The sequence below is a fragment of the Hakea prostrata genome, unplaced genomic scaffold (genome assembly GCF_041222555.1).
Source record: "Hakea prostrata isolate BN-2017 unplaced genomic scaffold, UWA_Hpros_2 contig_27, whole genome shotgun sequence".
Classification (NCBI taxonomy): domain Eukaryota; kingdom Viridiplantae; phylum Streptophyta; class Magnoliopsida; order Proteales; family Proteaceae; genus Hakea; species Hakea prostrata.
In genome coordinates, this window is record NW_028291146.1 from 174,850 (window position 1) to 286,197 (window position 111,348).

The window sequence follows — 111,348 nt, forward strand, 5'->3', positions numbered from 1 at the left end:
TTAGGTATGACAACCAGTAATCAAGGGAAGTGCCAAGGGGCACCATAGGAAAGCGTCCCATACCACCTCCACTAGTGTCCAAAGACAGATATGCCAAAAGGGCATTCCCCATTCCCCAGTCATGACTTAGGCAATCACATCTCAATCCAATCATTCATATTCATAAAGTATAAGCAATTCATATAAGTAATATCCAACCATTCATATTCATAAAGTACAAGCAATTCATATTCGTAATGGATAAGCAATTTATATGAATAATATCCTGTTGTAGTCACAGTAGTGTTTGAGATATAAACAAGTTCTAAAAATAGTAGTAAGGTCATGCATATCAATTCCAATATTAGTAAGAATGTAAACTAGGTTATTTGCAAGTGAACGTCCTTACCTTAACTTGATTTGAAAACTCCGGAGAAAAGATCAGAGGGTAGGTCTAAAATTACGAAAGAAACCCTAAACAAACATAGGTTAAGCATTAGGAACAAACCCCCAACATTGGAGATGAAAACTAACCAAAAGAGGGAAAGTTTCTGTCACTGTCCACCTTGGTCGCTTTTGGTTGGTCTCTTCAAGCAACCAAAGGTTTGCTGTATAGACAGGAAACCCTAGTTTTGGTCGAAACTTCGTTTTCGGGATTCGAAACACTTCAAAATTTCAAGGGAAGATACTAATTGTAAAAGAAGACTATCTGGCATGGTCTAAATATCTCATATGGTCAATGGAAAAGAAATCCAATCAAATCATAAAATAGGCTTTTACCGATATTAGTCCGCGGATTTTACGGAGAGACTAGAGTGAATGGGGATTCACTCTAAGAAAGAGGGAACAATAGATCATGGTCGAAAACTATCCTAGGAATAGATCCAACATGATGTGGAAATCAAGATCAACGAATTAATATACATTCGTGAAGGTTACACTAGACTTCCCTTCGAAATTTTCCTGTGTAGTTCACGGGAGTAATAGAGTGAATGGGGATTCACTCTAAGACTAAGGAATTGAAGGAAAGGTCATAGCAGTGGCATGAAACCTTCCTCATAATCACAAAGATGGGTAGAAACAAAGGAGAGAGTAGTTTAGAGAGCGAGAACGATTACAAACCTTGACGAAGAAGATTCGACGGAAAAACTTTAATGAATGCTTGAGGATATTCCAAAACTTCGAAGAGAGTGGTAAGAGGTGCTTCCCACATTCTCTGACATCTTTAGAGCATTAAGAGACAAATTAGAACGAAAAAATATATTATATAGGGCTTCGAGTCCCAAAAATCCAAGGAGTGACCAAACTGCCCCTGTCACCTTTGGTCGCTTGGAAGTTGGTCACTTGAAGTGGTCAACAAGGCCAAAACTCATATTTTGGTCTCCAGAAGCTACATACTTCACTAGGTCCTTTTCCAATACAATAAAGGGTCTTACCTAACATTGTAGGACCTTTCAAAAGTGTCAAACTAGGACTCAAATCCGTCATACATGCTCCACACTCACAAGCTGCAACTTCTTCTCAGAATCATACAGGGTTTCTAAAGAAGGAACTCTATCCCCAATCTCCTTGTCTCTGGGTCAGATTCAATGGTTTCAATTGAGATGGCCCACAACTGTCTTCTACCTTCACTTCGGGTCTTCGGACCTACAACAATGATTTCCAGGTCAGGGTTTGAGCTGGATTTCACAAAATGTCCTTGGAGATTACTTTCCAAACATGATCCAAGGATCTAGATTTGAGGGTTTATTTGAGGAGGTTTCACTCTATCCAAATATGGGAGATGCAAGCATAGAGCATGAGCTTCCCAATGGTGTCGTTGATTATAGAGTTCTTTAATGTGGAGACTATCCAACGTGTCTTTGTAGTAAAAGGCTGAGGGTTCCTAGGTCCGGGCTAGATGGGATTAGAAAAGGGGTAGACATAAAAAAGAGGCGGGGGGGAATGGTTTCAGCTTCATTGAGGGGTTGACTTTTTTCTGTCACAAAAAATACCTTTTCAGTATAGAAAATGCAAGAGGGGTTGACTTCAATATGTTGGTGGAGAAGCATGGATGGGGTGGGAAGGCAGAAACAAATGGCTCTTTAGACAACAAGCTTGGTGAGGGATGTGGCCCTTGAACTAGATAAAATTTTGGGAATCAAGGGATGGGGGTGTGGATGTGGGTCTATGCTAGAGAAATGGAGGGGAAGTTTGTAATGTCATTCTAGGTATTTTTGAGAGATTCTATTCTAATATTTTTCCATACATAGTGAAAGTTCTTCCCTTCACATTCTATTGTAAAGTCGTTGCAAGATCTCGTGATTTTTTCTTGAGGATTTTGAATGAGAATTTGTAATGCCATTTTGGATGTTTTTGAGAGATTTCATTCTAATCTTCATCCATACATGGTGAAAGTTCTTCTTCACCTATGGGTGTAGCACGTTGCTTTAGTGTGTGGACCATGCTAAATTTCTATATTTCTTTTGTTTTATTTGTTTTCATTAATGATTTCTAGATGCTCTAAAAATTTCATTAAGAGAACAAGTCAAGCGACAAAGAACCTCAAGACAAAAGGGAGGGGAAGACAACAAAGCAAGGTGGGATACCCCCACCAATGCCGAAACATTCTAAACCAATTGGCTCCTCTATCCAAGCAATCAGCGAAAATATTACACGACCTAGAAATATAAGAGAACTTAACAATATGAAAGTCTAAAACAAGATGAGAAATCTCAGAGGTGAGACTTAAACACATCCAATCAAGAGAGTTTTTAACTCCATGCAGGGCTTGAACAACAGGCTTGAAATCTGAGTGAACATGTATTTTGGAGATCTTCAAAGACTTCGTTAGAAGTAGGCCGTCCCGAAATGCTTCTAATTCCATGAGCATAGCTGAAGCTCCTTTGCTTCCAACACACTGGCATGCCATAAATAATCCCTATGAGTCCCAAGGGATACATCCTCTCCCGCCATATTCCGTTCTAGAATCCCAAGAACCATCTACAAACAAATTTAAAAAAAATCAGTGTCATTATCATTACTCTCCACTCTAACAGTTGGTCTCTCTTCCCTTTAAGAAATAGTGCCATAATATTATTAAATCTCTGCACATAAAGCATTAAAAGTAGTGAGAGGATGCACTAAGGATTAGTCCTATTAAAGATAAATGAGTTCTTAGTTTTCCAAATACACCACATGAGGGAACTCCAAATGTTTTACATTTCCATAATCTTTGAACCTAACAGATACAATGTTTATCCAATCATGAAGGGAAGTACCATGGAAATCAGAAACATCCAATCTAGGAGGGGACAATCTCCAACATTCTTTCGCATGAGAACAAAAAAACAAGGCATGCCTAACATGCTCAACATCCCTTCCACAAATGAGACACAATGGAGTATGGGAGCTTCTCCTATGAAATTGAAATTTCCAACTACTAGTGCTTCATGGGAGGTTTTCCATAAGAAATGCTTTATTTTGGGCAAAGTTGGATATTCCAAATACGTGCCCAACAAATAGAAGGAGAGGAAGAAGAAGCAATGTTACCTTGGGAATCAACCAAATCCAACCATCGATAATAAGCTGACTTAACTTTGAAGTTCCCCTATTTCAACTTGTGCCATATTCAAGAGTCATTTGTGTTTGGGGAAAAAAATGGTTAGAATAGCATTCACTTCCATAGGAGAGAATAAAGACACTAACAAATTCCTATTCCATCGCAATGAAGACCAATCAATTAGGTCATGTATAAATGTTGGGCCATTAGGGTGGGGAAGGTTAGAGATGCATTTAGAGGGCGAAGAGGGCACCCACTATTCTGAGTAAATGTGGGTAGTTAATCCATTACCTACTTGTCGGATCAGACCATGTTTAAGGACATCTCTCCTAGTTAGGACACTTCTCCAACCCCAGGAGCAATTTGAGGTGACCTCAACATTCAATGGGGACTTTCCTTTAAGGTACTCGGCAGCAAGGTGTGAAAGTTTGCTGGGTATCGCCAGTTCGCTAATATTTGATACTGTGATTTGTGAATGGAAGACTTGATATGAATGACATACATGTTCCAGAGTCTTCCATATGTGTTGGATTGATGTCGGTTAACCTCAGCATGACTCCTTTTGTGGAAATAAAAGGCGGAGATGCTGTGGTCTGTAAAATCTAAAGTAAGAAAATCCACCTCCTTGATGCTCGCTCTGTAAACTCTAAAGTAAGGAAATCCCACAACAGTATTAATCCAAAACCCTTTGCTTTGGGTACTCAAAATCGAAGGTTGATTTCTTATCATTTACCCTCATTGAGGCTAGCTACACTATTCCTGGCTAGTGAAAGGCAGAGATGCTATGGTTGACGAAAGTGATAGTAAAGAAGAGGAGAGGGGCAGTGGAGGAGGAGGAGAGTGTGGTAATTGGAGAGGAGACGCTGCTGCTACTGCTTGGGGCGTAAGAGTCCGAGAGAATAAACAGGTTTGGTATTGTGGATCGTCTCTGGTATTATACATATCAGTAGACTTTGATCGTCTCTACTATTTAGTTGATAGCATTAGCGATGGATCCATCATCCCCTCTCTCTCACTCACTCTCTTTCTCCTTGAGTCAGTTCAATTCCCAGCGGAGAAATAAATGAACAACGACTCCATTCTTGGAGCTTGGAGTTGCAGAGAGGGAGACCGGTGCTTCAAGTTTTAAGGCGAGCCCAATTTCCACTTCTGAAGATCAAAGGTCGTCTTCGTTGTTAGCAAACGCAGTGAACGAACCTATGAACGAACTGGCGATATATCGCCAGTTCGATGATAAAACGGCTAGATATCGCCGATATCGGTGATATCTCGCAATGTCGAGGTTCAGAGTCGGTTTTGGTTCACTGAATTCGGTGATATTGCTTACCTTGCTTGGGAGACATCACTTGGGCCCACAGGGAATTTGGTTGTGTTAGAAGTCGCCAACTTTGTTTTTCTAGTAGAGCTTTATTAAAAAATTGAACATCTCTAAGACCAAGACCCCCGTCCCTTTTGCTTCTATGTAAGCTTTCCCCATTTAACCCAATATATCCCCTTACCTTGGTCATTTTTCCACCAAAAATTCCGGATTTTTTTGGGTCATGAGTAAGCAAAGTTCATTTGGAATTAGGAAACAAGACATAACATAGATAAGAAGGGCAAAAGTCACCACTATAATCAAGACTTTGTGACCTCTAGGGGAAAGAAGTTTTCCTCGCCACCCAGATAACTTAGAATTAAGCCTGCTCAAGATAAAAGAAAAGGTTTGGACCTTAGGATGGGAGCCCTAAGTACGTGCCATGTGATCGCACTTCCTTTAGACCAACAATAGCCACCAGATCAGATTTGATATTTGGAGGGGTTCTTCTACTAAAGAGAACAACCAACTTATCAAAGTTTACATGGAGGCCAGATACCTATTCATACTCTTAAAGAATGGCCACGATGGTGTGTGCATTTTTAGTGGAGACAGGACAAAACAACATACAATCATCAGCAAAAAATAAATGATTCACTTCAAGACCTTGATGAAACATCTTAATCTTTGGTAATCTAGGAATGCCTCTGTTGGAGATAAGCTTTGAGTGAGGGTCTCCTGACACAAGATAAAAATATACGGACCCAGTGGACAACCTTGTCGGATTCCCCTTTGGGAAATAATGGGACGGGAGAGGGAACCATTAATCTTAATTTGAAAGGTAACAGTTGAGATGCCCTGCATAACCCATTGGTCAGCAAACCCCAGGTGCCTCAAAGTGTTCTCAATAAATGACCACTCTAGTTTGTCATAGGCCTTACATAAGTCTAGTTTCAAAGCCATATATCCAGACTTGGACTGAGATTTCTTTAGAAAATGTAAATACTCATGCAAGATATATATTGTTTGAAATAACCCTACCATGTACGAAGGCGCTTTGGGTTTGGCTAATGATATGTTCCAAGATGGGTTTGAGTATATTAGCCAAACATTTCACTATGACTTTGTAGGGAGTGGTACACAAACTGATAGACCTAAAATGAGTAACATTCTGGGGGATACTTTTCTTGGGGATTAGGGAAATGACAGTTTTATTCAAACTTTTGAGCATGTCTCCCTCTAAAGAAGTGTTGTATTCCTTTCACCAGATCATCCCAATGATATCCCAATGTTTTTGAAAGAATCTATTGGGTGTTCTGGAACCAAAAACCATGTTGGCGATGGAGAAGTATTTTCAAGGGAAAGAAAAGTTCAGTATTAGTCAGAGAACAACAATGGAGCAAAATTCGGAAAAAAAAATTCTGTGACCCTGCTTATTATTACCTGAGAACAACTACTTCCAACAACAAAAACAAGAAATATTTGAAAGATCCATTTATTCTCTCGCACTAGTTGTGTTTCTGCACTTTAACAAAAATGAATGTTTTTTCTAAATATAAAGTTCTATCAAATACATAACTGAAAGAAAATCCAAACTTCAAACTTGCAACATGATTCACTGAAATAACCATTCACATGTTGAAATGATGTTTTTATTTTAACTTGGCTCCACTTTGAACACTCAAATGTTGTAGACATGGCTCCATTGGCTAATGGTCACTTGATCTACCACCTTCCGTATTGCAGAATCTGTTTATCCTATCTGGAAATTAAACAGTTTTATTGATAAACCAAACAAGAATGCGAAAAGCACAGGAAATGCAACAGTCACAGCTGCAACCACTCCTAGAAAATCATGTTTGAATCCAAAATAGTCCCTGACAAAAGCTTCAACTGTCACCCCTAAATCAAGTTCATCCTTCATATCTCCAAACTGAGACACGACTAGTCCATACAATGTCCAAGAGACAGGGCAAATCCAGTAGTACCACCTCCACCATACAGGAATTTTCTATGATGAAACAAACAACACTAAATGAGTAACTAAGAAGTGCATTATTTTCTACACTTTAAATTCAAGAGAAACATTACCATAACTTACAGTTTTTGGAATAATGAATCCAGAGAAAAGGTTCCACAGTGAATAGAATGCTGCCGCAACAATATTAGAGATGTTTTGGTTGGGTGTCATACCCACTGCCATCATACCATAGAAGGTGAAGTATGACAGGGTGAAGAAAGTGAAAAATAGATACCAAAAGAACTTTGCAGCTGTCCATTGGAATCCAATCATTGCATACACAATGATTCCATATATTAGAGTCTGGACAAGTACATGTGGAATCTCAATCATAACCTGCACCAGAAAGAAGGATTCTAATAAGGAACAGCTATAAAAATTAAGCTTCATAGAGTTGAGCTTATTAAGGGAAAAAAAAAACAGAAGTAATTACTTGTGCAAGGGCATTGCCATAGCTGAATACATTCCAGCAGCTCTCTCTCTGTAAAACACCGTCCGTTCCACATCTATGACTGGTTGTACACCACCAGGATTTTGTACCCCCAGAAAGAGAACAGCACCATACATAGAACCCATTGCATTAAAGAGATCCTGTTTCTTCTTGCTGCATTTCAAACGTTTTGAAAGCAAATTAAAAATGAACACTTAAATTGGACTAACAAGTTAAAGTTGACTTACATTTTGGACCCAAGATTCCAAAACATCGACCCGAGCATCAAAGCTATGAAAGTTGTGAAGAAAAGCCTAACAAAAGTATATGGTGGGTTTCGCCAATATGACCAATGTTGTTTCCATATACAAGCTTCAAATTGGACCAAGAAAGACTGAGAATACTGAGTAGGGAAATGGAGATCTTTGGAGTCAGGTGCAGGTTTACTCAGTTCCTTGATCATTGCCTGGTTCCTCCTAATGATTCATTTATGGAGAGTATGGATAAGCATATTACTTTTATTTGTAGCAGAAAGAGGAAATTTAGAAGGAAACTTACTTGTACAGTTCTGAATTCTTATATATATTAGCAAAGTCTACCCCCAGAGCTGCTTCTTGAGCTGAGCTTGTCACCTCCAACATCCATGTTGCTGGATTATAACCATCTTTTATCTTGCTGACTCCTTGCATTGCCTTGATGGAGCAAAAAACATGATCATCAACCACTGTACTGAAATTGGATATTCTACAAGATTCATATCTTACCTATATGAAAACGCATAGTTTGGCTCACCTCAAAGTACGTGATCATTTGATGACCGTGTTTCCCCAGGGGGCCTACGTATATTTCTTCTCCACCTTGCTTCAGCAAGAATAGCTGTTCCACAATGTTAAAGAAGCATAAATTATTTTGCAAGAATTATCAGAGTCATAACATGATGCTAGTCCATCAATCTCAAGAATTTCTTACCTCATCAAAAGCATCAAATATGTCAATGCTGGGTTGATGGATGGTGCAAACCATAGTTCGTCCAGTATCCACGATGTTTCTCACTGTTCTCATCACTATGGCTGCTGCCCTTGCATCCAGGCCAGATGTTGGCTCATCCATGAATATCATTGAAGGGTTGGCAACAAGTTCATCTGCAATAGTTAACCTCTTCCGCTGTTCGGTTGAGAGACCATTTACACCTGGAAGACCAACAAGTGCATCCCTCAAGGGATCCAGTTCTACAAGACTCATGACCTCTTCAATGAACATCTGCAATCATTAAATTGTTAACATTTTAGAACACACCAAAAATTTCCAAAAAGAGTACCAACCAAAGGATAAATGTCTCTGCCACCTCTACCTTTCTAGTGGAAGAATCAATTTCAGGAGCCAACCGCAGCCAAGCAGAATAAAGCAAGGATTCGTAGACTGTAACATGAGGGGAGTGGATATCATTCTGTTCACAGTATCCTGATATACGAGCAAATGTTCCCTGTTGCTTTGGGTGTCCATATATCTTGATGCTTCCTTCAATGTATCCTCCAGTTTTCCTTCCAGCCAACACATCCATCAAAGTGGTCTTACCAGCTCCACTAACACCCATTAATGCCGTTAGAACTCCCGGCCTGAAAGCTCCACTCACTCCCCTAAGAAGCAACAGCCGTTCCTCCATAACACCTTTGTCTTTCATTTCCTATATGTTTAAATTAAATCAGCAACTATTACAGCATCAATAGGAACTGAACCAATAAGTCCACCTACTCTGGTACTCATAGTTGCCAAATTGAAACCTAAAGTACCTGTGGCACGTCAACTGAGTATTTGATTGCATCAAAGGTGATGGAAAGAGGCTCAAATGGAAGAACCATTCTCCTCTTCCTGTTCTGATTGGCATTGACTGAAGACATTCTAGAAGATGAAGCTTCAGATGTGCTTCTTTCAATTTCATCTCCTGTTTATGTGTCATTTTGATTATAACAATGCTTGATAATGTATGCAAATTAAATAGATATATGAAATTCTTAGAGGTCATACCCACAGAGCTCTTTCCTTTGGATGATAACTCAATCATGTCCCTATTTTTGCTTGAACTGTTATCATTTGGACTCTCTTCAGATAGAACTGCCTGAGGCTTTCCAAATGCTGCAAGAGGTTTTCCCAATTGTTATTAGATATCATGACTCACTAGCACAACTTTACATTATACAACAGATTAACTTGTGAACCTGAAGAAGGAAAAGTTCTGCAAGATAAAACTTACGGTTGACATAATAAAGAGCTAATGTGAATAAGCCATTGAACAAGAAAATATAACCAATCAGTGCCCCTACTCCAATCCAATACCAATAAGGTTCTGTGAAGATCCCACGAGATTTCAGAACGGCAACTCCAACAGTTTGTCCATTGACTATCTATAACATGGAAATAAAATTTAACCTCAGATTACCTTTAACAAGGATATTGTTTTCTGTTGTTCCATTGGCCTAAAATGAAGGTGTTGTCATTGTTGGCAACTTAAGTGGGCTTTGATATGGTACAGCAACACACAAAAAGGTTCCGAGAGAAAGAATCCAATTCAAATAAAGAAAACTCAAGAATCCCGTTTTTGAGGGTCTCTGTCCAGTTTTGATCAACCTCTTCATCGGATGGTCATCCAGTGTTCAATTGAGCCAATTTTTGGAGGAGAGCTTCACGACTTCTTGATATTCAAATCTAACGGTGGGATTGTTCATTGGAGATCTCTAAGTTAGTCCGATTTGTACGTCAAAACACTCCTTGTTTAAGTTAGATAGGAACTCTGAGTTTGATTCAAATTCTGAGTCCAGTTTTGATCAACCTCTTCATCGGATGGTCATCCAGTGTCCGATTGAGTCGATTTTTGGAGGACAGCTTCACGACTTCTTGATCTTCAAATCCAACGGTGGGATTGTTCATTGGAGATCTCTAAGTTAGTCCGATTTGTACGTTAAAACACTTTTTGTTTAAGTCAGATAGGAACTCTGAGTTTGATTCAAACTCTGAGTTAAATTAATCTATAAAAGGAGAGCAAACTCCAGCAGAAGAGGAAGGACGTTTTCAGGAGCTTGGGAAGAGCGTGGAGGTCGAACCAGAAGACGTTGGTTGGCTTTGGAGATCTGAAGCTTGGGAATAAGAAGTTTTTTTGTTTTGCTGAACAAGAAAGAAAGAGAAAGAGAAGGAAGAAGAAGCAACAGAAGAAAAGAAGGGAACATGGTTGTATGGTTTTTTTAAAGAGAGAAAATTGAAAAAGATTGAAAAGAAAAAAAAGAGTTGGAGAAAAAGAGAAACAAGTATTGTTACCATGCATCTTACACAAGTTGAGGTAACCCGTATTCACAAGTTATTGTCTATTATTTTCTAGGTTATGTTTAATGATGAAGAACCGAGATCATGAATGCAATTTGGGGAACTTGAATTATTGGTTTACATTGTGACCTAGCAAGTTGGAGCTTGTCTAGGGGGTTGGGGTTGGTGCCCTTGTCTGAATTGCATTTTAGACTATAGCAGGAATTGGTGTTCCTGGACTGTTGTAGCAGTCAAAATACCTAGGAGTGTATTGAGTAATATATGAAACCCTAGGTAGGGTATTACTCCGTGGATGTAGGCAATTTGGCCGAACCGCGTAAACTCTGGTGTATTGCGTTCTTTGTTTATTTTTCTTTGTTGCACATATTGGAGTGCCTTGATTGCAGAGTGGTGGTACACTGTCTGGTAGACCCAGCCACATTGTGGTGTGTGGTGGACGTGTCCTTGTGCAGTTGATAGCTACGAGTGGTACACTGTTTGGTAGACCCAGCCACATTGTGGTGAATTTTTGAAGACACTGATTTACCCCCCCCCTCTCAGTGTCAACTGGGAATAACAATTGGTATCAGAGCCAGGTTCCCGTGAAGAGAAGTGTAACCACTTCGGGATTTGATCAGAGAGTTTGTAAGAATGGCCACAAGTGAAGGCAGCTCCAAAGACTTTGAGAAAGTTCCTATTTTTTATGGTACAGGATATGTTTTTTGGAAAAGAAGAATGCAGATATACATTGGATCTCTAGGGTATGATGTATGGCAGTCTGTGATTAATGCCTATGAGGAATCAGTAGCTCCGCTTATAGTCAATGAGGCAAAAAGGGCTTATGCACACAATCTCAGGGCGTTAAATGCTTTCATGTCTGGGCTGAATGAAGAAGTCATGGCTAAAGTAATGGACTGTGATACAGCTAAAGAAGTCTGGGACAGGTTGATAAGCATCTATGAAGGGGACATCAAAGTTAAGAAAGCCAAACCGCAAATCTCTCGGAGCACAATTTGAAAGTCTTAAGACGATCGAAGAAGAAGACATAGACAGCTACATGGTCAAAGTAAATGAGGTTGTAAACTCCATCAGAGGAGTTGGAGAAAAAATTGAAAATTCTGTGATATGTCAGAAGATTCTCCGATCTGTGCTTCCCAAATATGATTCCAAAGTCTCGGCCATTGAAGAAGCCAAAGACTTGGATACAATCACTCTTGATGAAGTACATGGAACACTTAAAACCTATGAGATGAGAACTGAAAAGGGCAAGTTCACAGAGAAGGAAGCAGCATTCAAAGCAATGAAGAAGCTAAGGGTCAAAGAAGAAAAAGAATCTGAAGACTTTGATGATGAACTTATAGCTTACTTAGCTAGAAAGTTTAAGAAAGGAATAGGTAAACACAAGGGAAAAGCACCTTTTAAGTGCTTCAGTTGGGGTGGAATAGGACACTTTGCCTCTAAATGTCCTAAGAGAGGAAACATAGATGAAGAGGAAGATGAAGAGGAAGAGAGAAATGATAGGAAGGGAAAGAAAAAATTCTTACCAAAGAAAAAGAAAAGCCATTTCAAAAGGAGAAGTCTTTTGACTAAGAATGAATGCTACTCCTCTGAAGAAGAATCAGATGAAGACAATGACTCAACTGATGATGTTTTATTTATGGCTATTGAAGATGATGAATCACCTCAAACTAAAGAAAAGTCTGATGATAATGAAGACATTGAAGGTGAAATTGATTATGTTGGTGAGTTGTACTCTACCTTGCTTGATCTCAAAAAGGAAAGGAAGAAAAATAGGGAAATGAAGAATCAACTTGAAAATTTTGAGACAACAATCAAGGAGTTGACTGTCACAATTAGTGAATTGGAATATGTTATAAATGACTCATCATCTTACCTCTCTCTCAAGTGTGAAGAGTGTGAAGAACTTGAGAAAGAAGTTGGAAGGTTAAGATCAGAACTTGAAGGAGAACAAAAGAGGAGTTATTTAGAAGCTATCACATCATCCACTCCAGTTACATTAAACTTTAAGGACAAGACAGTTGAAAATCAAGTGACAGGGACTACTCACTTTACTTCTACTTGGGGAAGAGATAAGGTACTAGATGAGATCTTGAGTGTTCAGAGGTCACCTCATATTAAAACTGGTCTTGGATACTCAAAGGGGGAATGTTCAAATGTAAAAAAGACCAATGGAAATAGAAATACAACAAATCCAATGAGTCTTGATGAGGAGCACCAAAAGAATCCATATATTGGGAAGACCAAGCCAAAGATGAGTAAAGAAGGATATACTGAAGCTTATCATAAAACATTTAATGGTCAAGGCTTTAATGTGTATTGTTATGGATGCAACAACTTTGGACATAAAGTGGCAAACTGTAGAAGACAAAACAAGGTTGTGCATTCAACAACATAAACAGATTTGCTCCATTGGATAAGGTTAAAATAGAATGCTTCAAGTGTTTCTAGTTGGGACATATTGCAAGGTATTGTTGGATTGCTCTTCCTTCACAGAAGGAGATAAACCTTCCCAAAAAGCTAGCTCAAAGACATGCACAAACAATTCAAAGAAAACCGAGGGAACCTATTGATGTATCAGATAAAGCAGTTTGGGTTGAGAAAGGACAAAAAGGAAAAATGATAAATTCCTTGGTAGTTCAAACAACTTTCAAGGCTCATAGTAGTGAGGCACCTTGGATTCTTGATAGTGTGTGTTCCACACATATGACAGGTGACAAGAATAGGTTCTCAAGCCTTGATGTAGTGAAAGGTGGTTCAGTGAGATTTGGCAACAATGATGGGGCCAAGATTGAAGGTAGAGGCTCAGTTAAGCTGGATGAAGGAAAGTTAAAATCCAATAATGTTCTATATGTGAGTGGGCTCAAACACAATCTTCTTAGTGTGAGCCAAATCTGTGATGGTGGATATGAAGTTCTTTTCACTAAAGAAGGTTGTGAAATCAAGAAGCCAAAAAATGGCAAAGCAGTTGCTTTAGGAACCAGAACAACCGGAAACTTATATGTCTTATCAAACAGGTGCATGGTGAGTCAAGAGGATGAAAGCTTGTTATGGCATAGGAGATTGGGGCATATAAATTTCAAGAATCTTGCCAAGCTCAGTAAAAGGGAAGTTGTGAGAGATCTTCCAAAGATTAAAAGGCCTTCAAATTATGTATGTGGTCCATGTCAAAAAGGGAAGCAAACTAGAGCCACTTACAAGCCCAAGGAGTATCACATATGCAACTCCCTTGATTTAATTCACACAGACTTATGTGGTCCTATGAGAACAAAAGCTTTTGGAGGAGAAATGTACTTCGTGCTTTTCATTGATGAATGCACAAGAATGACTTGGGTATCCTTTCTAAAAGAGAAGACACAGGCATTGGACAACTTTATAGCTTTCAAGAAGCTAGTTGAAAATGAAACAGGGAAGACTATAAAATGCCTAAGATCAGATCAAGGTAAGGAATATACATGGAGAAAATTTTCAGAATTTTGTAGTGAGCATGGCATAAAAATCCAACATTCAGCTGCTAGGACTCCACAACAAAATGGAGTAGTAGAAAGAAAGAATCAAACTGTTCAAGAGATGGCAAGAACAATTCTCTCTGAAAGTAATATATCAAAAATGTTTTGGAGAGAATGATTCTACAGTTCAGTCTACATCTTAAACAGGTGCATGGTGGGACCAAATAAATCAAAAACTCCATATGAAATGTGGTACAGCAGGAAGCCAACTGTGAAGCATTTTAGAGTTTTTGGGTCCAAATGTTTCATCAAGAGAAAGGAAGAAAATTTGGGAAGTTTGATGACAGGGCTGATGAAGGTATCTTTTTGGGGTATTCTTCTAAGAGCAAGGCATACAGGTGCTTCAACAAAAGACTTCGAAAAGTTGTAGAAAGCTCAGATGTGAAGATAGATGAAAATCTACCTCAGACCAAATTTGTTGCAACTGAGGACTCGACCTTGGACAATGTTGAAGATAATGGAAGAGTCTATGTAGGGAGAGCTCTATGGTAGGGGGAGCACAAAGCACCCTTTGTACTTGTTGTCAAAGGGGGAGAGAAAAGAGAAAAGAAGGTTGAGTTGCCAACAATCCCAAAGGGGGAGATTGGGAGATTGTTGTTCCATTGGCCTAAAATGAAGGTGTTGTCATTGTTGGCAACTTAAGTGGGCTTTGATATGGTACAAGAACACACAAAAAGGTTCCGAGAGAAAGAATCCAATTCAAATAAAGAAAACTCAAGAATCCCGTTTTTGAGGGTCTCTGTCCAGTTTTGATCAACCTCTTCATCGAATGGTCATCCAATGTCCAATTGAGCCGATTTTTGGAGGAGAGCTTCACGACTTCTTGATCTTCAAATCCAACGGTGGGATTGTTCATTGGAGATCTCTAAGTTAGTCCGATTTGTACGTCAAAACACTCCTTGTTTAAGTCAGATAGGAACTCTGAGTTTGATTCAAACTCTGAGTCTAGTTTTGATCAACCTCTTCATTGGATGGTCATCCAGTGTCCGATTGAGCCAATTTTTGGAGGAGAGCTTCAAGACTTCTTGATTCAAATCCAACGGTGGGATTGTTCATTGGAGATCTCTAAGTTAGTCCGATTTGTACGTTAAAACATCCTTGTTTAAGTCAGATAGGAACTCTGAGTTTGATTCAAACTCTGAGTTAAATTAATCTATAAAAGGAGAGCAAACTCCAGCAGAAGAGGAAGGACGTTTTGAGGAGCTTGGGAAGAGCGTGGAGGTCGAACTAGAAGATGTTGGTTGGCTTTGGAGATCTGAAGCTTGGGAATAAGAAGTTTTTTTGTTTTGCTGAACAAGAAAGAAAGAGAAAGAGAAGGAAGAAGAAGCAGCAGAAGAAAAGAAGGGAACATGGTTGTATGGTTTTTTTTAAAGAGAGAAAACTGAAAAAGATTGAAAAGAAAAAAAAGAGTTGGAGAAAAAGAGAAACAAGTATTGTTACCATGCATCTTACACAAGTTGAGGTAACCCGTATTCACAAGTTATTGTCTATTATTTTCTAGGTTATGTTTAATGATGAAGAACCTAGATCATGAATGTAATTTGGGGAACTTGAATTATTGGCTTACATTGTGACCTAGCAAGTTGGAGCTTGTCTAGGGGTTGGGGTTGGTGCCCTTGTCTGAATTGCATTTTAGACTATAGCAGGGATTGGTGTTCCTGGGCTGTTGTAGCAGTCAAAATATCTAGGAGTGTATTGAGTAATATACGAAACCCTAGGTAGGGTATTACTCCGTGGATGTAGGCAATTTGGCCGAACCACGTAAACTCTGGTGCATTGCGTTTTTTGTTTACTTTTCTTTGTTGCACATATTGGAGTGCCTTGATTGCAAAGTGGTGGTACACTGTCTGGTAGACCCAGCCACATTGTGGTGTGTGGTGGACATGTCCTTGTGCAGTTGATAGCTACGAGTGGTACACTGTCTGGTAGACCCAGCCACATTGTGGTGAATTTTTGAAAACACTGATTCACCCCCCCCTCTCAGTGTCAATCTGGGAATAACATTTTCAATTTTATTTGAACTTCTTTTGCTGTTCATTAAATGATGGAAGGAAAAAAGCATTACTCTTCTCCCCGACTTTCCCCAAGGAACTCGTTCACTGCTAATGCGCTTTGTCCATACATCATGGGAGAGATCCAATAGCCCCATATCCACCACTTCTTTATACTTTACGTGACAGAAAAAGAAAGAATCTCTCAAAAATTTTACTTGCAATACAGTATGTGACTGAAAACAACAAATGAAATATCGATTTATAATCACAAAAGCATACCTCGTGAGATCATAAATCCACTAAGAACCATGAGCACAAGTAATACAAACGAACCAAACACCTGTGCGACAACCATATTCCTTGCCACTGCACCGAGCAAACGGTTCAATCCAAATGCCATTTGGTTAATACACACGAATATAAGGTACTGTTTGAAAAGTCTGCAATGGAAAACATTATTCTGGTTACTAGCTGTTGTGGAGAACATATATCCCGAGGACCCCCCTCGGGACGAACGTACACCCCCACTCGGGATAGAGAAGTCTTCTTAAGGGAAGTCCTCTTAGGAGGATTCTGAGAATCCCTTATGGAGAAAATGCATACCCACTCGGGACTTGATTATTTTGAAGACTCGGGAGGAATAGTGTTCTCCCTTGAGAGGCACAGAAAACCCCCTCGGGCCATGATTATTCTGAAGACTTGGGAGGAATAGTGTTTTCCCTTGAGAGGCACAGAAAACCCCCTCGGGCCATGATTATTCTGAAGACTCGGGAGGAATAGTGTTCTCCCTTGAGAAGCACAGAAAACCCCCTCGGGAGGAAGCATATTCACCCCTTCAGGGAACATGCACGGAATAAGCTCAAGAAGCCCATTTAGACTAAGTCCAAGAGAGACGTTGAAGAAGACGGCCAGGTCAAGAGAGTTAGTTACAGATAACTACTTAGTAAGAGCCGTTCCGAGAATTGGGGAGATGAGTCATCAGATAACGGCTCTATCTGGTCCGACAAAGAAGGAGTCGTTATTCCAAAGAGACTCCACTCACTCCTCAACTATGGATCCGAAACTTAAGGAATCGCTGCCTTCAGGTAACCTCTATATAAACCCACCTCCTACATGGAGAAAGGTACGAGAACTTTCATCTGAGTACTTACTCATTACTTTCTTGAGAACTCTCTCAAGAACCATTATTGTTGCCTAGGCTGACTTGAGCGTCGGAGGCGGTTCCCCGGCCAAAACTAGGCCGGACAGTTCTTGCTTTCTTTGTGTGTGCAAGCATCCCAGTTATTCCAACTTGGTTGGAGAGCTCTTAAGGTGGTCATCTCAATATCCGGCTCTCGAAGAAGTTCTAGACGCAACAAATTGGTGCCGTCTGTGGGAAATCATCACAGAAAGTCATGACAAGACGTACCACACATCAGGTGACAAGTTCTCACATTCTCACTCGAGCGAGAGAAAGGGAGATAGAAAACGAACGTGTTGAAGAACAAATTCTCCCTTCTCCGGATCGACAAATTCCTATTCCAGAGGAAGGTCAAGAAGGAGTTCCAGAAATTCCTCCATTAACTATTCCAACTCCATTTGGAGAGGGAGGTTCAAGTCAACCTCCTATTCCAGCAAAAAGAGCCGATTTGCAGAATATGCAAAGAGAAGTCCAACAACAAATGTTGGAACTCCAAGGAGTTGTTCGAGGCTTAGTCCATCAAATCGGGGTACCATCCGGACCCCCCAGAAATTCCCAAGAGGGACGAAGGCGTGAAGCCGTCCGTCAGACTCGGGATAGGCAACATCCGGTGAATGAAGAAAGGAGAAATCCCAGAATACCAAGACGACCAGCCGAACGAGTTGGAGAAAGATCTCAAGGAGTTCGTATTGAAGAACCACTTCCCCGAGGAGATCGGACGAGGGGAAGTGTTTTCGATCGTTTGGCTGGGCTTAGACAAACTCGGGACTTACCCAGAAGGGAGCGCAGAAATGAAAGAGTTCGGGAACAAGAAGGCGAAAGCACCGGAAGAGGCTATTCCAGATCTAATGACCCGAGAGGATCGGTCAGTCACTATGGATCTTCTCATGGACCAACTTCCCAATATTCTGATCTCGGAAGTGTTCGGTCTTCGCAAGAGCGTCAAGAGGCGCATGGTCTCGGGCGAAGATTAGATGCCATGGAGAGACGGCTTGATGATCAGGACCTGGATGACGACTATGACGTGGTTGACAAAGAACCTTTCTCAGAAGAAGTTATGAGAGCACCTCTTCCACCGAACTTTATCATGCCGACATTTATTCCCTATGAAGGTAAGTCCAATCCTCGAGAACATATTAGTTATTTTAAATCTGTCATGGCTGTTATTGGCCGAGAAGATGAGCTATTGTGCCGAACCTTCCCGGCATCTCTCAAAGGCCCGACGATAAAATGGTTTTCTAGCCTATCGCCAAGATCCATCCAAAACTTTCGAGAACTCGAGAGAAAATTTATTGCCCGGTTCCGAAGTTGCATCGGGAGTAAGAAGACAGCAGATAGCCTTTTTGCCATAAGGCAGAAACCGAATGAGTCCGTTCGGGACTATCTTCTTAGATTTGATAAAGTGGCTATTGAAGTTGAAGAATTGGATGATACAGTAGCGTACAATGCGCTATGGAGTGGAATAACCCAAAGACGTTTACTTGAGATATTGCTCCAAGATAAGCCGAGGACTTATGGAGCACTTCTTAAGAAATGCCAAAAGCAAGCAACGGTTGGAGAAGTTATCGAAGCCCGAGAAGAGTCCACAAGAGGGATGAAGGAAAAGAAGAATTATGGAGAAAGAGGTCAGAATTAAAATGCTCGGGCGAAAGATGATAAAAAGGGAGGTTGGAAAGAAAGACTCGCCAATGGGGACTTTACACCTCTTAATACTAAGAGGTCAGAAATTCTGTTACAAATCAGAGATAAAGAAAACTTGAAGTGGCCTGGTAAGATAAAAGCCCGACCAGAAGATAGGAATATGACGAAGTATTGCCGTTTCCACAAGGACTACGGCCACCATACGGATGAGTGCAGAAATCTCAAGGTCAAGATCGAGAAGCTCATCCAAGCAGGGCATCTTGAAAAATATCTTCAGAAGAGCCGACAAGACCAAGAGAAGTCCCCGCCTAGATCAACAAAAAGACTCAGATCCAAAAGTCCCGAGATGGCAGATAAGAATCCCGAGAAGAAACCCGACACTCGGGAGTTTTCCCCCATTTACATTGTTTTGGGAAATCCGACGGAAGATTCCATTAAGAAGGCGAAGCAAAAGGCACGATTCGTTGGATCGATGCAGTTGCCAAGAAAACGAAGAAATGACTTATGCCCAGATCCAATAACCTTCACCGACGAAGATCTCAAGGGCGTCACTTCTCCTCACGACAATGCTATAGTTATCAAAGTGAAATTGGCAAATCGAGAAGTTCACCGAGTTCTTGTGGACACGGGATCTTCGGCCGACTTACTATCTTATGAAGCATTTAAGAAATTGAAGTTTGAGGATGAGATGATGACTCCATGCGGGACTCACTTATATGGGTTCGCCGGGTCGTCCGCCATATCCGAAGGGACCATCCAATTGGATCTAAGGATCGGGACCTCCCCTCGGGATGCAGTCGTCCAAGCAACATTCATGGTGGTTCGGGACCTTTCAGCTTACAACGTCTTACTCGGGAGGCCAACTCTTAATGCCTTAGGGGCAGTGGTTTCTCCAACACATATGAAGTTGAAGTTTCCAACCACAGTGGGAGTCGAGGAGTGCTCTTCTGATCAGCGACTCTCCAGACAATGTTATGTGAATTATCTTAAGAAAGTCAAAAAAGCCGAGAGATCGAGCAATACAATGAGTATTGAAATTCGGGATGACCGTGATGAAGAAGCTATGCAAAGAGCCGAACCTGTTGAAAAGCTTGAGCGAATTCAACTTCATCCGGATCTTCCCGAGAGAGGGACAATGATGGGTTCAGAACAACCTACAGAATTCAAGGAAGAACTCACCGAGTTTCTCCAAAACAACCTAGATGTATTCGCGTGGTCGGCTGAAGACATGCCCGGAATAGATCGAAGAGTTGCAGAACATAGCTTATGGATCAGGGACGATGCAATTCCAATGATCCAAAAAAGAAGGAATTTTTCACTCGAGAAACATGCTGCCATCAGAACCGAAGTGGAGAAGCTAGAGCAATCGGGTTTTATAAAACCCATAGAATGCCCAACTTGGTTGGCGAATGTAGTCATGGTGAAGAAAGCCAACGGAAAATGGAGAATGTGTACAGTTATACGAGACTTGAATAAAGCATGCCCAAAGGATTGCTATCCACTTCCCCTGATCGACCTTTTGATCGACGCCACAGTAGGACATGAAGTATTGAGCTTCATGAACGCTTACTCGGGATATAATCAAATTAGGATGAATCCCAAGGACGAAAGGGATACGGCCTTCATGACGGATCGAGAAAGTTACTTTTATAAAGTAATGCCCTTCGGGTTGAAGAACGTTGGGGCCACTTATCAGAGAATGGTAAACAAAGTCTTCAAAGACCAAATAGGAAGAAATATGGAAGTATATGTGGATGATATGTTCATAAAGAGTATCGTCCGAAGAAGTCATCTGGAAGATCTTGAAGAAGTCTTTGATACTTTGAGAACATACCAGATGAGGCTAAATCCGGAGAAATGTGCGTTCGGAGTTTCTTCTTAAAAGTTCCTTGGGTTTATGGTATCCCAACGAGGAATTGAGGCAAACCCGGAGAAAATCAAAGCCTTGCTCGAGATGGAGTCACCAAAGACGGTTAGAGACATCCAATGCCTAACTGGAAGAGTCGCAGCCTTAAACAGATTTATCTCACGATCGGGTGAGAAATGTTTGCCTTTCTTCAAAGCTCTCAAAGAGCTCGGGAAGGCAAAGGATACCTTATGGACCAATGAATGTCAGAAAGCGTTCGAGAAGTTGAAGGAGAAATTCGGGACTCCACCTCTCTTAGCCCGACCTTCAACGGGAGAACAATTATTCACATACTTAGCCATTTCTCCAGCGGCAGTAAGTGCGGTGTTAGTAAAAGAAGAAGAAACCAGACTTAGCAGGAAGAATGGTAACATGGGCCATTGAGTTAAGCGAATATCAAATCGAGTATAGAACTCGTCCAGCTATAAAGGGACAAGTTTTGGCCGACTTTGTTCTTGAGAATAGCATGCCCAGTTCGGGAGTAGAAGATCCACTCGGTCAAGAGTTATGGACTTTATATGTCGACGGCTCGAGCAACTCTTCGGGGAGTGGAGTAGGGTTAATGCTAATCAGCCCGGATGGATTCACTATTCATTATGCTTTAAGATTCAACTTCAAAGCCTCTAATAATGAGGCCGAGTACGAAGCCCTTCTAGCAGGACTAAGACTTGCCCGAGCCCTAAGAGTCTGAGAATTGGAAGTCCGAAGTGATTCTCGGTTGATCGTGAATCAAGTTTGCGGCGTGTACGAGGCAAAGGAAACAAGAATGGCAAATTACTTAGCCAAAATTGACGATTTTCGCCATTATTTCAATCATCTTGAAATATAGCAAATTCCGAGAAAGGAAAATGAATTAGCAGACGAGTTATCCAAGTTGGCTTTATCGAAGTACTCAACCTTAGGCTCAGCCGTTTATATTGAACAGTTGGAAATTCCTAGCATTTGGGAAGTCGAGGCGATGGATATTGAAGAAGAGCCTAGTTGGATGAACCCAATAATATCATATTTGAAGAATGATATCCTTCCGGAAGACGTCAAGGAGGCTAAGGCAGTTAAAAATCAAGCAGCGAAGTTCACCATTATTGAAGAACAACTTTATAAAAGATCGGTCACATAACCTCTTCTAAAGTGTGTTGGCCCTTCTCAAGCTCAATATGCCTTAGCCGAAGTACACGAAGGAATATGCAGAGCGCATATGGGAGGTCGTGCTTTAGCCCACAAAATAATACGCCAAGGCCTTTATTGGCTGACTATTCAGAAAGATGCCGTGGACTATGTCAGAAAATGCAAGCAAGTCGAAAGACCTTTTGATTCTCAATAAAGTCTACATCTCCATTTTTTACATCCTTTTTCTTGAAAAGAAAGTTATAGCGAAGAAGACACAAGCATTTCTTACGAAGAGCCCAGGAGAGTTCTTAACAAGTTTAAGAACCCAGGAGCGCTCTTCAAATCAACGAAGAACCAAAGAGAGTTCTTGACAAATTCAAGAACCCAAGAGCGTTCTTAAGAAGAGCCCAGGAGAGTTCTTAACAAGCTTAAGAACCCAGGAGCGCTCTTCAAATCAACGAAGAACCCAAGAGAGTTCAAAGGCGTTACACTTGGGACCTCACTCGGGTAGCCATTCGGGAGAATTTCCCCACTTCTTAAGAAGAGCCCAGGAGAGTTCTTAACAAGCTTAAGAACCCAGGAGCGCTCTTCAAATCAACGAAGAACCTAAGAGAGTTCAAAGGCGTTACACTCGGGACCTCACTTGGGAGAAATCCCCCACCTCTTATGAAAGTCCAATGCAGACTCTCATAAGATGGAATTATTCAAAGGCGTTACACTCGGGACCTCACTCGGGTAGCCACTCGGGAGAAATCCCCCACCCCTTATGAAAGTCCAATACAGACTCTCATAAGATGGAACTATTCTAAGGCGTTACACTCGGGACCTCACTCGGGTAGCCATTCGGGAGTATTTCCCCACCTCTTATGAAAGTCCAATGCAGACTCTCATAAGATGGAATTATTCAAAGGCGTTACACTTGGGACCTTGCTCGGGTAGCCATTCAGGAGAATTTCCCCACCTCTTATGAAAGTCCAATGCAGACTCTCATGAGATGGAATTTATTCAAAGGCGTTACACTCGGGACCTCACTCGGGTAGCCATTCGGGAGAATTTCCCCACCTCTTATGAAAGTCCAATGTAGACTCTCATGAGATGGAATTTATTCAAAGGTGTTACACTCGGGATCTCACTCGGGTAGCCATTCGGGAGAATTTCCCCACCTCTTGTGAAAGTCCAATGCAGACTCTCATAAGATAGAATTATTCAAAGGCGTTACACTCGGGACCTCACTCGGGTAGCCATTCGGGAGTATTTCCCCACTTCTTATGAAAGTCCAATGCAGACTCTCATGAGATGGAATTTATTCAAAGGCGTTACACTCGGGACCTCACTCGGGTAGCCATTCGGGAGTATTTCCCCACCTCTTATGAAAGTCCAATGCAGACTCTCATAAGATGGAATTATTTAAAGGCGTTACACTCGGGACCTCACTCGGGTAGTCACCCTTAATAAAGGCAATGGCATCTCTCGGAGAACCAGGCTGGGGGCTTCTCGACTCGATGAGACTTTAGAGAAATGATGGCTATCATTCAAGACGACGCATTGGAATTTCTTCAAAAGAGAAAACCTTCAAAGAGTATGAGAAAAGCATTCCATACACTCGAGAAACCGATCGCACGGAATGGGGGGCTCTGTTGTGGAGAACATATATCCCGAGGACCCCCCTCGGGACGAACGTACACCCCCACTCGGGATAGAGAAGTCTTCTTAAGGGAAGTTCTCTTAGGAGGATTCTGAGAATCCCTTATGGAGAAAACGCATACCCACTCGGGACTTGATTATTCTGAAGACTCGGGAGGAATAGTGTTCTCCCTTGAGAGGCACAGAAAACCCCCTCGGGCCATGATTATTCTGAAGACTTGGGAGGAATAGTGTTTTCCCTTGAGAGGCACAGAAAACCCCCTCGGGCCATGATTATTCTGAAGACTCGAGAGGAATAGTGTTCTCCTTTGAGAAGCACAGAAAACCCCCTCGGGAGGAAGCATATTCACCCCTTCAGGGAACATGCACGGAATAAGCTCAAGAAGCCCATTTGGACTAAGTCCAAGAGAGACGTTGAAGAAGACGGCCAGGTCAAGAGAGTTAGTTACAGATAACTACTTAGTAAGAGCCGTTCCGAGAATTGGGGAGATGAGTCATCAGATAACGGCTCTATCTGGTCCGACAAAGAAGGAGCCGTTATTCCAAAGAGACTCCACTCACTCCTCAACTATGGATCTGAAACTTAATGAATCGCCGCCTTCAGGTAACCTCTATATAAACCCACCTCCTACATGGAGAAAGGTACGAGAACTTTCATCTGAGTACTTACTCATTATGTTCTTGAGAACTCTCTCAAGAACCATTATTGTTGCCTAGGCTGACTTGAGCGTCGGAGGCGGTTCCCCGGCCAAAACTAGGCCGGACCGTTCTTGCTTTCTTTGTGTGTGCAGGCATCCCAGTTATTCCAACTTGGTTGGAGAGCTCTTAAGGTGGTCATCTCAATATCCGGCTCTCGAAGAAGTTCTAGACGCAACACTAGCTATCTATAGAATCAACAACCAACAAGATTACAAATAGAATTTGTTTGTACTACTATAGACAAACACCTTTCTACTTAGTTTTTACCTTCCAGCATTTGAATCATAACCCATAACATAGTAGGTTATAAACACCCAAGCAGCAACTTCAAGAAATGTGATAGGGACCTTTAGGATCCATGTGGGCAGTGAGTATGCCCATGAAGGATAGAAAAGGAGGTCTCTTTGCTTGTAGAATACGGGAAGCTTCATAATAGTCAATGCAAGCTCTGCCATTCCATTAAACATAATAATGGTGAGAGAAAAGAACAAAGCACCCACATAAAGTCCCCCTCCAGTCTCTGAAGTTTTGTCCATCTCAAGCACGTAGGAAGACTGTCATGGTCACCAATGCTACAAGAACTATCTCGTCAAACAAGAAAGAGCCCTCGGAATTACGAGACATTAGTAGAGAAGCTCTTAAAGATATCTTGTTGATAAAAACGCCACTACCAACCCGCACTATCTTGAAAATATAGATAAATGAGTTTCTTTTCATCAACAATAACTCTCTTTACGTGCAGGCTTTCAATAGTTCCTTCTTGCTAATACCATAAGTGTCGATAGTCGGGGCAGCAGGGTGACTCTTGCTCTTATCATATGGGGTGGCAAGTTCATCCGCTAGTATGTGACCAACATGGAATGACCGGAATGCTGCTACAAATTCTTCGACGAGTAATAAACCTGTAAGGTTCATCTTTAGATATCCAGTATTGTTGTTGATCTTTCCTGGATGTAACCTATCATCCAAATCATCAAATTAATATAGTCCCATCACCTCAAGATGCTTCTTTAAGCAACAAAAAGAAACAAACAAATAGGAAAGGGTTTGAAAGTTGGATGACAGAGACAAACTAACCTCTTGCAAGAAGTCAGCTACTCCCTTCCTTGCGGGACATTTGAAACCCACAAATTCGAAAAAATCAAGCACGTGTTCGCGTGGCCCCCGATACACAATCTGCCCATCGATAGGAGAATAATGTCATCCAATAGTTCATAAGTTTCTGGTCTTTGGCTGGAGGAGAGAGATGAAAGCGAGTCCCATTTAGAATGTGGATGGATTGCCTAAGTGAATTCACAATCTGAAATTTGGTTGAACTGTCCAAACCAGTTGATATCTCATCCATGAAAAGCACCGTTGGTGCTCCAGCCAGCATCTCCCCTGTTGTGACTCTTTTTTTGTCCTCCTGAGATACCTCATAGCATTTCATCTCCCACCATGGTATCAGCATATATGTCAAGTCCCAATATTTACATTTCAGTTCAATGTGGAGCACCATGAAAATTGATCAGCATCTTATATAGTAAGCTAGCAGTTTCAAAATCTCCATATCCATAGGTGGGGTTTTAGTGCTAATACCTTGAGAATATAATCAGTTACTACACACCGACTTCTTGTCCTTCAATTGATGCTGCCTGCATAGATGGAAACCAAAATCCTCATCTCTTGACTCCAACATATATAGTCGTCATTAACATGACTCATTAATTCTTCAATCATATTCTTTATGAGCATTGGAAATTCTGAACTGAAACTTGTGAATCTCAAGATGAATAAGAACCTACTTGGGAAATGGACCACCACAATTGTCATCCTGGAGAACACAAGTATTGCATCTTGAAATACAATTAGTATAAACTTAATGAGAGGATACCTTACCTTCAGGAAAAGATCAACATCTGGATCGGGCTTAATTTTTGCCTCCTTTTCCCTTCTTGCCGGTTCTTGCAACATTTATGCAGATTTCCATGTTTGAAAACAAATGATTCAAACTTGATATCATTCATCAGCCTCAAGCTTGCCAACTAGTACTTTAAAAGTTGTAACATCCGACATACCATAACGGGTTCCAACCCCTTGACATCTAGCAGAAAAGGCTAAGGTTTCTCTCACTGTCATCTCCCCTATGTGGAGATCACGTTGACTGATATAAGCCGCTGTTCTTTGTGGAACAAACTCATTCATATCATGGCCATTATAAGTTATTCTCCCCAGTACTATTGAGAATTCAACAGAAATAGGTGTTAGGTTTCAGTACAAAATATGATTTCCAGAATAGATATAGAAGAATAATGGGAGTTTCTAAAATAATAATATAAGATGTTTGATTTCTTTACATCTAGATCTTTATCAAGCTTTCCTGCTAAAGCCAACAGCAATGTAGTCTTCCCAGAGCCTGGAGGTCCTAAGAGCAATGTCAATCTGCAAAAATTAAATTGATTTAATGACTAAACTAAGTTGTTGGTCTAAATTATGGAAGTTGTAACTGAGTTTGCATCTCAGTGTCCTCACCTGCCAGGCTTGATTATCCCAGTAACATTGTGAAGGATTTTGAGTTTTGATGCGTCCAAAATCTGCTCAGCCCTTAGATCTCCTCGTGATGACCTACAAAACGAAAATGTCAGATGTGGCCCGACCGCGGGGGTCTGGAGTCCACCTCTGAAGGCTAAGTAAGTTGATGAACTTAATCACAAACGGCTCTGCTAGAAGCACAGAGCTAAGGAATAAAGAACTGGGAAAGGTGATCTAGATCGTAAGCCACTGATAGTTTATGTCTATCAGTATGTATCTGAATCTGAGTCTGAGTCTCAGATTGTGTGTCCTCCACCTTGTATGGCAGTGAGGTTTATATAGAGTGTACCTTCGAATCTCCTTCGTTGGATGCACTTGAGCCTTCTTCGGGTAGTCATTGGATCTTAACAGTTAGATCCGTTGAGCAATAGACTTCTACTAGTTTGGACTAGTAGAGGACTCCTGAGATAACCTTTCGGTTATGCGGTGATTATCCCTTCGATAATGATTAGCCGCAGCCGTCAATTCGAGTGTGCTATCATTAGGGTAATTAACCTAATTCATAAGTAGGATTAGGGCGTGCTTGTAGTTGAATAAGTTTTCTTCCTCAGCAAGCCATCTTCTGGATCCGGTTCGCTCAGGAGCGAGTCGGTTCCCTCTGTCTCGACCGGGATCGAGGGTCGAACCAGGGTATGAACCCGGTCTAATCATAATTTCTCCATATCACAAGCCCCCCAGACCAAGCGTTCGGTCGATCCCGAGGGCTTGGTTTTTAACTGGGTTCTTCGTCAGGCGATAGTCTCTACGTGTTCCATTAAATGTCATATCACATTTAATGTGGTTGTCACTTTTCCTCGAGCGTTGTGAGGGTAAGGCCACGTGTCTCCTAGCAGTTCGATCGTCGTGGCTCACGTAATCCAAACGATGGTTTCCGAACGCCTGTTTCGGATTCGTGAGTTCAAACTTTCAAAACGTCTTCCAATCTCGATCGTCGATTTTGAGTCAATCTCGATTGTTCAGATTCTCGAACACTCGTGCGGGTGTTTTAAAAGCGATTCGTTGTCTTCGTAGGTTTCATTCTTCTTGTCCGGAATTTGAACCTTTATTGTCTGCTTCGCGCCTTCTTGCTCTCAAGCTTTTGCCTCATTGAATCAGTAAGTTTACTGGTCTTTTTCTTTTTGTAGTTTACTAAAACAAGTAATGGCGGATAATAGGGCTTCTCTGGTACCCAGTGTTGGTAATAGTAGTGGTAATGAAGCTTTTGCTTCTCCTCCTTTCGAACAGTCGGATAGTGATAACAAAACCCTAACTGTCCTCTGGCACGAGTTTGCTGAAGTTTCTCAAAAAGGTTTAGAGAGAAAAACCAAAACTCCTTCGTCCTCCTCGAGTCTGGATCTTCCAAGATTGCCGAGTCTTCTAGGAAGCCTCATACTTCCAGGTCCGATGGTGGACATGGCTCTGTTCCCTCCATTTACAAGGAGGAAACCCTTCTTTCAGCCATCCAAGATTTTGACTTTCCTTTCTCTTATCAGGTTAGGGCTCCCCATCCTGATGAGAGGGTTGATTCAACCCTTTCGGGTGAATTTTCTCTGTACATAGATGCACTGGAAAGCGGGGTTCGCTTTCCCTTTTTTAATCCTTTGTTCTCCGGCATTTTGAATCATTGGGACATTTGTCTCGGAATGCTCCTTCCCAATAGCTGGCGTCTCATCGTCGGCTTCTTGGGTTTGTGTTTTGAACTTGGCATTACGCCATCTCTTTCTCTCTTTGTACATTTTCATGTTCTTTCTATCTCCCATCCTCCCGGATGGGTTTTTCTGCCCAAACGCAATAAGGCTGAACTTGATTGGACGGGCAGCATCCTTGACAAAGGAACTTGCCCTTCTAACCACAAAAGATGGCACGAACGATACTTTTTCTGTCAAGTGCCTCCATCGGATCTTAACTTCCCAACCACCTGGAGGCGATGTACTTCTTCTTCCGAGAATAACCAAGGCCTTCCCTTATCCAAAGAAGACGAGGCGGCCGTCAGGAAGATCAAATCCATTCCATGGTATCAAGAGATACATAGACTTGAGGTGGAGTATAACTCCATTCTTCAGTACTGGGGCTTGGCTCATTGTGAGCTTCTAAACATCATCCTTTAATTTTACTGAAGTGATATGTCTTTAATTCTGACTCTTGCTCTTCTTTGCAGTGCCTCCAAGAATGAACCCCGAGAACCTGCGAGTGAAGGCCGCTAGGGCCGTTGCGACAGCCGAGCAACGATCACCCAGAGCCTTGACCATAGATCAAGAGGCTTCTTTTCCCTCTCCCGACCCCTCTTATAGGGGTATCAGGAATATCAGGCCCGTGGCTGATGCTTCGGGTAAAGGGAAGAAGCCAATGGTGGAGAGGTCTAATGTCTCCTCCTCCGCCCGAACCAAAAGGAGGCATGATTTAATTGATGCTTCCTCCCATAAAAAATCCAAAACTTCAACGGATTGTGAGGAGGTCTTCACCCCCCAGTGGACCCTGAAGTTGACTGACAGGGTGACTCGGGACCCTGAGAAAGCTGCAGAGTGGAGCTCCCTCAGTCTTGTTCCTTCTGATCGCCAGGAATTTGAAAACCTAGATGACGTTGCCCTTGTTAGTCAATCAACAAGGTACCGGTCTTCTTGCTTACTTATTTTTTCATAATTTATTATGACTTCTTCTGATATTTTCTGCCTTCCCAGGAATGCTGTGTTGAGCTTCTATCAACACATGGAAGCATTGAGCCGAGTTGGCCGCAACAGCTCCTTGCTGCAAACCTGTGAAGAGAATTTGGCCAAGGCCAATTCTGAGATAGACCGGCTGATTGCAGCTACTGAGGAGTTGCAGAGAAAGCATGAGGAAGAAGTGATCTCCCTTAAGGATGCCCTTGTTGCTTCGAAGGCTCGTGCCGCTACTGCCGAGCACGAGGCCAAGAAGCAAAAAGAAGCTACCACGTTGTTCGGTGACAAGCTTGAATTTCAATGTAGGGAAAACGAAGAATATCTGAAGTGGGCGGTTCCTAGAAAGCCCGAGCATATCAAGCCAGAGCTTCAGAAGGAGTGTGTTCGAAAATACCTGAACAACGTACCTTTCTCTGAGCTGCTAGGTGCCTACAACATTCAAGCTTATCGCTTGGGGCAGAATGACGTTTGGGAGCAAATTCTCGCATCAATCCCTTCCTTCGATATTGCTCCCTTTCGTGAGGTGTACCATAAAGAGGTCTTGGGGAAATTAGACATGGATCTCCCAGACTGGGCTTTGGAAGAAAATGATCCTTTTCCAGCTGACCCTCAATATGAGGCATACCTAGCTGACGAGCCGGCGCTTCCAAAGGAGAAGTCACAAGCCGAGTCTCAACCTGTTGCTAAAGAGGACTCTGACAATGTCATTCTTGAGGAAGACTCTTCTCAAGATCCTGAGAAAAGTCCTCCCGACCAGGGTCCCTCAGGCAACAATGAAGAAGAGGCTTAGGGAGTTATCTTTTTTTTTTTTTTTTTTTTTTTTGTAAAGATTGACCTCCTTGCTAATGAATAGACACTTCTTTTTCATGTTGGCCTTTCCATTTCCCTGTCTTCTGCTGAACTCTTGTCTTGAATATCAAAGTATAAATGATAAAACTTATCACTTAACTTCACACTCTTTGACGAATAATAATCTTGTAGAGATATTGTGAAGATGCGTTTTGGAAAGATGCATTAATCTTCCCCACTACTTCATTTACTGCAAAGTCCACACGTTTCCCTTCTCGTATCTGCGAAGTCCAAACGTTTCCTTGCTCTGTTATACCATTCATTGTTTCCAATGAATCGGAAATACATCCATTATTACAATGGCGGTGCGACGATTGGAGGTATCCCTGCATCGGGTGCTCGCCTCCACATGTTTTCATGTGGCGTCCCTCCAACCGTTGATCTTGCTTTCTGCGGATTTCGAAGCGTCATTTCGATCTGGGCCATTGGTTGTCCTTAGCTTTCAACCGTCGTCTTAATACCTAAGGCTATTTAAAGCCTTCGTGGGTACTCTCCATCTATCCTGATATCTGCAAGTTAGATTTGCTAAAGTGCTAAAGCGACATTCCGTCCTTCTGCCTGCTTCCATATTCCTCGTACTCCAACAATAGCTCTATCAACTTCTGAACAAGTGAGTTTTTTGATTACTCATCTCTTTCCCCACTTCTCCCCTGAGTAAACTGCACAGTAGTAGTACTTGGGGTTTAGTTAATCGGGTTTTTCATAAGTGATAGAGAACTAGGGTTTTCCCTTTTTTTTGTCGTCGTTGGATATCTGTACTGATACGGTTTCTCTGTTTATATAGTGGCTCCCAAGATCAACCCGAACTTTATCAGAGTGAAGTCTAGCAAGAAAATCGTTCAGCGGTGGTTGGGGCCAAGGAGGTGGTTTCAGCTAGTGAACCCTCCAAGCATAAGGCGACTGCTGTTGTTGAATCTTCAAGTCAGATTCCCAAAGTTTCTATTAATGCTGTCCCTGCGCCTCTTTTGCCCAAAGTGATCGCTCATCTTTCCCAGGAAGATCTTGATCACTCCATTGTTGATGGTGCTGCTGACGCCCTTGCTGCAGAGACCGTTGGTGCACCCCCGAAGGAGACTATGTTGGCATTTGATGAAGGTGTGGTCCCAGCAGGTGCTGCTCCTATTTCCAATTCTAGTGCTTGTTTGGCATCCTCCTCCTCTCCTTTGAAGTTGGAGGATTTTGCCACCAGGAAGCGCTGTCGGGTGACAAGTGATGCAGCTCATCCTTCTCTTGATGTAGCTCATCCTTCTCATCCTTCGCCCGAATTAGTGTCAAACGAGTTTAACAAAGCGTTGGAATGGTGCACTACTGCTCGAATGACTTCTGAGAGCGCAGTGCTTTCCAAACTTCCAGATGAAGTCTTTATGAAGTCACTGGTGATGTAAGTCTTTCTTCATTATCTTTTGATTCTGAAAAATTACTCTTCTGCTCCTTTTTAACTAAGAAGTTGTTTGCAGGAGTCTTACTGGTAACTTCCACAATCAAGTGGAAGCAGCCTCTAGGCTCAATAGGTTGAGCAATGAAGTTTCCAGGCTTCGGGAAATCTCTGAAGCTAAAGATGCTAAGATTGCTCGCCTTAGGAAACTAGCTTGGGAGGTTGTAGGAGAAAAGAATTCGATGATTGGTCATCTTCAGTCGGACTTGGATAATGCCAGGGAGAAGATCCGGCAACTGGAACGAGGAGTTGGAAAGTCAGGAGCCAAAGGATCTGAAACGTTACCCCAAAGGCAAGCTATCGTTCCTTTGCCCGAATCCCTTCCAACTGATGTTCGTAGAGCCTGCGTCTTCAAGTATTTACACAGTAAGCCCTTTGTTGATATGCTGAATACTTATAACTTGCAGGCGTACCGGGATGGTGAGAACGAAGTATGGGAATCAATATTAAGGAAGGATCCTCATTTTGATACGACTCCCTACAGTGCTGTTTTCCATCCTGAAGTATTTACCGACCTGGGTATTCCTCCTCCTGACTGGACCAAAGATAAGATTGATCCTCCACCTTCCGATCCAGATATTATGCATTATCTGGAAGATTCTCCTGTTTATTCTCCCCTGGAAGGAGTCAATTATGACGAGCTCGTCTTGAATGCAAGTTTGGTTGAGGACCATACTTCTCCTAGACAAGCTGGACAAAGAGTATGAAATTGCGGAGGATCTTATGCATACCGAGATATTTTTTGTAATCCTCATTTCTCCTCTTCTTTTCCTTGAATCCACACCAATGGTTGACTCATATGTTTGTTCTAGCAAAGTCGTGCCGATCTTGTATGACTTCTTAATAATCACCGATGATGACTTTCTTTTTTGACCGAAGATTGTATCCAGGTCTTGTTATCTTATGTTTTGATACTGGCCTCTTTCGATCTTTTGAAGAAATAAGAAATTAACTTCATCTTGAACTTTGCTAGCCACTTGAATCGCTGTTGCATTAGGTCTTAGTTGTTTGAAACAATGCCTTTACTTAAAGATTTCAAGAGAAATACGATAAGTCTGAGAAGGAACTCACTCGGGTTTTAAACCGATGCCTTTACTTAAGGATTTCCGGAGAAATACAATAAGTCTGAGAAGGAACTCACTCGGGTTTTAAACCGATGCCTTTACTTAAGGATTTCCGGAGAAATACAATAAGTCTGAGAAGGAACTCACTCGGGTTTTAAACCGATGCCTTTACTTAAGGATTTCCGGAGAAATACAATAAGTCTGAGAAGGAACTCACTCGGGTTTTAAACCGATGCCTTTACTTAAGGATTTCCGGAGAAATACAATAAGTCTGAGAAGGAACTCACTTGGGTTTTAAACCGATGCCTTTACTTAAGTATTTTCGGAGAAATACAATAAGTCTGAGAAGGAACTCACTCGGGTTTTAAACCGATGCCTTATAGTTGGATCTTGATCTTGAATGTGGTGTATGATGCCCTCCAATCAAAAGATAATTTGTTGAAAGCCAAAAATTGCATTGATTGAGTTGAAAATGTTTACATCGCGAACAAAATTGAAATCATCATCAAGGATAAAACTTTTTGAGATGCCTGGCATTCCACGAACGATCCAACTCTTTCTGGGTGTTGATGTTCTTCAGCCTGTAAGCTCCTAAACCAACTGGTTTTACAACCATATAAGGTCTTTCCCAGGAAGGGTCCAATTTTCTTTGGTGACGCGGGTCGGAAGCTAAGGTGTTTCTCAACACCAAATCTCCGGCTAAGTACCGACGATTCTTCACTCGAGTATTATAATGAGACACTATCCTTCTTTGATAATGTTGCGTTCGTGCTATTGCCTTTGCCCGAACTTCGTCCAACAGATCAAGACTATCAAGCAGTCCTTGCTCGTTTGCTTTTTTCTCGAACTCTCGATCCCGTAATGTTCCCGCCATTATCTCCACTGGTGCCAATGCTTCGGATCCATATGCCAACCTGAATGGAGTTTCTCCCTTGGGTGTTCGAACTATAGTTCTATAGGCCCACAGTACATTATGATGTTCTTCGACCCAAGAAGCCTTGTCAGCTTCGAGTCTTCTCTTTATTCCTTCCAGTAGCGTTTGGTTAGTAATCTCTACTTGTCCATTGCTGTGAAATCCAGCCCAAACCTAGCCAGGTCACCCTATCTGTTTTGGGTAAAGAAGGGTTTGTTTAAATGTTGACTTTGAAGTTGGACCATGATTTCAGTTTTGTTTAAATGTTGATTTGAAGTTGGACCATGATTTCAGTTTTGTTTAAATGTTGATTTGAAGTTGGACCGTGATTTCAGTTTTGTTTAAATGTTGATTTGAAGTTGGACCGTGATTTTAGTTTTACTATCTTTGAAAATCTTAGGAAGCCATGTCAGACCGTTCTCTTAGGGTTGATCCAATGTCCCAAAATGAGGGATGATGTCTTCGTGGGCCATCTCAATAGAAGATATGGTGTTTGACCCAAAACCCATGGATATTGATGATGGTGTTTCCTTATGGAAACCTTAATTGATTTGGTATTAAACTACTCATTGGTGAAGAACTTAGTTGATGGACCTAAAGCTTAGTTGGACCTGGTTTGAAAACATCCCTCCATACTAGGTAAGTAGTATGATGTGTTGAAAGAAGCCCATCCAAAAATATTGAAGTTAGGCCCATTAAATCCCTATTTTTGAACAAGTTGTCCAGGCAGTGGCATTTTGGTAATTTTCTGTTTTTAAGGTTTTTAAAAGCTTTATTTCTTTTAATTTCGTGGTAAACTTTCCCACTAGGTTTCTAACTCTCTATGGAACGTGGAAAGGACCTTAGATCTTCCTTTTTGGCAACCAATCAATCAGCAGGGTCAGTTTGATCAGTTTGGTGAAATCCTAGTAATTCTTGGACACTTTGTGCTATTTAAAAGGGGGAACTCCATGTTTTTCACTCTCAATCTGTTCTAAACCTTTGGAGAACGTGGGAAGAGCCCTAGATCCTCTCCTTCGAAGCCAAGAAAGACCCTCAAACATCTGTTCAGATTTCTACATCGGTTTCTCTTCTAAAAGGTTAGTATTCAATTCGTTTCTTCTTTAATTCATTCTTTCTTCTCTACTTCTGATATTCTGATTATGAGCAGCGTATTACACTGCTGTAATGACCTCTTCTCTAATTCTTTTAGCCCTAGAGTGAATTCCCCAATTCACTCTATGTTCTTGAAGCCATATGGCGATGATTCTTGAATTTGATTTCCACCAATGATCTTGATGATACTTTCCCTGAATTTTCTACCTATCTTTATGATTGTGGGGAAGGTCTCATACAATTACCATGACCTTCCCTTGTGTCCTCATGATTGAGCCAGCTGAAATTTTGGATAAGAAGGACAAGCAATTGCGGAATCGCACCATCCCTTTGGTAAAGATTTGTTGGAAGGACCATACCCCTGAAGAAGCCTCTTGGGAGAAAGAAGAAGATATGAAGGAGAAGTTTCCTCATCTCTTTGGAAGCACAGGTATGCTTTCAATTTCGGGGACAAATTTTTTTTAAGGGGGGGAGAATGTGAAACCCAGCCCTGACCCTAATCCGGAAACTCTGTTTATTGTAGGTCCAGTGACCCGAAGTAAGGCAAGAAGTCATCTTTGGGCCATTTCTGTTGAAGACTTGATGGCTGGATTGGAATCCATGAGTGTTAATGCTAGTGTTCCAATGGTGGAAACTGCACCCGGATGAAGATTGGATTAGTTGATGGTCTTGGAGTGGTCTCTGTATTGATTCAAAGGCATTTCTAAGTCCTAGATATGTCACTCTAGAGGTGTGCAAAACCCCTTGATGTTTGGACTTGATCTGAGCCTTCAATTCCCTGTTTTGAAGTTGCTGTCTTGATTGGTCGACTCATTGGTCGATTGGATCAATCGACCAATCAATCGACCAATTGATTCTATTTTTGAAATTTGAATCCTGTCACTTCTATTTAAGTCTAATCTCGGGAATACTCCGCCTCATCTGCCTCCTAAACCTCTGGAACGAGTTAGAACCCTAATCTAACCCATTCCCTTGCATTCTTTGGTGATCTCTTTCAAAGACTTGAAGAATTCTTCATCTTTCTACGGCAAAGGTATGATCTCAACCACTCTCTCTTCTATCTCTGATTTTCTTTCTTTTATTCTGTTTTCACTGAGATCAGAAAGGTGATGAAGCATTCTTGTAATCATCAATTCTCTGATCTCACCATATTCTTTAAGACTCATGATCATCATCATGTTCTTAAACCCTACTTATTGAATTCTTGAAAACCTAACCCTAATTCTTTGAAACCCCAACTTTGTGTGATTGTCCTGGAAAACTTTTGGTAACCTCCCTTGTGAAGGAAAATCTTCTTGAGTAATATTGTGTTAACCTAAAATTTAATCATCTATATTTTCCTGTTTTGATTTGTCTTTGTTCATTCAAATCTCACAATTATTTTCCGAGGGAACCAAGAAGGGTAAAACCCTAATTGTTGGGTAAGATCAAGAACCTCTAGTTTAATCATGGTAACCCAATTATTATGTTTCCTTTACTAGATCTGAATTCTTTCATATCCTAGTTCATTATCTTTAATCTTTCTATTTTTTTTTCCCTCCTAACCTATGATAACCCTAATCAGGTTAACCTCATGATTTCTAGGTTGTAACTTGAGAATTGTTTTGAGTTATGGTTTAATATCCTCTATACCCTAGAATACTACCATGATAATTCCCCTCTTAATTGTACCCTTTTGAACCATCGAATTCGGTTCTGGATTCTCAAAATTCGAATTCTTGTAGGCCACTTGTCGCATTGGTCGACTGGTCCAGCAGACCAATCAGTCGGCCAATGAGTACAGCAACCTCAATCTTGGTCTGTTTCGATTGATTTATGATCTTTTCCTTTATGCATCTTTCCTAACATGTTGTGTGCACTTGTTTAGGACTGTCTTCTCAGGTTTTGTCAAGATCATACTTGATTCTTTAAGATTCCATTCAAGTTAGAAGGTAAGGACAGTTGATTCCTTAACTACATAGATTGCTTGTTCTCTGGTTTCTACTTTATTAAACTATGAGATTACCTACTGTTATTGTATTTTAATTCTGATCTCCTACTGTGGGAACAGTAGCACTTAATTATATCATCTTTTCATTGTTTATGTTATATGAATTACTTATTACTGCTTAATCTGATGTTGCTTTTACATTCTCTTTTATATGATGAACTACTGGTTGTGTATGTCATGACTGATCTGAGAATGTGTTTGCTTAAGTTTGGTTTGGGATTGGGAAGTGTCCTTTTGACACTTCTGTCCTTGGACATTATCGGAAATAGTATGGGATGTTTTCGGGGTTGCCCATCGACACTTTCCCAAATCAATGGTTGTCATACCTAGGGATGTCTAGCAGTGTTTGGCTAGGATATACCCCTTTTATATCAGACCCAATTCGGAAGGGTATTGAGACCGAACGACCCGTGGTAGCAATGGGGATTCACGGGCATTCAAGACCGGTGAGTTATATCCGTGAGAGGACGGGAATCACATTGTGGGGGCCATTTATTGGAGGGTTGCATATGGCTAGACTTGGGCTCATGGGCGCTCGAGACCGGTGAGTTATATCCGTGAGAGGACATGAGAGCTTCCCGTTTACCATATGTGGATAACCAATAGGGTTGATGAGTCCGGTGAGTAATATCCGTGACTCTAGTGTGAAGGATACCGGAAAGGATCCCGAGAGGGGAGGAATGGAAGTATCTGGAACTGACTTGATGTAACTAAGTAGATGACTTGCATTGGGCTAGGCTTTTCCCTGACATGCGCCGGTACTTATGCCAAATGGTTGTGAGAGAGTGTGTTGACTTAACCCCCTACCATGGTTTGTTCGAGAGGGATGCCCGGACCCACTACCAACAGGAGCCGTATGCGTGACCTATCCAAAGAAGTACGGTGCTATGACTTAAAGCATGTCTGCCATAGAGACCAGCATACCTAGAGTTTAGATGCATACATACATTATCTGTTTCATATTGCATTGCATCTTGTTATGGTTTGCTTCCATGTTATTTATGTTGTTATGGATTAACTTGCCTTACCGAGTTTCTTTCGAAACTCATTCCGTTTTTTGTACAAACTGTTGTTAGACTTCTCTACAGGTTTGGATTTCTTTGACGGTACGTATGAGGAAGCACAAGGTGAAGAAGATGAAGACTGAAGAGCAAGAAGAGCTGACTGAAGATGTGGATTAGATTTCTTTTGTTTCTTCTAGACTTATCTTTTACTTTACTTGTATTAGCTTAGAGCTTTATTTAGATTTCGATCTACCTTCCGCATGTGTTTGTAGGGTATATTTCCGCTATACTCTACAGTTGTCTTTTGATTTGGTATCTTGTTATTCCGCACTCTGATATTCTATAGTGATCCTTCTGAGATCCTTTCTTGACTTTTATTATAAATTACTTGAACATTATGATTTGTTCTTGCTTTTGATTATGTTATTGTGCGAAATGGATATGATCGTTCCTAAACTTGATCTTTAGGGCTGTGGATCACACTCTCGGGTATGCCAAATAGGGTACCGGCTGGGAGGATGTGACAATTCCTCTGGGGATATGCCACTGAGGACATACGATGCTCGATCATATATGTTCTGCAAAATTGCTCAAATTGCCGACAGTCGAACTGAGTACCATGGTCAGTGACGATAATCTTTGGAATCCCAAAGCGATATATGATTGACTCAAGCACGAATTTCTCCACTTTTCTCTCAGTAATTGCTGCCAGTGCACTGGCTTCAACCCATTTCGTGAAGTAATCAATTGCTACTATTAGATATTCCCGTCTGCCTAACGCCTTGGTGAATTTGCCTATGATATCAATTCCCCACATCGCAAAGGGAATGGGATCTAGAATTGAAGTCATGGTTTCAGCCGGGCGCTTCGATACTGTAGCATGAATTTGACAGTTACCACACCGACGAACATATTCCATAGCAGCCTCTTGGATCTTAGGCCAATATAACCCAAGTCTTAGAATTTTGTGGGCCAGGGCTCGTCCACCCATGTGAGCTCCACAAATTCCTTCATGAACCTCAGCCAAAGCTGATTTTGCTCCTTCAGGGCCTATACATCTCATAAGGGGTCCAGAATAAGATCTTTTGTATAGTCTCCCATTCTGAATGACAAATCTTGCTGATCGTATCTTGATCAACATTGCCTCTTTCGGATCCTCAGGTAATTTGTCATCTCTCAGATACTCAATTATTGGATCCATCCAGCAACGCTTTGCTTCAATATAAGAAATTTCTTTCTCATGATAATTTGGAAAAGTTATCTCTTCAATATAGACCGAAGGGTCTAGATTCTTTTCTTTGGCATTGGCTAGTCGGGATAGCTCATCTGCTACTGAATTTTCATTCCTCGAAATCTGAGATATCTTCAAATTCCGAAATTGCTTTTGAAATGCCTGCACTATCTCTTGATATTTCTGAAAGCGTGGTTCTTTAATACCATACTCCCACTGGACTTGGTTGACTATAAGTTGAGAGTCACTATAAATAGTAACATCTGCAATAGACAATGCTTTTGACAACTGAAGTCCAGCTATCAGAGCCTCATAGAATTACAGCTCCTGCTCCATCTTTATTACTCGAACCGTCTACATATACCTCCCAAGTGGTTGGTATAATGGGCTCCTCGATGGTGGATTCCACCGGTGCAGTAGGTTCTACTACAAAATCGGCTAACGCCTGAGCCTTGATTGCGGTTTTGAGCTTAAAGCTCACTTGGAACTCGCTGAGTTCGACCAACCAGGACACCATCCTTCCAGATAAATCAGGTTTATTAAGAACTTTACTAAGAGGAAAAGTTGTAAATACCTCAATTGGATGAGCCTGAAAGTATGGCCTTAGCTTCCTGGCGGCCATCATGAGAGCCAGAGCCTGCTTCTCAATCTGCGAATATCTTGTCTCCGCATCTAGCAACACGTGGCTTACATAGTAAATCGACCACTGTTTTTTATCTTTTTCACGAACAAGTACTGCACTGACCGCTGAAAGGGACGTCGCTAGATATAGCTGTAATATTTCCCCCTTCTCTGGTCTGGACAAAATCGGTGGTTGTCCGAGTGCTTCTTTTAACTCCTCGAAAGCTTTCTGGCACTCTTCGGTCCATTTTGCTTCCTTGTTGCCCCTCAAATCTTTGAGTGCCTTAAAGAAAGGCAAACATTTTTCTCCAGACTTGGAGATGAATCGATTCAAAGCAGCAACTCTCTCTGCTAAACACTACACATCACGAACAATTTTGGGAGCCTCCATATCAACAAGAGCTTGTATTTTGGCAGGATTAGCCTCAATTCCTCTCAGTGACACCATAAAGCCCAAAGAATTTCCTGAAGAAACTCCAAAAGCGCACTTTTTCGGGTTCAGCTTCATTTGACACTTTCGCAGTACTGAGAATACCTCAGTCAAATCTGCAATATGATTTACTTTTGTAAAGCTCTTTACAAGCATGTCGTCAACATAAGCTTCAACATTCTTCCCTATCAAATCTTTGAAAATCTTGTTGACGGCCCTCTGATATGTGGCTCCTGCATTTTTCAAGCCAAAAGGCATGACCTTATAATAATAGCTTTCACGATCAGTCATGAAAGCTGTAAACTTCTCATTCTCCTTATTCTTAAGGATCTGATTATACCCTGAGTAGGCATCCATGAAACTTAGAGTTTCATATCCTGCAGTCGCATCTATCAAGAGGTCAATCCGAGGCAACGGATAGCAATCTTTAGGGCAAGCCTTGTTAAGATCTGTGTAGTCTGTACACATCCTCCACTTCCCATTTGCCTTTTTTACCATTACCACGTTGGCCAACAAAGTTGGGCATTCAGTTTGTTCTATGAAACCAGAATACTTGAGTTTTTCAACGTCACTACGAACGGCTTCATACCTTTCAATGGAGAAATTTCTCCTTTTCTGTATCACTGGTTTCACCTTAGGATCTATCCAGAGTTTGTGCTCTGCGACAGCCCGATCGATTCCTGGCATGTCTTCAGCAGACCATGCAAATACGTCTTTATTCTATTGAAGAAATAACTTCAACTCATCTTTAAATTCCTCCAGCTGTTCAGACCCGATATAAGTAATCTTTTTCTCATCCTCGGTACAGCCTGGATTTGTTCCAGCTTCTCCTCTGGTTCGGTCTTTGTATCTCTGCTTCTTCCCGATCGTCTTGAACTTCTATAGGTAGGGCAGTTACCTTCCTCGGGCCCTCCTTGTCTTTTAAATAGGCAACGTAACATTGCCGAGAGATCCTCTGGTCAAAGGAGACTTGACCAATTCCCATATCAGTCGGGAATTTTATCTTCAGGTGTTTTGTCGAAACAATAGCACCTATCTTGGATAAAGATGGTAGCCCGAGAATAACATTGTAAGCTGGCAGTTCCCAAACCACCAAAAAATTGATTCGGACGGTTGTTTCCTTAGGAAAACTTCCAATAGATAAGTCCAACTGGACAGATCCTTCCGCCACCGCAGATCACCCTGCAAAACCATATAGATGTGTGGATGAAGGTTCCATCAAGTCCCGATCCACCTTCAATTTTTGATACACTTCATAAGAAATTAGGTCATTCTGCAGACCTCAGTATCAACCAAAACTCTATGCACTTCCCGATGTGCAATCTCTACCTTGATGACTATGGTGTCATCATGAGGTAAACAAACGCCTCTTTCGTCCTCCTCGCCAAAGGTGATAGAATCTTCACCATTCAGCTTTTTTCGCTTCTGCGTCTCTCCGGTTCCGACAAATTTGGATTTTGTTTTCAAACTCCGGAGTGATTCGGGCTCTGGTCCCCCGAAGATGGTAAGGATTGGTGACCGAGTAGCTTCAATCACCTCCTTGACCTTCTTAGACTTCGGAGCCTCCCTTGATCGTTCTGAACTAACCGAACGATCCCTTTTAGGAGCAGTCGCACGTGGCTCACGATGCTCCTCCCTCCTTCTGCTAACAAAATTGGACAAGTGTCCCTGAGATATTAATCTCTCAATATCTGCTTTCAGATGACGACAGTCATTTGTATAATGACCATAGTCCTTATGGAATTGGCAATACTTTTCTCGATCCTCCTGCTCTCCGGGTTTCAAAAGAATTTTAGGCGGCCACTTCAAGATATTTTTTCTTTTGATGATATTTAAAATATCAGCCCGAGGAACATTCAATGGAGTGTACTCACTTTTACCGGGAGACCTTTGGCGCCAAGCCTGAGATTTTCCATCCCGATCACGGACATTTTTCTTTGGCTTCTCGCTTCGCTCGGGAGCCCTTCATTCCTTATTGGAGACTTTATTATCTCCTTGGCGCGCATCTAGAATCTCCATGACTTCAGCCTGCTTCTGGCATCTCTGTACCAACTCAGCATAAGTCGCAGGCATATCCTATAGTAACAACTCCAGGAGTTTCCGATTAGTGAGTTCCGTGAATAGAGCAGTTTTGGCTACTTGCTCATCCAAATTTTCTATCTCCATCGTTACTTTGTTGAATCTTTTCAGAAACTCTCTGATTGATTCGTTTTTTCCTTGTCTGACAGTAAACAAAGTTTCCTCTGTCTTTTTGACCTGTATTCCACTCTGGAATCGCCCTATAAATTTGCGCGCCAATTCATCAAAGTTTACGATCCTTCCAGAGGGGAGGTTCGAAAACCACTTTTGTGTTGCTCCAGTTAAGATGAACCGAAAACCCTGCATAAAATTTCATCAGAATTACCTGAAACTACCATGGTCTATTGGTAATAGCCAATGTGAGCTGTTGGATCTCCGTAGCCATCGAATGTAGAAAAGGTAGGCAAACGAAAGTTATGGGGAAACTGATATCCTGCAATTGGCTCGGCAAAGGGGGTCTTCCGAATGACTGAGTAAATATCCTCAGTTATCCTTCCTTTAGCCAACTGCCCTATATTTCTCATTGATGTTGGCCAATTCCTGACCAATCTGGGTCGGGTGATCTTCAGCGATATGATCATGACCTCGATTAACACTATCATCCCGTGCTATTCGATCATCACGAACAGCCCGTCCTTCCTGAACATTCCGCTCGTCGTGAACTGCTCGATCATCACGAACGGTTCTTCTGACAGTTGGTGAGTGAGTTCTTACCCCTGTATCCAACCTTGTATTTGAATCAGTTGTACTCTCTTGCGGTCTGTTGAACCGATCATCTCACCTAGGTTGATCGTCAATCCTCCTAGGTCCTCGGTCTCCTTCACGAAAATTCTGACTGATATTCCGGTCTTCAGCCAATCTTTGATCACATGGCAACGCACGTCTCCCTGAATCGCGTTGATCAGGTTCTTGTGGTAAAACCACTCGTCTGGTGAGCATGCGGAGTGCTTGGCTCACCTCCAAAAGTTGAATCTTTACCTGATTCAATTGATCTTGGAATGTATCAGGAGGATTACGTCCTCCCTGACCACCATCTACCTCGATAGGATTTTGGCTTCCTTGGGGAATATCTGGATTATTCGCTCCAGGGATCTGAACACCGGAATTGCGTTGTGCAGTGGCTGCTGTTGATCTAGTCACCATGGCTTTTCAAGTCGTTTCTCACAGACGGCGCCAAATGATGCGTCCAAAATCTGCTCAGCCCTTAGATCTCCTCGTGATGACCTGCAAAACGAAAACGTTAGATGTGGCCCGACCGCGGGGGTCGGGAGTCCACCTCCGAAGGCTAAGTCAGTTGATGAACTTAATCACAAACGGCTCTGCTAGAAGCACAGAGCTAAGGAATAAAGAACTGGGAAAGGTGATCTAGATCGTAAGCCGCTGATAGTTTACGTCTATCAGTATGTATCTGAATCTGAGTCTGAGTCTCAGATTGTGTGTCCTCCACCTTGTATGGTAGTGAGGTTTATATAGAGTGTACCTTCGAATCTCCTTCTTTGGATGCACTTGAGCCTTCTTCGGGTAGTCGTTGGATCTTAACAGTTAGATCCGTTGAGTAATAGTCTTCTACTAGTTTGGAATAGTAGAGGACTCCTGAGATAACCTTTCGGTTATGCGGTGATTATCCCTTCGATAATGATTAGCCGCAGCCGTCAATTCGAGTCTGCTATCATTAGGGTAATTAACCTAATTCATAAGTAGAATTAGGGCGTGCTTGTAGCTGAATAAGTTTTCTTCCTCAGCAAGCCATCTTCTGGATCCGGTTCGCTCGGGAGCGAGTCGGTTCCCTCTGTCTTGACTGGGGTCGAGGGTCGAACCAGGTATGAACCCGGTCTGATCATAATTTCTCCATATCAAGTTCTCTCTTCTTATTTCGAAGAATACCAATAATAACCAAGGGACCCTTTAAACCAGACACCCAAGTACTTGGTAAGTATAATGTTTGAGAAATATTTGTGCCTAAAACTTCACATCGAATGATTTAAAGGTTGAATACCTCAATGAAGTTTTTCGGGAAGTTGATCATCGTGGGCAAGGCTCTACTTCCCACATAAGCTTCTGCTGCTACATTTACATTCTCAAAGCGGACTTCGATAGTGGGAAGTTCAATTCCAACTCTGAAAATAAAGAGAGTTGGAAAAAAGTGTTATGTACTTGGCAATTACATCAAAAGCTTCAAAGTTGATACATTTCATTGAACGAACCCTTTTGATGCAATTCATTGAACAAAACCTTTTACATATCACATAATCTTATACACGCAACTCTCCCTAGGGAGACAGATCTAGATTGAAAAAAGAACCAAAACAGAGCATTATGATGTTCATATTTTCAAAAGAAAGAAGGGTGAAGAGGAGAATTTCTCACAGATCAAGGCGTTGTCTGAGCTTCAACAAGAACTTTTCATTGTCCTCCTCTGCAACATTAAGCAATCTTTCTAATAAAATTTTCTTCTCAGTGAACCCAAGATTATCAATATCAATTTCTCTTTTCTCTCCTTCTGCTATGGCAAGTACACCTTTTCTTATACGATCAAAAGTTGGTAATCTTTCTATGGCAGCCCATATCAAAGCTTCTTCATCATCAACAGCTTCCCCTCGCGATACAGATGATCTAGAGAAGACATCTTTCCTACTGTTTCTCCACCTCGAAGAACTGTTAGGACGTAAACTGCCATGAAAACTACCACTCCTGAAGCTTCCCCCACCATGGAGGTTGCTACGTACACTATCTAATCTGTAAAGATCAGCAGCAGGATCCATCGAAAGACCCAATACTGCTAAAACCACCTGAAACAGATCAAGACTGATATGGGTTCTCTCTACTTTATACTGAACTTATAAAACAAAGGCAATCCTAAGTCAAAGATAGGCTCCCAGGCATTCACTATCACAAAACTTCTGGTCATCATTTTGGTATTTCCTAATCTATAATCACTTTCAAGCTTATTTTTCAATAATTAAGATCTCCTAAGAATTCAAACATCTAGAAGGCTGTATTTCTCAAAACCCAAAATGATAGTATTACCATATTTGTTTCCTTAATAGCTTCATCTGGAAAGCAAATCTCAAGCTCTTTTCCATATCTTGTATATATAGAGTTTACAGGTTTAATGAAAATATCATGGACTTCTACTCTAAGCAATCTCATATTTAATAAAAGGAGATCTTCTCTGTTAGATTTTCAAATGAGTTGATTGAGACGCATCCAAAAGTTCTCTATAAGCAGAAATGGACAAATCTATTTGATATACTCTAGTCTTTACTCAGTTTGGTAAGCTTTCATATTTTTTTTCCTATAGTGGTCTCCAATGACATTGTTGATGTGATTTGTTGTTCTACGAATATGGAAGACGCGTTTGAACTGCAAATCTGTGTTTTTCCAGTGAAGCCGATTTTTCTAACAATCATTGTATGGACTTCTATTGTCAATTCCTAACTTGTTGGTGAGTTCTTTGTATCAATTGGGTATTGGGTTTTTATTTGATTTCCCTTGCAGCTGAAACAGATTTGTATTCATTCGCAATGTTCACAAGTATTCAAAGCCCTCAAAAACCATTCCAAAACTCATGTGATTGGGCAGTTGGGAGGCTTCCTTCAGAAATTTTGGAAATTTTGTATGTATATATATATATATATGATGAGGAAAGAATAAATAAACTTAAACCAGTCCGGTTTGAGCCCAGTCTGACCAGATCGGAATCAAACCAGTTCGGTTTGAACCTAGCCCAACCAGCTCGGATCAAGTTAAACCGACCAAGCCAAGGACAGTCAAATAAGTACAAAGGCTAAGTAACAAGGTAAATCTGAATAAGATTCTAGCCAAAGAAACAGTATTCAGTCAAGACTCTACTACTCATGTTCGAGTAGGACTCAATGACCAAGATTCAGATCGCAACCTAATTAAGGTTTGAGTTCCACTCAAACTCATACTTAGAAAAGCTATAAAAAGGTATGGGAACACAAGAGAAAGGTACGCTGAATAGAACTATCACTATTCGTATTATTATTGTTCATTACTTTCTTGCCTTCCTTAGTCGGATTTCTAACTAGATCGTCGGAAGTGAAAACTCGACCTCCATGGTTGAGCTCATCTGTGCAGGTTCAATTGGCTGAAGGGACGAGCAGGATTGTGCAGCAACAATTGGCGCCGACTGTGGGAAGATTCGAAAACTCATGTCCGCAAACGTGACAAATGCCAGGCATACGCCAACATACCTCACGCCCCTGGAATGCCCCTAACATCAACCCTCTCTCTGATTCCATTCGCTAGATGGGGGATAGACCTGGTAGGAAAACTACCAAAGGCCACAGGGAGCAGAGAATATTTGGTGGTGGCGGTCGATTACTTTACTAAATGGGTGGAAGCTGAAGCACTGGCATCCATCAATACCAACCAGATGAAGAAATTCGTCACACATAATATCATGTATCGGTATGGTATCCCAAAAATCATTGTCACCGACCACGGTAAACAATTCGAAAATGTTGAATTCGAACGATTCTGTAAAGAGCAAGGCATAGAACACCGTTGGTCTTCTGTAGCATATCCACAAAGTAATGGTCAAGTAGAAGTTAATAATAGATCAATGCTTGAAAGACTAAAGAAAAGATTGGACCAATCTAAAGGCAGATGGGTGGAGGAGTTACCTAAAGTACTCTGGTCTTACCGAACTACTGCCAAAACGACCACCGGAGAATCTCCATTCCGACTAGCTTATGGAGTCGAAGCTCGGATTCCCGTAGAGGTTAAGGTCGGATCTATTAGAGAAGAAGAATTCAATGAAGAAGAAAACATCGAAGGAATGAGGACAAACATAGACTTCATTGAGGAAGTCAGAGATAAAGCACAATATCACTTGGAAGAATACCAAAGACGCATTGCAACACATTACAATGCAAGGGTTAAACTGCGACAATATCTCCCTGGAGATCTAGTCCTTCGCAAATCATCTGGCTTCGATCTTACAAATCAAGGAAAGCTTGCTCCAAACTGGGAAGGACCATATATTGTAGTGCAACAAGTTTCCCCGGGAGCATACAAGCTACGAGATCCAGAGACCAAGCAATTAATACCTCGGACCTAGAATTCAAACAACTTGAGAAAATACTATCAATAGTATAAAATCCTCAACAAATCTTGAAATTTTTTTCAGTGTTTTCTTTCGAAAATACTATCAATAGTATAAAATCCTCAACAAATCTTGAAATTTGTTTTCAGTGTTTTCTTTCAGTTTAGATATTCACACAATAGTCCATGATTCAGACATTATGATTTTTTTCCCATTGAATAAAGTTTTTGAAGTTTCAACATATCACCACAGCTCAAGCTAGAATACTTAGCTAAGATGATCGAGGGAGTGCTGACAGAAGTTAAAATTCATCCACCGACCTACTAAGGTTGGGAAGAAAAACCCTAAGCAACTTAGGCACAAAAAGCCCTAAGCAACTTAGGCACAAAAAGCCCTAAGCAACTTAGGCACAAAAAGCCCCAAGTCACTTAGGCACAAAAAAAGCCCCAAGTCACTTAGGCATAAAAAGACCTAAGTCACTTAGGTCACCGACCTACTAAGGTCGGGAAGAAAAGACCTAAGTCACTTAAGTCATCGACCTACTAAGGTCGGGAACAAAAGCCCTAAGCAACTTAGGCACAAAAAGCCCTAAGCAACTTAGGCACAAAAAGCCCTAAGTCACTTAGGCACAAAAAGCCCTAAGTCACTTAGGCATAAAAAGACCTAAGTCACTTAGGCCACCGACCTACTAAGGTCGGGAAGAAAAGCCCTAAGCAACTTAGGCACGAAAAGCCCCAAGTCACTTAGGCACAAAAAGCCCTAAGTCACTTAGGCATAAAAAGACCTAAGTCATTTAGGTCACCGACCTACTAAGGTCGGGAAGAAAAGACCTAAGTCACGTAGGTCACAAACCTACTAAGGTCGGGAAGAAAAGCCCTAAGCAACTTAGGCACAAAAAGCCCTAAGTCACTTAGGCACAAAAACACCCAAGTCACTTTGGCCATCGACCTACTAAGGTCGGGAAGAAAAGCGCTAAGCAACTTAGGCTCGAAAAGCCCCAAGTCACTCAGGCACAAAAAGCCCTAAGTCACTTAGGCATAAAAAGACCTAAGTCACTTAGGCCACCAACCTACTAAGGTCGGGAAGAAAAGCCCTAAGCAACTTTGGCACAAAAAGCCCTAAGTCACTTAGGCACAAAAAAGATTTAACTCTTTATCAAAAATACAAACAATCAAGCTATTATGTTCGAAAAGGCAAAAGCATTGATCAAACTGAGAAATCTTAAATAAACTGGTTCATTCCGAACAAGCAGAGATTACAAATGGAGAAAGACAGAAAATAAAGTAAAGGCCAAAAAGGCCATACATACAAAAAAGACTTTGACAGAACAAAGCTCTAAAGCTTCTCTTTTGTTTTCTGAGCTGCTCTGCCTTTTGAGGAAGAGGTGTCCAAACCGCACCTCGGTGCAAGGGATCCCAGTTATCCAGAAAATCAACTACTTCAACCTCTTGAGGCTTGGGAAACCTTGGTTGATCAGCACACCAGGTAGGTCGGGGAATCTTGAGATCGTCATAGACTCCAGGATCAATCAAGTTCTAAAATCTCTCTAAATCTAAATCCTTCTGCAATAAGGCCTTGGTAGGTATGACGCCGAGCATAATATATCCTGGCGCAGCTACCTTGGTCATGAATTTCCTACAGCCAACTGTCTTGACCCACCTTTTTATAACTTCAATAGGAAGCTGGTGGGGGATATCTTCATATACGCAGGGAGCTTTCTCCTCAACCGCCTTCATCAATTTAGCAACTTGATGATCCGAGCTCTCTAACTTAGCTCGGAGACTGGAAATCTCAGCCTCCTTACCGACCAAGGATCCTTGCATTTCTTCCAAGGATGTTTGAATAGAGGTTTTCTCAAGCTCCACAGCTTCATTCCTCCCCTTTAGCACAGCCACCTCACTGAGAAGCTCGGCCTCCCGAGCAATCAAGGCACTGTTGTTGGACTTCAGAGCTGTCAGCTCCTCTTCCAACCTCTTGTTGCGCTAATTGGCTTCCTGAAGAGCAGAATAGTCTTGCCGAGCAGAGTCAATGCTTTGACCCAGAGATTGGACCAAAGCACAAGCCATCCTGCACACAAAAAGGCGAGGAGTTTACAAATGAAATAAAGAAAAGTAACCTTCAGTACAAGAAGGAAATATCCATACCTCATAGTAATACTGTTGCGCTTGCAGACGACCAAAACTTTGAAGATATTCAAAGTTGGATGGAAGGATAGCTCCACCTAGCCACTCATTGGCAACTCTAGACATCGAGGGAGACTCACCCCGGAATACCGAAGAGTTTCCATCCAACGACCAGTTTGGTCGAAGAATATTGGTGGAGCCCGAGGAGCCTAAAGCCCTGACCTTAGCTGGAACCTCTTGACCAGAAACATCCTCACCTAAAGAGGGGTGAGGATCAGAATGATCCGAGCTCTTCTTACTGGCCACTTTCTTTGTTGGCTGGGGAGGGAAGTTGGAAGGGTTATATTTCCGAACACGAGAAGATGACTTATCCTTAGCAGCAGTCTTCTTATCCTTAGATGGAGAAGCCTGATCAGCCCATACTTTGTCTGGCTTGGTCGGATGCTTTGCCTCCACCTCTAGCATAGTAACTGCAGCATCAGCAAGATCATCCTCACCGAGCAACACTGCATCATCTCCCGAGTAAGTTAACTTGGCAAAATAAGGATGAATTAAAGCAAAAAGCAAAAGCATTCATCTTACCGGTCAAGAAACCCCAATGATGAAGAATATTGGGATATTCCGGACAAAATCCATTTATAGCAAGCAAGTTCCGATCTTCAGTAGGGATCATCCGAATACAATCCTTTGCTTCCTGCTCGGACGATGAAAGGGGAGGAGGAATATTTGAACCTTCCCTAGGACTTTTTGGCCAAGAGATCGGAAAATTAGAAGGAGAAGGAGAAGGAGGACGAACAAAGAAGTATCTAGACCTCCAACCCTTAGTATTTGAGGGAAGGGTTCCTGTTCCAACAAAGTTACTCTCCCATCCAGATTGCAGAGCAATTCATTTGGAAAGATAGAACGAACGACTTTGCTCCTGTTTCTTATGCATAAAAAATTGAAGAAACAAATTTAAGGTCGGAGTCACACCGACCTCCTTTTGTTTACAAAACCCCCAAAAGCAGATTATGTTACGCCAACTGTTTGGCGCTAACATCCCTAGGAAAATCCCAAATTGATTGAGAGCTTCAACAAAGACTGGGTGCACGGGAAGCCTAAAGCCACTAACAAAGGCATCCTCGTACACAACAAACTCACCCGAAGGAGGTTGGTGAGCACGCTCATAAGAAGCAGGGACTCTAAGTGCAAAATCATCTGGTATAGCATAACGAGCTCGGAAGAGTTCCAAGTCACTCTCAATCAGCTCGGAAGGAAAAAAGCTGGGACCTAAACTACTCGGATCGAAATCTATATGTTTGGAGGTCGTAGGACGACTTCTCTGAAAAGCAAGTTCGGAAGAAGAAAGACTTGTTAGCCATCTTATCCTGTTTTTGCTAAACCGAGCACGGATACTTAAAGTCCTAAACTCTTCATCACTAAGGAAGTTTGGACGAACACCAGGAGACTTAGAAGGGTCAACAGAGGTATCACTCTCTGTGTCACTGTACCCAGAAGAAGAGGCCTCACTGTCCAAAAAAAGAATCGCCTCACTCTCAGAAGATGGATGTCCAGAAGGAATATTAGAAGGTCTAAAAGCTTTCTTTTTAACACCCATCACAAACGAGAGTCTACACTAAAGCTACTGTTACAGACAACAGAGGAAGTAGGGAAGACAAGCAGAATACAAGAAAAAGAAAAGGAAAAAATACACTCAGCATACAACATAAATACACAAATAAAAAACCATCAAAAGAACCAGAAGGAGAAGATGAACAATTATTTAGCCCATTTTGAAAGGGAGCAACAATTAGGTAGTTCCGCCTTGCTACTCCACTTTCCACTCTCCAACTGGATTGAAAGAAAACCCATTACTTCCCTTGGCTTGGTACAATTAGAAAATGCACCTTTTACATTTTACAGCAAAACCTCCACAAGCCCAACGGTTATGAAAGGAACATAATGAATTATTTTAACTCCCTATGTTTAACAGCTCTTTTCTACTTCATTTTTGAAATCCCTTGATTTGCCTCCAGTCAGAATGTTGCAACCTTCTTTGTAGTCTGACCCAGAAACCCCATGGTTATACAGAATACTAAGAGTTCATCCTGAATCAAACCTCACTTTTTTTTTTTTTGGTGAAATAAAAGGTTCCATTAGAAAAGAAATTAGTGCTGGATGCACTTACATATAGTGTCTACAGTTAGACTAAAATCATGAGCCTGTGTGGCTGCATACATTGCATATTGTTCAAAAAACAATTGGAGCATTGGGTTGGGGAATGTAACCAATTTCATATGTTTGGTAGCATTAGCTAGCTCCATAAATAATACTAGTTTGTCAAGGGGCCACTTCATTGTAGATGGGCTTGGCAAGAGCTTTGTGATTAGGTTTTGATTTGTCCAAATTTCATCTATTTTCGTCCCCCTTTCTGCAGCTCTTGTCATACCCAGTTGTATTGCCAGAAGTGTGGTGTCTAAAATCCCTTTAGTCGCCTTTCCAAAATTGACGGTGTGTAGATGTCCGTCACTGCATATCACCGTGCTCCAGCCTGTTATTCCTAGCTGCTGGTAAGATAGCCCTGCACAAATCAAGATAGTTTTATTAGTTTGAGGCAAGTAATTACACCAGTTCCTATCTACTTGAACTGTATTTTCAGCATTGAAGTCATAATCCAGGTTAGCCCCTGGTGCCCTATTTTCTTCCTGTAGTTTCAACTCCTTAATCCAGTGATTTGTACATTTTAGTACCCTCATTGGATTTGGTGTTTTATTGTTAAACACCTTCTCATTTCTTTCTTTCCAGATAAAGTAACATGTAATTATGAGCACAGATATAACCCTTTGCCTATCCTTCTTGCTCAATTGTATGGTCAATTCATGACAGTAAGTGGTTAGCGACGAGTGCCGCCAGTTTTCCGTACGCAATCCTAGCGGTCCGACCGCATGGATTCGTTTTCCCTAGTCACAAGAGATAAGGAATCAAACCTCACTTGCAAATTGAAATATACATATCAGAAAAATAAACTCATATTCCACGAAAAAGTTCAAAGTTAATCCTATCATGTCAACTGCATCAACAAATCCCCAAGCCTCCCACCTTATTCCACCCACAACAAGACCTAAAAAATGCCACTTGAGATATAACGATGGAGGCACCAAAACTTATAATAAAAACCAACCAAATCTCACCAAAGATTGATAGAATTCAATGAAAAAAAAATGTATCAATGCTATAGTGGAGAGAAGGAAAACATCAGGGCAGGGATTTTTTAAAAATACTTTTTAAATAATGATAAGTACCGTATTATTGTAACTTATATAGAAACTAAAATGCAGAGCATTTAGAAATCCCTTCACAGGTTCTACCTCCCACGTGAGAGGCTTGTTCCCCCCTTCCCTATTATCCTCCCCTTGTATTCTTGGCATTGTTTTTAATATATTTCTTTATTCATCCAAAAAAAAAAACTTAAGCTCTTTTATCGAAACACTTTAGGTTCTCAAATTCAAAAAAATAACTATTTTGAATGAACTCTCTAAGTTGTAAGGTTTTTATCGAGAACATGGATTTTGGAAGAGAAATCTCAATGCAGGAGAAATATAGAAAAGTATTCCGGACAGAATTTCAGCTTCTCCAATAAATTCAAATACGAAATATGAAAAGATGAAACATATTATTTGATAGAATAATTTCTTAGAAATCAGAGCAACCAGTTATTGACTAAGATTGAGGAATTGTATATGAACTTCGTCAGATTAAATAGGATATCAAGTGTTCCAATTCAATTAAAATTCTCATGCAGGTAAACCCAATTTGAATTCTATGCACTACCAAAAAATGCCAATATCTATTAGATGATATCTCAAACCACTTCAACTTCAGTAATATGCAAAAACTTGTTACACGATTTATAGGGCAATGAAGCTATGATAGAGTGAGAGCCACCTATGAGACAGCAGCAGAAGCGTCGGTGTGCTTATGAAACCAATTAGGAGTAGACTTTGATTGACAAATACTGATCTAGTGAGTCTTTTTCAAAATCTGTTATCCTAACAATCTTGCATAATTGTCAGTGAACTATTGCACCAAGACAAACTAATAGCTAATTCAAGACAGAAATATTGTTGTTACCTGAGAATTAGATTTGTCCCTTCTCTCCGCTTTGCGTAATATAGTATTCATTCATCCAAAAAAAATAGCTAATTCAGGAGCTTACCGTTGGAGATGGCGTGCCAGCCTTCAGGGAGACCATATTCACTGATATGACCTTGCCAGCTTCCTTCAAACCCGTCTTCACCATGTCAAATTGGGCAACCCGGAACCTCATCACACTCTCGATGCTCTTCATGAGGTTCTCCATTGCACTATTGTCGTAAAGTTTTGACCCATGACTAGGGGAACTAGTAGCCTTGATCACAAGCCACCACGGGCTCCTCTCCGCAAAGGAAACGTGGTAATTTTCATTCGAGGATGCCAATCCTCTCACAGTTCACAATCAAAAAATTGAACCCTAATTCTATAAAATTCGAACTGATCTTACCTTCATCAAGAACGATGCCGATGTTCATTTTCTTGAATTCTTGGCCGCCTATTTCCTCGTCTGGAATGAACGAAACATAAACAGTCCTAATCGGTTGAAACCCATATTTCTTCAATCGGCGTATGGCTTCCAGGTATTGCATGCCAACACACTTCATGTCCTGCGATCCTCTGGCATAGATATTTCCAGCCTCATCGATGTGAGCATCAAAAGGAGCATGAACCAATTTATGGTGCTCGGCAGGCACCACGTCCGTATGGCGGTATGGGAATATAGAAGAATGGGAGGAAGATCAGGGTTTGCACCAGGCCATTTCAAGAGAGCAACAGGCATGCCCTTGACGAATTCAAGAGATTGCGATTCGAGGCCGATAGCTTTGGCTTCAGAGAGGATGAAATCGGCAGCTGCATGGTAGTCAGGGTTAGGGTGAGCTGTGCTAATTTGAAGATACTTTTGGAATCTTGAAATTATCGCCGATGAATCCTTTGGCAACGAAACAACTACTCTCGATGTGAAAAAGAAGCAGAAGAGAATGAAAATTCGAAACCTACGAACTGAAGAGAGAGAGAGTAAGTTCCATACATTCCCAACATTTTTTCTCATGAGAGAGGTCACTGAAGAGAGGCGAAGTGGCACACTGGCACTGAGCTTTCAAGAGCTGAACTCTTCTTCAAAAAGAGTACGAACTACAGAGACCAAACCCACCAAAATGGCGTGGGAATGGCCCTGTAGCTGTATCACTATCCAAAGTGATGCCACGCTTGGGTCATTTTTGTCAGATTTCAGAATTCAGATACAGTGTAAATTGATACAAATCTTTTTTTGGTAAAATAAATTGACACATTTTACCTCATAGCAGAATAGTAGTGTTTGCTATTGGAGAGAAGCCAATTGCTTCCAATCCTGCTTTTGTGTAGTATCGAGCATCTGTTAGACGTTGGATAAAGCTCTGGTTTGTCAAGTTTTCCATTTGCTTTCTTTACTGCTCCTTGTAAAAGTTCCCACCATGGATTAGAGTTATCTAAAGCAGTGAGGATTGGCTTCCCAAAGTCATCGAGAGTGGAAGCCTTGCTTTTGAACTGTCCCAAGCAGACGAGTTTAGAATCGAAAAATGCATTCCCAAAACACAAAAATAACAATTTTGATGCTTCTGATCTTACTATGGATATTTGACACTCATGAAGGATTGCAAAAAATATATTAACAGTGACCAGAAGTAGCAAACTATAGATGGAGGGAAGCAATTTGCTTTTACACTTTTCCTTTCACTGAACTTGTTCATACGAAAAATATTTGCAACTGCTCTAGTACCAGTTTAATTGCAAAGAAAATAATAAATAAAATGCTTCAAATTAATAAAATCTTTCAAGTTCTTCCATACCTCAAATGTCATGTTGCGAGAAGAAAATGCCCATTCCTCTGCAATTCTTTTCTCCAATGCTTTCTCATCAGCAGTTGGTGGGATTCGTATGTCAAAACCTGCCTCAGCTTCGGATGGCTGCAGATTCATAAGGAACCCCTGAAGAAAGGAACATGAACATCAGAAAGGCTTTATCCCAACTTGTGGGTATGCAGAGTACTAAGCCCTTGGCAAAATAATTGCTTACACTACTACATGGCAAACATGGGCTTAGAAAACCCTAGTGGAAGCGCTTTTCTCCAGCTCTGAGAAAACCGACCGTCGCCGTGCTTTGAGGTGGAGAGCCTCTATCTCTGTGCCTTCTCTTCTTGCTTTCTCTTGTTTTTTTTTTCTTCGTTACATTCGTTTCTCTCTTTCTCCGAGTCTGTTCTCCATTTATCTCACCGCCTCTCTATCTTGTTTCCCTTCGTTTCTTTCTCCTCTTCATTCCTCTTCGCACTTTTCTCTCCAATCCTCTCCTATTTCAATTTCTCTTTCTCTCCGCTTTCTCTCTGTTTTCTATCTTTCCTTAAGGCTGCGTTTGTTTGCTGGAATAAAGGTGGGGTGGGAAAATTCTTGAAAAAAGTGTAGATTTCTTACTTTTCCTTTAAATCCCAAATAGTAGATTGTTTGGTTGCTTGGGGTGGGAAAGTGAGAGACAAGTTTCCTTGAATCAAGGAAACTTGTTTGCTGATGTGGCAGCCCAACTTTCCCACCCCATGCTATTTTAAAACCCCACATATTTGGTGGGACTTTGTGGGAAAGTGGGAAAAGTAAAAAGTGGGACCCACCCCTATCACTTTTCCACAAAACCCTTTCCTTCTCCCTCACCAAACTACACATGGGACCCACATGTTTTTTTTTCCCACCCCACCTTTGCAAACAAACGCAGCCTAATCTGTGTAAGTTTTCAGCTATTAAAAAAATAAAAATTTCTAAGTTTCTCTTTCTCTTTGTTTTTTGTTTTTCCCAACAGGTGGAAGTTTCTGATTATCAAAAAAGAAGAAGAGAGATGCGAGATCCAATCGTGCATTCTGCACATCTAAAGTTTTTACGCCGGAGCTAGAAGTGTCTCCCGCGGATCTAAAAGTTTTGCTACTACAAGCATCTCTTGTAGTTGGTCGCCTTCAGCATTTCTACGCCGCGGCTTTTGTTTCCGCCCTTGTGGCGTGTACTTCTCTCCGCCCATGTGGTGTGTATTTCCGTCCTTGTGGCGTGTATGATGGAGGATACATATCTCGTAACTTTTGTGCTTATTTGTAGTTGTGGTTGTTACAATCCTTAGTCTATGGACTTATTGGGCTCAATCTATTCCTTAGCCTGGATGACCTTGTCTATTGCATTTATTACATTTGGTCAGTTTTTATTCTTTGGTTTAGACCGAACCTTGTGTTTTCATGCATTTATCTTTTGTATTTCTTATTTTCTTTGGTGTGTTTGTATTTCCTTTCGAATTCATGAATGAAGATTTCAACTTCTTACCCAAAAAAAAAAAGACCGGGCCCATTGTCTAGTTATTTTGAACTAATAAGAAAGTGACCAAGTAATAAAGCTGTAATTCTTTTCTCTTGTTAAAAACCCATGAATTGAATGCAAAATTGTTGAATTTAGAGCGATCAATCATACACAATCGAATAGAAAACAAGGAAAAAGGAGACATGGATTTTACCCTGGTTCACCTTACTGTGAGGCTATATCCAACATTAGGTTTCTCACTATATTATTCTTGAAAACAACTACATACAATGCTCTATTAGAAGAGATCAAATATATAGGAGCTTAGAAACCCTAAGCCACCGCTATTCATGGGCCCTGCCCCAAACTAAAAACAAACTTCGAGGCCCACAAAAACATGGACCCTCTATAGGCTATGGAGGCGTTGCCTCCACACCTCCGCCCGCTCACTGGGTAGCGGGACCCGTGCCTGTCGGCAACACAATGAGAAGCATGAGCCATACTCAACAAAAACTAATGTTATTTACTTGATAAAATAATGATAAATTGGTTATAATTTTGCCAATCACCCTCAAGGCACACCATTAGCACTCATATAATAATCTCTAACTATTCACATTTTACTGGTATTTATAACCCATAATCAACCTTAATCCCCCCCTCTCTCTCTCTCTACCACTTGGCATGATCCTAGGGCCTATCATTCTCCCTTCCTATTGCTTATATACAGTTTTCTCCTCCCCTTATCTTCTCTTTTGATGTTTTTTTGGGTAATTTGACATTCTATGCTCCCCTGTTTTGCTCAAATTTGAATTATTAGTTTATGTTTGAAACTTCTAATGAGTTTTAGGTCTAGAATCAATATATTCATTCAACCTTTAAGAGTTCTCTACTTTTTGAGACTTTAGCTTACAGTTGGAGATGGTGCCTCAGCCTTCAAGAAGTCTATGTTCAATGAAATGACATCGCCTTCTTCCTTCAAACCCGCCTTCACCATGTCCAGCTGGGCAGCTCGGAACCTCCTCACAATCTCTATGCTCTTCAATAAGTTCTCCATGGCACCTTCGTCGTAAAGTTTTGACCTTAGTGGCTTTGATCACTAACCACCATGGACATCTCTCCGCAAAGAAAACACAATAATTTTCATTGGGTGATGCAATCCCTGCAGAGTTTCAAATCAAGGGTTTGCGATTCAAGGCCGATAGATTTGGCTTGAGAGTGAATGAAATCTGCAGCAGCATAGTATTCAGGGCAAGGTATTGTTGGAACCTGGAGATTATCTCCGTTGAATCATCTGGTAACGAAACAACTACTGTCGATATGAATAAGAAGAAGAGCATAATGGAAATTCTCTCCATTTTTTTTTCTTTCAGGAGAGAGAGCACTGAGAGTAGTGAAGTTGTTCTTCCAGCTCAGTCTTTAAAGAGTTGAACTCTCCAGTTTGAAACCATTGCTCTAAGAGATTTCGAGAGATCAAACCAATGCAAAAGAAATCACACGGAACATAACCAAAAGTTTCCAGTCGACTAATTGGAGCAAAAACCATGCATTAGAAGGTTGTTAACGTAAAAGATGCATGCAATAATCATGCAAGAAATATATATTGTTTGATTTAGCGATTTAAGGATTCTTTTTAATATTAAAAATAAAAATTTATGCATTTGGTTCGCTTTGTGAAGATGTCACCAAGGTAGAGTGCTTACATCCGCAGAAGTAGAAGGAAGGGAGGAAGAGAGGGATAATAGGTAGTTCATTCCCGATTTCTGGTGGATATTTTAGCTGACGATTGTGGCTATAGAAAAAAGTATATATTCTTGGAAGAAGTTAGTTATGGCCGTTGGTATCCAACCCAAGTATCACAATGTTGAATTTCATATAAATTTGAATCTCCTGTTGAGAGGAAAATGGGAAAGATCATCCTGAAAACAATTTAAATTCCATCCAGGAAAAAGAAAAAGAAAAGGCCAAATAAAAAAGGGAAGAATTAGGCAAGGTGCTAATCTTTTCTGGCTTTTCTTAACTTCTTTTACCTGGATTGTTAACGGAGAAAGAATCCTTGGAGAAAAAGTAATTGCAACGACCCCTAAAAGGCCAGCAGTTGCACCAGGAGGCTCCGGCGGCACTTTCGACGTTATGCGTTATGGCGCTAAAGGAGATGAACGAAGTGACGATACCAACGTAATCAATCCTCAATTCTTAATTCTCATTCTTTTTTTTTCTTTTCTTCTTTTTCTTTTATGGTTTGCAGAGAGAGATTATGAACCCTAAATTTTGCAGGCTTTCATGGCGGCTTGGAAAGAAACATGTCAATCTTCAGGTTCAGCGACACTTTCCATACCAAAAGGAAGTTTCTTAGTTGGTCCCCTTAAATTCAAGGGGCCCTGCAAAAACACTGGTTCCCTTACTGTCCAGATGCAGGTGTATTTCTATAGCAAAAAAACCATTTCTTTCTTCTCAAAACAAATTGGATTGTCCCCTAACATGAGGTTTTCGATTATCTGTACAGGGTGACTTGAAGGCAATCACGAATTTGGGCAAGTATGATTTGGATGATTGGGTCGAGTTTGGATGGGTGACCGGATTGACGTTGACCGGAGGTGGGACTTTTGATGGCCAAGGCGCTGTATCATAGCCTGCCAATAAATGCCCTAAAAGTCTCACCAATTGTAAAGTTCTTCCAACAGTAAGTGGATATGGATTCAACTATTTTACTTGCTGGTTTTGTGTAATCTATCGTTAGGGTTTCATTAACAAATGTAACTTATTTTGTTGCAGAGTGTGAAGTTTGTTAGCATGACCAAAACAATAGTGAAGGGGATAAAGTCTTTAAATAGCAAGTTCTTCCACATTGCTTTGCTCAGCTGCACAGACTTCCAAGGGAGCGATATCACAATCACTGCACCAGGAGACAGCCCTAACATAGATGGAATCCACATAGAACGAAGCAGTGGTGTTAGCATCTCTAATTCTGTAATTGGTACCGGCGATGATTGCATCTCCATCGGACAAGCCAATTCCAATGTCCACATCAATGGTATCACCTGCGGACCTGGTCACGGCATTAGGTTGGTGCATGAATCGATCTTGATCTTAAATCCTGCTACAAAACCTCAAATTCATTCACGAATTTTGTTGATATGATTGCTTCTTGTAGTGTTGGAAGCTTGGGGAAATACCCGAAGGAAGGTGATGTGAGAGGGCTTACTGTTGAAAATTGTAAATTAAGTGGAACAACGAATGGAATTAGGATCAAGACATGGCAAAACTCACCTGACGCCAGTGCGACTTCTAACATGACCTTTGAACACATTGAAATGAAAAGTGTTACTAATCCAATCATCATCGACTAGACATGTTGTCCTTACGCCAAATGCGATGAAAATGTTAGTAGCAAGAAACCACCAAATTCGTTCATTGCTACAACTTTTTTGCTTCGTTGAGGCGTTTTAACAAACACTTTGGAACATGACAAATGGATTAATATTGCAGGCACCATCAAAAGTTGCGTTGAGTGATGTGTCCTTCAGGCACATTACAGGAACTTCAGCTTCTCCAGTGGTGGTGACATTGGAGTGTAGCCAAGGGGTGCCATGTAAGAATATGAATCTTGAAGATATTCACTTGGAACCTGCAACAGGAGGAACCGCAACTACGTCATCGTGTCAGCATGTCAATGCCAAATATATTGGAACCCGATTCCTCCAGCCCTGTAAATCCACCCTGTAAACATATGGTTCGGCTCCTCTCCAGAGGGTGAATATCTCCCCCGGGGGGCCCACTGAAATCTAACATCTTGCCAGGTGGAATATACCGATTCAAGGATTCTTTTTACCATAATTTTAATCTATGCCCCCCTTAGCCAATGGAGGGTTAGTAGGATGGCCAAGAACTTGAATTCTCTCAAAAGTGAGAGGTCCTGGGATGAACCTTGCCGGCGGCATATGTAATATCTCCATCCCCCAATTTCCCTATGTATAACCAACTAAGAACACTCAGTTGGTTAACAGTTAATTCAATAAATTTTATGATGAAAATACCTTTGTGTCCTTTTGGATTTCGTTTATTTCTTTACTAATGTTGGGTCCCCTTAATGTAATATATTTTGTGTGGGTCCCAGTCAGACTAACAGTATTTAGCGTTATTAAGTATATTCAAATTTCAAACGTGACGGGACCAAAATGCCCCTTAGGTTATTTAATACATTGTGTTAATATATGGTTTTAAAAAGAGATAATTGGTCATTAAGCGTTAATTATATGGTTAATATATATAATAACACAATGTATTAAATAATATGAGGGCATTTTGGTCCTTCTCCGTTTGAAATTTGAATATACTTAACGGCGGCTAACAATGTTTGTCTAGTTGGGACCCACACGTAATGTATTACGCTAAGGGGACCCGCATTAGTTTGTGGTCCACTAAGGGAACCCACATGTATGAAACATTTTTTTTAACCTACCAAAATAAATACGAGGAAAAAAAAACTTACCAAACTAAACAAAATCACATCTTTCTTTCGTTCTGATTTCTTTTATTTTATCTTTATCCTTATTTTTTGGTAAGGGTTCTTACTTTTATTCGACCTACCAAACAAATCTACAAAAAGAACAAAAAATAAGAACTTATCAAAAAATTCCCTCATAAAAACGCAAGTGAAGTTTGAAGCTTCAAACCTCTGCAACTTAAGGCGGAAGGCCAAGAATCTACTTTGAATCCACTGATTTAGCTCTTCATTTTTTGGTGTTAAAGTATTGGTTTTCAACTTGATCAGAGGTTTTGATCCTCTTCTTGAATCCTTTGTTGAGTTCTAAATTTCAGCAGCAAGAACTCTGATCACCATGAAAGAGAATTTGTTATGGGCGACGGTAGAGGCCTAAGTCATTATGGAGATTATTGTCAGAACTGTAATATCCAGCCCTATTCTAACCCTAACTGTAACCCGGATCCAGTGTTGTATTCAGGTCCGAAGACCCGAAGCGGTGGTAGAAGAGACCTATTGGACCATTCTGATTGATGATCATGATTCGGAGACTGAGCCTATGGACATTGATGATGATACCCCTTGCTTAAATGCAGTATCAGTGTTTAAGGAAAATCTGCGCATCAGAGAAGTTTAATCTCGTTGATGTACCTAATGATCTCCTATGCACAATCCGAAGGTATTCCCCGAAACTAGACTTCTTGATTGAATTGTGGAAGAAAACCTCACTCAAATTGACCTTGTATAGCCTTTCAAATCCCTACTTGAAGTTGCTGAACTAAACCTGTTTTTCTGCTGAGAAACATTTTGGTCGATCCTTTTGGTCGATGCCATCGACCAAAACCATCGACCAAAGATTCCCAGTCTACCAAGTTAAAGATTCCATGGAATATTCCTATTCTATTTATTATGACCTCGAGCCTTGAGCCTTGTGCAATCATTTTCTCACCTGAAATCGTGGGAAGGGCACCTCATCAAAAACTCATTGTTTACTATTGATTCTTGTCTACTTCTTCCACACTAAGGTATAAATCACCATTCCACTCTCTATCCTACCATTTTCTATTCTTTTCTTTTCCTTTCTTGCTGGTGAGACATTGGAAATGGTGCTGCAACCTTGCAACCACCACTTCAAGTGTCTACACATGATTAACCTATCAGTTTCTTAGCCATCCATCGATGCTATGCCTTCACCTCATGCCCAGCATATGTATTCCTCTATTTTTCTATTAGCATCATGTCATTTTGTACCAAACTGAGTTGTAGGACATGCTATGTTTATGTTTATTACTTCTATATGATTCCAATAGAAATTCTATTAGTTCCCCTAGCTATTACATGCCATTTCTATGGCAATGCAATCAATCGCAACTCATACCATGATGTTTGTCACTTGAACTTGTTAGCTCAATTTGGGGCTTTTTGTCTGGACCATTGGATTGGGTAAATTTCTTGACCTATAGTGTCCTACTACTGTTGTTAAGTGTTCCTCCAAGTTTCAGATTGATCCGAACACCGGAAAACCAATTTAGGATGAAAACACCCAAAATCTATCATTCTGTCCCAAAGGAAATTTTGGTTGATCCTTTTGGTCGATACCATCGACCAAAACCATCGACCAAAGTTGTTGCTGACAGCAACCTTGGCCAGTTTTGATCCAATTGATATCCAATCTTCCTAATTTCTTCTCTAACTTATTATTGATGTTTGTTTAGGGCCTTAACAATTATTTTGGACTATTTATTGGTACTCTCAATTCATCATCAATTCAACCCAAGGTAAGGATGGTTATCTCCATAAATATATAGATCACCAACTTATGATTTATGTTCTTGTTTACGAATAGAACCTTTTGATTTCTCTTAAATCTTTATAAGACTGTTATATATGTGTTAGAACAATAGTATTGACATCTTCATACTTTTGTCATGTTACCTTACTATTCTTGTTTACTTATATCTATGATGATTCATTTCAATATCATGATTTAAATTTTATGATAAGATGCATTGGATGCATGAAAGATGATGAACTTGAATATGTGATTGCTTACGTATTGACTTGGGATTGCGGAGTGTTCTATTGACACTTCTGTCCTTAGGCATCGGAGGGAATAGTATGGGATGTTCTCCGATGGTGCCTATCGACATTCTCCTGGGTTATTGGATGACATACATAGGACTGTCTAGTTGGTTGGCTAGGTTTATCCTTGTTGTGTCAGACCCGAATCGGAAGGGCATTGAGACCGAACAACCCGTGGTAGTGTATGGTTGGATGGGCGCTCTAGGCCAGTAACCAATCCGGTAGGGGACATAAACCATGCTACGGATACCCGAAAGGGGCCATTTATTGGTAGGGTTGCAAATGGCTAGACTTGGGCTCACGGGCGCTCAAGACCGGTAACCAATCCGTGAGAGGATGTGAGAGCTTCCCGTTTACTATTTGTGGATGACCAATAGGGTTGATGAGTCCGAAATCTGGGATTTCGCTGACTCTAGTGTGAAGGATACCGGAAAGGATCGTCGGGGGCGAGGAATGGACGTATCTGGATCTGACTTGACCGACTGAGTAGATGACTTACATTGGGCTAAGCTTTTCTGTGACATGCGCCAGTACTTATACCAAATGGTGATGTGAGAGAGTGGTGACCTATTCCCTTACCATGGTTTTTGAGATGACTTTATCGAACTTCCCTAGCAGACCCAAGATATCTTGTATGATTGAGGGGGAGTGACTGACCACCCAAAGATGTATGGTGCTATGACATAAAGCATGTCTACCTTAGAGACTAGCATTTATAGAGTTAGAATCATACTGCATCATATGTTCCATATCACATTGCATTATGTATGTTCTATATGTGTATGATTTCTAATTATGGAATAACTGCCTTGCTGAGTTCTTCAAACTCATTCCTTTTGTACAAATTTTTTTAGATTATCCTACAGGTACCGAAGACTACGATGGCACCCCCTTCGAGACGGACTATGATTCCGCATACTACCCTTCGGGTAGTGGCATCTATGAAGATCCGAGTGTTGGTACCGAGAAGGATTACTATCCGCACCAGGGTTAGCCCCACGGTTGTGAGGGAGCGGCAAAGCTGGGTTTACTTCATCCGTATTTATGGAACCTTTGGTCATGTAACTAACTTATTTTTGGGATTATCTTTTTGATACTGGAACTTGTAATTAACTTATTCACACTTCTTTTCCGCTGCTCTGAGAGAGTGGTTATCATACCCTCTCTCACCTTTATGATTATGTTCACACTTTACTGTTATCTGTCTTCCGCACTCTGATTTATTTAATCTTATCTTATTCATGATATCTAGTATTAAATGATTTTACTTTGATTATCTTTGTTCATGATTATGTCATTGTGTATGTGGGAGGCATGGACCTACGAATTTTGATCCTTGGACTGTGGATCACATTCCTGGGTATTCCAAATGAGGTACCGGCTGGGTGGATGTGACAAGAACAAACACCGCAAAATAGTGAATCGGAAAAGAAACAAAAATGAAAACATACAGGGATTTAACGTGGTTCACACACCGATGTGGTATACTATGTCCACGGCCGAAGAATAAGAGATTTTCCACCTTGTAAATTAAAGACAAAATGAGATCTTACAACCAATCGCTAAGAACGGCGTTACAAGAACTCTAATCGAAAATCTCAAATCTCTTAGTAATGTGGTAGGCAAACATAAGATACATATCTATAGACTCTAATCAGTTAAACGGTGTCGAGCCCAAGCCCACCTCTTCCACCATAGATCTCCGCTAACGGGTCATTCAGGTCGCCCACTAAAATATGTCGGTGCGGGTTCGTCTTCAAAATCGGGTATAAGAATTCGGGTCAAAGCACAACAATTCTAAGACCAGATTTTTATTAGAGGTTGCAACATTGAAGGGTTACTATTTACCTAACTTGATATGTTTTGATAAAAATTTAATTCATTTTGTTTTGTGTTGTACATGCTCGAGCGCTTTTGGTTGTCAAAATTCATGTGTCACGCCCTCCCAGCCGGTACCCTATCTGGCATACCCGAGAGTGTGATCCACAGCCCGAAGATCAGGTATCGAGTGATCAACCTCCCACATAAACAATAACATAATCATGAACAATCATAATAAAAGTGCGGAAGATAAACCATAGATCCAATAAAGAAAGAATGAATCATAAATGAATCAGAATAATAGATATAATCGAGTATCAAACCAGTTAAGTAAAGTGAGGCAAATATCCCACTCTACAACCAGCGGAAAAGTAGCTCTAAAAGAATAAACTAGACACAATCTAATCCCAGTAGCAAGTACAATGGGTAACTAAATTGTTCTCCACTTTATAGACAACATCCTTATAAGTGTAAATCTCATAAATAGCACAAGGACGCTTCCACTCAATGGTCGGACTAAGCATCGTACGGAGCATAACCACTCGCGGGATCTTCAGAGTAATTGTGGTAACCGCAATCACCTTCCTGGAGATATGCCTCTTCGCCTTGCGCTTCTTCATAGGGACCGTCACAAAGTACTCGGTACTGCAGGATAGTCTAACAAACATTGTACAATAAAGGAATGAGTTTCAAAGAAACTCGGTAAGGCGATTAAAATCCATAATAACATAAATGGCGGGATTCCGAACAAACATAAATGCAATATGATATGAGACAAGCAATGAATGAATGAATCTAACTCTATGTATGCTGGTCTCTATTGGCAGACATGCTTTAAGTCATAGCACCGTACTTCTTTAGGAAGGTCCACTCACATCCTCAACCATTTAAGATATCTTGGATTCTCTCACGGATCATTTCACCGGTCTTGAGCAGCCGATTGGTAATGGGTCCTTCATCCCTCGGGACAAACCATGGCAGGGGGTTAAGTCAACACACTCTCTCACAACCATTTGGTATAAGTACCGGCGCATGTCGGGGTAAAACCTAGCCTAATGCAAGTCTTCTACTTAGTTACATCAAGTCAGATCCAGATACTTCCATTCCTCGTCCCTAACGATCCTTTCCGGTATCCTTCACACTAGAGTCCTCATAGTCCCTGACTACGGACTCATCAACCCTATTGGTTATCCACATATGGTAAACGGGAAGCTCTCACGTCCTCTCACGGGTTGGTTACCGGTCTTAAGCACCCGTGAGCCCAAGTCTAACCATATGCAACCCTACCAATAAATGGCCCCCACAATGTGATTCCCTGTCCTCTCACGGGTTGGTTACCGGTCTTGAGCGCCCATGAATCCCCATTGCTACCACGGGTCGTTCGGTCTCAATACCCCTCCGATTAGGGTCCGACATAACAGGACATCCTAGCCAAACACTACTAGACAATCCTAGATATGTCATCCAACAGGTTTAGGAAGGTGTCCAGAGGGCATCTCCGGAAACATCCCATAATATTCCCGTAGTAGTCCAAGGACAGAAGTGTCAAAAGGACACCTCTCCTTTCCAAACCATACTTAAGCATACACATGCATCAATTCATATCATCACATATATGGTAACTTCATATATGGAAAGAAATCAATAATTACAATCACTTGTATAACATTGGTAAGTAAATCATACATGAATCAATTTAATATGAATAAGTAATGCTACCGTAATCAAAGTTATGCAACAGTAGTATATCATTGTAAGAATCTAATTTAGGAATCATATCAATGATATTCAAATATAGAAACTAGATTCATGCTATCTATGTAATTAAGGAAATAACCATCCTTACCTTTTATAACTCGCAAAGGAATCCTAAGAAATCAAGTAAGATCTTGGCAAACTTGAGAAGAAGGTCCTAAACAAGTATATACAACATATTAGGAAAGATCCCTAAGAAAAAGATACCAAAACATCCAACACGGACCAATTCTGGAGTTTTAGTTGTACTCATTGGTCGAGTGGATTGGTCGATCTGGTCCAGTCGACCAATCGATCGACCAATGCAAGAGACGATAGCCTAAAAAACAGAGTTTTAAGATATTAAATCCGAATTTGGTGGTTCAAAAGGGTACTAATCAAGGGGTAAACTACATCAGTAGTATTCTAACATATAGGGGACCTCAAAACACCAATCAAATCAAGATATCAAGATCCAAATTAGGAAACAAAAAGTTTCCATAATTAGATCAACCATGGATCTTGATGAATTCGAAATAGAAATCAAAGACAAGAACAATAGGAGGATGGATCATTGCTTCAGGTACAGGTATCATGAAAACATACTTAGATCTTCAAGGAAAAAGGCTTAGAAGCATAAATCTAAATAAGGAAATAAAACCTACCATATATGTAACTACCATGCATCATGAAGAACACATAGTATGGTAGAAGAGAACAACAAGAAATTGATAGATAATGGATCATGGAAAGAAAACACAGTAATTAACTACTAACATGATCAATATCGAAGATCCAAAGAGATCAGAATTCAAATCAGAAGTTTAACAAGATTAGATCATGGTTTGATCATGATTCCTTCAAAAGCTTGCAATGATCATGGTTAAGATCATTGTTCTAGCCTCAAATCCTTAGGATGATCATGAGAACATGTTCAGAGATGTTTGCAACAGAGAATGCAGCATCTCTTCTACTGTCTCAACTCAAAAAGGAAAGAAAAACAAAGATGGAGGAGAAGAAGAGAGAGTAGACATACCTTTTGATGCAAAAGGAAGAGTTTCGACGAAGATCCGTCAAGAAAACACCAAGGATGCAAGGGAGATGACTTGCAGAGGTCTTTGGTTCGTTCCAGAGAGTTTGGAGGCAGCAAATACGAAGTGGACTCGAGATTGGGCTTAAATAGAGCAAGAAAAACCTAATTGCCAAAGACAGCACTCATTGGTCGAGTGGATTGGTCGATGGCCCATCGACCAATCAATCGACCAATGCCGACAAACAAATCCAAAACAGGGAATTGAAGGCCCAGATCGAATCCAATCCTAAAGGGGTTTTGCACACAAGTCAAGTGACTTACCTAATAGGTAGAAATGCCTTCAAACCAAGATAGAGAGCACTCCAAGTCCATCAACTAATCAGATCTTCATCAAGATTCAGTTTCCATAAATAGAACTTCATCATCAACTTTCATGGATTCAAAGCCAGACACCAAGTCCTCCACTGGGATGGCCCAAAGATGACTTCTTACTTTACTCCGGGTCATCGGACCTACAAATAACAAGGTTTCTGGGTCAAGGTTAGGGCTGGGTTTTACACCATGAGAAATAAAAATGAGATTTAACAGCAAGGGAAGAGACATTTTTGAACTCTGGGCCTTGACATTGAATAGAACGTTGACTGCAGAGAACAAGTTCTTCTTTCGCAAGTCGCAGGTTTGGTGAGTTATTTTCCTTCTTATTTATTTGAAGAGCTAAATGATGGATTTAAGTGAACAATGGATTTAAGCAAACAGTTGGTCTTCCTCTTTGGTTTGAGAAGTTGCAGAGGAACGATTTGTTTTTCACCATTGTTTTCAAACTCTACCATTTATTTGCAGGGAGTTAGTTTGATGATTGGGTTAAATAAAAGAAAGAAACTCGAAATAATACAAGGCTATTTTGGTCACAGAAAATTGTAAAATCAACGGTTTTTGTAAAGTTGAATATAGTTGCTCATTTCTGAAAACCAGGGGAACAAAATGCAGAAGAAATCTCTTTTGAACAAAAGGTGACTGGAACAAACTTCCAAATGTCCAGATGAAAATTACTTTTATCTTATTTTCTTTCCTTGTACCCTAATCAAGAGGTCCAAATTACCTATGCAAGAGAGAGAAATTGTACTAAATGTGCAGATGAAAATTACTTTTTATCTTATTTTGAACAAAAGATGACTGGGCCCATTGTCTAGTTGTTTTGAACTGATAAGACAGTGACCAACTAATAAAGCTGTAACTCTTTTTCTCTGTTAGGAACCCGCGTATCGAATGCAAAATTGTTAATATTAGAGCGATCAATCACACACAATCGAATAGAAAACAAGGAAGAAGGAGACACGGATTTTACCCTGGTTCACCTCAGTGTGAGGCTGATATAGAGGAAATATGATCGAACCTGGTTCGTACTCAGTTTGACTCTCGACCCCGGTCGAGGCGGAGGGAATCGACTCGCTTCCGAGCGAGCCGGGTCCAGAAGATAGCTTGCTGAGGAAGAAAACTAAATCGGCAAGAGACACGCCCTAATCCGACTTATGGATTAGGTTAATTACTGTCGCATCCCGCCCAAATACACCCACCCTATACCCTATCTGGGTTACCCGGGGGAGTGATCCACAGCCCAAAAGGTCAAGTTTAGGAACGATCATATCCATTTAACACAATAACATAATCAAAAGCAAGAACAAATCATTGTATTCTAATAAGTTAATAGTAAAAATCAAGAAAGGATCACAGAAGTATCACTAAAGAATATCAGAGTGCGGAATAACAAGATACCAAATCAAAAGACAACTGTAGAGTATAGCGGAAATATACCCCACAACATATGCGGAAGGTAGATCGAAATCTAAAGCAAGCTCTAAGCTAATACAAGTAAAATAAAAGTCTAGAAGAAACAAGAGAATCTAATCCACATCTTCAGTCAGCTCTTCTTCTTCTTTAGTCTTCATCTTCTTCACTTTAGGGTCATGCTCTTGAAGCTTTAGATCAGCATCTAGCGCACGATCCCATCGACGAATAAGATGATGCCAGCTGCCATCAATAGGAGTTGTCAGTGCAGCCCAAATCTGAGTGTTGGCTGCCTCGCTGTTCATTACCTTGTCCAAGGACATCCGGAGCTGTACCATGTACGGAAAGGTCCTCCGTACTGGGGCACGGGTTCTCTTTCATACCTGCAATGTCATCTAAAAACAAGTCCCCCGAAGGGTAAGCTCAAAAGAACTTAGCAAGTAAACCAAACACAATAAGCATCTTCACATGCATTCACAAACAAACATATATGCAATGATATGAAACAATAAATACAATATGCTTCTAACTCTATATATGTATGCTGGTCTCTATTGGCAGACATGCTTTAAGTCATAGCACCATACTTCTTTGGGTAGGTCTCAATCACACATCATCGGTTGGCAAAGGGTCCTTCATCCATCTTGGACAATCCATGGCTGGAGGTTAAGTCACCGCTCTCTCACATAACCGTTTGGTCTAAGTATTGGCGCATGTCAGTGTAAAGCCTAACTCAATGCAAGTCTTCTACTTAGTCATATCAACTCAGATCCAGATACGTCCATTCCTCGCCCCTGGCGATCCTTTCCGGTATCCTTCACACTAGAGTCAGTGTATCCTATGGCTACAACCAACTTGGACTACGGACTCATCAACCCTATAGGTCATCCACATATAGTAAACGGGAAGCTCTCATGTCTTCTCACTGGTTGGTTACCGGTCTTGAACGCCCATGAGCCCAAGTCTATCCATATGCAACCCTACCCATAAATGGCCCCCACAATGTGATTCATGTCCCCTCACGGGTTGGTTACCGGTCTTGAGCGCCCATGAATCCTCATTGCTACCATGGGTCGTTCGGTCTCAATACCCTTCCGAATCGGGTCTGATATAATAGGGAATATCCTAGCCAAACACTGCTAGACAAGTCCTAGGTATGACATCCAATAATCCGAGAAAGTGTCAAAGGGCAACATTGGAAATATCCCATACTATCCCCAATGATGTCCAAAGACAGAAATGTCAAAAGGACATTCCCCAATCCCAAATCATATCTAAACAATCACAATCATAATTCAGTCATATCATCCACGACAGATATCTCATCAAATAGAAGAGTATAATAAGACAAGATTAAATGAATAAGAAACATACATGAATAAGTATTCATTCATGATCAAGTAAATAAGGAAATAAGATCCTACTGTACTTACAACATTCATATCATTATGGAAACTAACATAATAGTAGCTAAATCATGCATTCATGTCATAATACATAAAGACATGTAAATAGGCCTACTGTGAGTTGGAATACTCACCTCGTAATCCGAACTTATAGTCTTCAAATAAGAAATCAGAGAACAGATCCAAAATCACCTAAACAAGCTTGACAAAACATGTATAGGTCATAAGAAGTGATTCCAAAAGATTGGAGTTGAAACGGATAAAAAACAGAGTTGCTGTCACTGCGGGTTGACTGGCTGGGTTTAGTGCTCCAGTCGACCAGGCAATCTACCCAATAGCAAATCCGAAAATAAAAATAGAATCTTGATCCGAAACCTATGCTACACAAACCGAAATGCGACGAAACTTTGAGAGATTGTTTAACACAATAGTCTAAGACTAAAAATCATAATTTAGACATCAAACCACCATTAAAACCCATTACTTACTAATTTAGAATCATAGTTTCTATTTTGGAAAACAAGACTTTCTAATTTGGAAAACAACATGGTTTTCATTGAAAACAAGCTATGAATGAAAGAGATGAACTAGAGATGTTTAGATCTCATTCTAGTACATGAACACAGTAAATCAAGAGTAAGAATGATCATAGAGATGCATCTAATATGCTAGAAGAAATCAAAATAAGAACATGATCATAGTTTAAGAAGAAATCACGAAAATCATGTAGAGAATGAATATGAAATCATAGCATATAGAATGAGAAGAGATTGTAGAAGATATGATTGCAGAGATGCAATATCTTCCTTATAATCTCAGATCAGAGAAGAGAATGATCATAGTAAGAATGAATCAATAGCATATTAGATTGAATACTAACCTTTGATTGAAGAACAAGAGAGAGAAAGCTTCAGAGTTGAATGTAGATCTTCTTCTACACCAAAGGAGGCTTGGAGATGAGTTTCCTTCGTTCTCTAGGTGTTTTGGAGGCTAGGGATACTAAAAACACGAAGTTATGAGGTATATATAGCAATAAGGACCTAAACAGAAGATTCTGCTCAAATTTCGTTTCTGCGGGTTGATTGGCTGGGTTGAATGGCCCACTCGACCCAGCCAGTCGACCCAGGCTGACAGCAAAGCCTAAAACAGGGATTTGAGGGCCTTTCTCTTATCGGAATCAAACGAAACTTTCTACACAACAACTATAACTTACCTAGCATAGAAAAATGGATTTAAATCATATATAACCATGCTCTAAGGTCATCAACCAATCTTCTCTTCATCAAGGTGCATTCTCTTTTCTAAATCAACCAAGCTCTTCAAGTAAGGAATTCCATCATCAATTTTCTATGGGTTTTCGAATCTACACTAAGGGAGAGGTCCGACTTGACTTCCTAGGACCTTCTAAACATATCAACACCATACTCAAGGTCCAACTTCAAGGTCAAACATCAAACAAGTTCTTCTTCATCAAAACAAATAGGGTGTCTAATTTAGGTTTTGGGCTGGATTTCACATTCTCCCCCCCTTAAAATAATTTCGTCCTCGGAATTGGGAGAGTACTTGGCTTCCAAAGAGATGGTGGTACTTCGCTTCTAACTGGACTTCCTTCTCTTAAAATCTACGTGAAACAAATAACGATAAGACTTCTGTAAGAAAACAGGGGAGTAAATCTAACATGCTTTGAAATCAAATTGAAAGTATGATCATGGCTTCATGAAGATTTCACAAGGATCATGGCAAAGATCTATATGAAGATAATAAAAACCTTAAGAATGAAAGGAGATTGTAGAAGAGATGGTTGCAAGGATGCAGCATCTTCTTCGTAATCTCAATCACAAGGAATAAATCATAGCAAGAGTAGATCAATACAACACAAGAGAGATTACTAATCTTTTATTGAAGAATAGGAGATGAAATGTTTAAAGTCTTGAAACAATTAGAAGGAATAACAATTCATGGAGATCACATTTGATTTCTCTTCGAAATCATCATGTGGAAAATTCACAAGGTTATATAGTGTATGGAGATCCACTCTAGAACAGCAGGGATAGAAGGATCAGTCATGGGAATGATTGAAGATCACCCTCCTATCAAAGGGAATGGGAGGCACAAGAAGAAATTGTAGAGAGAATAGATCAGCTTCGAGGTAAACGTCTAATAAAAGAAACTAGGCAACTCATACGACAAAGAATAAATCGAACAATGTATATGGTATGTATGCATTCGGCACAACAACAAGGTTAGGATTAGGTGGGTTTTCACGATCTCCCCCCCTTAAAAAAATTTCGTCCTTGAAATTGAAAGCATACTTGGGCTTCCACTAAGATGAGCAAACTTCTTCAGGGGTGTGATTCTTCCACCGAAACTTTACCAGGGGATGGAAGGTACAATGAAAAATAGATCTAATAGGTAGAGAACACTGGAATCTTGGCTGACTTCTTAAACAGCTAAGAAGAACTCAAAACAATACTCACAGGCCCTTCAATCAAGACTAGGCAAACTCATATGGCAAGAATAAATCAAAACAATGCATTTAGCCTATATGCAATGCATCAGTAAGGATTAAATCGGGCAATGCATATGATATGTATGTAATGTATAAGCAAAGAATAAATCAGGGCAATGCATGTGGTATTCATACAATGCACAAGCAAAGATAAATCAAAATAGTGCATATGGTATTTATACAATGCATAAGTAAAGAATAGATCAATAGCATAAGTTAAATGATAAGAGCAATGTACTGGTTACGAGATCTTGATTTGGTTCTAACTCACTTTCAACAATGTTAATCACTTTATTGGCAGGAGGGGCTTGAATTGGCTTCGCAGCTAAAGCAATTCGATGACTTGGTTTATGAGGGCAGAGACAGGCAGTGTGTCCTTTTTGATGGCAGTAAAAACAAACAAGTTCTCTCTGTCCTACAGGTCGCACTAGCTCTAAAGATCTTTGATTCATTGGCCTTGGGTCTGCAGCAATTTGATCGAGGTTTGCATTCCCAACACTTTGTCCCACAGTCCGGGGCTGATAAGTCGAGGTGGAATACGGTGCAGGCCTAGTGAACTTTTTGTCGGTCCTTTTAGCATAGCTAGGACTTCTACTGGGTAGGGACTTCTGATGACCTAACTTCACTTTTCCAACATCCAGCACAGTAGCGAGATTAGGGTTTGCCTGGGCAGCAGCACGGGTCTCATTGTGCATGGCCATTATCCCAGTCAAGATTCGGTTGAACTGTGCACTCTGTTGTTGCAACATTTCCCCCATAAGATTAATGATTTCTTGGTAGTTGACCACTGGAGGAGCACTGGATAGGTTACCGGTCACTTGACCTTTCAGAGGGTTCTGAGCTTCAACACTGCCAGAGGACACTCCAGCTTTAGGAACAACTTTCTTTCCATTCCGACTTGAGGAAGCACCACTATTCCTTCTTCCGGTCATTCTGACAAACCAATCGAAAGTCAAAAATCTACGAGAAAATGTCCAAATTCAAAATCAGACTTCCAACATGTCAAACATACTTGATTTCAACTGCACATGCCATTAAAATCCAAACAATGCATCAAAACCAATATTTTCCCAAAACAGCAAAATCTGCCCTGCTTGAAAAACAACCTTAAAGGGACCACTTTCTCTATTTCAATCCCATTTCAAACACTTCCAACTTCAAGTTTGGCTCAGGGGAAATGGTTATCTAGGGCTCCTAAGGTTCCAAGATTCTCAAGAGGCTTCAACAACAACTTACAACCGTCATTGATCAACAACACAAGGTAGTCTTCATTCTTACTTCTTTTCTTGCAAATGCCATTTACCAACTTCTTGGTTTTCTTCAAAACTGAGAAATGCTTATTGTTCTTGGTTAAAAACATGTTTAGGGGTGTTTAGAAATATGTTCCAACCATTTTTCACAAAATGCCAAGCTTGAACTAAAAGATTTCCCACACTTTTGCACCAATTTCACTATTTACTTCAACAAACTCCCACATTGCAAACACTTGTCCCACTTTCAAACCAAATAGAATTTTGACCTCAAACCACTTCCGACATGACTGTTTCAATATGAGGAAGCTGGTCCCGCACTTCGTTCGGTCAAATTCCAACTTTCCAAACATCACAAAACCTTACCCACAAGAGGATTCCTTCTTCCAAAGTTGCTGAATTTTTACTTCTACACATCAAAATTGACTGATTTTCACCAAACAAACCATCCCAGCATGTTTATCCAAGTCTTATGAACACACTAGAATGTTCGAATCCAAATTTGGACAAAATTGATTTTTTCGAAAAATTATCAAAATGCCCTTCTTGCATAATTTTTTCCAAACTCCAGGGGTTTCAATGGATCTTCTCCAAACAAACCTTCTTATCATGTTAAACCAACTCTTATACACATGCTAACATGTCCAAATCGCAATTTCCATCGAAAACAATTTTTTCCAAGAATTTACCAAAATGCCCCTCTTCACCAAATATTGCATTAGTTAACTTCCTTTTCTCATGCAATGCAAAACTCAACATGACTCTTCAAATTCCCTTCAAACCAACACAAAGAAAACACCTAGGGGTTAGGAGAGGTAGAGGTGAAGATCAAAGTACTATTCCTATGTCATAAGCAGAGATAATACATGAATAAGGAGGCAACAATCTAAACTCCAAATGAGGTTTAAGATTAGGATGAAGATGATGATGCGGAGGATCAGGAGATTCAGTAGGATGAGGAGGAAACTATTTCAGCTCAACAGTTTTGAGGATGGAGGCACACATATACAATATAGAAGATCGATTGACATGATTGGAGGAAAATCTCGAGCTATGAGAGATCAGTTCAATTCTCAGGAACAATTTCCTAAACATATAGCACTAGGATTGTCATCGATTCTATGGTTGGATGAAGAGCGATCAGCTTCACTACCAGGGATATCATAGGGGCTTTGCGACGCAGCTAGGTCAGAAGATGAGGGTGACATCGCTGAGGGTGCAGGTGACACAGAGGATGATGGTGGTGATGATGACGATCATGATGATGGGGATGAGCATGGAGATGATAATGATGATGACCATTACGGGGTTCCAACTCAGGGTGAGGATGATATTAATGATCATGTTCTTCAAGGTTGGAGGTCCATTACATACGACTTCTGAGGCTCCATGTATGGCTTCTCATCAGTCATCACTCCATTCTATACTGGAGATGATAGAGTCCTATGTGTATACCTCAGAAGGGAGATTTGCACGACTGGAGATCTAAGGGCTGAGCAGATTTTGGACGCATCATTTGGCGCCGTTTGTGGGAAAGACTTATAAAGCTATGGTGACTAGATCGGCAGCAGCCACAGCCGCTGTTGCACAACGTGATACTGGTGTTCAAATTCTTGGAGAGAATAATCCAGATATTCCCCAGGGAAGTGTACCTCCTCTTGAGGTAGATGGTGGTCAAGGAGGACATGATCCTCCGGGGACATTCCAAGATCAATTGAATCAGGTAAAGATTCAACTTTTGGAGGTGATCCAAGCACTCCGTGTGCTAACCAGATGAGTGGTATTCCCACAAGAACCTGATCATCGCGATTCAGGGAGGCGTGTATTGCAACGGGATCAAAGATTGACTGAAGATCGGAATATCGGTCAAAACTTTCACGAGGGTGACCGAGGGCCTAGGAGAATTGATGATCAACCTAGGCGGGACAGTCGGTTTGACAGACCACAAGGAAGTACAACCGATTCAAATACAAGGTTGGATACAGGAGTCAGGACTCACTCACCGACTGTTAGACGAACCGTTCGTCATGATCGAGCAGTTCGCGATGAGCGAAATGTTCGTGACGGACTGGCCGTTCGTGATGATCGGATAGCACGTGATGATCGTGTTGTTCGAGGTCGTGATCGTAATGCAGAAGATCACTTGACTCATATTGGTCAAGAATTGGCCAATATCAATCAAAAACTAGGACAATTGGCTAGAGGAAGAATAACTGAGGATATTTATTCAGTTATTCGAAAAACCCCCTTTGCCGAGCCAATTGCGGGATAACAGTTTCCCCACAACTTTCGTTTGCCTACCTTTTCTACATTCAATGGCTCCGGAGATCCTATGGCCAACATTGGCTATTATCAGCAGACCATGGCAGTTGCAGGTAATTTTGATGAAATTCTCTGCAGGGTTTTTGGTTCATCTTTAACCAGAGCAGCACAAAAGTGGTTGTCGTACCTCCCATCTAGAAGGATCCTAAACTTTGATGAATTGGCACGTTGTCACGTCCTCCCAGCCGGTACCCTATCTGGCATACCCGAGAGTGTGATCCACAGCCCGAAGATCAGGTATCGAGTGATCAACCTCCCACATAAACAATAACATAATCATGAACAATCATAATAAAAGTGCGGAAGATAAACCATAGATCCAATAAGGAAAGAATGAATCATAAATAAATCGGAAAGATAGTTATAATCAGAGTATCAAACAGATAAGTAAAGTGAGGCAAAAATCCCACTCTACAACCAGCGGAAAAGTAGCTCTAAAAAGAATAAACTAGAAAAAAATCTAATCCCAGTAGCAAGTACATTGGGTAACTAAATTGTTCTCCACTTTATAGACAACATCCTTATAAGTGTAAATCTCATAAATGGCACAAGGACGCTTCCACTCAATGGTCGGACTAAGCATCGTACGGAGCATAACCACTCGCGGGATCTTCAGTGTAATTGTGGTAACCGCAATCACCTTCCTGGATATATGTCTCCTCGCCTTGCGCTTCTTCATAGGGACCGTCATAGTATTCAAGACTGCAGGGATAGTCTAACAAACATTGTACAATAAAGGAATGAGTTTCAAAGAAACTCAGTAAGGCAGTTAAAATCCATAATAACATAAATGGCAGGATTCCAGAACAAACATAAATGCAATATGATATGAGACAAGCAATGAATGAATGAATCTAACTCTATGTATGCTGGTCTCTATTAGCGAGACATGCTTTAAGTCATAGCACCGTACTTCTTTAGGAAAGTCCACTCACATCCTCAACCATTTAAGATATCTTGGATTCTCTCACGGATCATTTCACCGGTCTTGAGCAGCCGATTGGTAATGGGTCCTTCATCCCTCAGGACAAACCATGGCAGGGGGTTAAGTCAACACACTCTCTCACAACCATTTGGTATAAGTACTGGCGCATGTCAGGGTAAAACCTAGCCAAATGCAAGTCTTCTACTTAGTTACATCAAGTCAGATCCAGATATGTCCATTCCTCATCCCTGGCGATCCTTTCCGGTATCCTTCACACTAGAGTCCTCATAGTCCCTGACTACGGACTCATCAACCCTATTGGTTATCCACATATGGTAAACGGGAAGCTCTCACGTCCTCTCACGGGTTGGTTACCGGTCTTGAGCGCCCATGAATCCCCATTGCTACCACGGGTCGTTCGGTCTCAATACCCCTCCGATTAGGGTCTGACATAACAGGACATCCTACCCAAACACTACTAGACAATCTAGATATGTCATCCAACAGTTTAGGAAGGTGTCCAGAGGGCATCTCCGGAAACATCCCATAATATTCCCGTAGTAGTCCAAGGACAGAAGTGTCAAAAGGACACCTCTCCTTTCCAAACCATACTTAAGCATACACATGCATCAATTCATATCATCACATATATGGTAACTTCATATATGGGAAGAAATCAATAAGTACAATCAACTTGTATATAATTGGTAAATAAATCATTCATGAATCAATTAATCATAAACAAGTAATGCTACTGTAATCAATGTTATACAACAGTAGTATATCATTGTAAGAATCTAATTTAGGAAACATGTCAATGATATTCAAATATAGAAACTAGATTCATCCTATCTATGTAATTAAGGAAATAACCATCCTTACCTTTTATAACTTGCAAAGGGATCCTAAGAAATCAAGTAAGATCTTGGCAAACTTGAGAAGAAGGTCCTGAACAAGTATATACAACATATTAGGAAAGATCCCTAACAGAAAAGATACCAAAACATCCAACACAAACCAATTCTGGAGTTGCTGAACTCATTGGTCGAGTGGATTGGTCGACTAATTAACTACTAACATGATCAATATAGAAGATCCAAAGAGATCAGAATTCAAATCAGAAGTTTAAAAAGATTAGATCATGGTTTGATCATGATTCCTTCAAAAGCTTGCAATGATCATGGTTAAGATCATTGTTCTAGCCTCAAATCCTTAGGATGATCATGAGAACATGTTCAGAGATGTTTGCAACAGAGAATGCAGCATCTCTTCTACTGTCTCAACTCAAAAAGGAAAGAAAAACAAAGATGGAGGAGAAGAAGAGAGAGTAGACATACCTTTTGATGCAAAAGGAAGAGTTTCGACGAAGATCCGTCAAGAAAACACCAAGGATGCAAGGGAGATGACTTGCAGAGGTCTTTGGTTCGTTCCAAAGAGTTTGGAGGCAGCAAATACGAAGTGGACTCGAGATTGGACTTAAATAGAGCAAGAAAAACCTAATTGCCAAAGACAGCACTCATTGGTCGAGTGGATTGGTCGACAGGCCCAGTCGACCAATGCTGACAGCAAGTCCAAAACAGGGAATTGAAGGCCCAGATCAAATCCAATCCTAAAGGGGTTTTGCACACAAGTCAAGTGACTTACCTAATAGGTAGAAATGCCTTCAAACCAAGATAGAGAGCACTCCAAGTCCATCAACTAATCCGATCTTCATCAAGATTCAGTTTCCATAAATAGAACTTCATCATCAACTTTCATGGATTCAAAGCCAGACACCAAGTCCTCCACTGGGATGGCCCAAAGCTGACTTCTTACTTTACTCCGGGTCATCGGACCTACAAATAACAAGGTTTCCGGGTCAAGGTTAGGGCTGGGTTTTACATTCTCCCCCCCTTAAAGAAATTTCGTCCTCGAAATTGAAAGCGTACCTGTGCTTCCAAAGAGGTAAGGAAACTTCTCCTTCATGTCTTCTTCCTTCTCCCAAGAAGCTTCTTCAGGGGTATGGTTCTTCCACCGAATCTTCACCAAAGGGATGGTGCGATTCCGCAGCTGCTTGTCCTTCCTATCCAAGATTTCGGCCGGTTCTTCATCGTAGGTCAAATCAGCACTAAGTCCTTCAGGTGCTTGCTGCAAAATGTGTTCCGGATTCTCTATGTATTTTCGGAGCATCGAAATATGAAACACATTGTGAACACCAGCAAGAGGCGGAGGTAATGCTAATCGATACGCAACAGGTCCAACCTTTTCCAAAATCTCGAAAGGTCCAATGAAATGAGGGCTAAGCTTTCCCTTAACATTGAATCTCATCACACCCTTCATTGGTGAAACCTTCGGAAAGACTTTCTCTCCAACTTGAAATTCCAAATCGGTCCTTCTCTTATCAAGCATAAGATTTTTGTCTTTGACTCGGCGGACTTAATCCTTTCTCTTATCATATCTACCATAGCACTCGTAGCTTCAATCATTTCAGGACCTAAGACTTTTCTTTCAACTGTCTCGACCAAGTACAAAGGTGTCCTACAAGTACTGCCATACAAAGCCTTGAATGGAGCCATGCCTATTGTTGCTTGATAATTGTTGTTATAGGCAAACTCAACCAAAGCTAGGTGTTCATCCCAATTACCGCCCATATCCACCACACAAGATCTGAGCATGTCTTCCAATGTCTGAATTGTCCGCTCAGATTTTCCATCGACCGTGGATGATGAGCTGTACTCAAGTTCAATTGGGTTCCCAAGGCCTTCCGCAAACTATTCCAAAACCTTGAGGTGAACCTAGGATCACGATCCGAAACAATACTCAATGGCACACCATGCAAACGAACCAGATTATCCACATAAAGCCTTGCTAGCTTATCCAGAGTATGAGTGATCTTCATAGGAATGAAGTGGGCTGATTTGGTCAACCTATCAACAATCACCCACACAGGTGTCATTGCCTTTACTTGTCCGAGGCAAGCTAGTCACAAAGTCCATAGAGATATCCTCCCACTTCCAACTAGGAATAGGAAGAGGTTGAAGTAATCCAGATGGAGGTTGTCGAACGGCTTTCACACGTTGGCAAGTCTCACACTTGGCAACAAAATCATCAACATCAGCCTTTCGGACCAATCCACCAAAAATGTTCCTTCAAGTCCTTGTACATCTTGGTGCTTCCGGGTGTATAGTAAAGACCGATTGGTGTGCTTCCTTCAATATTTCTTTCTTAACTTCTTCGTTTGCAGTGCACGCACAGTCTTCCTCTAAACAAAAAAGCACCATCCATGGATATACCAAAGTCGGGGGTCCGACTCGAGATTCGAAGAATTCTTCTCAACTTTGATCAAAAACTCTTGATCGAACTCTGTGAGCGACAATCTTATCTCTAAGATCGGATCTTGCCGTCATGGCGGAAAGAATAAAATCAGAATTCTCGGGACGATTTCCAAATCAAAACTCTCAATAGAAGACCACAATGGTAAACTCAAAGCATTCAAATCCAAAGTCTTCTTCTCGGTTCTTCCTACTAAGAGCATCAGCAACAACGTTTGCTTTCCCGGGGTGATACTTGAATATCACAATCATAATCGGAGACTAGTTCCAACCATCTCCTTTGTCTCATGTTCAACTCCTTTTGGGTAAAGAAGTATTTCAAACTCTTATGATCCGTGAAAATGGCAATCTTCTCACCGTAAAGGTAATGTCTCCAAATCTTCAAAGCAAAGACAACGGCGGCAAGTTCTAGATCGTGAGTGGGGTAATTCCGCTCATAATCCTTCAATTGCCGAGAAGCATAGGCTACGACCTTGCCATGTTGCATCAAGTACACAACCCAAACCAATCTTTGACGCATCGGTATAAAAGCTGTCATACCACCGGAACTATCGGTATAGTCAAAACCGGGGCACTTGTCAATCTATCTTTCAACTCTTGGAAATTCTTCTCACGGGCGTCAGACCAAACAAACTTTTCTTCTTTCCTGGTCAACTTAGTCATAGGAGCAGCCAACCGAGAAAAGTTCTCAATAAACCTTCGGTAGTAACCCGCCAATCCAAGAAAACTTCTTATTTCCGTTATCGACTTCGGTCTTTCCCAATTAGCCACAGCTTGGACCTTTTCGGGATCGACACGAATACCTTCGGCTGAAACTACATGACCAAGGAATACCACTCTCTTAAGCCGAAATCACACTTGCTAAACTTAGCGAACAACTTCTTTTCTCGCAACCTTTGCAAAGTGAAACTTAGATGACTCGCATGCTCTTCTTCGCTCTTCGAATAGATCAAGATGTCATCAATGAAAACAATCACAAACTTATCAAGCACATCGTGAAATACTCGGTTCATGAGGTCCATGAACACCGCAGGAGCATTGGTCAATCCGAAGGGCATGACTCTAAACTCGTAGTGACCATACCGCGTTCGGAAAGCTGTCTTGAAGATATCACTAGACTTCACTTTCAAATGGTGATATCCGGACCTTAAGTCAATCTTTGAGAACACAACTGCACCCTTCAACTGATCGAAGAGATCATCAATGCAGGTAGCGGATATCTATTCTTGATAGTCAACTTATTCAACTCACGGTAGTCGATGCACAAGCGCATACTACCATCATTCTTCTTGACAAACAAGACCGGAGCTCCCCAAGGTGACACACTAGGCTGTACGAAACCTCTATCAATGAGCTCATTCAACTGATTTTGCAACTCTTTCAACTCAGTAGGAGCCATCCTATACGGAGCTTTAGATACCGGAGCGGCACCGGGGACGAGATCAATAGAAAACTCGACATCCCCCGTCCGGAGGCACTCCCTGATAGATCATCGGGGAAGACATCAACAAAGTCGCAGACAACTCGACTTCATCGACTCTTTTCTCCACTATACCCTTGCCTTCGGATGAAGCATCATCCACTAGGGCATAGACTTGCATCGGCTGCGACAAACACCTTCTTACAAACCCTTCTCTTTTCACCCTGAAATTCAAAGACCGGACTTCCACAAATATGGAACTGAATCTTCTTTGAGGAACAAAGGAACACGGCTTTGTGGGCTGTCAACCAATCAATTCCCAAAATAACATCGAAGTCCTTCATGTCAAGAATTACAAAATTGGCTTCCAAGTTCTTCTCACCAATCAACACGGGACATTTAGATAACCCCTTATCTAGTTTCACAACAGACCAGTAGGTGTACTAATCAATAAACAACTAGACAACTTCTCGGGGATTAGGTTAGTCTTCTTGATGAATGCGAGATGACATGAACGAATGAGATGCACCCGTATCAAATAAGACAAATGCAGAAATAGAAGCCACTAACAATGTACCTGTAATCACTTCATGGCTTGGATCCTGCTCAAAGACCGGTAATACTGAAAACTCTACCGAGAGGGAGGAGCAGGAGCACTCTTCACCACCGGGGCGGAGGCTGCTTGGCGAGGGCCGCTTCGGACAGCACGAGCAAAATACCAGCTTGCTTGCAGTAGAAGCAAACAGATTGCTGGATCCAACAGGGGGTGGCTGCAACAGAGTGCTTCGAACAATAGGCCTTGCACTTGCACTTGCTGGTGGTCGGTTTCCGCCATCTTTGTCTAAACCGGCCGGGCTGCTGAAAACCCGTGTTCCGACCTACACTCTTAGCCCGAAAGGTAGGAGTGGGGTAGGGTGTAGGTCTCACAAAACGACGGTCATTACGATCCACCAAACCAGAATTCCTTGATCGCTGTGGCTTTTGCACATGAGCACTTTCCTTCTCGGTTTCTTCCAACTTCTTCGAGTTCTGCACCACTTCAGCATAGCTCACTATAGGCCGGACTGTGAGGTAAGCTTTAATGGCAGGGCGCGATCCTTTGAATAACTTCTTTGCTTTGGCGAGGTCATCCTTGAGAGAATCTGGAGCAAAGAAATGAAGCTCCTCGAACTTCTGTTGGTACTCCAACACAGACAGAGATCCTTGAGTAAGAATCATGAACTCAGCTTCCTTCGCATCTTTTACCGCCTCGGGAAAGTAGTTCATACAAAAAGCCTCTTTAAACAACTCCCAAGTTACAACTCCTGCATGCAAACCTTCCAAAAAGGCCGAGTGGAGATCCACCATGCATCGGCTTCTTGTTGTAACTTCGTGTCAAACAAACAGAATCTTTCGAGCTTCCGAGCATTGCAAATGTCGGAAAGCCTTCTCCAACTCACGAAGCCACTTGTTAGGAAACAAGGGGTCCTTGGTAACTCCGGTGAAAGTGGGTACTTGCATCTTGAGTAAAACTCTCCATCAAAGTAGTATGAGGAGTTCCAGCTAAACCTCCCGCATTCGGGGACTGCGGCATGAGGATTCACATTAGCACCAGCCCGGGTCTCATTATGCGGATTCATGAAACCCACCAACATCCGGTTGAATTGAGTCGCTTTGTCGCGCATCATATTGCCCATAATATTGGCAATATCTCGGAAACTTCCAACATTCGGGGCACCAGGTATCTCATGAGTACCCTGATCAACATTTGGTATCTCGCCACCTCCATTAGGTATTTCACCACCTCCCTGAGGTATTTCACCACCTCCATGACCACTGGATTCACCACGCCCACTTCTCAGAGTAACCATTCTGCAAAACCGAGAACATCAAAATACCGAATTTCGAAGTTTCAACATAAACCACAAGTCCAAATGATTTGAAAACTTAAATCATGCTCAAATATATCCATATAGTCATCAAACAATAATCCATAAGGCAAAAATCACATTTTCCAAAAATTCAACAGCAAATGAGGTCTCCGTGACCATTGGTCGAGTGATTGGTCGATGACCCGATCGACCAATGAGTCGACCAATGCGATGAGAATGCAAAAATTTCGCATTATAAGCCTCATTTTCACATTCCAACCTCATTCTAACTTCTTCCAAAGGTGAGAGAGCTCTAGGGAAAGTCTCCAAGAGTTCTCACAAGTGTTCTTGAGGTGATTTGGTGCTTCAACAACAACACCACAACACACAATCTTCACAAACAAGATAAATCTCTTATTCTTTCTTCCATTTTCATCTTCTCATGCTTGCATTTCAATAAAACCATGCTTTACTTGTATCCAATGCTAGAAATCATGCTTAGGAATGCTTAGAAACATATTCCCTAGGTTTTAAACACGATGCCATGCATAGACAACAAGTTTTAACATATTGGTGTTCATCTCGCAATGTTTTTATACCGAAATCGATATCTTTTAGAAAAATTCCGTTTTCTCTCAAACCGCTTGAAATTTTCACACGAGATCAAATGCTACATGCTCAAGATGACATTGCAGATAGGTCCATACAATTTGATTTAACCAATTTCAACTTTTCAAAAATCCAATTTTGACCTAAATTGCAAAATCCCCAAATTTCCTTCTTGCTGAATTTTTCGCTTTAATCCAAGTTTTCGATCGATTTTCATCAAACAAACTTCATAGACATGAAATTCCAAGTATTGCGCACATTCTAGTATGTTCAAATCAAATTTCCCCCAAATTTGAAATTTTCCGAAAAATTACGAAAATACCCTTTTGGCTCAAATCTTAAGGTAGCACTAATCGGAATTGTCTCTTGTCTCTTTCTGAGATACCCACTATGCGAGGGGAGGGCGAGGACGAGGTAGAGGTCGTGGTCGCATTGTAGGTGCTCTTAGGGGCAGAGGTCGGGTTCCTTCGAGCCTAGACGGGAGGTTAGGAGACCGGACATGTTTGACACACCTCGGGCCGAGTTCCTGTACGAGGCCTACTTCGATTCTTGCAATATCGAGATGGGACGTCTACTTCACTTACGCCAGCTCGGAGCCTTTAGGATTCAGCAGAGATTCGACACATTGCGGTGGACTCATCTCTTCACCGAGGATCTGCCGGTATACCCGGAACTAGTGAGGTTGTTCTTCAACAACCTTACCTACTGAGAAGGAGGCTCGAGGCCAAGGACCTCCGCTTAGACTTGTCCTCGGGAGCGGTGGTCTTCCGGACTCGGATACGCTTCTCTACCCGGACACCGGCTGAGATCTTGCGGGTTCCTTACTATCCACAGGCGGTGTGTGTGGATACCTGCAGGAGCGGATCCGGACAGCCATCCGATGCCGTACGAGCTACGCGAGATATGCTCTACGCTATGGGATAGCCGTCGATGCTTCACTCGGTGGACCAGCGGACGGATGACGGATTCGCACGGATTATCGGTCGCATAGTCGGCCGAAACATTATGCCGAAAGCCGGACATCACCATCGGGTCACGGTGATGGAGGCCTTAGTCATCTACCGCATCTACATGGGCTTCGAGATCGATCTCTCCTACATCATTCGGGGGGGGGGGGGGGGGGGGGGGGGGGGGGGGGCGGGGGGGGCGGGGGGGGGGGGGGGGGGGGGGGGGGGCGCGGGGGGTGGGGGGGGGGGGGGGGGGGGGGGGGGGGGGGGGGGGGGGGGGGGGGGGGGTTTGGGGGGGGGGGCGGGGCGGGGGGGGGGGGGGGGCGGGGGGGGGGGGGGGGGGGGGGGGGGGGGGGGGGGGGGGGGGGGGGAGGGAGAGGGACCGCCCCCTCCCTTCCCCCCGCGGTGTTGTTTTTGTTGGTGGTGGGGGGGGGGGTGGGGGAGGGGGGGGGGGGGGGGGGGGGGGGGGGGGGGGGGGGACTTGGTGTCCGGCTTTGGATCCATGAAAGTTGATGATGAAGTTCTATTTATGGAAACTGAATCCTGATGAAGATCTAATTAGTTGATGGACTTGGAGTGCTCTCTATCTTGGTTTGAAGGCATTTCTACCTATTTGGCAAGTCACTTGACTTGTGTGCAAAACCCCTTTAGGTTTGGATTTGATCCGGACCTTCAATTCCCCTGTTTTGGCCTTCTTTTGTCAAGCATTGGTCGACCGATTGGTCGATGGGCCAGTCGACCAATCCACTCGACCAATGAGTGCTGTCTTTGGCAATTAGGTTGTTCTTGCTCTATTTAAGTCCAACCTCGAGTCCACTTCGTATTTGCTGCCTCCAAACCCTCTGGAACGAGCCAAAGACCTCTGCAAGTCATCTCTCTTGCATCCTTGGTGTTTTCTTGACGGATCTTCGTCGAAACTCTTCTTTTTGCATCAAAAGGTATGTCTACTCTCTCTTCTTCTCCTCCATCTTTGTTTTTCTTTCCTTTTTGAGTTGAGACAGTAGAGGAGATGCTGCATTCTCTGTTGCAAACATCTCTGAACATGTTCTCATGATCATCCTAAGGATTTAAGGCTAGAACAATGATCTTAACCATGATCATTGCAAGCTTTTGAAGGATTCATGATCAAACCATGATTTAATCTCTGTTAAACTTCTAATCTAAACTCTGATCTCTTTGGATCTTCTTTTGTTGATCATGTTAGTAGTAATTACTGTGTTTTCTTTCCATGATCCATAATCCATAGATTTCTAGATGTTCTCTTCTACCATACTATGTGTTCTTCATGATGCATGATAGTTACATATATGGTAGGTTTTATTTCCTTATTTAGATTTATGCTTCTAAGCCTTATTCCATGAAGACCTATGTATGTTTTCATGTTTTCATTACCGAAAGCAATGATCCATCCTCCTATTGCTCTTGTCTTTGTTTTCTATTTCAAATTCATCAAGATCCATGTTTGAGTTAATTATGGTAACTTTTTGTTTCCTAATTTGGATCTTGATACCTTGATTTGATTAGTGTTTTGAGGTCCCCTATATGTTAGAATACTACTGATGTAGTCTACCCCTTGATTAGTACCCTTTTGAACCACCAAATTCGGATTTCATATCTTAAAACTCTGTTTTTTTTAGGCTACTGTCTGCATTAGTCGACTGATTGGTCGACTGGACCACTCGACCAATCCACTCGATCAATGAGTACACCAACTCCAGATTTGGTCTGTTTCGGATGTTTTGATATCTTTTCTGTTAGGGATCTTTCCTAATATGTTGTATATACTTGTTTAGGACCTTCTTCTCAAGTTTGCCAAGATCTTACTTGATTTCTTAGGATCCCTTTGCGAGTTATAAAAGGTAAGGATGGTTATTTCCTTAATTACATAGATAGCATGAATCTAGATTCTATATTTGAATATCATTAATATGTTTCCTAAATTAGATTCTTACAATGATATACTACTGTTGCATAACTTTGATTACAGTAGCATTACTTATTCATATTAAATTGATTCATGTATGATTTACTTACCAATGTTATACAAGTGATTGTAATTACTGATTTCTTTCCATATATGAAGTTACCATATATGTGATGATATGATTTGATGCATGTGTATGCTTAAGTATGGTTTGGAAAGGAGAGGTGTCCTTTTGACACTTCTGTCCTTGGACTACTACGGGAATATTATGGGATGTTTCCGGAGATGCCCTCTGGACACCTTCCGAAACTGTTGGATGACATATCTAGGATTGTCTAGTAGTGTTTGGCTAGGATGTCCTGTTATGTCAGACCCTAATCGGAGGGGTATTGAGACCGAACGACCCGTGGTAGCAATGGGGATTCATGGGCGCTCAAGACCGGTAACCAACTCGTGAGAGGACAGGAATCACATTGTGGGGGCCATTTATTGGTAGGGTTGCATATGGTTAGACTTGGGCTCACGGGCGCTTAAGACCGGTAACCAACCCGTGAGAGGACGTGAGAGCTTCCCGTTTACCATATGTGGATGATCAATAGGGTTGATGAGTCCGTAGTCCGAGTTGGTCGGTGCCATAGGATACGCTGACTCTAGTGTGAAGGATACCGGAAAGGATCGTCAGGGACGAGGAATGGAAGTATCTGGATCTGACTTGATGTAACTAAGTAGAAGACTTGCATTTGGCTAGGTTTTACCACGACATGCGCCAAGTACTTATACCAAATGGTTGTGAGAGAGTGTGTTGACTTAACCCCCGCCATGGTTTGTCTTGAGGGATGAAGGACCCATTACCAATCGGCTGCTCAAGACCGGTGAAATGATCCGTGAGAGAATCCAAGATATCTTAAATGGTTGAGGATGTGAGTGGACTTTCCTAAAGAGGTACGGTGCCATGACTTAAAGCATGTCTGCCAATAGAGACCAGCATACATAGAGTTAGATTCATCCATTCATTGTTTGTCTCATATCATATTGCATTTATGTTTGTTCTGGAATTCTGCCATTTATGTTATTATGGATTTCAATCGCCTTACCGAGTTTCTTTGAAACTCATTCCTTTATTGTACAATGTTGTTAGACTATCCTGCAGTCTTGAGTACTATGACGGTCCCTATGAAGAAGCGCAAGGCGAAGAGGCATATCTCCGGGGAAGGTGATTGCGGTTACCACAATTACTCGAAGATCCCGCGAGTGGTTATGCTCCGTACGATGCTTAGTCCGACCATTGAGTGGAAGCGTCCTTGTGCTATTTATGAGATTTACACTTACAAGGATGTTGTCTATAAAGTGGAGAACAATTTAGTTACCCAATGTACTTGTTCTTGGGATTAGGTTTTGTCTAGTTTATTCTTTTAGAGCTACTTTTCATTTGGATGTAAAGTGGGATTTTTGCTTCACTTTACTTATCTGTTTGATACTACGATTATATCTATTATTCGATTCAGTTATGATTCATTCTTTCTTATTGGATCTATGATTTATCTTCCGCACTCTTGTTATGATTGTTCATGATTATGTTATTGTTTATGTGGGAGGTTGATCACTCGATACCGATCTTCGGGCTGTGGATCACACTCTCTGGGTATGCCGGATAGGGTACCGGCGGGAGGGCGTGATGATTGGTATCGAGCCCAAGGTTCGAGGAGATCCTAACCACAAAAGACAACAACTGAACATTCCTGAGTCATTGATCCGAAATGACTCTTCTACTCTTAGAAGTGAATAATAGAACACCTGAATTAGAAACTTGAACTTTGAGGCATAACGAGAACATTTCGAATAACATACCATAATTATACTTGAACAAATGTCACTAATGCAAGGAAAAGAAAGTTGCATAACATACAATAATTAAAGAGAAACAAAATGAACTTCATTAATTTCAAAAGTTTTTACAAGGATTACATCCGAAATGCATAAATGGAAATCCTAAGGTACAGTCTATCTAGGTGATCTACTCGATCTCTCGTATGCTCCGAACTCCTCTCGCTAGCCGAGTCACCCGATGCTCTATCCTATCCTGTCGTGACTCCATCCTCTCGTACATCTGCTCCTGTCCGACCTCCATCCTCTCTAGCATGGAAGTCATCGATCTCATCCGTGCACCAAGATCCGAAGTCTCCGGAAGCGCATGCGAAGGGCCACCTACCTCGAAGTGTGATGAAGGAAACTCGTGATGCACGAGCTCGAGCCTCGCGCATATCTGCATCATCTCCGGCCTGATCATCACTATCGGGACCGATATCCTCTCCTCCATCCCTCGATCCCCGATCCTCATCCTCCGATTCATCATCATCCTCACCCTCCGGACCGGGAGATCTCTCGACCGATGTAGTCTCATCCGACGAATGGTCCGAGTCCCAATGGGGTATCCCGTGATCTAGTGTCCATCGGTGTATCCTCGAAACTCACCCCGAAATGCCCGAAGATCAAAGTCGAAGCCTCCCATAGCAAAGGTTCCGCATGCTAGGCCGCAGAACTAAGTCCAAGCATGACCTGCTGAATGATGTAGGAGAGATCGATCTCGAAGCCCATGTAGATGCGGTAGATGACCAAGGCCTCCATCATCGTGACCCAATGGTGATGTCCGGCTTTCGGCATGATGTTTCGGCCGACTATGCGACCGATAATACGTGCAGAACCCGTCATCCGTCCGCTAGTCCACGGTGTGAAGCATCGACGGCTATCCCATAGCGTAGAGCATATCTCGCGAAGCTCGTACGGCATCGGATGGCTGTCCGGATCTGCTCCTGCGGTATCCACACACACTACTGTGGATAGTAAGGAACCTGCAAGATCTCAGCCGGTGTCCGGGTAGAGAAGCGAATCCGAGTCCGGAAGACCCCGCTCCCGAGGACAAGTCCGAGTGGATGTCCCCGGCCTCGAGCCTCCTCTGTGTAAGTAAGGTTGCTGAAGAACAACCTCACTAGCTCCGGGTATACCGGCAAATCCTCGGTGAAGAGATGAGTCCACTGCAAAGTGTCGAACCTCTGCCAAATCCTAAAGGCTCTGAGCTGGCGTAAGTGAAGTAGACGTCCCATCTCGATGTTACAATAGCTGAAGTAGGCCTCGTACAGGAACTCGGCCTGAGGTGTGTCAAACATGTCCGGTCTCCTAACCTCCTCTCTAGGCTCGAAAGGAACCCGACCTCTGCCCCTAAGAGCACCTACGATGCGACCACGACCTCTACCTCCTCCTCGCCCCTCCCCTCTCGCATGGTGTATCTCGTGAAAGAGACAAGAGACAATTCCAATTAGTGCTATTTTAAGATTTGAGCCAAAAGGGTATTTTCGTAATTTTTCGGAAAATTTCAAATTTGGGGGAAATTTGATTTGAACATACTAGCATGTGCGCAATACTTGGAATTTCATGTCTATGAAGTCGGTTTGATGAAAATCGATCGAAAACTTGGATTAAAGCGAAAAATTCAGCAAGAAGAAATTTGGGGATTTTGCAATTTAGGTCAAAATTGGATTTTTGAAAAGTTGAAATTGGTTAAATCAAATTATATGGACCTATCTACAATGTCATCTTGAGCATGTAGCATTTGATCTCGTGCGAAAATTTCAAGCGGTTTGAGAGAAAACGAAATTTTTCTAAAGATATCGATTTCGGTATAAAACTTTGCGAGATGAGCACCAATGTGTTAAAACTTGTTGTCTATGCATGTCATTGTGTTTAAAACCTAGGGAATATGTTTCTAAGCATTCCTAAGCATGATTTCTAGCATTGGATACAAGTAAAGCATGGTTTTATTGAAATGCAAGCATGAGAAGGTGAAAATAGAAGAAAGAATGAGAAATTTACCTTGTTTGTGAAGATGGTGTGTTGTGGTGTTGTTGTTGAAGCACTAAATCACCTCAAGAACACTTGTGGGAACTTTTGGAGATTTTCCCTAGAGCTCTCTCACCTTTGGAAGAAGTTAGAATGAGGTTGGAATGTGAAAATGAGGCTTATAATGCGAATTTTCGCATTACATCTTCATTGGTCGACTCATTGGTCGACTGGGTCACTCGACCAATCACTCGACCAATGGTCACAGTGACCTCTTTTGCTGTTGAATTTTTGGAAAATGTGATTTTTGCCTTATGGAATATTGTTTGATGACTATATGGATATATTTGAGCATGATTTAAGTTTTCAAATCATTTGGACTTGTGGTTTATGTTGAATCTTGAAATTCGGTATTTTGATGTTCTCGGTTTTGCGAGAATGGTTACTGCGAGAAGTGGGCGTGGTGAATCCGGTGGTCATGGAGGTGGTGAAATACCTCGGGGGGAGGTGGTGAAGTACCTCATGGAGGTGGTGAGATACCAAATGTTGATCGGGGTACTCATGAGATCCCCGGTGCCCCGAATGTTGGAAGTTTCGGAGATATTGCCAATATTATGGGCAATATGATGCAGCGACAAGCGGCTCGGTTCAACCGGATGTTGGTGGGTTTCATGACTCGCATAATGAGACCGGGCTGGTGCTAATGTGAATCCTCATGCCGATCTGAATGCGGGAGGTTTATTGGAACTCCTCATACTACTTTGATGGAGAGTTTTACGAAGATGCAAGTACCCACTTTTCTTTGGAGTTACCAAGGACCCCTTGTTTCCTAACAAGTGGCTTCGTGAGTTGGAGAAGGCTTTCCGACATCTGCAATGCTCGGAAGCTCGGAAGATTTTGTTTCTTTGAGCGGAAGTTGCAACAAGAAGCTGATGCATGGTGGATCTCCACTCGTCCTGTTTTGGAAGGTTTGCATGCGGGAGTTGTAACTTGGGAGTTATTCAAAGAGGCTTTTTGTATGAACTACTTTCCCGAGGCGGTGAAGGATGCGAAGGAAGCTGAGTTTATGATTTCGACTCAAGGAACTCTGTCTGTGTTGGAGTACCAACGAAGTTCGAGGAGCTTCATTTCTTTGCTCAGATTCTTTGAAGGAAGACCTCGCCAAAGCAAAGAAGTTCTTCAAAGGACTGCGCCACTGCCATTAAAGCTTACCTCACGGTCCAGCCTATAGTGAGCTATGCTCAAGTGGTGCGAGAACTCGAAGAAGTTGGAAGAAAAAGAGAAGGAAAGTGCTCGTGTGCAAAAGCCTTGGCGATCAAGGAATTCTGGTTTGGTGGATCGCAATGACCGTCGTTTTGTGAGACCTACACCCTACCCCACTCCTACCTTTCGGGCTAAGAGTGTAGGTCGGAACACGGGTTTTCAGCAGCCCGGCCGGTTTAGGACGGTATGGCGGAAACCGACCACCAGCAAGTGCAAGTGCAAGTGCAAGTGCAAGTGCAAGGCCTTTTGTTCGAAGCCCTCTGTTGCAGCCACCCCTGTTGGATCCAGCAATCTGTTTGCTTCTCTGCAAGCAAGCTGGTCATTTTGCTCGTGCCTTGTCCGAAGCGGCTCGCCCTGCTCTGCCCCGATGGTGAAGAGTGCTCCTGCTCCTCCCTCCTGGTAGAGTTTTCGTATTTTTCTAGTGCGAGCGGGATCCAAGCCATGATGTGATTACGGGTACATTGTTAGTCGCTTCTATTTCTGCATTTGTCTTATTTGATACGGGTGCATCTCATTCGTTCATGTTATCGCATTCATCAAGAAGACTAACCTAATCCACGAGAAGTTGTCTAGTTGTTTATTGATTAGTACACCTCTACTGGTCTGTTGTGAAACTAGATAAGGGGTTATCTAAATGTCCTGTGTTGATTGGTGAGAAGAACTTGGAAGCCAATTTTGTGATTCTTGACATGAAGGACTTCGATGTTATTTTGGGAATTGATTGGTTAACAGCCCACAAAGTCTGTGTTCCTTTGTTCCTCAAAGAAGATTCAGTTCCATATTTGTGGAAGTCCGGTCTTTGAATTTCGGGGTGAAAAGAGAAGGGTTTGTAAGAAGGTGTTGTCTGCTGACTTGATGCAAGTCTATGCCTTAGTGGATGATGCTTCATCTGAAGGCAAGGGTATAGTGGAGAAAAGAGTCGATGAAGTCGAGTTGTCTGCGACTTTGTTGATGTCTTCCACGATGATCTATCGGGAGTGCCTCCCGGACGAGAGATGTCGAATTCTCTATTGATCTCGTCCCTGGTGCTGCTCCGGTATCTAAAGCTCCGTATAGGATGGCTCCTACTTGAGTTGAAAGAGTTGCAAAATCAGTTGAATGAGCTCATTGATAGAGGTTTCGTACAGCCTAGTGTGTCACCTTGGGGAGCTCCGGTCTTGTTCGTCAAGAAGAAAGACGGTAGTATGCGTTTGTGCATCGACTACCGTGAGTTGAATAAGTTGACTATCAAGAATAGATATCCGCTGCCCGGGAATCGATGATCTCTTCGATCGGTTGAAGGGTGCAGTTGTGTTCTCAAAGATTGACTTAAGGTCCGGATATCACCAATTGAAAGTGAAGTCTAGTGATATCTTCAAGACAGCTTTCCGAACGCGGTATGGTCACTACGAGTTTAGAGTCATGCCCTTCGGATTGACCAATGCTCCTGCGGTGTTCATGGACCTCATGAATCGAGTATTTCATGATGTGCTTGATAAGTTTGTGATTGTTTTCATTGATGACATCTTGATCTATTCGAAGAGCGAAGAAGAGCATGCGAGTCATCTAAGTTTCACTTTGCAAAGGTTGCGGGAAAAGAAGTTGTTCGCTAAGTTTAGCAAGTGTGATTTACGGCTTAAGAGAGTGGTATTCCTTGGTCATGTAGTTTCAGCCGAAGGTATTCGTGTCGATCCTGAAAAAGTCCAATTTGTGGCTGATTGGGAGAGACCGAAGTCGATAACGGAAATAAGAAGTTTTCTTGGATTGGCGGGTTACTACCGAAGGTTTATTGAGAACTTTTCTCGGTTGGCTGCTCCTATGACTAAGTTGACCGGGAAGGAAGAGAAGTTTGTTTGGTCGACGCTTTGTGAGAAGAATTTCCAAGAGTTGAAAGATAGATTGACAAGTGCCCCGGTTTTGACTATACGATAGTTCCGGTGGTATGACGGTTTATACCGATGCGTCAAAGATTGGTTTGGGTTGTGTCTTGATGCAACATGGCAAGGTCGTAGCCTATGCTTCTCGGCAATTGAAGGATTATGAGCGGAATTACCCCACTCACGATCTAGAACTTGCCGCCGTTGTCTTTGCTTTGAAGATATGGAGACATTATCTCTACGGTGAGAAGATTGCCATTTTCACGGATCATAAGAGTTTGAAATACTTCTTTACCCAAAAGGAGTTGAACATGAGACAAAGGAGATGGTTGGAACTAGTCTCGATTATGATTGTGATATTCGGTATCATCCTGGGAAAGCAAATGTTGTTCTTGATGCTCTTAGTAGGAAGAACCAGAAGAAGACTTTGGATTTGAATGCTTTGAGTTTACCATTGTGGTCTTCTATTAAGAGTTTTGATTTGGAAATCGTTCTGAGAATTCTGTTTTTATTCTTTACGCCATGACGGCAAGATCTGGTCTTAGAGATAAGATTGTTGCTTTGCGAGTTCGATCAAGAGTTTTTGATCAAAGTTGAGAAGATTTCTTCGAATCCTGAGTCGGACCCCGACTTTGGTATATCCATGGATGGTGCTTTGTTGTTTAGAGGAAGGCGTGTGTGCCTGCAAATGAAGAAGTTAAGAAAGAAATATTGAAGGAAGCACACCGGTCGGTCTTTCTTGTACACCGGGAAGCACCAAGATGTACAAGGACTTGAAGGAACATTTTTGGTGGATTGGTCTAAAGGCGGATGTTGATGATTTTGTTGCCAAGTGTGAGACTTGCCAACGTGTGAAAGCCGTTCGACAACCTCCATCTGGATTACTTCAGCCTCTTCCTATTCCTAGTTGGAAGTGGGAAGATATCTCCATGGACTTTGTGACTAGCTTGCCTCGGACAAGTAAAGGCAATGACCTTTGTGTGGGTGATTGTTGATAGGTTGACCAAATCAGCCCATTTCATTCCTATGAAGATCACTCATACTCTGGATAAGCTAGCAAGGCTTTATGTGGATAATGTGGTTCGTCTGCATGGTGTGCCATTGAGTATTGTTTCGGATCGTGATCCTAGGTTCACCTCAAGGTTTTGGAATAGTTTGCAGAAGGCCTTGGGAACCCAATTGAACTTGAGTACAGCTCATCATCCACGGTCGATGGACAATCCGAGCGGACAATTCAGACATTGGAAGACATGCTCGGATCTTGTGTGGTGGATATGGGTGGTAATTGGGATGAACACCTAGCTTTGGTTGAGTTTGCCTATAACAACGGTTATCAAGCCACAATAGGCATGGCTCCATTCAAGGCTTTGTATGGTAGTACTTGTAGGACACCTTTGTACTTTGGTGAGATAGGTGAAAGAAAAGTCTTAGGTCCGAGAGATGATTGAAGCTACAAGTGCTATGGTAGATATGATAAGAGAAAGGATTAAGTCTGCCCGATCAAGACGAGAAAACTTATCTTTGATAAGAGAAGGACCGATTTGGAATTTCAAGTTGGAGAGAAAGTCTTTCGAAGGTCTCACCAACGAAGGGTGTGATGAGATTCAATGTTAAGGGAAAGCTTAGCCCTCGTTACATTGGACCTTTCGAGATTTTGGAAAAGGTTGGACCTGTTGCGTATCGATTAGCATTACCTCCGCCTCTTGCTGGTGTGCACAATGTGTTTCATATTTCGATGCTCCGAAAATACATAGAGAATCCGGAACACATTTTGCAGCAAGCACCTGAAGGACTTAGTGCTGATTTGACCTATGATGAAGAACCGGCCGAAATCTTGGATAGGAAGGACAAGCAGCTGCGGAATCGCGCCATTCCTTTGGTGAAGATTCGGTGGAAGAACCATACCCCTGAAGAAGCTTCTTGGAAGAAGGAAGAAGATATGAAGGAGAAGTTTCCTTACCTCTTTGGAAGCACAGTACGCTTTCAATTTCGGGGGGACGAAATTTCTTTAAGGGGGGAGAATGTAAAACCCAGCCCTAACCTTGACCCGGAAACCTTGTTATTTGTAGGTCCGATGACCCGAAGTAAAGTAAGAAGTCAGCTTTGGGCCATCCCAGTAGAGGACTTGGTGTCTGGCTTTGGATCCATGAAAGTTGATGATGAAGTTCTATTTATGGAAACTGAATCCTGATGAAGATCTAATTAGTTGATGGACTTGGAGTGCTCTCTATCTTGGTTTGAAGGCATTTCTACCTATTTGGCAAGTCACTTGACTTGTGTGCAAAACCCCTTTAGGTTTGGATTTGATCTGGACCTTCAATTCCCTGTTTTGGCCTTCTTTGTCGGCATTGGTCGATCGATTGGTCGTTGGGCCGATCGACCAATCCACTCGACCAATGAGTGCTGTCTTTGGCAATTAGGTTGTTCTTGCTCTATTTAAGTCCAACGTCGAGTCCACTTCGTATTTGCTGCCTCCAAACCCTCTGGAACGAACCAAAGACCTCTGCAAGTCATCTCTCTTGCATCCTTGGTGTTTTCTTGACGGATCTTCGTCGAAACTCTTCTTTTTGCATCAAAAGGTATGTCTACTCTCTCTTCTTCTCCTCCATCTTTGTTTTTCTTTCCTTTTTGAGTTGAGACAGTAGAGGAGATGCTGCATTCTCTGTTGCAAACATCTCTGAACATGTTCTCATGATCATCCTAAGGATTTAAGGCTAGAACAATGATCTTAACCATGATCATTGCAAGCTTTTGAAGGATTCATGATCAAACCATGATTTAATCTCTGTTAAACTTTTGAAGTTACCATATATGTGATGATATGATTTGATGCATGTGTATGCTTAAGTATGGTTTGGAAAGGAGAGGTGTCCTTTTGACACTTCTGTCCTTGGACTACTACGGGAATATTATGGGATGTTTCCGGAGATGCCCTCTGGACACCTTCCGAAACTGTTGGATGACATATCTAGGATTGTCTAGTAGTGTTTGGCTAGGATGTCCTGTTATGTCAGACCCTAATCGGAGGGGTATTGAGACCGAACGACCCGTGGTAGCAATGGGGATTCATGGGCGCTCAAGACCGGTAACCAACTCGTGAGAGGACAGGAATCACATTGTGGGGGCCATTTATTGGTAGGGTTGCATATGGTTAGACTTGGGCTCACGGGCGCTTAAGACCGGTAACCAACCCGTGAGAGGACGTGAGAGCTTCCCGTTTACCATATGTGGATGATCAATAGGGTTGATGAGTCCGTAGTCCGAGTTGGTCGGTGCCATAGGATACGCCGACTCTAGTGTGAAGGATACCGGAAAGGATCGTCGGGGACGAGGAATGGAAGTATCTGGATCCGACTTGATGTAACTAAGTAGAAGACTTGCATTTGGCTAGGTTTTACCCTGACATGCGCCAGTACTTATACCAAATGGTTGTGAGAGAGTGTGTTGACTTAACCCCCTGCCATGGTTTGTCCTGAGGGATGAAGGACCCATTACCAATCGGCTGCTCAAGACCGGTGAAATGATCCGTGAGAGAATCCAAGATATCTTAAATGGTTGAGGATGTGAGTGGACTTTCCTAAAGAGGTACGGTGCCATGACTTAAAGCATGTCTGCCAATAGAGACCAGCATACATAGAGTTAGATTCATTCATTCATTGTTTGTCTCATATCATATTGCATTTATGTTTGTTCGGAATTCTGCCATTTATGTTATTATGGATTTCAATCGCCTTACCGAGTTTCTTTGAAACTCATTCCTTTATTGTACAATGTTGTTAGACTATCCTGCAGTCTTGAGTACTATGACGGTCCCTATGAAGAAGCGCAAGGCGAAGAGGCATATCTCCGGGGAAGGTGATTGCGGTTACCACAATTACTACGAAGATCCCGCGAGTGGTTATGCTCCGTACGATGCTTAGTCCGACCATTGAGTGGAAGCGTCCTTGTGCTATTTATGAGATTTACACTTACAAGGATGTTGTCTATAAAGTGGTGAACAATTTAGTTACCCAATGTACTTGTTACTAGGATTAGGTTTTGTCTAGTTTATTCTTTTAGAGCTACTTTTCCGCTGGATGTAAAGTGGGATTTTTGCTTCACTTTACTTATCTGTTTGATACTCTGATTATATCTATTATTCTGATTCAGTTATGATTCATTCTTTCTTATTGGATCTATGATTTATCTTCCGCACTCTTGTTATGATTGTTCATGATTATGTTATTGTTTATGTGGGAGGTTGATCACTCGATACCGATCTTCGGCTGTGGATCACACTCTCGGGTATGCCGGATAGGGTACCGGGCCGGGAGGGCGTGACAATCGGAGGATGAGGATCAGGGGGTCGAGGATGGAGGAGAGGATATCGGTCCCGATAGTGATGATCAGGCCGGAGATGATGCAGATATGCACGAGGCTGAGCCTGTGCATCACGAGTTTCCTTCATCACACTTAGAGGCAGGTGGCCCTTCACATGCAGTTCCGGAGACTTCAGATCTTGGAGCACAGATGAGATCGATGACTTCCATGCTAGAGAGGATGGAGGTCAGACGAGAGCAGATGTACGAGAGGATGGAGTCACGACGGAGATAGGATAGAGCATCGGGTGACTCAGCTAGCGGAGGAGTTCGGAGCATACGAGAGATCGAGAGAAGATCACCTAGATAGACTGTACCCTAGGATTTTCATTTATGCATTTCGGATGTAATCGTTGTAAAAGCTTTTGAAATTAATGAAGTTCATTTTGTTTCACTTAATTATTGTATATTATGCACCTTTCTTTTCTTTGCATTAGTGACATTTGTTTAAGTATAATTATGGTATGTTATTCAGAAATGTTGTGTTATGCTTCATAGGTTAAGTTTCTAATCCAAGTGTTCTATTATTCACTTCTAAGAGTAGAAGAGTCATTTCAGATCAATGACTCAGGAATGTTCAATTATTGTCTTTTGTGGTTAGGATTTCCTCGAACCTTGGGCTCGATACCAATCTGTCACATCCTCCCAGCGGTACCCTATCGGCATACCCGAGAGTGTGATCCACAGCCCGAAGATCAGGTATCGAGTAATCAACCTCCCACATAAACAATAACATAATCATGAACAATAATAATAAAAGTGCGGAAGATAAACCATAGTTCCAATAAGGAAAGAATGAATCATATATAAATCAGAGTACTAGATATAATCAGAGTGTCAAAAACAGATAAGTAAAGTGAGGCAAAATCCCACTCTACAACCAACGGAAAAGTAGTTCTAAAAGAGAATAAGCAAGACAAAATCTAATCCCAGTAGCAAGTACAATGGGTAACTAAATTATTCTCCACTTTATAGACAACATCCCTATAAGTATAAATCTCATAAACAGCACAAGGGCGCTTCCACTATATGGTCTGACTAAGCATCGTACGGAGCATAACCACTCGCGGGATCTTCAGTGTAATTGTTGTAACCGCAATCACCTTCCTGGAGATATGCCTCTTCTCCTTGCGCTTCTTCATAGGGGTCGTCATAATATTCAGTACCTGCAGAATAGTCTAACAAACATTGTACAATAAAGGAATGAGTTTCAAAGAGTAAGGCAGTTAAATCCATAATAACATAAATGGCAGGATTACAAAACAAACATAGATGCAATATGGTATGAGACAGACTATGAATGTATGAATCTAACTCTATATATGCTGGTCTCTATTGGCAGACATGCTTTAAGTCATAGCACCGTACTTCTTTAGGAAAGTCTCAATCACTCATCATCAGTTGGTAATGGGACCGGCATCCCTCGGGACATTCCATGGCTGGGGGTATAGGTCACCACTCTCTCACATCACCATTGGTCTAAGTACCGGCGCATGTCAGGGTAAAGCCTAGCAAAATGCAAGTCTTCTACTTAGTTACATCAAGTCAGATCCAGATACGTCCATTCCTCGTCCCTGACGATCCTTTCCGGTATCCTTCACACTAGAGTCCTCATAGTCCCTGACTACGGACTCATCAACCCTATTGATCATCCACATATGGTAAACGGGAAGCTCTCACGTCCTCCCATGGGTTGGTTACCGGTCTTGAGCGCCCGTGAGCCCAAGTATAACCATATGCAACCCTACCAATAAATGGCCCCCACAATGTGATTCCTGTCCTCTCACGGGTTGGTTACCGGTCTTGAGCGCCCATGAATCCCCATTGCTACCACGGGTCGTTCGGTCTCAATACCCCTCCGATTAGGGTCTGACATAACAGGACATCCTAGCCAAACACAACTAGACAATCCTAGATATGTCATCCAACAGTTTAGGAAGGTGTCCATAGGGCATCTCCGGAAACATCCCATAATATTCCCGTAGTAGTCCAAGGACAGAAGTGTCAAAAGAACACCTCTCCTTTCCAAACCATACTTAAGCATACACATGCATCAATTCATATCATCACATATATGGTAACTTCATATATGGAGAGAAATCAATAATTACAATCACTTTGTATATAATTGATAAGTAAATCATACATGAGTCAATTCAATATGAATAAGTAATGCTACTGATATCAGGATAGTACCACAGTAGTATAACATTATAAGAATCTAATTAAAGAAATAAATTAACAAGATTCAAATATAGAAACTAAGATATGCAATTTATGTTGTTAAAGAAGTAACCATCCTTACCTTTTATAACTCGCAAAGGAATCCTAAGAAATCAAGTAAGATCTTGGCAAACTTGAGAAGAAGGTCCTAAACAAGTGTATACAACATATTAGGAAAGATCCCTAACAGAAAAGATACCAAAACATCCAACACGGACCAATGCTGGAGTTCGTTGTACTCATTGGTCGAGTGGATTGGTCGATCGTCCATCGACCAATCAGTCGACCAATGCAGATAGTAGCCTAAAAAAAACAGAGTTTTAAGATATAAAATCCGAATTTGGTGGTTCAAAAGGGTACTAATCAAGGGGTAAACTACATCAATAATATCCTAATATATAGGGGACCTCAAAACACTAATCCAATCAAGCCATCAAGATCCAAATTAGGAAACAAAAAGTTACCATAATTAGATCAACCATGGATCTTGAAGAATTCAAGATAGAAATCAAAGACAAGAACAATAGGAGAATGGATCATTGCTTCAGGTAAAGGTATCATGAAAAGCATACTTAGATCTTCAAGGAAATAGGCTTAAAAGCATAAATCTAAATAAGGAAACAAAACCTACCATATATGTAACTATCATGATTCATGAAGAAAACATGGTATGGTAGAAGAGGAACAACTAGAGATTGATAGATCATGGATCATGAAAAGAAAACACAGCAATTGACTACTAACATGATCAATATAGAAGATCCAAGGAGATCAGAATTCAATTCAGAAGTTAAACAAAGACTAGATCATGGTTTGATCATGATTCCTTCAAAAGCTTGCAATGATCATGGTTAAGATCATTGTTTTAGCCATTAATCTTTAGGATGATCATGAGAGACAAGTCCAGAGATGTTTGCAACAGAGAATGCAGCATCTCCTCTACTGTCTCAACTCAAAAAGGAAAGAAAAATAGAGATGGAGGAGAAGAAGAGAGTGTAGACATACCTTTGATGCAAAAGGAAGAGTTTTGACGAAGATCCGTCAAGAAAATCACCAAGGATGCAAGGGAGATGACTTGCAGAGGTCTTTGGTTCGTTCCAAAGAGTTTGGAGGCAGGAAATACGAAGTAGACTCGAGATTGGACTTAAATAGAGCAAGCAAGACCTAATTGCCAAAGACAACACCCATTGGTCGAGTGGATTGGTCGACTGGTCCAGTCGACCAATCAGTCGACCAATGCAGACAGCAATTCCAAAACAGGGAATTGAAGGCCCAGATCAAATCCAATCCTAAAGGGGTTTTGCACACATAACAAGTGACTTACCTAATAGGTAAAATGCCTTCAAACCATGATAGAGAGCACTCCAAGTCCATCAACTAATCCGATCTTCATCAAGATTCAGTTTCCATAAATAGAACTTCATCTTCAACTCTCATGGATTCAAAGCCAGACACCAAGTCCTCCACTGGGATGGCCCAAAGCTGACATCTTACTTTACTTCGGGTCACTGGACCTACAAATAACAAGGTTTCCGGGTCAAGGTTAGGGCTGGGTTTTACAGTATCTGTTGAAACAAGGAAAGAAACTCATTTGGATTAGTCTCAGTGTATGATTGTTAGATGAAGGGCATTTTCATAAATTTCAGAAAATTCGATTTTTGGTGAAATTTTGATTTGATCATTCTAACATATGCATAAGACCTATACAAGCATACTAGAATACTTTATTTGGTGAAAATCCATCTTTTTGGCATATTCAAAGTGAAAATTCAGCAAGTAAGAGAGAGAAAAATCCCTCTTTTGGCTTGCATTTGTGATTTTTGAAAAATTGGAATTTGACCGAATGGAGAGTGGGAACACTTTTCCCCTAGTAGATCAGTGTTGTAGAAATTTGTTTCATGTCAAATTTCCTTTTGGGTTGAAAATGAGACAAGTGCTTGTAAAGTTGAGTTTTTGTGAAATGAATAGTGTTTTGGTAACCAAAATGGATGCAATCTTGTGTTTGGAACTTAATCTTATTTGAAAAGTTATGAAAACATGTTTCTAATCATTTATATGTATGATTCTAACCATTAGCTGCAAGTATTACTCAGTTTTATTGAAGAACACAACAATGGTGAATGAAGTTTACAAGAAAAGAGAAAAAGAAAGAGAACTTACTTGTGTAGATGATCAAGTGAGATTATCAAGAATGATTGAAGCCTTGAATCAAGTCCTAGCACTCTTGAAAACCCTAGAAAATCGCTTTCTCCCGAGCTAAACTCGAAATGGTTGAGTGAAAAATGAAAATGAAATGAGAAGTGGGCCCTTTAAATTTGATTTTTCGCGCAGAATTTATTTTGGTCGATCATTTTGGTCGATACCATCGACCAAAAGCATCGACCAAAATCCTTCATTTTTCTGCATTGGGTTATTTAGGGAGTTTTTGATTCTTGGACTCATTTCCTTTGGATTTTGATCAATCTTGACTTATTTTCTTGTTATATTGATAATTCTAACCATGATTTGGTTATCCTATTCGTTGGCCAAGTTGTCTTTGTCAAATTTGAAATTTTGGTATCCTTATCTTTGATCCTTGCAGAATGGTCTTACTTAGAAATCGTTTCGTGGGATCCGGAAGCAACGGAAACGAAGAAACCCCTGCTGGGGGCTCTGTTCAGCAGACACAGGACGATAGCCACACCACGAATTGCATTCCTGGTGCCCCCGATATCGGAAGCTTTAGAGATATCGCCAGCGTCATCACCAACATGATGCAACAGCAGGCTGCCCAATTTAATCTAATGATGACTGGTTTTGCTACCCTTCGCAATGAAAACCGTGCCGGAATTGGAACTTCTGGAGCCGCAACCCCTCTTATGGAAAGATTCACCGGGACACCCCACACCCGTTTGATGGAAAGTTTCCTAAAGTTACAAGTACCTTCCTTTACTGGTGTAACAAAGGACACCCTCTTTCCGAACAAGTGGCTTCGTGAGTTGGAGAAGGCCTTCGGACATTTGCAATGTTCGATGCTCGGAAGGTGTTGTTTTTGTGAGCGAAGCTTCAGCAAGAAGGCGATGCATGGTGGGCTTCCACTAGGCCTATCCTTGAGACCTTGAATGGTGGTGTCGTTACCTGGGAGAAGTTTAAGGAAGCTTTTTGCAAGAACTACTTTCCGGAAGCTGTAAAGGATGCAAAGGAGGCCGAGTTCATGGCCTTAGTACAAGGTACTTTGTCTGTGCTTGAGTATCAGCAGAAATTTGAAGAACTTTTCTTCTTCGCCCCCGAGTCTATTAAGTCTGAAGAAGCCAAGGCAAAAAAGTTTTTCAAGGGTTTGCGACCTTCTATTAAGGCATACCTCACTGTCTTGCCTCTTGAAGGATATGCTCAGGTGGTTCAAAACTCGAAGAAGCTTGAAGAGAATGAAAAGGAAAATGCTCGAGTTCAGAAACCCTGGCAACCTAGATCTTCTGGATTTGTGGACCGCACTGATCGGCGTTTTGCTAGACCTACTCCTTATCCTACACCCGCCTTTCAGCCGAGACATGTTGGTCAGAATCCTAATCCCCTTCCTGTGAGCTATTATGGTCAGTCCAGTGGAGCCAGACCTCAGGGAGCTACTTATTCTCCTAGGCCTGGGATGGTGAATCCTAGACCAGCTTATCAGAGACCTCCCCCTGCTGCAGCTCCTATTGGACCGAAAGATACTACTTGCTTCCTCTGCAAGCAAGCAGGCCATTATGCTTGTTCTTTCCCCAACAAGTCTATGCAATCTCAAGCTCCTGTAGTGAAGAGTACTCCTGCTGCTACTTCTGCCCCTCCCTCTGGTAGAGTGTTTAGCATATCTGGTACCGAGCAAGACCCCCGCCACGATGTTGTAGCAGTGTGTACTGTTAGTAGCTTCTCTTCCCGCATTTGTATTATTTGATACGGGTGCATCACATTCATTCATATCATCTACTTTTGCCTTGAGAACTAACTTGACACCTCGATGTTTATCTAGTCATTTATCTATTTGTACCCTTGTTGGGTCTGCTGTTAAACTAGATAAAGTGTTAGAAGATTGTTCTATTTTGATTTGTGGAAGAAATCTGAAGGCAAACCTTGTATTATTTGACATGAGAGATTTTGATGTAATCTTGGGAATCGACTGGTTGACCTTCTACAGTGCCGTGATCTTATGTTCCTCAAAGAAGATTCAGTTCCGTGTAGAAGAGAATTCAGTTTTCGAATTTCAAGGAGTGAAGGGAAGATTTAGCAAGAAGACCTTGTCCACTCTAATGCAAGTCCATGCCTTTTTGGGAAATGCTTCGTCTGGAAGCAAGGTCAGAGAGAAGAAGAGACTTGAAGCAGTCAGAGTTGTTAGTGAATTCCCTGATGTTTTTTCGGATGACTTGTCAGGTTTGCCTCCTGATAGGGAAGTTGAGTTTTCTATAGACTTAATTCCTGGAGCGGCTCCTGTATCCAAGGCCCCTTACAGAATGGCACCTACCGAACTCGAAGAGTTGCAAACTCAATTAAATGAACTCTTAGAGAGAGGTTTAATGCAGCCAAGCGTGTCGCCTTGGGGAGCTCCGGTCTTGTTTGTATAGAAGAAAGATGGTAGTATGCGTCTGTGCATTGACTACCGGGAATTGAACAAGCTGACAATCAAGAACAGATATTGTGAAATCCAGCCCAAACCTAGCCAGGGCACCCTATCTGTTTTGGGTAAAGAAGGGTTAGTTTAAATGTTTGACCTTAAAGTTGGACCTTGATTTGATCTTATCTTTTTGCTTGTAGACCCTTTTGGTTGACGATTTGGTGTCGGAACCCAAGCCCATGGACATTGTCGATGATGCCCCTCACTTGAGAGCATTGTCAGAGCATTGTCAGTGTTAGTTTTGAATCTGCGCACCGAAGAGGGGTGAATTAGTTGAAATACCTAATGAACTCTTGTGCCCAATCTGAATATAGTTCCCAAAACTAGACTTCTTGATGGACTTGTAGGAGAAAATCTCACTCAATTTGACCCCATATAACCTTCCAAATCCCTGTCCGAAGTTGCTGAACTATGCCTGTCAAATCCTGCTTGCGCATCGAAGAAGATGAGCCTAGTTGGTGGACCTAATGAACTCCAATTCTTGATCCGAAGGTATTTCTCGAAACTAGACTTCTTGATTGACTCGTAGAAGAAAACCTCACTCAATTTGACCTTGTATAGCCCTCCGAATCCCTGTTTGAACCTTGCTATCCCGATTGGTCGACTCATTGGTCGACTGGACCAGTAGACCAATCCAATCGACCAATGGTGTCTGAATTTACCAATTTGGTCCTGTCTCCTCTATTTAAGTCAAATCTCGGGATTACTTTGCCTCCTATGCCTCCTAAGTCTCTGGAATGAGTTACAACCCTAATCTAATCAATTCCCTTGCATTCCTTGGTGATCTCTCACAAGACTTGAAGTAATCTTCTTCCTCTCGCATCAAAGGTATGTCTACTCTCTTTTCTTTCTTCTCCATCTCTGATTTTCTTTCTTTAATATGTTCTTGGCTGAGATCAGGAAGAAGATGATGCACTCTTGCAACCATCCACTCCATGATCTCATCTTGTTCCTTGAGATCTATGATCATCATCATGATCTCAACCCCTGATGGAATCTTTGAAAACCCTAACTCGGGTGATTATCTCGAGAACCTTTTTGGTAACCTCCCATGTGAGGGAAACCTCATGGGTAATGTGGAGGTTGATCTAAATTCAATATTCTTGTTGTAATTGGCCAATCATCAATTCCCTCCCCCTCTGTGATCTTAACCTTTTTATGGGAACCATAAGGGTGAAACCCTAATTTCTTGGGTTAGATCAAGAACCCATCTTTTGACCATGATTATCTTCCCATAATGTTTCTATTAACCTAAACAAGATTTTCTTATTATGTTCTTGATTGCAACCATTCCCTTTCTTCCTGTGATCATAACCTTTTCATGAGAGCCATAAAGGTTGAAACCCTAATTTCTTGGGTTAAATCAAGAACCCATATTTTTACCATGACTTGATGATTTTATCTTCCCATATGATTCTAATACATCCTAGGAAGTTCCCCTTCGAATTTCGGATCAATCCGACTTCAAACGAAGAAGTTATGGCCAAAACAGTTTTCACTATTCCGTACTGACTCGATTGGTCGACTGATTGGTCGACTGGGTCAGTAGACCAAGGCAATCGACCAATGAAGTCAGTAGCTTCAATTTTCGCTCGATTTGATTCGTTTGCTCTCTGATCTTTTAGGTATCTTTCCTAATGTTGTATCTATGCTTGTTAGGGGTTTATTTGCCCTGTTTGGTGTCTCTCTCTTTGATCTTTGGATTATCTTCGGCGATAATCGGTAAGGACGATTAATTCCTTAACTACATAGATTGCTTGTTCTCTGGTTTCTACTTTATGAAACTATGAGATTACCTACTGTTATTGTATTTTAATTCTGATCTCCTATCGTGGGAACAGTAGCACTTATTTATATCATCTTTTCATTGTTTATGTTATATGAATTACTTATTATCGCTTAATCTGATGTTGCTTTTACATTCTCTTTTATATGATGAACTACTGGTTGTGTATGTCATGACTGATCTGAGAATGTGTTTGCTTAAGTTTGGTTTGGGATTGGGAAGTGTCCTTTTGACACTTCTGTCCTTGGACATTGTCGGAAATAGTATGGGATGTTTCCGGGGTTGCCCATCGACACTTTCCCGAATCAATGGTTGTCATACCTAGGGATGTCTAGCAGTGTTTGGCTAGGATACACCCCTGTTATATCAGACCCGATTCGGAAGGGTATTGAGACCGAACGACCCGTGGTAGCAATGGGGATTCACGGGCGCTCAAGACCGGTAACCAACCCGTGAGAGGACGGGAATCACATTGTGGGGGCCATTTATTGGAGGGTTGCATATGGCTAGACTTGGGCTCATGGGCGCTCGAGACCGGTGAGTTATATCCGTGAGAGGACATGAGAGCTTCCCGTTTACCATATGTGGATAACCAATAGGGTTGATGAGTCCGTAGTCCGAGTTGGTCGGTGCCATAGGATACGCTGACTCTAGGGCGAAGGATACCGGAAAGGATCGTCAGGGACGAGGAATGGACGTATCTGGAACTGAGTTGATATAACTGACTAGATGACTTGCATTGGGCTAGGCTTTTCCCTGACATGCGCCAGTACTTATGCCAAACGGTTGTGAGAGAGTGTGTTGACTTAACCCCTTACCATGGAAATTGTCCGAGAAGGATGCAGGACCCAATACCAATCGGGTCGCCCGAGATATCTTAAATGGTTGGAGGGAATCCAAGATATCTTAAATGGTTGAGGATGTGAGCGGACCTACCCAAAGAAGTATGGTGCTATGACTTAAAGCATGTCTGCCATAGAGACCAGCATACATAGAGTTTAGATGCATACATACATTACTTGTTTCATATTGCATTGCATCTTGTTATGGTTTGCTTCCATGTTATTTATGTTGTTATGGATTAACTTGCCTTACTGAGTTTCTTTCGAAACTCATTCCTTTTTTTGTGCAATTTGTTGTTAGCCTTCTCTACAGGTTTGTATTTCTTTGACGGCCCGTATGAGGAAGCGCAAGGTGAAGAAGATGAAGACTGAAGAACAAGAAGAGCTGATTGAAGATGTGGATTAGATTTCCTTTGTTTCTTCTAGACTTATCTTTTACTTTACTTGTATTAGCTTAGAGCTTTATTTAGATTTCGATCTACCTTCCGCATGTGTTTGTAGGGTATATTTCCGCTATACTCTACAGTTGTCTTTTGATTTGGTATCTTGTTATTCCGCACTCTGATATTCTATAGTGATCCTTTTGAGATCCTTTTTTGACTTTTCGTATAAATTACTTGAACATTATGATTTGTTCTTGCTTTTGATTATGTTATTGTGCGAAATGAATATGATCGTTCCTAAACTTGATCTTTTGGGCTGTGGATCACACTCTCGGGTATGCCAGATAGGGTACCGGCTGGGAGGATGTGACAGAATGGTATCAGAGCCTAAGTTTTCGGACAATCATAACCATAGAACACAGAAATGAAAGCATCCTTGAGTCATAGATCCAGAAGTGACTCAAACTTTCTTAGAAGTGAATAATAGAAAACTTGGATTAGAAACTGGAACAATCAAAGCATAATATACCGAGCTTGAATAATACACAATAATTAAAGTTTATGACTTGTACTTGGGTTGTAGTCATGGTTAGAGTTAAGTTGTCAGTTTTAAATTATTGGGTATGTGTGTTGAGTTGTGAGTTGAGTCTTGCTTTGAAAGTTGTCGTGGTGAGTTGTTTTTGTGAGTAAATTGTCATTGTGAGGTGTTGTCGTCATGAGTTGTCATATGAGTCTGTGTCGTGTTGCTGTCGTGTGTTGTCATGTAAGTCTGAGTCGGGAGTTGTCGTTGGGAGTAATGGTTGTTAGTAGTCGTTATGAGTTATAAGTCATAACTAAACATTAACAACTGCTAATACAACAAAAGAAAATGCATAATGTACAATAACACAAGTGAAACAAACTGAATTTCACTAATCACTTAGGTTTACAAGTATGAGAGAAACTACATCTAAGAAAGCATAAAAGGAAACTCCTAGTACTGTCTATCTAGGTGATCGACTCCGGTGATCTGTCTGGTCCCTTCTAAATTTGAACTCTTTCTCCAGTCGTGTCGTATGTGATGGACCTCCAATCTCACGAAAGCGTGGTATAGGAATCTCCTTGTGTTTCGAAATCTCACCCTGATCCTGATTCTCATCTCCTTGATCATCAATAACATCCTCAACCTGAACTGGAACCCCATCATGATCATCATTGTATCCATACTCATCCTCATTCTCATCATACCCCCATCATCATCATCACTGTCATCAGCACTCTCATCCTTTGATCTAACTGCATCTCGAAGCCCCATCTTCCCGATCAACCATGAGCCGATAAAAAGATTCAATGTCGCAATCGGTACGTTGCTTTTATCCTTTAACTTCTGCTATTAATCTATTCTTTACTTATGCATTGTATAAATACCATATGCATTGCCTTGATTTATTCTCTGATTGTTCATTGCATATATACCATATGCATTTCGTTGATCTAGTTTTTGCTTGCGCATTGTATAAATACCATATGCACTGCTTTGATTTATCTTTGCTTGCGCATTGTATGAATACCACATGCATTGCCCTAATTTATTCTTTACTTGTGCATTACATACATATCATATGTGTTGCTTGATTTATTCCTTACTGATGCATTGCATATAGGCCATATGCATTGTTTTGATTTATTCTTACCTTGTGAGTTTTCCTAGTCTCTTTGAAGTGGTTGTCAGTATTGCTTTGAATTCCTCTTAGCTGTTTGAAAAGTCAGCCAAGAGTCCAATGTTCTTTACCTATTAGATCTATTGTTCATTGTACCTTCCATCCCCTAATGAAGTTCCTCATCTTTTTGGAAGCCCAGGTATGCTTTCAATTTCGGGGACGAAATTATTTTAAGGGGGGGAGAATGTGAGATCCCACCTATCCCTAACCTTGCTGTTGTACCAAATACATATATACCATATGCATTGTTCAATTTATTCTCTGCTGTACGCATTGCCTAGTTTCGTTTGGTAGAAGTTTACCCCAAAGCTGATCTATTCTCTC

At 41.5% G+C, this 111,348-nt stretch overlaps 4 pseudogenes; 1 reads left to right on the forward strand and 3 right to left on the reverse strand.

Moving 5' to 3' along the window:
• Window positions 1-6,570: 6,570 nt before the first annotated feature.
• On the reverse strand, window positions 6,571-44,939 carry LOC148999189 (pleiotropic drug resistance protein 1-like; annotated as a pseudogene).
• Window positions 44,940-53,523: 8,584 nt separating this feature from the next.
• Window positions 53,524-54,483, reverse strand: LOC148999190 (uncharacterized; annotated as a pseudogene).
• Window positions 54,484-54,740: 257 nt separating this feature from the next.
• Window positions 54,741-57,816, reverse strand: LOC148999191 (uncharacterized; annotated as a pseudogene).
• Window positions 57,817-58,574: 758 nt separating this feature from the next.
• Window positions 58,575-60,470, forward strand: LOC148999192 (exopolygalacturonase-like; annotated as a pseudogene).
• Window positions 60,471-111,348: the final 50,878 nt, after the last annotated feature.